The following is a 144,179-nucleotide window of genomic DNA, read 5'->3' as shown; positions in this document are numbered from 1 at the left end:
CAAATGTTACTTCAGATAAATAAGTGTAAATAAATATAGAGCACGTATTGCCGTCAATTAGGGATGCAAATGATTGATTAATTCATTAATTGATAGTTGATAACCTAATCGATCGATTAATCAATGAATTGATAAGTGGTGTTTTTTAGGAAAAAAGGGAAAATTATTGTCCGAAACCGGAAATGAGTGCAAAAACATAATTGCCTTGATGTATATATATAACATTAAAGGGATATTTCACTTTCAGAAAAACTTTTGGTGATTTTATCATCTACTCAAGCCTTTGTGAGCCCCCCAGACAGTTTTTAAGTTGCTCGATTCAGTATTTAGACATTTGATTTTCATTTTATCAGACACGCCCCCTTCCTATACAAACCCATTGTAACTTCAAACTCCATTTTAACCATGTTAGATTCATCAAAAACACCCGTCCTTGGTTCTGGTGACTCACCCTGCCCTCCTAATGCGTGAGGGGGCCGTGTTTTTCCGAGATTTTTTTTCATTTATTTTATTTTATTTTTGTATTGTATTTTATTTTTTTCATTTTCCAAAAAAAATATTAAAAATAAATGAAAAAAGTAATTGAAAAAACACGGCCCCCTCGCGTATTAGGGGGGCGGTAGGAGACGGGTGAACCAAGGACGGGTGTTTTTGATTAATCTAACAGGTTAAAAATTTAGTTTGAAGTTACAATGGGTTTGTATAGGAAGGGGGCGTGTCTGATACAATGAATATCAAATATCTAAATACTGAATCAAGCAACTTAAAAACGGTCTGGGGGGGTCGCAAAAGCCTGAGTAGACGATAAAATGACCAAAAGTTTTTTTGAAAGTGAAATATCCCTTTAACGAGACGAGAGTCAACGAGCATCAGCTGGACACAGACACACACACACGCCTCCCCTCTGCAGTGCTCTATGGAGTATGTCTCATTTCTCTCACTTGAACCCTAGCATCCCTATTATGGTGGGGGAACATTCACAGAAAAAAACAGATCTACAAGCTGACGTAGAACTGCTTTTACGACTATCGACTAAGAGGGTTGGTGTCGAGGGGAAAAGAGCAGGCCAAGCACAGAAACAAAGGTCAAGTTTACTAAGTATTGGGGGTACAGAAAATACACACTAAAATGAATCCAATAGAAAAGATAATATTTTTACATAATGTAAACAAAGAAGAAATAACTATAATTGACAACACCGATGATGATAGTGTTCACACAAGTCTGCGAAGCTATCTACGAAATGAAATCTATGAAAAAAGCGCAATCTGAAACAATTTTATACAATATGTCTGCTTCATCTCTCTCTCAGCCAGTGTTTATTTAGTTGACTATAACTATGACGAAAATTCTTTGTCGACTACCTCTTTTGGACGAAAACTAAATAAAAACTTTAAAAAGACTTAAAACTAAGACAAAATATATTGTAAATTTAGTCAACAAATAAAAAACTAGACTAAAATGTTAATGGACTAGTGGAGAAGAGATCAAGTAGAACTAAAAGACAAGTCATGTCATGCTTGGTTGCGCTCGGGTGTTGCGCTCTGAAAATAGCGGATCTACAAGCTTACAGCGCGTCGCGGTGCATTGTGAGCTTGTAGATCGGCTATTTTCAGCATGCAACCAAGTGTAAAATCAGCCATTACGACGCCATCAAGGCACCGCCAAAATACATTTTAGTAGACTAAATCAACTGTAGATTTAGATTGGCCAAGCATTGCGTGACATTTTTGCCACTGAAGCAATATAAGCGATAAACACGCACATTAGGACTCCAGTTTGTTGTTGTTCAGAGCGAGTCATTGCAGATCCAAACAGATTTACAGTGTGAGAAATGTTCCATTGGACGGTACTTGTGAAGGGAGGACCAGAAGGAATCTATTTTGCTGCTACCACAGTGAAGCACGAGGTGTACGCCTTTGGAATTGAGCATTATGTCCCCAATGACGGGACTGTGATTTTTAACGGGACTAAGATTTTTACCCACGTTTTCAACACAGTGTCTTTACGCTGGAGGGAGTTGGCCATGTTGAAAACTGGATCGAGAACTGGATCTTCCAAAGCGTTAATTAGGGAGGGCAGGTGTATCAAGCATGGGGGCCACACAGCTGTGCCGATAGAATACATTGTCTACATCTGGGGAGGGGGGTATCCTTACCGCAACGTTCTTTATGCATTTGATGTCGACACCCACAGATGGTTCAAACCTAGGGTGTCAGGGACTGCTCCAGGGGAGGCGGGTAACCACTCAGCCTGTGTCTTGGGGAAGGTCATGTTTATCCATGGAGGACACCACTGGCAGACTGGATATAATGACACCTACAGGTTGGACACCACCACAATGGTCTGGTCTTTAATTAACACCAGAGGACCTCCACCACCATGTTCATTTTGTCATTCTGCCACCATCATCGGGACAAAGATGTTTGTATTTGGGGGCCGGGCGGTCCAGGGGGGTCGTCAGTACTACAACTACATCAGAGTGTTTGACACGGAGACCAACTGCTGGCTGAACACACCTTCTGCAAATCTCTTTGCAGAAGGAGGCGGGTTGCATTCAGCCTTTACCTACAATGGAGAGCTGTACATAATTGGTCTTGAAAACGAGGAATTTACCGTAAGTCGCCAGCGGCCCTTAAGTTACCTGTGGAAGTTCAGTCCAGAGACCTTTTCCTGGACGAAGGTTACGTCCAAGGGGAGACCATTCGATCCAAAGTGCTGTTGTTGCATGGTGGGAGATCGCATCATCCTCTTTGGAAGAAACGATTACTTCACTTCGCTATGATTCGCACCTGTATATCCTAGACTTAAGTCCTAGCCTGAAAACGTTGTGTAAGCTAGCAGTTATTCAGTACGGTGTGGATCAGTCTGAACTCCCTCACAACATCAGGTGGGAACTGGCAGCCATGACTACCAACGGCAATAGAACAGAGTCTTTGATCCTGTAAGTTTGATGATGAGTTTGATGATGAGTTTGATGATGAGTTTGCCGATCTACAAGCTCACAACGTGTCGCAGCGCGACGCGTTGTGAGCTGGCTAATGCCCACATAGCCCCAACACTGGCTAATGCCCACATAGCCTGCCCTAGCCCGTCTGATATCTGGCCTAGAGGGGCAGGTTCAAAATCTTCGGAGAAAACATCCGTGGGATCCCATTGGTTCACCAATCTGTCCCGTCAACCCCCGCGCACCTCCTCCCCCCCCCCCCCCCCCACAAAGTGCAGTATTGAGAGCCCTGATGTCACGACATTTGGAGCGACGCCCACTGCACTCTGGTTGGTTGGGGAAATGAAAGGTTGACTCCCACCTCCTATGTCAGGAATGTCAACGTGAGATGTAAGAGAGGTGGAAAAAGGCGCAATCTGAAACAATTTTATAAAATATGTCTGCTTCATCTCTCTCTCAGCCAGTGTTTATTTCGTTGACTAAAACTATGACGAAAGTTCTTTGTCGACTACCTTTTTTTGGACGAAAACTAAATAAAAACTTTAAAAAAAGACTTGAAACTAAGACAAAATATATTGTAAATGTAGTCAACAAATAAAAAACTAGACTAAAATGTTAATGGACTAGTGGAGAAGAGATCCAGTAGAACTAAAAGACAAGTCATTTCTTGCTTGGTTGCGCTCGGGTGTTGCGCTCTGAAAATAGCAGATCTACAAGCTTACAACGCGTCGCGGCGCATTGTGAGCTTGTAGATCGGCTATTTTCAGCACGCAACCAAGTGTAAAATCAGCCATTACGACGCCATCAAGGCACCGCCAAAATACATTTAGTCGGCTATAATATTATGATATTTAGTCGACTAAAACTAGACAAAAACTAAAACATTTCATATGACTAAAATATGACTAAAACTAAATGGAATTTGATTCAAAAGACTAAAAACTGAATCAAAATTCGCTGTCTAAATCAACACTGCTCTCAGCTGAGAGGTCCTTGGCCTGAAAGACATTGACCATGAAGGGCATGAACTAAAAGCCATCCGTCTCCCAGACTGTGCAGAGGGACGAGGGAACACAGTGGTACTTGTGATTCTCCCTGGTCACTACAGTACCACAGATTAGCTCTGCTTTAAAATCGGTCGGTTCTTCCAAATAGGTGGTCCTCCTCTTTCATACAACAACTGACAACTCAATTTCCCTTTTTATACAAAAACCCAGGAGAAAAAAAAGGCATTAGAAAAGCAGCCTGAATGCAGCTTGGGGGGAACTTTATGTGAATGCGAAAAGCCATCATCCTATTCCACGCTTTGTCAACAGGGACAAAAGGAGACTGTGTGGAGAGACGAGACCACCCTCTCATCCAGCGGCGGATTTTTTTTTTAAAGTAAAAGTATCTATTCTTATAATGTCGAAATACTCTGTTGATGAAATGCATAAAAAAAAGTCTAATGAAAATAGCCGATCTACAAGCTCACAATGTGTCGCATCGCGACGCATTGTGAGCTTGTAGATCGGCTATTTTCAAATGGCCCCAAATGTATAGAGGGCTAATGTATGTTTTGTAATAATAATCAAAACCTACAAAGTAACTTAAGTAAGTAAGTTTTCAAATAATTGTAGTGGAGTAAAAGTACAATATTTGGATCCGATATGTAGTGGAGTAGAAGTAAAAGAATTGGAAATAGTCAAGTGAAGAACAAATACCTCAAAATTGTACTTAAGTACAGTACTTGAGTAAATGTACTTAGTTACTTTACACCACTGCTCTCATCTGGCTAAAAAAAGTCAGATGCACGACCGGTATCTCTCACGTAAAATAGCAGATCTACAAGCTCGGACGCGACACGCTTGTAGATCTGCTATTTTATTGTTATGTATGAATGGGGGCGTTAAGCCCGTACGGAGACCGGAGTGTCTTTCCAGAACGCCACGCATTCCTGACTTAATTCCCTCTCAGTGGATGTGATGGTTGCTCGCCATGTGGACTCGTCTTACCCCCGGCCCCGGATATATACACACACACAGTCACACACACACACACACACACACACAGGCTGTGTTTGGACAACCTGGGACAGGAAGTGCGAACGAGGAGTACTTCCTATGTGTGGAGGACCTCCAGAAAATAAGTCAAGGGGCCCCTGTAGTAAAAAGCCATGAAGAAGAAAAGGCTGTATCCAACACTGATTATTCTTCAGAACGCTAAGTGATCTTTATTTTATTAAATCAAAATGTTTTTGGCTAAAAAGGTATGGCTCTATATTTTGATAGTAATCATTGATATAGACTAGGGGTTTTCAACTGATTTTGACCCAGGAACCACCATCCTGACTAAGAGCAACCTGGGGACCACCACTATTGTGCATCATAGACCCACCCCACCTTTTTCCCCGATATCCGATATTGTCCAACCCCTAATTTCCAATACCGATATCAACCAATACCGACATTTCACCAAAAGTCAACTAATTGTCAGGAACATCACATATCTAATCAAATAAAATAGCTATAATATCAACATAATATCTAAAAAACAGTGATTTTGTTTGTTTTCAATGAAGTGAGTCCTGTGACTCAATGGTGAGTCCCACTAATCTTAGATTAGATGTTGGCCTATTTGACAGTGCAGAAGCATAATTGCCTTATGCCTATAACATTAACGAGCGTCAACAAGTGTCAGCTGGACACAGACACACACACCTGCCCTCTGCAGTGCTCTAATTTGAAAGTGACTGGGGTCTGTCTCTTTTCTCATCAATAGCCCTGAATATGATGGAATATGATTAAGGATTACTGTGATTATGGAAAGCTCACATTTCATATCACACACACCATATAGTGAGAACTCCTGAAACTTATTAAAAGCAGAACAAAAAAATACCCTGATACAGACCAAATCATCATGACATCACTGTCGTGATTCATGACCTTCATCTGCTTGACCCCGCACACACGTGCATCTACTATACGTAAGCATATTGATATCCGTGATACGATGACTACTTTATCGGAGAGACTGACGTCTGTGCACAATGATGACAAGATGTATGTTCTATTCCTATCCATTCTGTTCGTGTCCGTGTTCCATATCTTCTGGTCACGTCACGTGTCCACCGTAAAATACTGTATGTATTCTCTATGTGTGTATTACACTTCAGAGCTTGTCGTGTGATACTGCCTGGTGTCATCATGTTCTCCGCGCGTGCGACTCAACAGAAACCATCACTCATCACCCTTAGTTAGAAGGAGACTCCTTTAGGGACCATATGGTTGGTCAACCGAAATCACAACAATCACCACAACCAAAAATATATATTCCCGGGTAGATAACGCCGGTAGTGTTGCATTGGAGCAGTGTTATTTATTCTTTAACCTTATTTCTGGAAGAACAGGACACTTATTATGATAGCATTATAAATATAATGCAATATGTTGTTTTGCTATAAATATCCACAGGGTGACTAACTAGACATGGCTAGTGTTCTGGACACTTAACCCATTAAGACCGGGGACGCGGCGTCTGTGTCATTTTAGATTTCTTTGGCTATTCAAAAATAGCAGATCTACAAGCTCATAGCGCGGCACCGAGTGCCGCGATACGAGCTTGTAGATCTGCTAATTTTGGAAAATCGTGAAAACATATTTTTGACATTATTTTCAAAAAAGTGTTAGGATTTAGAAGCATTTTTAGAATCGGCCTCAGGTCTTAATGGGTTTATTTTATTCAAATGGGGGGGGGGGGGACTAGTATTTCTTTGTTTTGTTTCATCACTTCCAATTTCCCTTGTTTATGGGGGTCACTGACTGTCCCCAAACCGGGGGGGGGGGGGGGGGGTGTCAGTGTGTCCCATGGTAACCACAGTGACACCAACCTAACCTCTCTCTCCCCCCTGGGATAGCAGACATTCCATACTAACATACCAGCAGCACCCGAACCCATGTGCTCCAGCCTGCTTGGAACAACAGCGCGAGTACAGACACGCTCTCTCTCTCTCTCTCCATTCCACTGGAGGAACAGCAGCACACCTTCCTATAATAAACCATAATGGAGGAACAAGCAGCGATCCAACACAACACACCTTCCTAGAATACACACCATAATGGTAGTGATTAAGGTTAGATCGTTAATCTCACAGCTGTATGGTCTGTTGTTTTGGGCTGCAATGTAAACAAGCCTTTCCTATAGACTGTCTAGCCTCTACTCACTCCTAGCCTAGTGCTAATTACTGACTAAAACAACTTTTAAGATAATAGGCAATATCCTACTGCAGGAGTCCTCACAGACATAGAATATTCCACAGACATCAAAGGGCAATGAAAACGTAACATCTTAGCTTATTGTGGAAACCATCTTCCGAAATAATAAAATCCTCTGTGATAGGATTACAGGCCCTGTAGTTTATAGTTATTGGGTGTTGAAGATATGGGAGAGAGACAGAGAGACAAAGAGACAGAGGGACAGAGCGACAGAGCGACAGAGAAAAAGAGGAGAGACAGAGAGAAACATAGAGACAGAGACAGAGACAGAGAGACAGAGGGACAGAGCGACAGAGAGAAGAGAAAAAGAGGAGAGACAGAGAGACAGAGACATAGAGACAGAGAGACAGACAGAGAGTAAAAAATCACACCCTGTGTGAAGGTAGCGGCGCCTTTGATACATTTTGTCATCAATATGTGTTTATAATGTGTTTATAGCCATGTGTCACGTGAAGCTTGACCAATCACTTTGTTGACGCACCTGACCAATCAGAACGTTGACGTACGCACACGGACAAAGTCAGGTATAGAGCAGGATCCGCGCCGCTAAAAACTAAAAAAAATCCAACCATGTGGATCAGAGCATCAGTATTCTATGACAACAGCCATCTATGACATCATTCATCTATATAACATCTATCATCTAGGTCTATGACATCAGCCATATACAGTATATAACATATCTATGACATGTCATAGATGTTATACATACATTACCATATTTGATACGTTTTTAGCCCGGTCAGAGCCCACTGACTTCATTTATAATTTTAAAAGTTACTACTGGCAGTGTGTGTGGGTTCAAGACATTTGGCGCTGATGAGTTTGCGAGATTAGGACAGACAGACAGACAGACAGAGTGTGTTTATATGTTTGTCTAGGCCAGTGGTTCCCAAACTGTTCATGCCACGACCCCCCTAAAATAATCATATTTGAACTAGGGACCCCCCAAAATAATCATATTTGAACTGGGGACCCCCCACCCTGACAAGCGCTTGGAATTGTAGGCATTTTACATTTAGTTTGACACAGATAAATATTATGGAAATAGCCGATCTACAAGCTCACAGCGCCTCGCACTGTGAGGCAGTGTGAGCTTGTAGATCGGCTATTTTCACAAGGTTTGCCTCTTTAAGGAACAAGCAGCTAACCTCTCCCACACAGCCATGGTGTAAAAACACACACCCCATCAATGCAGTAGCGTCATGCTTTAGCCTCTGTGCTAATTCAAAGTGATGGAGGCCTTTTACATATATTGGCATTTTAATTATACATGCTAAAGTAAATGTCACATCCTATAAACAACAAACAGCCCTGAGCTCCTCTGTGGTTCAATAACACTGACTGCAACATGTGTCATGGAGCTGCATGTTCTGACAGCCGTGGACCCCCCATCAAAATATTTTGTTCCAGGGACCCCCAGAAGCAAAGATTTGAGTTAAAAATGTTTGCTTTAAAAATATTTATATTCAGAAGATTTGCACACATTTTCACGATTTTTCAAAAATAGCAGATCTACAAGCTCATAGCGCGGTGCCGCGCTATGAGCTTGTAGATCTGCTATTTTTGAATTAAATAGCCCAAAGTGTAAAATAATGCTTTTTAGCTGAAATCTAAAAATGACAGTTCCAGGTCTTAATGGGTTAACCCATTAAGACCTGGAACGCATCTGTGTCACTTGAGATGTCTTTGGCTATTCAAAAATAGTGTGTGCGCTATGAGCTTGTAGATCTGCTATTTTTGAAAAATCTTTTCAAAAACTGTTAAGATTTAGAAAACATTTTAAAGAATCGCCTCAGGTCTTAAAGGGTTAATAGACAAAGTGATCAATACAATAGTCACTAAAATAACCGATATTTGGAGGCCCATTCGGCTGCTCTAAAGACAATAGCAGTGTCAGACAGCGTATGACAATCATGCCGTTCAAACATCTCACACACACACACACACACACACACACACACACACACACACACACACACACACACACACACAGAGAGTTAACTCATTTATGCTAGCAGAAAGCTAGCCGATAATGTCCCAGTGCCACTGTTTTAGCCAGACATTGATCAGGCCAGGACAGAGAGAGGATGACGAAACAGATATCCCCACAGATCCCTGTGAGTGAGAGTAGATGAGAGCCAGGCATGACTGCATCATGGCATCCACACACAATTGGATTTGCGATTAGGAGGCTTTTAATGCAATTACCCCTGAGCACACTTGACTGACCGGTCCAGCCTGGCTGTGAGTAATGTGATGCACATGATACATCACCTGCAGCAACACTTGTCTCTGTCGGCTTAGAGACCTTGTATGTGTCCGAAACCAACCCTTTTTTTACCAGGTTGCTTGCAGACTGGTCTAGGAAGAGACCGATCAACTAGTCAACACTTCCTCAACACTTTCTAAACACTTTCTAGTGACCTTTTCATCATTGGCTGACATGGCTGTCCTTCAATCTTCCTTTAAGCCAATAGCCTCTATGCACAGCAGCCACATTATCACTTCCTTCACAGGTGTTACCAATGATACTAATGAAGGCTCTGTTCCATTTAGTGTAGCACAGCGGTTTCCACGACCCACATAACTCTGAGAGTGTACAAATGGAACCAAATGGACCCGTAAGGGTCCATTTGGTTCCATTTGTACACTCTCAGAGTTACACACCTGTAAGGGGCCATTTCGAAGCCCATGAGGGTCCCCTGGACCCCAACTGTAGACCCACTGGTGTAACAGAGTGTTTCCAGTGAGCCAACGTGCACAACATCAGCACCCTGACTCTGTTTGACCAGAATGGAACAGAGCCTTCATTAGTATCATTGGTAACACCTGTGAATGTCTTCATAATATGGCTGCTGTGAATAGAGCCTATGGGGAGACTTCCCTGAGACTTCCCCATACTCTGAACGACGGGAGTCCTCCCATGCTATGGGATCATAGCCCAGAACAAAAAGAAATTGTGGTCGTCGCCGCCGAACAAACTATTGACTTGACTCCTCATACACACACACACACACACACAGCGCCGCCTCCAACAGCGATGTGTTACTCAGTGAGCGACAGCAGGGTACAGGACCACGGGTACATTTGGTTCCGTGCGGGGACGCTGGAGAGAGCAACCTGGTATTAATATGACTGCGTCATCATTTATTGTTTATCAGTATTTGCGAGGTGTTTTTTTTTCACAACTTAACACATTTAGACCAGGAAAGAATCTGTCATTTTTAGATTTCGTTGGGCTGTTAAAAAAATAGCAGATCTACAAGCTCATAGCGCGGCACTCGGTGCCACGCTATGAGCTTGTAGATCAGCTATTTTTGAAAAAAATAAATCATGAAAATGTATGCAAATCTTTGAATATATATAAACTTTCGACTCAAATCGTTGCTTCTGGGGGTCCCTGGAAGAAAATATTTTGAGATGGGTGTCCGCCGCCAAATACATATCATTTTGGGTGGTCTTTGACATGAAAAAGTTTGAGAACCACTTATATATATATACAGTATAGCAAGATAGGTACAAAAAAAAAAAACTAAACAATTGCAGATCTACAAGCTCGTAGCGCAGCACTCGGTTCCGCACTATGAGCTTGTAGATCTGCTATTTTTTGAATGGCCCAAAAAAATCTAAAATGACACAGATGCGTTCCCGGTCTGAATGGGTAAATTTACGCCCCTACTAAGAAAAGTAACAGTTTTGTTTGTTTAGTTTTAGTTGACTAAATATCATAAGATTTTAGTCGACTAAATCTACAGTTGATTTAGTCGACTAAAATGAATTTTGGCGGTGCCTTGATGGCGTCGTAATGTAATGGCTGATTCTACACTTGGTTGCATGCTGAAAATAGCTGATCTACAAGCTCACAACGCGACGCGTTGTGAGCTTGTAGATCGGCTATTTTCAGAGCGCAACACCTGAGCGCAAACCAAACATAAAATGACTTGTCTTTTAGTTCTACTGGATCTCTTCTCCACTAGTTCCTCACTAACATTTTAGTCTAGTTTGTATTTGTTGACGAAATTGTCAATATATTTAGTCTTAGTCATCATAGCTTAGTTCTTATTTAGTTTTCGTCAGTGAAAAAAGGTACTCGACGAACAGAGTAGGCCAGTTTAAGAAGTAGTGAAAATAGCCGTTCTCGCGCCGCGTTGTGAGCTTGTAGATCCGCTATTTTCAATAGTTTGGATCCCTGGCAAACGTCTAGTTTCTCTTTTGTGTCTTGAGCGAACAGGTTTGGGAAGCAACAGACTGCTTGTTGTCCTCTAGCCAAGCAAAGGTCCTATTTAACCACGTTGAACCTGACAGGCCTATTCTGGGCATCTCACTGTAACTGACGTGCGCTTGTAGATGTGCGTTTTTTTTTTTTTTGTGATTTGTTATGGTCAAAATGAAATAATAAAGCACAGTGCGTTTCTTGACTGTGAGATGATTTGAACTTAACCCAGTACAGCAGAGGTCTTCAACAGGGGGTCCGGGACCCCTAGGGGGTCCTCAGAGCTACTATAGGGGGTCTGCCAAATTCTTGTGTGATTTTTACATTAACCACTTCAACCAAGCATCCCTATTCTGAGGAGAACTTCTACAAGCGCACAACTTGTATATCTGCTATTTTTGGCAAAGTGGTTTGATGTAGGGGGGGGGGGGGGAGAGCAGACAGATGAATCCAACATGATAGTGTGGTGAAACAAGTCTATGAAATCTATGAAAAAAAATAATATTTTATACAATATATAATGGGGGTCCCTACTTTATCTCGCTCTCAGCCAAGGGGTCCTTGGCCTGAAAACGTTGAAGACCCCTGCAGTACAGTATATAGCAACATCATTTTTTTTTAATACATATTTGAAGTTTTTCAGAAAACTTAGGTCAGGCTTTAGAAGGCATTTTTAGCATCGGCCTCAGGTCGTTGTAATGCATTATGATTAATTTGTAGGTGCATCTCCATTGGCCTCACGATTTGGTTAAATTACACTTTCAACTTAACGATTCAGTTGGATGCCATAACAATAGAGCTGGTCAGGCTATTGGTGCGCATGATGATGTGGGCTATAGATAAATATGGAAGGATGTGGTTTCCGTTTGTCAAACATTTTGACCTGACAAAGACCCAAGTAGGACTGAAATGTTGTCACTAAAAGACGACATGGAGCAAGAATCAATACGTGTGTATTTGTCACTGACTTGTACAGGTACAAGAAGCCAAATGCTGTGGGGACTTCAGACCCCCAGATTGTGCTACATACATACAATGATTTAACCAAAAATAGATTAAAGCAAGACCATACAAAATAGAATAGAATGGTAATAATAAAACAAATAATATATACAAATATACAGTGATACGGCTAATACACTAATAGCCATTTAGACCTGGAACACATCTGTGTCACTTTAGATTTCTTTGGCTATTCAAAAATAGCAGATCTACAAGCTCATAGCGCGGCACCGAGTGCCGCGCTACGAGCTTGTAGATCTGCTATTTTTGAAAAATCGTTCTTTTTTAAAAAAAAATTTTTCAGATTTCTTTTTAGGATTTTGAATTTTTTTAGACGCGGCCTCAGGTCTTAATGGGTTAAGGACTCGTCTTAGACAGGCACAGTAACTTATAATAATGAGCAGTGTTTCCGTGTGTACCGTCAGTTTCTAACAGCAATGTTCACCCAAAAGTGCAGATGATGTAACATCAATTAAGCAACAGGATCAACCAAATGTGTGTGTAAGTGTCTGTCTCACACACACACACACACCTTATATTTTCCGTTTGCCTGTTTTATGGCCATGTCCACAGTTAGTGCTCCAACAGCAGCCGGGACAAAAATAATAACTTGTATGAAGCCTGGAGCCCTTGGCAGTTAGGCAATATGACTTCTCCTTTCATTATGACCTACAGCCCTACACCCGTAACCCCAGGTTACCCCCTACAGCCCTACACCCTAACCCCAGGTTACACAGGGTCCTGGTATACAGGCTCTACTGTCAAAACGATCGACACACGACTTGAACCCCGGCATCCATATTCTGGATCTACATTGGCTGTTTTTGGCAAAGAGATGTGGTGAAGAAGAGAGGAAAGAGGCGGTCCAAGCACAGAGCCAACACTGGGTTCAGTTTACCAAGTCTAGAGAGGGTTTAAATGTTAAAGGGCTGTCCACGCCACCAAGAACCTAGCCTGGTAAATGTGAATTCACATTATCGTGTGTCTCCTGCAGAGTGGTCTGGCCCTGTGGGCGTTTTGCAGAAACCATAAAGTGGAAGGGCCAATGGGCTCTATGCACAGCAGCTATATTGGAAAGAAATTGGGCCTCTTCTGGCTTCCTTCACAGGTGTTACCAATGATACTAATGAAGGGCTCTGTTCCATTCTGGTCAGGGTGCTGATAGTGTGCATGTTGGCTCCATAGACTGTATAAATGAGATGGACAAACCCCCTCCGCTGCTTTCTACAGACCGAAAATGAAGCCTTTGCTGCAAGACGGTAGGTCCGCCATCTTTCAATACGCGTCAGAATGAGTTCAGACCATTATTGGTTGGGTAACTTGTCAATCAAGAGCGGGGGGCGGGGAATGAATGCTATTGGTTGTGTAGCGTGTCAATCAAATCATCCCGCCCCTCCTAGAGAATAGCCTACTTTATCGTCAATTTTATAATAAATAGAACCATAATTTAGCAAAACGCATATCCTGATGATTGAAAGGAGACTTTAAACTAGCGACTGGAAGCATATAGAATTTATGACAATTTTTATTACAGTAAGAAAATCTAGTCTAAAGTTTGTCAAAAAACCCATTCACTTGCGCTAAAATAAATTCTTTCTGAACTCACAGGTCGGCGCAAGGTAAAACAGCGCCACTCTGGCCATTTTGTCGGCCTCATCGTAAATATCTCAGCCTTGCCCCTTGGTTGGCTCACTAGAAACACTCCATTTTGGTTCCCAAATGGCCCCTTATGGTCGGGTGTTGCGCTCTGAAAATAGCCGATCTACAAACTCACAACGTGTCGCAGCGCAACGCGTTAACTTGTGAGCTTGTAGATCGGCTATGTTCAGCATGCAACCAAGTGTAAAATCAGGCATTTCGACGCCATCAGGGCACCGCCAAAATACATTTTAGTCGACTAAATCAACTGTAGATTTAGTCGACTAAAATCGTATGATATTTAGTCGACTAAAACTAGACTAACATTACAACATTTCAGATGACTAAAATATGACTAAAACTAAATGGAATTTGATTCAAAAGACTATGACTAAAACTGAATCAACGTTTCCTGTCAAAATCAGGAACAGGAAGTCATGTTCAACATGTTTGTTTACACAACGTTATGGACCGTTCATCAGCTGTGGATGCATCGCATGATTATCTTTATGGCTATAGTCATGGTTGTAGTTATAGTTATAGTTAGCATTCTTGGTGTGGACTGAGGACAGCCCTTAACCACACCGCTAAACCCCAAATACTTTGTTGACGGGGGTTCCCCAGGAGTCTACACCAAAATCTCTTCGCTGAAAATAATTATTACATAATCGTCTAATCGCAATTATTTGAGATAATCACAATTATTTTTGCATAATCGTTTCCATGTTGAAGATTCTTCACACATTTTCAATAAAAAAAAAAGCAGAAATAGCAGATCTACAAGCTTACAACGCGTCACTTGGTGACGCGTTGTAAGCTTGTAGATCAGCTATTTTTACATGTATAAAATGATTAAATATGTCAATAATTTCTTTGTATATTTAAGTTATTTGTCATATCTGCCCTGTGCCATGTTTTATTACGAAGCCTAAATGGCAAACATAATACAAATTTGTATTCATATGTTCCAATGATAACAATTAATCGTCAACCGTAATTTGTAATCGTGACAGCCCTATATACAAGTTCGCGAGATTCGCGACGCATTGTGAGCTTATAGACGGGCTATTTTCACCGAATGTTTGCAGATTTTTGCCCCCGGAATATGGACACTTAGGGTTCATGTGGTGGTTAACTAAACATTTGTTATGGAGGGGGTTAGATGGTTGGAGATGCTTCACAAGGCGGGCTCAGTCAGAGCCATAACTTTGGGTCCAGTGTAGTCAGTGTGTGAGTTAAAGGTCAAGTACGAAACACAAGTAGGCCTTTTTTTTCTGGAAAAGGCTGAAAGAAGTCATTCAAGCATTTCCTCTACGATGTGTCACTTGATATTCTGTCATAACGTTGAACTCGGGTAGTTGCAGACTCAGAGTTACAAGCTGTTGCACTAACACTGCAGATTTTTACTATGAACTGCTTTCCGTAAGACGTAGCAATTCTAACTCTAAAATGCTATGCAGACACTATGCAAGGAAAGAGGTTCAAAAGAACGGTGGTTCTCAAACTTTTTCATGTCATGGACCCCCAAATGGACACTTATTAGCCCGCGGACCCCCATTTGAAAAGATATGCCCGGAACCCCCATAAGAGAAGAGATTGTTACCGCTCTAGCAGTGATTCTCAACCATTTTAATTTCAAGGACCCCCAGTTTTATATGCGTTAGGTTACGGACCCACACTTCATGTCATTTCTATCTCTGGGACCCCAGTTTATATTGTAAAATCAACGTTCATTTAACTCAGAGAGGGTAATGGGTCCATTTGGTTCCATTTGTACACTCTCTAAGTTACAGACCCCTAAGGGTCAATTTGGTTCATATTTCCTAACTATTTATATCATTTAGCTGGGGACCCCCTGGAACTCCCTCAAGGACCCCTGGGGGTCCCCGGACCCCACTTTGGGAACCAATGCAAAAGAAGGTGCTTGTCTACAAACGGTGAAGAATTATGTGCAGTAAATGGTAAATGGTGCATTTATATAGCTAAAAGCGCTTTGCATAGATTGTGCATTACATTCACACATTCGCACACACAGTCACACCCCCGATGGCGGAGGAAACCATGCAAGGCACCACCAACCTGCTCATCGGAATTAGGGGTTCAGCGTCTTGCTCAAGGACACTTCAACGCCAACTCTGGGGATAGCCCGGGATCGAACTGGCCACTCTACCGGCCACTCTCTACCACTGAACCACTGCCGCCCCATGCAGTCAGAAACACTGATCACTACAAATTGTTCAAGGGGCATTCACCAAGCCTTTTATCGTCCAATATCACGTTTTTGGGGGCAAAATACTATTACTTGTATCAAGGAGACAGATTTTAACCCTTTAAAACCTATAACGCATCTGTGTCACTTTAGATTTCTTTGGCTATTCAAAAATAGCAGATATACAGAGTGCCGCGCTATGAGCTTGTAGATCTGCTATTTTTGAAGAATTGTGAAAAAAAAGATGGGTAAAGATGTGTTTCTGTTTGTAAATGAAGATGACAAGGCACTTTCTTTGAGTCCATGCGAGTCATCTAAATCGAATCACAGTGCACAAATATAGTTAGGGGAGCGGATTTCAAATATGGCAAACTCACATTTTCCACTTTATAAGATCAGATAGGAGAAACAGAGCGGGACGATCGCGTTTAAAGTTCAATATCTGCCAATACCGATTAGGTGACACGGATTGGAGCTTCACCAGACACAGAACCCGCCCTGTGTGTGTGTGTGTGTGTGTGTGTGTGTGTGTGTGTGTGTGTGCGTGCGCAGTTTTAACCCAAATTCACGAATCTTTTTTAGAATGAAACGGGCAGGTGGTGTCCTAGAAAAGAAGTGGAACATCCCTCACACATGAATGGAGACATCAGTGGGATGCTAAAATGCCTTCAAGTCATCTATAATACATTTGGAAGCGTTGCCTGGCATTTTATTTGTGGGTTAACCCTTTAAAGACCGGGAACGCATCCGTGTGTCATTTTAAGAGTTATTTGGGCTATTCGAAAATAGCAGATCTACAAGCTCATGGCGCGGCACCGAGAGTGCCGCGCCATGCTGCAGTATTTTTTAACTCAAATCTTTGCTTCTGGGGGATTCTACAAATGTCTTCTAAATGCCGACATTCTTTTTTTTTTTTAAACATTTCTATAATCAGTGGTTCTCAAACTTTTTCATGTCAAGGACCCCCACAATTTGGCCACGGCCCCCCCCCCCCCCATCTCAAAATATTTCGTTCCAAGGACCCCCCCCAAAATCAAAGTTTGGAGTTAAATATGTTAGCTTTAAAAATATATACATAAAGATTTGCGCACACTTTTACGATTTAAAAAAAAAATAGCAGATCTACAAGCTCATAGCGTGGCACTCGGTGCCGCGCTATGAGCTTGTAGATCTGCTATTTTTGAATAGCCAAAGAAATTAAAAAAAATTACACTGATGCCGTTCCCGGTCTTAATGGGTTAAACTGAACCGAACACACACTCCCTTCCTCAAGAGACTTCTAGCATCCCAGACAAGACGAGACTCTCCTGCTCTGCTCACAGTGGCTGCAGTGATGGCGTGTGTGCTGTTCACAATGCTACGGGCCTTATGTAGGCCTACTGTAGGCCTTCTGTAGGCCTTATGCAGTGGTTGAAGAAGTACTTAGATATTGTGACTTAAAGACGGGGTGCCGTGATTTTCAGTGATTTTTTCCCCCCTAAAACATAATCATCAGGTATTATGGTTATACTAGGAGGAAGATTTTTTTCAAAAAAGTGTACAGAAAGTGTTATCTGGACACGCCTCCAGTTCATTAAGTATACCTGGTTCTCACCTTAGCACCTCCTCCACCACCTTAGCACCACCCACCTGTCCTAGTCCCTCCGCCTTCTCATGCCCACACCTGTTGTGTTATGATAATGAGGGGGAGGGTATGTTTTTACTATGTCACTAAAGGGCTGTTTCTCTATTGGCACGTTTGACCCTCAAGGTTTCAGCCCCCAGGTAGAAACTCAAAGTAGTCAGAGAAGACATAAAACACCATAGAAACACCACCAGGGGGCTTAATGAAGTTCTATCAACCTCATAGACACATGAAAAACAGAAAAAGTGCAAAACCATGGCACCACCTCTTTAAGTAAAAATAGCAATACCACAATATAAAAAATACTCTGTTACCAGTAAAAGGCCTGTGTTCAAAATGTTACTTGAGTAAAAGTAGAAAAGTATTGGCATCAAAATATACTTGAAGTACCAAAAGTAAAAGTACTAAAATGTTTGAAAATAGCCGATCTACAAGCTCACAACGCGTCGCGATGCGACGCGTTGTGAGCTTGTAGATGTGCTATTTTCAAATAGCCTAGGTATAAAATAGGGCTGAAGTGGTTAATGTACCTTTTATAATATAACAATTTATATCTGCAAAGTAACTAGTAACTAAAGTTTTCAAATAATTGTAGTGGAGTAAAAGTACAATATTTGCCTCCGAGGTGTAGTAATATCCCTAATAATACATAATAATGTCACACTAGGATAAGTATACCAAGTGGGACAGCTTGTCTAGTTCCACACTGAGACAGACAGACATCTTTTCAGTCGATCAGGTCAGACGCCATCGCTCAGGTCAGGATTAGTCTCACCGGGGACCACCGCCAAATTGATACGTACTATATTAGCCCACGGCGCAAACCACTATTTAGCATATTATTCTATAACTGGCAAACTGCAGGTGGGGAGAAAACAGTAGAGAGTTAAACTAACCATTCTCTGAAATAGTCTTTCTTATACAGTATGTTACCTCATTACGATTCACAATTTAGGCGTTTAGCGGACGCTCCTATCCAGAGCGACTTACGATAAGCAACGGTAGACTAGGATCACAGACCAAGAACCTAGCATCAGTCTAAAACACAATATGTACTATCAGAATACCGTAATACTATAGGAAACTATTGGATACCAGGTAAACGATGAACCTAGCATTTGTTCAAATAACATGCCATCTATCATTATGCTGATAATAATAATGATGCATAGCCGGTGAAATAATAGTGACATTATTTTCCAGGGAATAACCCTTGTAAACACTTTGTAAACAGGGGAGCTTGTAAACACTACGGCGGCGCATTTGAGACAAACACACTGTGGCGAGTTTTCTGTCATTGGTAAAGTCAGATATGAACCAAAAAATATATATATAAAATAAATCACGATAAAAATACACAATCTAGTGCATGGATGGACCGCTCTTGGTTTTTAGCTGCGGTGGACTCGGGATGGAGTTATGATTTATTTTCTCAATACCACTCGTCTTAGGATATATAATAATATCATATAAAAAGGTTAGAAAAACGTAGTCCGGAATTCTCCTTTAATGTTCTGACTAGGGCTGAGAAGCAATTTATTTTCAGTTAAAACAGATTTTGGTATGAGTGAATCAAGTGAATACATAAGTTTAAGCAACAAAAAATAGTTCTGCACACAACCGTGTTTTTATCCACGCTTCCATCAGAGAGTTTTTTAAATCTAAATTTCCCATCCACTGGGCCAAGCAAAGCAGTCTGATCGGCTTCTAGTCCCATTGCGTGCACTGGGGTGTGTTGGCTGTTGGTTGGTGCACTGGTATGATCGGTACACCTGAAACTCGTCCAGTGAGAAGGTTCTGTGGTGCATAAACTGAGCGCGATTAAAATGCGATTAATTTTTTTAATCGCGTTCATTTTCTGTAATTAATTAATCTAAATTAATCAGTTAAAGTCCCAGCCCTAGTTCTGACTGCACGTGCTGTTTCTATTCTGACTAATAAAGTATCGAATCAATCAATACTGGTATCCTCATGATTAGCATCCAAGATGGACCCTTGAGAGTGTACGAATGGAACCAAATGGACCCTCACGGGTCCATTTGGTTCCATTCGTACACTCTCAAGAGTTACATTAGCATTTGAGGATTTCACAGTGTAAATTAGGGGTCTGTCGCAGAGATATAAATGTGGCATCAAGTGGGGGGGGTCTGTGTCCTGACGCATATCAAACTGGGGGTCCCTACTCCCCTACAATCCAGCTGGCAAAGGGACAGAGTGCCGTGTATTGGGGGACAGTGTCTAGCTCAGCTTTGTACACAGGGTCTTCAACAGGGGGTCCACAGAGTTACTACAGGCGGGTCCGCCAAATCTTTGTGTGGTGTGGAACATTACTCACAAGCTCACAGCACCTTGCGTCGCGAGGTGTTGTGAGCTTGAAGATCGGCTATTTTCAGAGAGTCTGCGTAGAGGGGAAAAGAGCAGGCCAAGTACAGAGCCAACGATCAAGTTGACTAAATATTGAGGGCTTAAAGGGTTAACGGTCGGAAAACACACGTAGACATGAATCCAGCTATCTATGAAATCTATGAAAAAAGTTTAATCTGCAACAACATTTTATACAATATAGAGGGGGTCCCTGCTTCATCTCTCTCTCAGCTAGGGGGTCTTTGGCCTGATAAACGTTGAAGACCCCTGCTCTATGGCATAGCTTTATGTTATTGTTCTGAACATAAACAGAGAGATAATAGCATTATTTTTACACTCTAATACTTGGGGTCTTCAACATGGGGTCCGGGACCCCTAGGGCGTCCTCAGAGCTACTATAGGGGGTCTGCCAAATCGGATAGGATTTTTACATTAACCACTTGAACCCTAGCGTCCCTATTCTGAGGAGAGCATTAGCTCAAAAAATAGCAGATCTACAAGCTCACAACGCCTCGCAGCGTGAGGCGTTGTGAGCTTGTAGATCTGCTATTTTGGGCAAAGAGGTATAACATGCAGAGGGGGAAAAGTGTGTGACATTTTAAGTCACACACTGTGTCCTCCTGCTACTGCTACTACTACGCAGTATATAAAGCCAGGCTTTAAGCACAGCTCCTAACAAAGAGAAGGCTTCTCCCAGTGTGGCTGCCTGCCTGCTGCTACTGGTTAAACTGGTTAGTGTTTGTTTGCTACTGGAGTGGAGAACATGTTTACTGGCCAGTTGCACCACTAAAAACACACACATGATATCAATAAAACCCTAATGAATTAATACTAGGTCGCTGATTAAACTGGTTATTGCTTGTTTGCTACTGGAGTGGAGAAGAGAACGTGTGTTTATTGGCTAGTAGCACCACTAAAAACACACATAATAATATCAATAAAAACCTATTGAATTAATACTATGTCACTGGTTAAACTGGTTATTGTTTGTCTGCTACTGGAGTGGAGAAGAGAACATGTGTTTATTGGCTAGTAGCACCACTAAAAACACACATGATATCAATAAAACCTATTGAATTAATACTAGGTTCACTGGTTAAACTGGTTATTGTTTGTTTGCTACTGGAGTGGAGAAGAGAGAACATGTTTACTGTGCCAGTGACACCACTAAAAACACATAATATCAATAAAAACCTATTGAATTAATACTAGGTTCACTGGTTAAACTGGTTATTGTTTGTCTGCTACTGGAGTGGAGAAGAGAGAACATGCTTACTGGGCCAGTGACACCACTAAAAACACACATAATATCAATAAGAACCTATTGAATTAATACTAGCTCAGTGTTAAGGTGCAGTAGTCCAGTGGCTAATTGGATACAGGATAGGTGGGCACTACTAGGGACATCTGGGCACCTCCATGTACAGTAGAAAGTGGTTATTTTGTCCAAAATGTAAAACAATAAAAAATAAATGGTCTTAGGTAACATTAAGTATACATGATGTGAACATGCACGGCATGTAATTTATCCGACTTATATTCATCCTTCAACTTCTTGTTTATGCCCCAAAATGACTGGATATACAGGTTTGTGTAGCTATTTGTAGAAATATTAGACCTCAGGCATGTTCTAATCATGTACACTTTACTTTAGACCATTTTTCAAATATTTTATTTCTATAACATTCTGTACAAAATAAGACCATTTTACATGGAGGTGCCCAGATGTCCCTAGTGCCCACCTATCCTACCCAGTGGTAATACAAGCTTGTAGATCTGCTATTTGTGGAAGAATCTTGAAAATGTGTACATATATATATATATATATATATATATATATATATATATATATATATATATATCGCCACATATCTATCAATTAAGGGGTCCTTGTTGGCATGAATAAGGTTGAAAACACTGCAATAACCCAGTTCAGACAGCGCTTTAGCCGACTGGTAACGTGTGCAGCTTTCAGACCCAAGGGTCCCGAGTTCGCGTCCCGGTAGAGGAGGAAGCTCCATAGATCCAGTTACTCTATGCTATGGACCCACCATTCATCCCAGTGACTGGGATGAATGGGCCCCGGTAGTATAGTTTACCTGAGCAGGCTGGACAGAGCGTGAGACGCCGGGGCTCCGTGCCCGCCGTGGCCGCTCGCTCCCCCGCCGGATCCTCCTCCTCCTCCGCTGCTCCCAAAGCTGCTCCCACCGGAGCTCCCACTAAATCCGCCGGAGCCCGACGACGACGACTGTCGCTTCCCGGACAAGAGCTTCTCCACGGCGGCCAGGTTCCCCGTGCGCGCCGCCTCCAGGAGCTCCTGCTCCTTCCCCATGATGATGATCACGGAATAATAATGGGATCTCCTAGTCCCCGATCCAGAGGAGGTGGAAGGAGGAAGGAGGAGGAGGAGAAGGGGGGGGGGGTTGACGGTGGAGTGGAGGGAGAGGCGGTGAAAGATTCCTTTACGATCCCCCTGTTGGAGGCGGAGGAAGGTGGGGAAGCAAAACAAAAGACCCGGTCCTCCTCCACCGGTCCTCCTTCCTTCTTGGGGGGTTTGGACCCCGGGTCACCAGGTGCGGTGTGCGGGCACGATTCACCCCCTCCAGGCTCCTCCGCTGGCTTTATTATTACTGTGGATGGAATGGATTGGATGGTGGAGCTCCAGTGATCCGCTCCGGGGGGAAAAGTTTGGCTCGTAATCCGCCAAGCAGTTAACTTCCTCTGGGGCTCTGGAGAGAGGAGGAGAGACGCTGGAGCCAGTGTTGCCAGATTCTGTGAGAGAAACAAGCAACCAGGTCTAGGAAAACCCAGCCCAAAAGAAGCGACTATGGGCCCACATGAACACTTTAACATATACATCAGCTATATGAAAATAGCAGATCTACAAGCTCACTTTGAGCTTGTAGATCGGTTATTTTCCAAATAAAATCTTGCGGGGAAATTATAATTGAGGGGCGGCCATATAGCTGAGTGGTTAGTGAGCCCGCCTAGGGAGCCAGAGGCCCTGGTTGCCCCAGGTTCAATTCCAGGCCAGCCCAGCATATGTGTCGATGAAATGAAATTTGTCCCTGAGCAAGACTCTTAACCCCTAATTGCTCACAGGTTCTCATTGGAAACAAGACCGCAAGGACTTTCATGAACGACCTGTTAAAAGGAATTATCCTTAATAAGCAGATCTGGCAACCCCTGGCTGGAGCCTCCTCCCCCCCCCACCGGACCGTCCGTCACTTCCTTCAACCCCCACCCTTTCCCTAGTGTTGCCAGGTTTTGCAACCAGGTCTATGTAAAGCAAGCCCAAAAGAAACAACTAGGGCTAGTCATGTTTTACCAACAACACCAAATGCTCCCTGGCACAAAACATTTTCATGAAAATGTTTGAGAACCGCTGGTTTAAGTAATATTCTTATATTTCATGGTAGATCTACTCGCAGAGCTACAAGCTCACAACACGTCACGGTCACACTACGATGCGTTGTAAGCTTGTAGATCTGCTATTCTCATAGAACAATCTTGGAAAAAAGTGGAAACATTTTTAGGAATGTTTTCAAATCCACAACATCTTGTATGGAGGGGTCCCTGCTGGCACAACATATTTTCAGACGGTTGGGTCTACAAATATTAATTTGGGGGTCCTTAACATGAAAATGTTTGAGAACCACTTTGGTTTAAGCAACATTAGGAAACAATTAAGCCCAAATAAGCAACTACTACACTCTAGAAACAAGGGTTAGGTTAAGACTTGACAGGGGCCAGTTTGGAATTGCAGCTTCCTTAAAGGACAACTTTGGTTTTTCACAACCACGGTTTATATTTTAGCTTGTAATTAAAGTAAATAAAAGATGAGTGTAATTTTTTTCCCATTTACTGCTTTCTGTAGTTTTTGCAATTTTTGGGATCTTTTTTACAGTGGGCGGGGGCATTCTGTCCGTTGGCTTAATATGTATTTTTTTACACAATAACTCAGCGTTTTCTTTATTATTAATTACAGTAGCTCTTCTAGCCCCCAATAACTCACATCTGGCCATCAAAGACCACAGGACCTTTTTTATTGTGTAAAAAAGGCATATTTAGCCACCGGACAGAATGCCCCCGCCCACTGTAAAAAATATTGTGAAAATTGCTAAAATTATAGAAAGCAGTAAATTAAAAAAAAAAACAACACTCATCTTTTATTTACTTTAATTACAAGCTAAAATATAAACCTTGGTTGTGAAAAACCGAAGTTGTCCTTTAAGGTGTTTTTTTTTAGGGCAGTTTTGAAAGTGAGTAGGGTTTTACACTCCTTTACTCCCTATAGTAGGGCATTTTGTTGCATAACATGAGGAACGAGTTCATTCCCTTGTTTGTGCCAAATCTGTGTTGAATATGATCAGTGGAACTAGATCTGCAGATCTAGTTCCACTGATCATGTTCAACACAGATTTGGCCACAATCACTACATCATGATGTAGTGATTGTGGACTTCATTTACGTTTTTGAAGGGTTTTGACAAGTAGCCTACATGGGTTTCCCAAATGTTGCGGTGTATCTTGTAGACCAGGCCCATTGCAAGTTGCTGTACTCTGTCCTCAACCGAGCCATCCAACCCTAGCAAAATGAGCAGGGGTTAGATGAGTTGTATGTTTAAGGCCAAGAAGTAGCCTTACCAGTTTGAGTTTTTAAGGCCTTAGTGGTGTTGAGACCAAATAAACAACTACACTTTAGAAACAAGACCAAATAAACAGCTACACTTTAGTAACAAGACCAATTAAACAACTACACTTTAGAAACAAGAACAAATAAACAACTACACTTTAGAAACAAGAACAAATAAACAACTACACTTTAGAAACAAGACCAAAAAAAACCGCATCCAGCAACTAAAAATATTTACCAGCAACTTTAAGGAAAAACAACCCAAAGTAGCTTATAATAAACGGACATGGCAACCCTGCCCCTCTCTCGAAAATAGCAGATATACAAGCTCACAAGCTTGTATATCTGCTTTTTTTAGGGTGAGGGGGGGGCCCCTATGCTCTGCGATCCTATCCAAAGCCTCAGCACAGCCCAGTAGGTGGAGCCCCACTAACCAACCAACACGCCCTAGCCAGTGTTGCCATGTCCGCCTTATTATAAGCGACTTTGGGCTTGTTTTTCTGTGAAATATTGGTATTTGTTAATATGTTTCGCGCGTGGCTCTCTGAAATGTTGCAATGGTAAAAGATAATATATAAATAAAAAGAAGTCTCCTTTTTGATTATTAATGAATGTGCTGTTATTTCAATAACATTAACACTATTAATTCTTAGCAATAATCATAATTTACAATTTACAATTTAGGTATTTAGCAGTACGCTCTTAATCCAGAGTGGTTCACAGTAAACAAGGTAAACACAAGGTAATATCTAGGATCAGGTAAACCAAGAACCAAAAATCAGTCTAAATCAGTGGTTCTCAGCCTTTTCAGGACGCAAAACCCCCTAAATAATCATATTTGAACTGGGGACCCCCCAAAATAATCATATTTGAACTGGGAACCCCCCAAAATAATCATATTTTTTGAACTGGGGACCCCAAAATAATCATATTGTTTTTTAACTGGGGACCCCCCACCCTGACAAGCACTTTGAATGTAGGCATTACATTTTGTTTGCCTTGGTTCCACAGATACAAAATTTGCGAGCTTGTGGATCTGCTATTTTCACAATTTATGTTTTTTTCTTATATTATTTGACAATTTGGCCAATTTTTCACCAGTTTGTTCATTACTTTTGATGCAGCAAATGGTCTTTTTTCTTTTCTTTCTTTCTTTTTCTCCCACGGCTTTAGAACCACTGGTCTAATAATAATAATAATAATTATTATTATTATTATTATTACCCTTATTAGTATTATTGTTATTATTGTATAATATATATATATATTTTTTTTTTATTATGACCCTTATTATTATTATTATTATTAGTAGTAGTAGTAGTAGTAGTAGTAGTAGTAGTAGTAGTAGTAGTAGTAGTATTATTAGTAGTAGTAGTATTAATACTAATATGTTTTATATAATCCAATATAAAACATATTATATTATCCAATAATACTTGGATAATAATAAATTATTGTATATAAATAATAGTGTTTTGCTGTTGTCTCTGCTGTGTTCAGCAATAAAGCAATAAAGTTGATTCAACACCGGAAACGGAAATGTCTTTTTAGCCACAGGAAGTTCCGTCTTCTTCTCTCGAGGCTAGCTCAGTGAAGCTAACGGTTAGCTAACCTTTAGCTTCACGTAGCATCAGAGTGTTAAGGCTAAGCTAAAACATTATAAATATCCTTAAAATTATATTTTCGTGCACGAGCACCTAAAGCGGAGCCGAGGAGAGATCTACTGGTATTTATAACTCTTATAAATCATGTAGTTGTTGATCTATTCCTCTGTGTGTGTGTGTGTGTGTGTGTGTGTGTGTGTGTGTGTGTGTGTGTGTGTGTGTGTGTGTGTGGCTACTGGCTAGCTGTTAGCTCGCTAGCTTGTGGGTTGTTTTGTTTACATCAGTAGTAGTTTTATTTTGGTCATTAAAAGCATATTAATACAAAGCCTTCATTTATTGTTATATTAGACAAAATAGACCAAAAAGATGTAGGCTGAAGCCTTAGCTTATTGTGCTACCATTTTAACCTTTGAATAGCTATCATAGGTAAGAAAATACAACAACAGCTCTCTCTCTCTCTCTCTCTCTCTCTCTCTCTCTCTCTCTCGAGGCTATATATATATATATATATATATATATATATATATATATATATATATATATATATATATATATATATATATATATATATATATTAGTTATTAAACAACTATCACTTGGATTTTTAGAACAGAAGAAAACAAGTAACAGAAACCAACCTTCTGGTTTTCTATATATATAATATCAGTCAAGTATATAGTCATAGTAAAATAATTTGGCATATATTGTATACTAATGTTCTAATGTATCTATTGTGTTGTCTTTTTACATTTGTTTATTGAGCTAGAATTTTTATTTTGTTCATCTAGCTATTCCATAATTTTACATTTGTGTTTTTGGTTTTATATATTCTTGTATTTATTATTCAATAACGACAAAGAGAATGTGTTGCTAAGAATGCTGCAACTACACACATTATACTCCTAGTTTACACAGATGTGTTTAATATGTGCAGTTAGTTGGTTTTCACACCAGTTAGTCATTAATGTCTATTAATGTAATTTATCAGTGGTGGAAAAAGTACTCAAATCTTTTTACTTAAGTAAAAGTATCAATACTGGAATGTAGAAATACTGTTACAAGTAAAAAGTCCGGAATTTCAAAATGTACTTGAGTAAAAGTACAAAAGTATTGGCATCAAAATATACTTACCAAAAGTAGAAAGTTCTCATTTTGCAGACTGTCCCATTTCACAATTTTATTAGAAATATTTTGAAAATGGCAGATCTACAAGCTCACAATGCGGCACATCGCGACACATTGTGAGCTTGTAGATCTGCCATTTTCAAATGGCTGAAATATATATACAGGGCTGAAGTATGTTTTGTAATAATAATCAAAATCTACAAAGTAACTAGTAACTCAAGTTTTCAAATAGTTGTAGTGGAGTAAAAGTACAATATTTGTACTTTAAAGTGGTACCTGGTTGTGAAGGTGACTAATCAGGATTTCCAACGATATAAAACATAATGCAGATTGGTATTATTAAGAGGAGAAATAATGGACCGAAATGTATTTGAGCTGAACAAGCACTTTGAAATCTGTTTGCAGAATCGCAGGCAGGGGGCACCAGAGAGGTTTGTGGTGATTGGTAGCGATAATGGCCGACCCCGCGCGCATCAAACCGGACGACACGCCTCCGTCCGAGACGCCGGCCTCAACCAGCGAGGAGGAGGCGGTCAAAAAGGAGACGGCCGCCGACGACGTCCAGGAGGGGGCAGCGAGCGCCGCCGACGACACTAAAGAAACTTCTACTTGTTCGACTCCTCCCAAACAGGACGATAAGAATGTCAGTTTACTTTTCAACATTTTAAGCCTGATTTATAACGATGGTGTCTCTGTGCACAAAATGCCAGATCTGCAAGCTCACAACCTTGTGAGCTTGTAGATCGGCTATTTTTTGGGTGTAGAGATTTGATGTAGGAAAAAAGCAGTGCAAGTACGGTTGTGACTTAAGTCTGTTTGGCTAAGAGCAGAGGGTTAGTTCATAGTTCGGTAAATGTTTGTCCACTACCTTTTTTCACTGACGAAAACAAAATAAAAACCAAGCTACGATGACAAAAACTAAGACTAAATATACTGACAATTTCAGTCAACAAATAAAAACTAGACTAAAATGTTAATGGACTAGTGGAGAAGAGATCCAGTAGAACTAAAAGACAAGTCATTTTATGCTTGGTTGCGCTCGGGTGTTGCGCTCTGAAAATAGCAGATCTACAAGCTCACAGCGCGTCGCAGCGTGACGCGTTGTGAGCTTGTAGATCTGCTACTTTCAGCATGCAACCAAGTGTAAAGTCAGCCATTACGACGCCATCAAGGCACCGCCAAAATACATTTTAGTCGACTAAATCAACTGTAGATTTAGTCGACTACAACTAGACTAACAGTAAAACATTTCAGATGACTAAAATATGACTAAAAACTAAGTGGAATTTGATTCTAAAAACTCTGACTAAAACTAAATCAAAATGTGTTGTCAAACAGAGCCTTCATTAGTATCATTGGTAACACCTATGAATGAAGGTAGTAAGCAAGAGGCCCAATTTCTTTCCAATGATATAGAGCCTACTTGAACGCCACATTTAGATGTGATTTCCCTTAATGTGAGTGTCTTGGTGCTTGTCATGGTGTCCCAGGCGTCCCAGGCTGCGGATGACGAGGAGGAGGGCTCGTCCTCAGGCCCGTCCTCCGCCAAGAAACTCAAAGTAGGACCCGGAGGGGAACCGGAGAAGAAGAAGGAGAAGCGCCACAAGGTGGACGAGGACGAGATCCAGAAGATGCAGTGAGTTCTGACATCATCATCATCATGCTTCAGGACAGAGCCATACATAATCACTGTAGGGGGAAACCTTGTAATTTCCAAAACTGTTTGTGCAAATGGTCAAGATTAAAAAAAAATAAAAAAAGGGGATAAAGTGGCTACACAGATGCGTTCCCGGTTTGAAAGGGTTAAATGTGGAGATACAAGGTTTCTGCCCCACAGAGACCGTGGGTGCGTTCGGAAATGCGCACCACGAGCACACTCGCCTATTAGTTTGTATAGGCCAGGGTGCTCGGTGCTATATTTCTGAACGCACCCAATATGTAATGGGGATTAGGGAGGGTGAGGCTGATTGAAGCAGTCACACCTGGCCAGAGTGAAGCTGGGAGCACACACACACACACAGGACTGAACTCTTCCCTGTTTAAACACCATCATGTATTGGTGTTCTGTTCTTCTCCAGAGTTCTGGTGTCGTCCTTCTCTGAAGAGCAACTCAACCGCTATGAGATGTACAGGCGCTCTGCCTTCCCCAAGGCCGCCATCAAGAGGGTAAGACTGTTACACTTCACCTGTTCTCTGTAGCTTATTGATTTTTAATAGGTTAGTTTACAATAGCTATGCAGGGATTAAAGCAAACACTTGAGTCAGGCCAAACCCAATCTGAGATTTGTGAAAGGAGTCCTCTACACTAGTGCTCTGTTTCCTAAACAACTAACACATTATGATGTTAAGGTATAATCTATGTTCTTGCTGTTCTATGTACAAGCAACAAGTTAAACCTTTTGCTTTGATCAAATATCCGAGACAATTGGGGTTGTATGGAAGATGTATTATATTGCTAGTGTGACCTCTACTAGCAATAGTAGAGGTTTAAGTCTTTCATTTGATGAAAATGACTGAAAAGAAAGCACTATATTGTGTTAGTAATCATTGCTATAGAGTGTTTGTTCAGTAACAGGAGTCTCCCTGTCTTATTGAGAAATGTAATCCATGGGTATGACATGATGCATTACAAAAATGACCCTTTGGTTTCCAGCTGATCCAGTCCATAACAGGATCGTCAGTGTCCCAGAACGTGGTGATTGCCATGTCGGGTATTTCCAAAGTTTTTGCCGGGGAAATCGTGGAGGAAGGTGAGTTCTGTAACAAACGCGTCTTTGTGCAGCAGTAGTGTCTGTTGGATTTAAGTTCTGACGTAGGTTCTTTGTGTTTCTCTCTCTCTCTGTCCTGCAGCGTTGGATGTGTGTGAGAAGTGGGGCGAGACGCCTCCTCTTCAGCCCAAACACATGAGGGAGGCGGTGAGGAGACTGAAGAGCCGCGAACAGATCCCCAACACCAAGTTCAAGAACATAATCTTCCACTGAGAAGAAGAACTTACCCAGGGGGCTTGGACGCCAATGCCTGATTCATACGAGGTTGCTTTGCTTGCGCCACGCACCGAAAATAGCCAATTAACAAGCTCACAACGCGTCGATGCGTTGTGAGCTTGTTAATTGGCTATTTTTGGCGTGCAACTAAGTATAAATCACCCTTAAATTGATGGTAACAGTTTGCCAGTGACACAAGATGTTTGACAACCCGTGGAGACCATCGGTAGAACCACTCAGCTCACATGCAGCAGAGACTCACTGTCACACTTTGTAGGTCAAGTACAAATAAATGGTCTTGGCTAAAGTAGACCGGCGTTTCTCTGGGGGGAAAAAAGCTTCACCTCATTGCTCTGTACTCAAAAAGACACCAACCTCTCCCATACTGGTCACAGTGGTACGGCTTTAATGTACTGCAGTGCTTAAAGCTTCTCTCACATGTGAATTCTCTGATCTCTCCAGTGTGAATTCTGATCTCTTCAGTGTGAATTCTCTGATCTCTCCAGTGTGAATTCTCTAATCTCTCCAGTGTGAATTCTCTGATCTTCTCTCCAGTGTGAATTCTCTGATCTTCTCTCCAGTATGAATTCTCTGATCTTCTCTCCAGTGTGAATTCCCCATCTTGAGTACAGACCTTGAGGTGAAGCTTTTTTTTCTCCACTGCTAAACGGCAGTAAAGCTCCATTCAATTCATACTGTGTAACACGAGAGCATAACTTAGACTATTATGCTTCTGTCCTGTGTGAATGCTCTGTGTTCTGAGATGAGACCATGTATCAGCTAGTACACCGGTCACAGCAGTATGTCTGGCTTTGTTTTACTGGGTGCAGGAGAAGTATTTTCAGGTTTGTCCAGAAACGCAGTGTCTCTGTTTAGCCGCTCCCACCTTGGCATCATGTTCTCCTCCTGTCTGTAAATATCCTCATAAAGGTGACTGCAAAATAGAAATGTTACTGTTAAGGTCACTGTTTAATAGCAGATTATCGGCGTATACTATGTGTTCATAAATCTATCTTATGCCAGGACATGCTATTATCGTGTCTAAACTGAATCTTGATTGTGTGTGTCGGCAAAGACACTAAATGTACTGTTTTTAATTAAAAGTTGTTTTTGTAAATGTGTGTGCTGTCTTTAAAGTGCATACTACTTGAATTAGAATCAGTAAACTTTGTATTACAAATTAACTTTCAGACGTCCCACAACATGCAGGTTGTACTTTGTCATATTTCTAGCCTCCTGTTTTATTCTCTTTTTTTTTAACCCATTAAGACAGAGAATGCATCTGTGTAACCACTTAAACCATTATTTTATACTTTGGCTATTCAAAAATAGCAGATCTACAAGCACATGCTATGAGCTTGTAGATCTGCTATTGTTGAATGGCCAAGGAAATCTTAAAATGACATGTGTTCCCTGTCTTAATGGGTTAAAGAAACCACATTTGTCTGTCAAGTCACGTTTACACTATTAACCAAAATAATATAATTTAGTTCTAATAACTGTAGGCTTTTTTCCATCATGGTTTTGGGTCAGGAAATACCATGCCAAATGAGTAAGGTTCCATTTGTACACTCACCTCCCGAGTATATTGGAGTGTAGAATGTGGATCTCAAATGGGGGTCCGCAGTGCAATTCATATCTAGCTGGGGGTCCTTGATGTTAAAAAGGTTGAGAATCACTGTATAGAACAGGGGTCTTCAATAGGGGGTCCTCAGAGTTACTACAGGGGGTCCGCCAAATTTTTGTGTGTTTTTTTTTTTTACCGTAACCACTTGAACCCTAGTATCCCTTTTCTAAGGAGAACTTTACCAAAAAATAGCAGATCTACAAGCTCACAACGCCTCGCGAGCTTGTAGATCGGCTATTTTTTGGCAAAGAGGTATAGGTATAGAGGGGGAAAAAAGAGCAGACCAAGTAAACCAAAAAAGAGTTTAATCTGAAACACAATTTTATATAATATAGAGGGGGTCCCTGCTTCATCTCTCTCTCAGCTAGGGGGTCCTTGGCCTGAAAAGGTTGAAGACCCCTGGTATAGAATATCCTCCACAGGAGATTGGTGGTTATTGAATGGTTTGTTGTGAGCATTTGAACTCTCAAGCTATACCAGTCAGCAGGGTGTCTAAATCAATGGTTCTCAACCTGTGGGTTTTTGGGGGGGTCCCCAGATGACAGTGAAGTGAAATTTAAGGACTTTTAAGTGGAAGAAAGAAAAGAAAAAGACACTTACTGCATCAAAATTAATCAGCAAATACTATACAATAAAAACTGGTCAAACATTGGCCAAATAATATAAGAAAGAGGCAAAAATTGTGAAAATAGCTGATCTACAAGCTCTCAACATTGCGAGGCGTTTGTCTGTTTTCACAATATTTATCTGTAGAACAGAATCAAACTAAATGTAATGCCTCAACTCCTACTATAGGCTCTATGCACAGCAGCCATATTATCACTTCTTTCACAGGTGTTACCAATGATACTAATGAAGGCTCTGTTCCATTTAGTGTAGCACAGTGGTTTCCACGACCCCCATAACTCTGAGTGTTCAAATGGAACCAAATTCGATTTGTACACTCTCAGAGTTACACACCTGTAAGGGGCCATTTGGAAGCCCATGAGGGTCCCTGGGCCCCAACTGTAGACCCACTGGTGTAGCAGAGTGTTTCCAGTGAGCCAACATGCACAATATCAACACCCTGACTCTGTTATGACCAGAATGGAACAGAGCCTTCATTAGTATCATTGGTAACACCTGCGAATGTCTACATAATATATGGCTGCTGTGAATAGAGCCTAAATATGATTATTTTAGGGGGTCGCGGCCTGAAAAGGTTGATAACCAACGGTCTAAATAACCGTAGCACTTGCCCTAGCCTCAACGACCTTATAGTCTTATGCAAAGGCTAAAATGTAATTTATATTAGATAACATGTTATGTAGACAGATGCCAGGTCATTGTAGACCTGGAATCCTGTATAGTGTGTATAGTTTTAATGTACAAACAAAGTATAGATTTTTTTATACCGTTTAGACTGATCATAGGTTCTTGGTTTACCTATGATCCTAGATTACCATTTCTATGCATTTGATGTATTACCTTGCATTGTTCTTGCTTACTGTAAATCACTCTGTAAATCACTCGTCCGCTAAATGCCTAAATTGTAAATTGAGGTCCATTTTAAAAACACCTTCTAAATCAGTGGTCCTCAAAAAATAAAAAAATAAAGTGACTGACCCCCAAATTGATATATATTTTGCTGTGGACCCCCCATCTCAATGTTTTTATGTTAAGAGAAAAGGGGGGGGGGGGGGGGGGGAATGGCAGATATTATACAAGCTCACAGCACGTCACTTTGTGCCACGCTGCAAGCTTGTATATCTGCACCGAGTGCCGCGCTACGATCTTGTAGATCTCGGCTGTGATCTGTGCTTCTGTTCTGGGGGTCCTTGGAACAACATATTTTGAGATGGGGGTCCTTGACATGGAAAAGTTTGAGCACCACTGATTTGCTAGGATTTAGAAAACATTTTTTTAGATTGGTCGTGAACCCCCATCTCAAAATGTTGTTCAAGGGACCCCAAGAAGCAAAGATTTGAGTTACAAATGTTTGCTTTAAAAAGATATGAATATATATTCAAAGATTTGCACCCATTTTCTGGATTTTTCAAAAATATCTGATCTACAATTTAAAGACACCTACAAGATGAGATGTAACGGTGGGTGAATGGCTTAGTGTGGTGACCATATGGTTAACATCTCCGGTTCGAATCCACGTGTTACATGTATTTCGTCTTTACCCTCTGACTCCAGTCTCACACCATCCTATCTAATACATTTAAAGCAAAAAAACAGCCTAAAATAATCTTTCCTACCAGATAAAGCAAATGTCTTTTATAAACTGAAATATTATGTATCATTCAGTAAAACAACACAACAATTTTCAGCAACTTTTAAGTTTATTTCTTTCAACCATTTAAAATACTACCATATGGTTCACGGAACCCATTTAATATTAGATTGAATGAACGTGATGGCAAAAAAAAAATACAAATACAAAACGCAGAAAAACAACACTGTGAGAAGAGACGAAGGGCCTTCTGCGTTTTGCACCATCGAGGAGGAAGATCTCGGAATAAAGAACAAAAGGATTTAAAAAAATTAAACCCTTGAAGTGATTCACATTAAAACAGTGCAATTATCCAGTGAATGTTATCTTATCTCACACGAGTGCAAAGAAATCCACGAGGGCATAAAGCAACAAAACAAAAACAAAAAACAATAATTGCAATACATGCATCCACTCAGCAATCACAAGAATTCTGCAATGTCATTCACATGAATGGTGAGAGAAGACACCCCCCCCCCCCCCCCCTTTCCCCTACATTTACATGGCACCCTGGGTAATGGTTGCCATAGCAACCGTGGCCTGCTCTTGAGTGCCAAGGAAACAGTAAAAAGCCTAATTTCTTTACACTTCGTAGTACGACTGTGTTGTCCATTATTAGGCAGATATTTAACCCATTGAGGCCGGGAACGCATCTGTGTCACTTTAGATTTCTTTGGCTATTCAAAAATAGCAGATATACAAGCTCGTGACGCGCTATGAACTTGTAGATCTGCTATTTTTGAAAAATCTTGAAAACCTTTTTTTTTCCTCCAAAAAACTGTTAGTTAAATGAATACAATGGTGAACGCAGCAGACCTACACGCTCGTAGATGGGCTGTTTTAGCTTACGCGCCGTACAACGGAGTATATAGTGCTTAAATGTTTGTTCGTTTAAGCTTAACACGACCTGTTATGTACAGAGAGCTTATCTTTTTTATTGGAGCACCAGTTTGAGGCTGCGGAGGTTCTGACTGTCTATGGATGGAGCTCGAGAAGGGTGAAGCCCGACTTACGCTCGGTCATGATGAAATTGCAGACCAAAAAAAGCCGATATGCAAGCTCAACTTATAGGTTGGCTATTTTCGCCGTACGACGGAGCATATAAATTAGGCAGTGGTGTAAGGTAACTAAGTACATTTACTCAAGTATCGTACTTAAGTACGCTTTTGAGGAATTCTTTACTTTGCTGGAGTATTTCCCATTTTCTGTACTTTTACTTCTACTCCACTACATCCCAGAGGCAAATATTGTACTTTTACTCCACTACAATTATTTGAAAACTTTTAGTTACTAGTTATTTTTCAGATATAAATTATGATATTATGAAACATACATTAACCACTTTAGCCCTATTTTATACCTAGGCTATTTGAAAATGGCTGATCTACAAGCTCACTTTGTGAGCTTGTAGATCGGCTACTTTCAAACATTTTTGCACTTTTACTTTTGTACTTTAAGTACATTTTGATGCCAATACTTTTGTACTTTTACTCACGTACATTTTGAATTCTGGACTTTCACTTGTAACAGAGTATTTCTGTATTGCAGTATTGGTACTTTTTACTTAAAGAATGTGAGTACTTTTCCCACCACTGAAATTAGGCAATATACAATGTGATGGTCTATTGTCTTTACCTCCCCATCCACACCAAAAAGCCAAAACATGGACATCACGCTAAACAACAAATAGAACCCTATTTTGAATGGATGTTCGTTACACTGACCTTGACCTTTAACACATTTCAAGTACACATGCAGAGAGAAGCAGACAATATTAAAAAAATCTACTATGTTTGGTAGAGCATTTTTCTTGTCATTCGCCCTTGGATTATGTAATTCCATCATAAAAAAAGGGAGAAAAAAAGCCCATTACAAATTAATGCTCTGTCTGGGGCTTTGGGTGAAAAAAAAAAGAGAAGAAAATCTTTCTATTGCTTTGATATTTTTCAGAATCAGGCATTTTGTTTCTCGCCAAGGCAACCAACACGAGTAAAAAATACTCTTTGTGACGACGAGATACAGTGACACATAAGAACCACCAGAGGTCTCCCGTGTACACAGATAAATGGAACACTGCAGTTTCCCCTTGGTCATTGGTTCTCAAAGTGTGGTCCGGGGACCCCCAGGGGTACTTGGGGGGGTTCGAGAGGGTCCCCAGCAAAATGTGTTAATATAGCGTCACAAAAATGTTAACCTTTTATACTTTGGCTGTTGAAAAATAGCAGCTATACAAGCTCATAGCGCGTCACCGAGTGCCGCGCTATGAGCTTGTAGATCTGCTATTTTTTGAAAAATCGTAATAAAATACATGTCATTTTGGGGGTCCTTGACATGAAAAAGATTGTGAACCACTGTCCTAGGTACAAAGCAAGGTACATTTCTTTAGTAATAATTGGCACTCATTAGAATGCCTCTCCGCCAATCGGAATGCGAGGTACGAGGGGACTAACGGTGAAATAATCGTACCGGTACAAATGATCTCCACCGCTTAAAGACGTCTCTCATATAAACTCATAAATGTTAATGGTCTTATTATTTTCAAAAGTCATACAATGTCATTATTATTATTATTATTATTATTATTATTATTACACACGGTGAGATACGTCCGTTATTGTCTCCGTACATTCAGACGGAAACAGTTTGACCAATGTAAAATATTAAATACAATATGCAAAAAAAATAAAGTGGTTCTGTAAATACAGTAACTCAAGAACACAAAGAACGTACCTCTTCATGGAATTAGTTGACCCAACATATATGTACTGTATACACACTTTTCTGTACCACAGATGTCTTTTTTTAATCTTTTAAGTTCTAAGTTTGTTTGACGTGGCTTTAAATACACTGCCTGGTAATTTTGATGATGCGATGTAACAGAAAAGTTTTGACAAATACAAAAATAAATAAACTGCAAACATCCTTACATCCTAAATGAACTGCGGTGGATGTATACCATGTTTTTTCAACCTCCCAACAGCCCCTGATACAGTAAATCTGAGCCAGTCATGTCTGTCGGGTGGAAACCTCATTATGTCCCTAACCCTGTTACTTTTCAGGATTCAAATTCAAAAACAGCTAAAGTAGCAGATCTACAAGCTCGAAATGCATCGCTTCGCACCACGTTTCGAGCTTGTAGATCTGCTACTTCTGATGCATTTGTGTGACATTGTAGTATGATCAAGTAGGGTATTAATTTACAAAAAAAAAACGTTATAATGTAGAGATAAAAGGTTTCTGCCCGACAACGAAATTTCCAAAATGAAGCCAATGGTGTTGCAGTGAATCACCCATTCCTGAGAGACAGGGGATCCACTGGGTCTGAAGTAGGGTTGCCAACAGTCCCGTATTAGCCGGGACGCCCCGTATTTGAGCCAAAAGGGGCGTGTCCCGTACGGGACTTTGTTTGTCCCGGACTCCGGTGTAAAGGGAAAAATAAAAAATATATTTCTGTTTGCGCACACTGCAGTGTCTGGCTGCGTGTTTGTGTGCTTTATGAGATGGGCGCTAGGACCGCTCAGTTGACAGGGCAGGCACAGTGCTAGCACGAGTGCTTGTGTGTGTGTGTGTGAGATTTTCTCCGGTGGGAACGGCATCATTGTTTGTGTGGCATGTCAGCCTGTTCCCAACCCTAACCCTAACCCTAAAACTGAAATAAAGTAACTAAAAAAAGTAACTTTATCCGCGGGAAACCCGTGGATAAACCCGCTTCGCGCGCGCGCTCACGGGGGACCCATGCACGCGCGCTGCGCGCGCGTGCATGTGTCCCGTTTCTCCAGTTCTGGCTGTTGGCAACCCTAGTCTGAAGTTACGTACATTTCTTTTACATAACTTAGGGGGGGAAAAAACAAGGTTTTGGAGGAGAGAAAAAGGAGGGAATGTCAGGAAAAGTAACGCACACTAAAGACTAAAGATCAATGGGAATACATTTAAACCACTTGAAACCCAGACATCCATATTCTGGGTCGAACGTTAGCTACGCAAAATCTACAAGCTCACAACGCAGACGCAGTGTGTGAGCTTGTAGATCGGCTAATATGTGGCAAAGAGATTCTGTGTAGACAGGCACGCATACAGTAAGGTGATGATTGTGAAACAGCAGCTAATATGTTCTAATGTACCTTTTTTCGAAAAAGTACCTTCAGACTGAAGGAATAATACTGTACATAGTATTTTTTTACACCTTACACCTTATGAAACGTCACTCTACACAGTACACAACTACATAACTAAGTATCTAGCTTCACTGGTGTCTTTGTAAACTCACAGGCTAAGGGTCCGTGTCCACAAAGGATGCCTTTTGAGCCGAGGAACACTCTGGACATCATGTCCATTATAGTGCTCACACACAGTGATGCCTGCACTACTGTTCCAACCTGGCAACCATTGAGGTGCTCACTGCTCAAACGTCCCGTCATCTGTGATATCAGCCCAAACAGCTTAGCTGAAACAACGTAAGCATGGACTTTCTCATGGTTGCAGTGACGATTCCATGTTGGGTCGTACATTACCGGGTTGTCATATATACCAGTGGTTCTCAACCAGTGGTCCCCAGCTAAATGATGGAGAGTTGGTAACCAAATGGACCCTTATAGATCTTTAACTCTTGAGAGTGTAAAATTAAACCAAATGGACCCGTTTCATTTTACTCTCTCAAGAGTTACATTATTGTTAAACATCTGCATTATTTAATGAAATAATCTTAATTTTGATCAACGTTTGCCTGTTGTCTCTCCTATGGTACCAACATCAATACAGCATGGAATTGTGGACAAAATCTTAAACAAGATATTTTAAGTTTTGGGTCTGAGAGTCAAAATCTAATCAAACGGTGGTTCCGTGGCTCAAATGCCGAATACATAATGGACCTTGATATGAAAAGGGTTGAAAACCATTGATATAAAATCAGGAGGATCAAAAGAGCAGCGCTCCTCAAGAAAACTTGAACTATATTTACCAGCGTGTCTTTACCATAGAAACACATGGAAGACTGGCACTGTCTTTACCATAGAAACACATGGAAGACTGGCACTGTCTTTACCATAGAAACACATGGAAGACTGGCACTGTCTTTACCATAGAAACACATGGAAGACTGGCACTGGCTTTACCATATAAATACATGTCAGACTGGCACTGTCTTTACCATATAAATACATGGAAGACTGGCACTGTCTTTACCATATAAATACATGTCAGACTGGCACTGCCAGCTCAAAAAGCTGTTCTCTGTGGACTCCGCCCCCAACCATCCTAGAATGATATGACCTGCTTTGACTGACAGCTCTCTGCTACGGCTTACCTTTCACTTATTAGGGCGGGACAATATATATCAATATTATTTTCATAATGGTGATACGAGACTGGGACGTCGTCAGGGATTTGATCATAATGTTGTGCAATGGCAAAAGTGTCGGCTTTTCCTGGTTTTAAGCCTTACTTTATACTTTCAAAAATTGGCAAAAATATTGAACAAAAAAAAAAACGTAAAAAGAAAATGTATAATATCACAATATCGACATTGAGGTATTTGGTCAAAGATATTGTAATATTAGATTTTGTCCGTATCGCCCAGTCCTAATATCATTTATACTTCATCCCCAGACCTTTTCATTCAATAAAACGTTTTTTTTTCTCCACTGGAAGAAGCATCAATGTCAAAGTGTCGTGGGAGGAAGTACAAATGAGCCTTTTAGTTCACGTTTTGGCATGTTGGCGTGTTTCTAAACTAGATAGCTGGAGGAAATAAGGCTTAATACCGTGTAACCATTTAGAGAACAAGAACGGACCCCACATCCGCCGTCTACAGTGGCTTAGATGAGGATTATTACCCAAAACAGTACATGTTCACAACTCTATTACGCACAGTAGTAAAGGAAGATCTGACAGCAGTACCAGTAATGTAATCTATGAGTTAGTTAGTTAAACCCATTTAGACCGGGAAAGAATATGTGGCATTTTTAAGATTTCTTTGGCTATTCAAAAATAGCAGATCTACAAGCTCGTAGATTTTTTTTTTGTAAACGTGAAAGTTTGTGCAAATCTTGTCTTCTAAATCCTAACAGTTTTTTTTTTTAAAACGTATGTTTCTATATCAGTGGTTCTCAAACGTTTTCATGTCAAGGACCCCCCAAAATGATATGTATTTGGCCGTGGACCCCCATCTCAAAATATTTTGTAATAGGGACCCCCATGAAGCAAAGATTTGAGTCAAAAAGTTCCCTTTGAATAATACATATATTTGCACAAAATTTAACAATTTTTCAAAAATGGCAGATCTCGGCACTCGGTGCCGCGCTATGAGCTTGTAGATCTGCTATTTTTGAATAGCCAAATACATCTTAAAATGACACGGGTGCTTTCCTCGGTCTTAATGGATTAAAGTTAGGCGCACTTTTTATAACATTAAAGGGAATCCTAGTTGATGTCGAGACACTTGAAACAAAACATTACAAAAAATAAATAAAACGGTGTGATTCAACTAGTGAGGCGATCCCAAAATACATAACAGTAGAGCCTGGACTCCAGACCAGAGGCCATTGTTTCACCCTGTTCGTCAATCCGTCCCGTCTTCTTATGAGCCTGATTTACCAAACGCCACCTGTTTACGTTAGGCAACGTCGTTGCTGATTGGATAGTGCTCGACGAATCAGCTCGACTGAAAGGCGAAGTGAAAAACAAAACAAAAAATAATAATATATTAAAAAAAAAACGCTGAACGAGTCTGTATAGGGCATAGCAGTGGCGGCCATTTTCTGGTTCCATCGTTCTAGATCCCATTCATTTCTTCCCATAGAGATTTCCAAAAATATTTATATCAATTATTTTAAGCCTAGAATCAAGCCATCCAGGATACTGATGAATCATGACCATAAAACATTTGATTCTGTGAACTTATTTCATTGAAAACCGCAAAACAAAAGGTATTTATTAAATATAGTATATCATATAATTCAATATTCACTTTTTTTCCCCCCACAGAATCAAATGTTTTATGGTTTCATGAATCACCAGGATCCTGGATGGCTTGATTCTAGGCTTAAATTAATTGATATAGATATTTTTGGAAATCTCTATTGGAAATATGAATGGGGTCTGGAAGGATGGAACCAGAAAATGGCCGCTACTGCTACAGTATGCCCTATTCCAGGCTACCAAATACAAGCTGTGTTCATCATCTTTTCAAACCAGTCCACGATCCGGACGGACAGACGGACACGTCCAGAGGTCCGCTCCTCCGCCCCCCCAACTCATGTCCTCTCAGGCAAACCGGGACGGCCGGCCGGACGGACGGAACCACCAACAGGAAAACAGGAACATTTTTAAGTAAAAAAAAAACCCAAAGAAAATCACCCTCAGAGAATAAACGTGGGGTCATACTTCCTGACCTCCTGAAGGAGGCGCTCTCTGTCGCCGAGGGCCTGGGAGAGAGCGGTCTGGACGTCACTCAGCTGCTGGACCTGGAACCAAGATGACCGGCCTGGTTAGTTTAGTATCAAAAAGGTTAAGATGTCATTTAGATTTAGCACGTTATTTAGACAGATGGGACTGTAGGTTCATGTGTTTACCTGGCATCCTATAGTTTCTATAGTTTCAATGTACTGTACATATTATTTTGTGATAGTATATTGTTTAGACTGATGCTAGGTTTACCCTATGATCCTAGTTTACTGAGACTACTACACTGTCTCTCTGCATTTGTAAATGTGTTTATCTTGTCTCTATAAAGAGCGTCTGCTACCTAAATTGTAGTTCCAAATGAATTGTAGTTCTGTTACGGCCCTAGCCGTATGGTTATATTATGTGTGGTTATATTTTGGTTATATGTCTGTGCTATGTGTGGCTTGTGTTATATTGTTGTCTTTCTGTGTTCCATATAAGGTCATGAGTGGTGGTGGAAGCTGTGAGTCTGAGTCTGGGTGTGGTGCTGGTATGAGTGAGTGAGTGATTGCCTTCCAGCTGTCCAGATTGACAGGTCCAGCCTCTGGCCCTGTTCTCCTGCTCCCATTCGTCGCCCCTTTGTCTCCGCCCTAGCCAGGGCTGGCTGTTCTCTGAAGCTCACCTACAAAAGCTCATTCTGCTCTGTCTGTCATGGGGACTGGTTGCTCTCACTTGAAAGAGCTGCAGAGATTCAATCCCTCTGTCTCCCCGAACCCATGTAGCCTGGTCTGATCTGTTCTGTTTTGTTTTGTTTCTGTTTCTTTGCCTTCTGTTTGTTCATTTGTCCATCAGTGACTTTTGATTCAATCAGTTATTTTGTTTGTTCTTTAGCTACTTTTGTTTGCCCTTCAGTTATACTTTTCAGTTTCTTAGTTTAATCTATAATTTAATTATAGTTAAACTTGTTGCTTTTTGCCCAGTATTATTTTGAGTTAAGCATTATCTTGTAACTATTTGTCCACTTCCATTATTTCTTGTATTTAGTTATTCACTCGCCTTGTAGGGGTGTTTGGTTTTTTTGTTGGTTAAACCACTTTGTTTTTGTATGTTCTTTAGTTAGGTAAGTAAGTTTAGTAAATGTATATTTTTCTTTTGTTAGGTTTAGGTTAGGGGTAATTTTCTTTATTAGGCAGCCTTTTTACAAATGTAAACCGGCACCCTGAAGTTCTTTGGCACTGGTGAAAAAAAGACAAAAAGAGTTTGAAATCTCTGCATAAAAAAAGGAAATAAAAACAATTCATTTTTGAAAGCGACTTTGTCCTCCATTATTATGTCACCTCCCCTACCCTAGACAGGGGGTCGTAACATAATTTGGGGGCTCGTCCGTTCCAAATTATAAAAAATATCGATCCAAATTATAACATAATTTGGGGACTCGGCTTGGTTCAAGAGTTTACCCCTGAAACTTATTCCTTTTTTGAGGATTATTTGAATTTGGTTTAATTCGTTCGTTTAACAGGTTGCATGTGTTTGGTTAGGTCCTTCTGGGTTTCGTTCGATCTGGTGAGTAGTCAAAACTTTGCTCCAGTTGTCTGTTTTGGTTGGCAGGTTAGGTAGAGTATTTGATTAATTGTAATGTCCGCGGTAGAACCAGATGAGGTTGCATTAACTTTCCCAACTTCTCCCACTCTAGACAAATTAGATAAATGCACTAAAATTGAGTTAAATTTGATTGCTAAAGTCTTCAAAATTTCTGTCCCATCGGGTGCCAATAAGGCCGAACTAAGGTCTCATATAGAGGAAAAACTTACTGAAAAAGGGATCATAGAGCGTGTAAGCATCGGGCTGGCGGAGAATATGGCTGGGCGTTCGGGTGAGAATGTGGATGAATGTGGAAAATTAATTGTAGTTCCAAATTAATCATGTGATGTCACAATAAAGTTGCACGCTGTGTGTCTGTGGCAATTATTTGAGATAATCGCAATTATTTTGCATAATTGTCATAATCGTTTCCATGTTGAAAGATGTTCATTTTCAAACATTTTCCAAAAATAGCAGAAATCAAATAGCTGATCTACCAGCTTACAACACGTCACGAAGTGACGTGTTGTAAGCTTGTAGATCTGCTATTTCCGCAACGTAAATGTTTTTTTAACTCAATTCCTGCCAATCACGCATAAATGCGATCTATTAAATAGCGCACTTGGCCGCCAAGATCGCATAAATGCGTTCTATTGAAAAATTAAAAAATTGGGAAAAAAATTGGAAAAAAAGGAGATATGATTTTTCGAAGATTTAGACTCCCATCCACTTCCTTGTTAACTCAAAACTTAAAAATTCTGTATCTTGGCTCCTGAGTACTTTTTTATTCAATGAAAAACTCTGGCAGACAACAGCAAAAAATCTGAAATAACTCTGGCAGGTGAAGTGTTAAGTCATGTGTCAGTGTCATTTCTTTGTCATTTCTTTGTATATTTTATTATCTGTCATATTTACCCTGTGCAATGTTTTATCACAAAGCCTAATATGTGTATTCATATGTTCCAATGCTCAACGCCAAAAACACAATTAAATTGTTTATCGCAATTATTTGTGTGACAATTAATCGCCAACTTAGGTTTGTAATCGTGACAGCATTATGCGTGTCGCACACCTACAACGGCCCATCTACAAGCTTGTAGATCTGCAAGTTTCTGTGCGCAGCAAAGTATACATGATCTTGGCCTTAATCAAAACCCAAGACGCGTTTAGCTTTAGGTAAACGCTGTGTGTAGATCAGATTGTTATCTTAGTGCTGGGTTTAATTACAATACTGGACATCCTCACTGACGTAGAGGATGTTGCTTATGAATAAATGATTAGCTTGTACACACAGACGCTAGGTGTCATGTTTACCTGGTGTCCTGGTTACTTTGTACAACTTAATTGTTTTTTTGTTCCTCTCCTGTTTAATTTATTGTTTTGGTAGCTCTTGTTTTTACCCTGTGGTTTGTTGAGCAAGGTTCATGTCACTGTCCCATTTGTCCCACTTTTTCTTCTTCTAGGCTCTTGGTTTACCCCTGATCCTAGATTACTGAGGCACTACAACGTCTCTATGCATTCGATGTATGTGTTTGTTTGCCTTGCTTAGCCTACTGTAAATCGCTCTGGATTGAGAGCTAAATGCCTAAATCATACATGGGCAACTGGTGACCCGGCGGGCCACATGCGGCCCCCACCTTCACTTAATGCGGCCTGCAGGTTAATATGGGAATACTGATACATTATTGATTTCAGCTGTTACAATTCCAAACATGCAAACATGACCCGCTTTAATTACTTCAGTCTATATTAGTAGCTTAATGACTAGTATTAAAATGTTATTGTCTTTTTCTATGTCCAATGTATTTGTATTTAAGTTCATAAAGTTAACATAAGTATAACTAAATGCATTTGAAATAAAAAATAAATAGAAATTCCAAAATAGCAAAAAAAAAAGGATCTGGATTCCAATTCAAAATAGCAAAAATAGCAGATCTGCAAGTTCAAAACATGTCGCACTGCCACGCGTTTTGAGCTTGTAGATCGGCAATTTTTGTATTTTTGCTACTTTTGTGTGACATAGAATGGCGAAAAAAGTTAAAATACTGAGAGACAGTATATGCAATGGGGCCCTCTGGAGCTAGTGTGGAAATATAGTGGCTCTCTCCATCATCAAAGTTATTTGATGAGTAAATTGTAATTGTAAGATCGTCAAGTGGTTAACATATAGTTAACGATGACATAATCGCCTGATCACCATTATTTATGACAATGAATGGTCAGAGTAGATGCTCATTGGAAGCAGAGCAGTGTGTGTCTATTGGCTCCTCCCACCTGGTCATGTTGCTGAGGATCAGAACAGGAAGAGGAAGTGGTTGGATTGTGAAGGCAGCCTGAGCCCCCGTGAACAGCTGCCGACATGTTAGGGACCCCCACCCCGTCTGCACCTGGAACACACACACACACACATTTTAATTATTTATTAGTGTGGTTGCCCTAACAGGGCAACCAGACTATAGTACTCTATACACTTTATTCCACTTCAAGATAAACAATATTTCGAACCACATCTCCTCCCACAGTTTTTATCCCCTAATGTTGTGCCATATATCAAAATGACCATCTAAATCGGGAATCGTGCGCTTGTATTTTGCTAAGAGATTGGTTAAATAGTTTAATTGATATTGATTTATTAGTGCATTAAATTCACCCATCCACTTTAATGGAAAAGTGAAAAAACTCAAATTCAAGTATTTTTTTCTCAGAAACCGTAAGAGCTAGAGTTACCAGATTTGGAGGGATAATTCATAATTAAGTCCCAAATTATTGAAAAAAATATCACACCATTCGGCCTCATGGTGGCGCTATAACAGCCCCCTTTACGTTTTGGCCTGTAACTCTTGAACCGTAGGTCCGAAAATCAAAATTTCTTTTCACCTGGATTCCTTGGGTCACTACGCATCTCCCCATATAGCCCACGCCCATTTGCGTCAGGATAGATTTTTTTATATTGATTTATTTCTGCATTAAATTTCCCCATCCACTTTAATGGGAATTGCAAAAACTCCCATTCAAGTATTTTTTTCTCGGAAACCGTACGGGCTACAGTTACAAGATTTGGAGGGGAGGTTAATAGTTTTTTGAAAAATTATTAAGAAAATAATCACACCAGTCGGCCACATGGTGGCGCTATAACAGCCCCCTTTACCTTTTGGCCTATAACTCTTGAACCGTAGGTCGTAAAATCAAAATTTCTTTTTCCCTGGATTCCTTGGGTCACGACGCATCTTTCCATATAGGCTACGCCCATTTGCGTCAGGATAGATTTTCCGCCATTTTGATTTTTCTTCAAAACACACTTTTTGCTCCTTTTCCTTCAATTTTTTTCCAAATCTCACACAAATCGGTACACGTGATCTATGGACCCATGCGATGAATATATCCAAACGGCATATTGATAGTCCTTACCGTTCGTCCGTAATTGGCTTCCAAAGTTAGCGGGAGGGGCCCGTTTTACAAAGAATGCCAAAAATCACGAACGAAACGTCCAATCGATCCCAGATTTGAATCACATGTCGAGGGTGGTTTAATCAACAAATCCCCAAAAGCATTTCCACTTTGACCCATAGGGGGCGCCACAAATGCGCAAAATGTAACCGTTCGATGCAAAAACATGATTTTTGGGGGATCAATCCTCTCAAAATGAAACGCAGGCGATCTCAGGAGTGACGACACAATGTAATTGGCGCAGCCTCCGACGTTATTCCTCCCGGCGTATTCCTCGAGTCCCGGCGGCCGCGACCCGCGACCGGCGTCGGCGCAACCACACTCTGCAATTTCCCCGGAATTGCGACGCGTCTAGTTTGAATCAGTGTTGATTTCGTTGACTAAAACTATGACGAAAAATGTTTGTCAACTACTTTTTTTCACTGACCAAAACAAAATAAAAAATAAACTACGATGGCTAAAACTAAGACTAAATATATTGATAAATTCGTCAACAAATAAAAACTAGACTAAAATGTTAGTGAGTGACTAGAGGAGAAGAGATCCAGTAGAACTAAAAGACAAGTCATTTTGTTTGATTGTGCTCGGGTGTTGCACTCTGAAAATAGCAGATCTACAAGCTCACGACGTGTCGCGCTGCGACGCGTTGTGAGCTTGTAGATCTGCTATTTTCAGCATGCAACTAAGAAGTAAAATCAGCCATTACGCCACCATCACGGCACCGCCAAAATACATTTTAGTCGATTAAATCAACTGTAGATTTAGTCAACTATAATCTTATATTTAGTCGACTAAAACTAGACTAACATTAAAACATTTCAGATTACTAAAATATGACTAAACTGAAATGGAATTTTATTCGAAAGACTATGACTAAAACTAAATCAAAATGTTCTGTCAAAATCAACACTGTCTCTGGCCTTATGCACCTTATATCATACTGTACCAGCTGGATTATGCTATGTGTATTAGAGCTCTTCACGGGTACAAAAAAACAAACCGAAATGGTCCCAGGAAATTTGGTCCGATTCCGAGCCGTTCCGAGATTATTTTAAAATAACGGAATCGAACCCTAGTGGACCCGTGACAATTTGGTTCGATTCCGAGCCGTCCTGACTCCTGACTTTTTTCCCTTCCAGAACCGGACCCTAATTGGCTCTGTGAAATTTGTTTCCGAGATCCGATTATTTCCGAGATTCCGAGACAGACTCGACCCAGACACCCCTTCAAAAAAGATGATGAAACTAAAAGAGTAAATAAATAAATACGCGCAGAGGTATTCATTTAACTCATTGAGTGCCAGAATTGCCAGAATTATTTCAGAATGATGTTGTCCCAGTGCCAGCGTTTTTTTCACAGAAAACAAAAAGTGAAGGAAGCGAGATACAGCCCTTTTCAGTTCTAAGTTAAACAAGGAGTGGATGGAGCTGCAAATCTTCAGATGATGATATCTTGGGTTCTGACCATGTTTTAAAAAAATGTTTTTTTACTATTTTTTCAAAAACACGTCAAACACGTCATTGGCACGTTGAGCCATAGCGGTAAAAACACGTGAAACACGTTAATGGCACTCAATGAGTTAATATGAGTGACAAAAGCTTTTCTTTGTAAATGAATGTGGACTTTATGAAATAATAGCAGACCTATTGACCAACGACCATTTTATGATCAAAGCTTTGCTTTCACCTCATCAGAGGAATCCATGATTTGCACAGCTGTGTTTTCAAATCAGCCTGGCAGCTGGCTTGCCTTGCAGTATGGTGGTGCGCACCACCAACTTTTTTTGTTGTTGCGCTGCAGTAGTCTGATATATTAAACCAGCCTAAAAAATAACGCAAGATGCACAACCATTCATGTCGCTGCATGCCGCACTAAACCTGATCCTACGTCTGTCTAAAACATCACACACAAGTTAAACAGCACTTCATTGCGTTTCTCTCCTCATTAATGCAGCCACACACACACACACACACACACACACACACAGTGGGAATACTACGGGTCTTCTCGGATCCACTCGGGTATTACACATAATGATGGACAGACCCGAGTTCCGAGGTAATAGGCTCTATTCACAGCAGCCATATTGTTAAGAAATTCACAGGTGTTACCAATGATACTAATGAAGGCTCTGTTCCATTCAGGTCAAACAGAGTCAGGGTGCTGATATTGTGCATGTTGGCTCACTGGAAACACTCTGTTACACCAGTGGGTCTACAGTTGGGGTCCAGGGACCCTCATGGGCTTCCAAATGCCCCCTTACAGGTGTGTAACTCTGAGAGTGTACAAATGGAACCAAATGGACCCGTAAGGGTCCATTTGGTTCCATTTGTACACTCTCAGAGTTATGGAGGTCGTGGAACCCACTGTGCTAGACTAAATGGAACAGAGCCTTCATTAGTATCATTGGTAACACCTGTGAAGGAAGTGATAATATGGCTGCTGTGCATAGAGCCTATAGTGCCGATTCCGACCCGGCCCCGAATGATTATGATAAAACACGGATCCGACCCGTCTGGTATTTTCGGAATCGGGGAGTTCAAATATGATTACTTTGGGGGGTTACGGCCTGAAAAGGTTGAGAACCACTGTGACTTTGTTAGGGCAGTGCCAGATGATGTCATTGAAAACATGTTCCTTTGTAGTGCGTTTTCACCTTTGACCCTGAGGATGCCATCGTCTCCTCGCTCCAGGACCACCTGGTCTAGGACGAACGTAGAGGGGACGGGCTGGGGGGCCGTGGGGTAGATCCTGGGACCATCGTCCTGTAAAGCAAGGACAATCCCATTATTATTAACCAACTTTAACCTGGTCTCCCTGTTTTGGGCATGCCATAATACTTATTAAAAGTATAACAATTTTCACAATTATTCAACATTTTTGTTCCGAAAATAGCCAAAGTGTAGTGCAGTTTTTGAATAACCAAAGTATAATGAATTCTTTTTACAAGTTTTCAAAATGTTTTCAAAAGTTAGAAAATATCCAAAGTATAGTACATGTTTTTTGATTAGCCAAACTATAATACAGTTTTTGAACACCCAAAGTATAGCAAAGTTTGTGAATAGCCAAACTATAGTCTAACATATAATAAAATACAGTGGGGTTTTAATTGTTAAGGACATAGTCTAATCCTTATTGTATAAGTTGCAGCTCAAACTGACATTTTGAACAGTGATGTGACAGCAACAATGATGTGACAGCAGTAAAACTTTAAATTTAGGTATTTAGCAGACACTCTTTATCCAGAGCGACACACTACCTGGACGCCTGAGCAGAACCTCTGACGCTAATCTTTCAGATCGGTCTGTTATAGCGCCACCAGGAGGCCGATTTTTGCTAAATATTATGTTTTTATATTAATCCTACAAATTTTGTCCAAACATCACACAAATCGGTACACATTATCTCTATAGACATGCGATCAAGACGGATGTATGGCTAGGATTGACATTTAAACTTTGCAGGAGTGGCTAGTTTTGAACAAAATGCCTCAAATCATAAACGCATGTATCGCTATAGTCATGTGATCAAGAGAGATCAGTCCGATTTTTCATATTTCATTTTTTGGGCAGTGGTGGCCTAAAGGTTAGAGGAGCGCCCTCGTTGCCGGAAGGTTGCCGGTTCGAATCCCCGGACCGGCAGGAAAATCTGGGTGGGGAAGTGGATGTTCACCACTTCCCCAACACCACTGAAGTGCCCTTGAGCAAGGCACTGAACCCCAACTGCTCCAGTGGAGCTGCGTAGTGGCCAACAGTATAAGACTGTGGTTGTACTAGTCAGCTCCCAGGTTTTAATGTGTCTGTCTGTCTGTGTGTGTGTTTCTATGTGCAGGGCGTTGCTGAAAATGAGCACTTGTGCTCAGCTACTACCCTGGGTAAATAAAGAACAAAACAAATATATATATATATATATTCCATCCTGATTGGCAAATTCCGAACATTGCTGGCCCACAATAACCTACCTGACCTGGCGGAGACCTGTGCTCCGAGGAGCACGTTTTTTTTCTGATTCCAAATAGGATACCATGTCAACAAATGAACCTGGCATCTGTCTAAATCGTTGGTTCTCAAAGTGGGGTCCGGGGACCCCCAGGGGTACTTGAGGGGGTTCCAGGGGGTACCCAGCTAAATGATGTACAGGAACCAAATGGACCCTTATGGGTCTGTAACTCTGAGAGTGTACAAATGGAACCAAATGGACCCTAACGGGTCCATTTGGTTCCATTTGTACACTCTCAGAGTTAGATTAACATTGATTTTACAATATGAATTGGGGTCCCAGAGATAGAAATGCCATTAAATGGGGGTCCGTAGCCTAATGCATGTCAAACTGGGGGTCCTTGAAATTGAAATGGTTGAGAATCACTGCTATAGAGCCGTAAAAATCATCTCTTATGGGGGTCCCTGGCATATCTTTTCAAATGGGGGTCTATGGGGGGCTAATAAGTGTCAATTTGGGGGTCCTTGACATGAAAAAGTTTGAGAACCACTGGTCTAAATAACATGCTATCTAAATTACATTTTAAACTTTGCATAAGACTGCATGGTGATCATAGCGAGGTCAAGTGCTACGGGCTAAGGTGGAGTCTGAAGAGGTGCGTCTTCATGGGTGGACCTACCTTCATGGTGACGGTGATGTTGCTCAGGTGGACCTTCATGGGTGGACCCTCCTCGGCGCTCAGCTCGTCCTCCAGGAAAGGCCCCAGGTTGGCGACGGTGGAGCCCAGCAGCTCCAGCTGGCAGCCCCGCACCGCCACCTCCATGAAGCCCTGGGGGGCCGTGGAGGGTCCCATCTCGGCACGCATGCAGACCACCGCCGGGGACCCCCCCCTGCCGGGACCCCCCTGGCCGTCTGGAGACTGAGCAGCTCCGACTGGGACTGGACAAAAAAGGAGAGAGACGTCCATTTCAGTCACTCTCAACCTTTGCCTTTTTTATTTTTTTATCCATTTTTCACCAAGTGCCAATTGCCTAAGCTTGTAATCCTGGGCACTATTCTCCCTCTGCCAGCCTGGGGAGAACCCCGAACTGAGCTCATGCTTCCTTCAATGCATGAGGAGTGAGCAGGCCGCTTCTTATCACCTGACAGGGGGGAGTTTCCCCGTTAGGACGTAGCGTGTGGAAGGAACACGTTATTCCAACCAGTTCCTTTTCCCTCCATCAGGCGCCCCGGCTGACCAGGGGGAGGCAGTATAGAGACCAGGATTACTGCATGTTTTTGTGAGGGTACCTACCTACCCTAGGGGACACGGGGAGAACATGCAAACTCCACACAGAGAGGCCCTTTCACCAACCCCACCTAGGGTATGGGCACTGATGACGCAGAGGAGAGAACACTCCCACAGCGCCCACGGCGTCCCCGGCGGGAATCGAACCCAGGACCTTCTAGCTGTGAGGCGACAGCACTACCAACTGCGCTGCCGTGCCCAAATGTAACTATTTTCAAAGCGTTTCGCGCTCATAGCGTTGATGTTTTTTCAAAGGAAGGTTACCTTACCTTGTATGAGACCCGCCTGGAGGTCAGAGGGCCTGACGTTGCCCATCTGGACCAGGTTGATGTTCTGGACCTCCAGAGCCACCAGCTGATCTTCTCCCTTCATCTCCAGCACGCAGGAGACCCCGCCCAGGACCAGCACCACCACTGAGGACTACAACGACCACAATACAATATGAGGACTACAACGACCACAATGCAACATGAGGACTACAACAACCACAATACAATATGAAGACTACAACCGTGAGCTTGTAGACTGGGCTATTGTCAACGATGTTTGATTAATCTCAGCAATAATGACATACTGTAAATATGGACACCAGGTTTAAAGTGTGATTGAACTAATGGATTGATGCGAGTATATCCACCCCCCATATCAGACGAGGGATGCGACCATATGAAAATTACATGTCAAGATTATTGTGGCAAAAATAATAGGCTCTATGCACAGCAGCCATATTGTAAGACATTCACAGGTGTTACCAATGATACTAACGGAGGCTCTGTTCCATTCTGGTCAGACAGAGTCAGGGTGCTGATATTGTGCATGTTGGCTCACTGGAAACACTCCCAAATGGCCCTTTACAGGTGTGTAACTCTGAGAGTTATGGGGGTCGTGGAAAACTGAAATTCAAAAATCTGAGAACTAAACTACACTGCTACACTAAATGGAACAGAGCCTTCATTAGTATCACTGGTAACACCTGTGAAGGAAGCGATAATATGGCTGCTGTGCATAGAGCCTATTGCGATTAACAATATCATCGCGATAATCAAAATATGCTTAAAAACTTACAATGCCACTTTTATTAAACCACTTGGACCCCCAGCATCCCTATTCTGGAGGGAACGTTTGCCAAAAATAGCAGATACAAGCCCTCAACGCGTTGCGAGCTTGTAGATCTGCTATCGATTAGATTAGTTATTGTGTAGAGTGAAATACGAGCGTACCAAATGCGCTCTTTACAGGTCTGTTTTATTCAAGTATAGAGGGTTTAAGTGGTACTAAATGTCAAGCTCAACGAAAGCCAATAGGCTCTATGCACAGCAGCCATATTGGAAAGAAATTGGGCCCCTTCTTACTTCCTTCACAGGTGTTACCAATGATACTAATAAGGCTCTGTTCCATTCTGGTCAGGGTGCTGATATCGTGCATGTTGCTCACTAGAAACACTCCATTTTGGTTCCCAAATGGCCCCTTATGGTGGTTGTGTAACTCTGAGAGTGTACAAATGGAACCAAATGGACCCTTACGGGTCCATTTGTACACTCTCAGAGTTATGGGGGTCCTTGAAAATAAGACAACCACTATGCCACACTGAATGGAACAGAGCCTTAATTAGTATCATTGGTAACACCTGTGAAGGAAGTAAGGAAGGGGCCCAATTCATTCCCAATATGGCTTCTGTGCATAGAGCCTATTCATCCTAGTGTATGACGGAGGAGAATTTCACGATAAATTAAAAACTCTTCGATACGATTATTGTGAGCGTTTTTTTTATCACGATAAACAACATTAACGATTATCATCCGATCCCTATCAGACATGTCCTCAGTACTTTGGGACGGTATATAGTAATACCCACCATATCAGGTACCATGTCCTCGGTGCTTTGCGACAGGGAGCTGCTGAGATCATTGGACGAGCCCCCCTCTGTGCCGTGGCCGGACATCGATACCGACGTGTTGCTGGGACGCATGGACTCGATACCCGACTCTGGAACCACAACCAACAAGCACATTGTTTCCAAAACATTCATATCATTAGAGAATTGCTGAAAAAAATGTATGAACAATCCTCCCTGATATAAGTGGTCAAGACAAGACCATCTTTTTTATTTTACCTTTATTAACAGTATTAAAGCTGCCTTTTCTGTGAGAATAAAACCTTATTTTGGACAAATCCATATGGTAGAGCATGTTTAACCCATTAAAACCGGGGACGCATCTGTGTCATATCAGATTCGAGCTGGCCGAATCTGAAACACATTACGGCCCTAACACATTATTTCATACTTTGTCTATTCAAAAATAGCAGATCTACAAGCTCGTAGCGCGTCACTTCGTGCCGCGCTACGAGCTTGTAGATATGCTATTGTTTTTAAATCTTGAAAATCTTTGCAAATCTTTGAATACCCGCTTATATATTCGTTTAAAGCGAACATTTTTAACTCAAATCTTTGCTTCTGGGGGGGGGGTCCCTGGAACAAAACATTTTGAGATGGGGGGTCGGCGGTAGCCTGGTAAAGCCCCTCATTTCCATTTGATTTCAGGAAGGAGTCTGGCCTGAAGGCTTGTCTGGGCGTTTCTAGCCCGTTCACCAAATGGACGAGCATATCAGCGCCGTCGCTCATCGTTCTGTGATGGACAGCGAAAGTTGGCCAATCAGGTGGCGAGTTTGAGTGAGCCCGAATGGAACCGAGTGCAGCCTGAGTGCAGCCGACCAAAAACGAACGGCAGCCATCTTCTTTGACCGCAGTGTTTTCTACTCTCTTCTAAACTTCAAAAACGCTCTCAAACGTCTATTTTGAGGCACGGAATTTATTTTTAAGATATCGTTTGGATAGAATTTACTTGTTTAACTTCATATATGTGGTCAATTAATCATGACAGAGCCTATTCAAAAATAAAAAATCAGAGAACCGGCAGGGGCGGGCAGTGACACGCATGTATCCAAATAAGGCAACCTATTTTGGGCATGGCCGTCTCAAAAGTCCTGTTGTGTCACATTAGTCTGGAGGTGGTAAAAATGTACTGGCTGAAGGGGAACACTGCTGATTAGCTGAGGGGGTTGTCAGTCAACGGTATTACTCCCGCCCAAATCCAGCCCACAGCCAAATTGCCGAATGGGCGATCATGCCAGACTCACTCCTGAAATAAATTACAAATGAGATTTCCGGAGGGAGGGTTTACCAGACATGGTCGGCGGCCAAATACATATCATTTTGGGGGTCCTTGACATGAAACAGTTTGAGAGTCACTGATAAAGCAACATAGGTTTTTCAGAACACTGTTCAGATATTTTGTAGAATCGTAATATAACTAACACAACTGTGGTGGTTGTATTTGGTCTCTGTACTTGCTCATGGACACTTCCAACACTTTGCTGGGGCCTGGAATCAAACCTGGGACCTTCGGCTTCCCAAGCGGTCTGGTCTCTCTAACCATTCAGCTATGGCCGCCCATGGAACACTAGGGTTGAAGTGTGCGTGTGTGTGTGTGTACACAATTGTCAATTGTTTGTACGAGCTCTTGTTTTATTGGATCTTGTTTATTTGATACACTTGGTTTTAGCTCTTGCTCATTTTATGTTCCTATTTGCCTCATCCGTTTATGAAAAAAAGTAGGTAGCTGATATAGTGCACTTTTACCTTAGCACTAGGTATACTCTTAGTTGCTTGTTTTAGAAGAGAATGCACTTAAGACTTCCGGTAATTAGTAGTTTTCTTGCCTACCTATGTTGAATGCGCTTATTGTAAGTCGCTTTGATAAAAGTACCTGAATCCATGAGAACAACGAAGGCGTCGCTGATGTCACCGTCCAATGACAGGTGGTCGTCAGGCAAACTTCCGTCCATGATGGAGCTGTCCAAGGAATTCTGGGAAGGTGAGTTTTTCATGGACTGTAGGCGTGAAGCCAGGGAGGGGGAGGAGTCATCTGAGCGCTGGGCGTCCCTACGCACACAAACACACACACACACACACACACACAGGTTTGTATCACTACACTTGTGAGGATATCAACATTTTAGCATCATGTTATGAATGATTTTTTTCTGCATTTGTAACCATAAGTCTTAAGCCAAAAAATAGCCGATCTACAAGCTGACAACGCGTCGCACCACTGATATTATAGCATCACAAGTTTTTTCAAAGATTTAGAAGACATTTTGTAGAATCCCCCAGAAGCAAAGATTTGAGTTACAAATGTTCGCTTTGAAAAATATATATAATATATATTTTTTAAAGCGAACATTTGTAACTCAAATCTTATGCTATAAGCAAAAGATTTGCAAAATATTCACGATAAAAAAGAAAGAAATAGCAGATCTACAAGCTCATAGCGCGGCACTCGGTGCTGCGCTATGAGCTTGTAGATCTGCTATTTTGGAATAGCCAAAGACATCTAAAAACACAGATGCGTTCCCGGATTGAAAGGGTTAAGGAGGCTTGATATTGGATGGGATTTGAAGTCCTCTGCTAGCTTTGAAAATGTGTACAAATAGTTTTTTTCTTGATATAAAATGAAATGCCCATAACAGGGATGTCAGGGTTGATGTTCTGTTGGCATGCAGCAGGCGGTCCAGCTGGAGATACGTCATAGGGTAATCTACTAAATGACATCATCATTTAATGACCTCACAATTTGATCGTCACAACCAGTCCCTTTAAAATGAAATGTCAAATGAACAAAACATCAGCAACCTTTACCTACAAATCATGCTGCTTGTAGTAACTTCTGAATATTTTGTTAACAGCGCTGAAGTAACTAAGTACATTTACTCAAGTACTATAACGAAAAAACATCACATGGATGCACCTGGGACGTATCATCAGTGTTGTAGCCTGGGGTCATAGGATGTTTCGGGTCTCGCAACATACACCCTCGCCCAGGTGACCCAGCCAGGGTTGATCAAGCCCCGACTTACGTCCCAGGTAGCTACCCACGGTCAGTCCTAAATAGGGAAAGACAGGGCCACTCAATACGCTTGTCCGAAACTACTCTGCCAGGAATGGGGGAGAGGAATTGCTGGTACGTGGAGGGGCTAGGCTCTGTGGATGGCCTCCTGGCCGGGCTCCTCCTCCATCTCACCAGGTCTAGGACCTGTGCGTTGCACCAGACTCCCCCGCTCCAAACACTATACTTAAGTACAAATTTTGAGGTATTTTTAATTTACTGGATTATTTAAACATTTCTGTACTTTTACTTCTACATCTCAGAGGTAATTAACACTAGCATGACTGAGGTTTCATTTATACCTACACAGCCTGAAATACGATCATTTTGATCCCCAAATAAGGCTATCCTATTGGCTACTGTCTCACCTCTGTGCTCCAGACCAGCTCACAGCTTCTCCCCCAAACCGTGGGGGGTTCCATTGTCTTCTAAATAGCCATTAACGTCTCAATTGCACTCTGCTCAGTCAGTGAACCCACATAATGTTGTTGTTGTTGTAGGCAGGCACAAACATTATAAAATAGTAATGTAGTATATATATATATATATACGTATATAAAATAGTATTATAAAATGTAATGGTAACTGCAGATTCTGTATGTAAAATCTTTATAAAAAAAAGCGTATAAAACAGCGCAATCTGTAGCGTCACATTAAACTCTTCAGTGAAACATGGAGCCTATATGAACGCTGAAGCCACTCTCTAATTACGTGACTATCTCCATTGTCCAAAACACATGGATATCTCTTGACAAACCAATATTAGTATTATTCATAATAATACTATTCACATTATTTGCCTATTTATGCGTAAGCATAAAGCGTCTCCTTCTATCATCACTTTCCACGTCGTTGACAACAGCGCAACACGTGAACACGTTGGTATGTTTCCACATGTGACCAATCCTGCGCAAAATATCTGATCTACAAGCACAAAACAGTTGCTGCGTGACAAGCTGTATGCTTGTAGATCTATTCTTTTTCCGCTGCTTTGCAATGAAAGTGAACGTTGAAACGGGTTGCCAAATCTTGAGAGAGAAATAAGCAGGCAGGTCTATGAAAATGTTACTGCATGCGTTTTGCCCTGAGAAAACAGTGAGACATGAAGCATTGTCAAATGAAATTGAATTCTTAAAGGGACATTTCACCCCTGGAAGAAACTGACCCAATGGTAATGAAGTTTAGGACTCAATTATTATTATTTTTGTGAATGATCTGTGTTTTGAGATATATAGTAATCTTCGAACATCTCGTGACGTTATTTACGTCACGAGATGTTACATCATTCCTTTCCGCACTACATGTTGTCTCGACGCGTCATGCAGCCAGCGGACAGCCCCCCACCCCCCTCCTGCCAGAGATTTTAGACACAACAGAACACAGAAAACAGCCCAAACTGCGCATTTGTTCGCGGACCTTTTGTTAAATTTGAAGAGTGACGCATTACTTTACCTGAGTTACATCTTCTGATAGTTGTACTTGAATGTTGACATGAAATAATAATCCTGTGTAGTGTTTCACAAGCGCAAGCGTGAAAGAATCCAAATACAACGTGGAGATGGTAAACAAACTGACTTCCAGTGTTGCCAGATATTGTGAAAGAAATAAGAAACCAGGTCTATGAAAACAAGCCCAAAAGAAGATAACTAAGCCAAGAGCACTTTAACATGGGATAGTATATATTTGAAAAATGCCGATCTACAAGCTCACAACACGTTGCGATGTTACCCATTGTGAGCTTGTAGATCTGCTATTTTCCAAAAAATCTTGAGGGGAAAAAAGTGCAAAATGTGGAGTATTTTTTAATCGTTTAACAACACATATTTGGTTGGGGCTTCCTGGCACAAAATATAATTTCAGATCGGGGTCCGTGGAAAAATACATGAACATCTTTGAGAACCACTGGTTTAAACAACAATCAAAACATTTGGATACAAGCCCAAATATCAACTACATTTTAGAAAGAAGCCGCTTATAATAAGCAGACATGGCAACACTGCCATGCTGTTTCAACGTCGTTGTTGGAGATCCCACCCACACCGCACCTCCCCTGCCACAAGGAGGGGCAGTGCACCAAAAGCATTATGGTCATTGTAGTAATAAGCAGTCCAGTCAAAACCTAGTCAAACACACAGATTTCATTATTTTTCTGGCCATAGGGTGCAAATTTTAAATTGTGCTACTGTTATCTACTACAAATACTATTACCATTGAGTGATTGCAGTTTCTTCCAGGGGTGAAATGCTCCTTTAACTATATATATAACTAGTAACTAAAGTTTTCAAATACCTAATTGTAGTGGAGTAAAAGTATGCATGAAGCTAATCTAAACAATATGAAAATATATTTATATCTGCAAAGTAACTAGTAACTGAAGTTTTCAAATAATTGTAGTGGAGTAAAAGTACAAGATTTGCCTCTGAGCTGTAGTGGAGTAGAAAAGTATTACCATTATAATGTAATTATATATATAATAATAATAATAGAAAGACGTGGAAAAACAACCCCAAAGTCGCTTATAATAAGCAGACATGGCAACATAGACTCGCAATGCAGCAGTTCTCTGCTGCGCTGTGGGCCGCTCTGCGGGGGGTAAACGAGGTGTAAAGTGCTCTACCCTGGGGGAGAGAGGGGGAGAGCGGTCAATTTAGCCAAAATATGACGACTGGGATGGTATATATGGTATATAATTCATATTTATAATACGTTTAAAAAAAAAAAAAAAAACGGAGATGATTTGAAACAAATATTTAGGAAAAGTCATGAAAGGGGAACTTTCTCAGAGCTTCGTGAGAGAAGATAATCCACTTTAAAATCTCAAAATCGGTCATGTTGATGGCTTAGTCATGCAAGTGTTAAATAAATATTGTACTTTTACTCCACTACAATTATTAGAAAATTCACTAGTTACTTTGCAGATATAAATTGTTATATTATAAAACATAAATTAACCACTTTAGCCCTATTTTACACATACACATTCTTTTTTAATAATCGTTTTTTGACATGTGTGAATCGATTCAAAATCGTCCATGTCAGCATCGCGATTAGTCTATGTCTGCTGTGTAGCTGAACACCCTGGCCCTCATTTATCAACGCGGTCCAAATAATGGGCGTACGGCGAGATCACCGCAACTTTCGGCATTTATCAATATATCCTGACGTTGGCTTCAGCCTACCGTGCGTTCAGATCTCACGTCTGGTCGAGAGCATTTGTTGACGCTGGCTGCACCCGTTTGTTCCATTGTAGACCTGCGGAGCAGCATTGTCCTGACTGTCTGACAGGCATCTGGACACATATCCACTCCACAATGTATATATATATATTTTTTTAAAACGTTTTTGTTCTTTTACATACTCATAGGTAGTACAGACATTTACTGATGCAAATAAGCAAATAAACAGAGTATCTCCAAACAGTGAAGAAAGTAATTAACAGTATTCCACAATGTATATCTAACACACAAATAAATAATCCCTGTGAAAATATAACATTTTATAAAGTAATTTAAACAAACTGCTTTAACAGTCATTCAGATAAGATATGGCTGCATTGAAAATAGTGTCGCATCGCGACGCGTTGTGAGCTTGTAGATCTGCTATTTTCAAAATATACGAGCGCTTTTGCGAGAGCATTTTTGGGAGTCGGGACTCCCGACCATCTTTTCATGGACAGTGAGGTCTACAAACTTACAGTAGCGTGTCCTATGGTGTGGAGTTATGTAGGCAGTAGGCTACAACCTGGCTGGGTTGAGGATATATAAACCCGACGCTCCAATTTCTTATTAACGTGGCGGCACCGCCGGCACGGGATCACTGCAGCCCTCCTGAGTCTCATGGGGAATAGCCTACATGACTGCTTTATTTTAGTGTAACTCGAACGCGCACTGCTCGGTATGGGTTAAATAAATGTATATACAAACGTATTATATTCATGGCGATGTGATTGGTATCATAATATGTCATTCATGTAGGCTACAAGCCTACGTGACAAAGATTGTACCGTTACGGATTACATGAAAGACACAGTTGGGCGTGTGTGTGTGTATGGCGAGGCGAGCGGGGCAAACTCTTTCTTACTTGCTTTCCATGCGTTGTTTGGTCGTATTCTGGTTCTTCGAGAATATTTAAGGGCGTGTTATTTAAATGACGCTCGGACACTTATCAAGACTCCGGCCAAATGTACACTAGGATTGGCTGTATAGGATCACTTCATAAATGACTTGGACGTTGGTGTACGGCCGAATTTATGGAAAAATATAAGCCTTTTTTACGCTCCATTGATAAATGAGGGCCACTGTCTGCTGTGTATCTGAACACACTGTCTGTCTGTGTAACTGAACACACTGTCTGCCGTGTAGAACAGGGGATTCAATTTTGCCATATTAGGAGATCGACAGTCATCAGCTTCCCTGATTGGCCAACCCAACTGATTGGCTTCAGGGATTGGCCAAGCTTTGCGTGACATTTGTGCCACTGAACCAATATAAGTGATGACGCGCACATTATGACTTAATTGTTTTTCAGGTGAATACAACCTGATCTACAGTGTGAGAAATGTTCTGGACGGTACATCTGAATGGAGGACCAAATGGATACTATTATTCTGCTGTTGCAGTGGAGCACAAGGTGTACGCCTTTGGAGTATTTCATTATGACAACATGACTCAGATTGATGTCCAAGTTTTCAACACTGTGTCTTTACGCTGGAGGAAGTTAAACCTGGTGACAACAGGAAGACAACGCCACCTCGAGGCTCACGCCTATCCTAAGGGCCACATAGCTGTGCTGATAGAAGATATGGTCTACATCTGGGGAGGGTCTCCTCACTGCAACGTGCTTTATGCATTTGATGTCGACACCCACAAATGGTTCAAACCCAGGGTGTCTGGGACTGTTCCGGAGGGGAGGTGTTACCACTCAGCCTGTGTCTTGGGGAAGGTCATGTATATCTATGGAGGATATACCCAGCCTACGTTATCTAAGTTGGACACCGCCACAATGGTCTGGGCTTTAGTCAACACCAGAGGTACTCCACCACCTGTTCCACGGTGTCACTCTGCCACCATCATCGGGACAAAGATGTTTGTATTTGGAGGCCGTAGTACTGACCCCAGGGGGGGTCAGTACTACAACTATGTCAGTGTGTTTGACACAGAGACCAACTGCTGGCTGAACACACCTTCTGCACAGCTTCTTGCAGAAGGACGCAGGGATCATTCAGCCTTTGCCTACAATGGAGAGCTGTACATAATTGGTGGTCGCCGCGCAGCTAACCTTCAATACTTCAATGATCTGTGGAAATTCAATCCAGAGACATTCTCCTGGAAGAAGGTTCAGCCCAAGGGGAACGGACCAGCTCAAATGTATCGCATGAGGTGTTATCGCATGAGCTGTTGCATTATGGGAGATCGTATCATCCTCTTTGGGGAATGCCAAGTTTACACCGGATGTACTTATGTCCTGTCTATCCTAGACTTGAGTCCTAGCCTCAAGACGTTATGTAAGCTAGCAGTCATTCAGTACGGTGTGGAGCAGTCTGAACTCCCACACGACATCAGGTGGGAACTGAGAGCCATGACTACCAACAGCAACTACAGAAGAAAAAAGAGTCCACTAAAAGAACAAACAGAACAAAGACGACCCCCGTCTCAGGCAGAGAGCTGATTGAACTCGGACCAGCCTGATCTCACACAACTCGGTGAAATAACACAGACTGACATTTAAATAGACGACTAGAAAACCCAAAAACCCGTGCATAGCAGCCGCGAATCCCAGGGTGAAATAACAGGGCTTGCAACCAGAGCATGTGAGCGGAGCTGGAACGGAGTGGGGAGCGGAGCGGGACGATTTTTAACGTAGCGGGGAGCGGGTTTATAAAAAGGTAGGAGCACTACTCGGAGCGAGGACCGCCTGCCGCTCCAAGCCGAAATCTTAAAATGACACGGATGCGTACCCGGTCTTAATGGTTTTAACATAGGACTTACTTTAGCTGTGGGGTGAACAGCTTGCTCATGCCGGAGCCGCGGCTGAACATGCTGAAGGCGTCCTTGGTGATGGACAGCGCCCCCTTGGTCAGGTCCAGGGAGACGTTCAGGGCGTCCTTGGTGACGTCCTTGGTGACGTTGAGGGCGCTGGACAGCTCCCCCTCCAGGCTGAAGGTGGAAGGGTCCCGGGAGAGACCGCCGGGAGGGGAGAGGGGAGGCGAGGAGAGCACCAGAGCGCCCCCCTCCTGAGGCCCTAGCCCGTCCCCTCCTCCTTCTGTCGCCCCGTCCTCCAGCTCCTCCACGGCCTCGCAGGCCTCCTCCACGACCACCCCGTCGGCAGGCCTGTCACCATCACATCAGGACATATAATTGGGATTAACTCTTTGCCTGCCACTGACGAGTTCCATCGTCAGATTCTGCTAAGGCGCAGCCACGAGTTCCACGAGTTCCGGACTTTTTTATTAAAGTTGTATTAAAGTATTCAATCAATCAGTCAACAAAAAAATCACACCCAGTGTGAAGTGGGCGGTGTGTGGTCATCACAACATGACTCACTTAAAAAAAAGGATGAATTACTTTTTTTTAAGTCCATACTGCTATTCATAGGGCTGCACATGTGTCATGTGTTTCGCTAGCCAATCACAGTCCTGAATTTGCAAAGTCAGCCAATCACATTACAGCTAGTGGTGATGACACTAGCTGTAATGTGATTGGCTGACTTTGCAAAAGTATAGATTTGCATTGACTGTGGAAGGGTTAGGGGTGTAGACTGCGTTGTAGACTATTGGCCAATCACGGTGCAGGATTGGTCAGTGTCCAAAACTCACTTATAGGGGGCGGTTACACCGCCCCAAAAAAAAAAATTCAGATAGATATATCCAGAATGCATCGGGAGCACATAATAAGTAAGCCTTGCCGAGCCCTGAGGCCCATAGGGCAGGAGCCTATCTCCTGTTTCCTTAGCATGAGGCAGCTTGATGAACAAGTACACCCAATGTGAAGAAAAAAAAAAATATATATATTTTTTTTTTGTAAAAATGTGTAAAGCTTCAGGGAGCCACTAGGGAATAGTTAAAGAGCCGCAAGCAACTCCAGAGCCGCGGGTTGCCGACCCCTGGCATAAACTATTCTAATGATTATGCAAAAATAATTGTATTCAGGTGATTATTATGTAATAATTGTGACGGATTGACGGGGGGTGGGGCTTACCCCTCGGGTCCCTCCTGCTCGAAGCCGTCGGCGGCGACGCCGTTCACTACGCCACAGTCCTCCAGGACAGACTGATGACTGGAATGATGGGCGGGGGACACGTCTGAGTCCGTCATGCTGGGACTGTCCGTCTCTGCAAAGTTACAATGGAGACATTTAGCTGTATGCTCTATAGTCGTAGCCTGGTAAACCCTCCCTCCGGAAATCTCATTTCCATTTGATTTCAGGAAGGAGTCTGGCTTGAACCGCCTTTCTGCAATAATCGCTCTGTTCTCCGAACCGATGAGCCTATCAGCGTCGTCGCACATCGTTCTGTGATTGACAGCGACAGTTGGCCAATCAGGTGGCGAGTTCGAGTGAGCCCGAATGAACCCGAGTGCAGCCTGAGAGCCGCCGACAAAAGACGAACGGCAGCCATTGTTGTTGTCCGAGTGCCGTCACTTCTTAGTTTCGTTCTTAAAACGGTCTCAAACTTCTTTTTTGAGGCACGGAATTTACTATTAAGATATCGTTTGGATAGAATTTAGTTGTCTAACTTCATATATGTGGTCAATTAATCATGACAGAGCCTATTTAAAAATATAAATTTAGAGAACCGGCAGGGGCGGGGAGTGACACACATGTATCCCAATAAGGCAACCTATTTTCGGCATGGCCGTCCCAAAAGTCCCGTTGCGTCACATAGTCTGGAGCTCGTCAAAATGAACTGCTGATTGGCTGAAGGGGAAAAACGATCATTGGTTGAAGGGGTTGTCAGTCAACGGTATTACTCCCGCCCAACTCCAGCCCACAGCGAATATTGCAGAAAGGCGGTTCAGGCCAGACTCCTTCCTGAAATCAAATGGAAATGAGATTTCCGGAGGGAGGGTTTACCAGGCTACTATAGTCGTGGAGGAACCGGATCCAACATACTGTATGAGGAACCACCAGGTTTTCACGTCTGCTATACAATTACAATAGTATTGTAATTGTATAGCAATTACAACCACCACAATCTGGGAACCCATCGTCAAAAAAAAACGGAAAAACAGCACCCTCTGCTGTTTTTTTCCCTTTGAATTTGACTCTGGGGGGGACCGCCCAATAGAATGTTGATAACAGGCCCGTTGGCCCGCCCTCAGCCCTCCTCAGGTAAAGGGCGCCTATGTTTTCATTCCCACTAACAACATTTCTCCCACGGAACATGGATCGTTTTGGTCATAAGCCCACTTGTTTCTATAATGGAAGAACAAGTTAAAATGTCACTAACTTTCCGTGGTGTTGTCGGCCCCGAGGACGCCATGGTTGAATGAGTTTAGGGTTTGTTTCCGGTGGGAACACATAAGAAAGCGAACGCACAGATGTAAATCCCGCCCACTACTTTTGATTGGGTGAAGCGCGGCTTGCTTCCTGACCTAAGGCCGGCCCACATGTACTGTAGGCCAACGTTCACACATTGTGAACGGCCCTCCCGACAGATGCAGTAGCGCAGCTCGAAATCTGTTCTTGAGAGATCACCCCCATAACTCTGAGAGTGTACAAATGGAACCAAATGGACCCTCACGGGTCCAGTAAAGGTCCATGTGGAACCCCTTCGAGGAACCCTGAGGGTCCCTGCACCTCACTTTGAGAACCACTACAATAATATGTATGAATTACTGTATGATTTAATTTGTGTTTATCACACACACTTAATTCAAATCTGAGAGGTGAGTGCTAGGGGGTGAGGTGGAGTCTGAAGAGGTGAGTGCTAGGGGGTGAGGTGGAGTCTGAAGAGGTGAGTGCTAGGGGGTGAGGTGGAGTCTGAAGAGGTGAGTGCTAGGGGGTTGAGGTGGAGTCTGAAGAGGTGAGTGCTAGGGGGTGGGGGTGGAGTCTGAAGAGGTGAGTGCTAGGGGGTGGGGGTGGAGTCTGAAGAGGTGAGTGCTAGGGGGTGAGGTGGAGTCTGAAGAGGTGAGTGCTAGGGGGTGAGGTAGAGTCTGAAGAGGTGAATGCTAGGGGGTGAGGTGGAGTCTGAAGAGGTGAGTGCTAGGGGGTCGGGGTGGAGTTACCTGGGGTGTGAGGCACCTCCTCCTCTGGCTCCGTAGAGGAGGGAGGCAGCAGGAGGCCCAGCTCCACAGCATCCACCAGGAGCGCCACGCATACGGTGGGGAGGGAGGAGGAGGCCCCTCCCCCACCTCCCGGCTCCTCCTCCTCCTCCTCCTCCTGGCCCGGCCCCGCCCCCAGCTCCGCCCCCAGGCGGGACATGGCGTCCTTCATCCTCAGCAGGGCCACGTACTGGTAGTGGTTGAGCCACGCCCTCAGCGGCGTGATGCTCTGCACCAGGAGGTGGATGGACGCCTCCGACACCTGCTGCTCCCCACCGCCGTCCGGGCCGGAGGAGGAGACGTCGCCCCCTAGTGGCTGTGAGGAGGACCGCTGGAGGACAGTGTCGGGATCTGGAGGCAGCGGAGGAAGTATACAGTTTTATTTGTTTTAAAGACGCACTGCAGTGACATTTTCGGTCATTGTATTTTGAAGGTTCAATCTGAAACGTCGGCTCAACCGACTCTAAACCAATCAGAAGGTCCCACCCCTTCAGGCTATGGGACGTTGGATCTCAATCACTACAGCCGTGCGCAACACGGCTAGTGTTTGTTTACAAGTGAGAGAGAGACGACCAGTGAAGCACGTTTGCTACTACCTGGCTTATTTCTAACCTATAATGTTTTCCGATACATATTTAAGTGTGCAGATGAAGTTTAAAATGAGTAATACACTCATCTTCAATGAGATTCAAAATGGAGTATCTTTGTAATTAAAATCAGCTGTGTTTGAAGAACGTGCAGCTATGGGAATCAAACAGGTGCATGTAATCAAGATTCATTTATATTCATGAAGGCTGCGTTATGTCATCACGCAGCACGTTTTCGTTTACAGGAAGTAATTAAGATTGGCTTTTTAGGGACTTTAGATATAAAAATACACAAAAATGTTTTTTTTTCAATTTTTTTGGCATCTATTGTTAGGTATGCCCATATGATGACCACGGATATGCTCTAAAAGTGTGAAAAACATATTTTTCATTTCACTACACCTTTAATGATAATAATAAACTGTAATTGTATGGCAGCTTTCATGACATGAAATGCAGCTCAAAGTGATTTACAGCAGTGGTTCTCAAACTTTTTCGTGCCAAGGACCCCCAAATTGACACTTATTAGCCCGCGGACCCCATTTGAAAAGATAAGCCAGGGACCCCCATAATAGAAGTTTTTTTTACGGCTCTAGCAGTGATTTTCAACCGTTTTAATTTCAAGGACCCCCAGTTTGACATGCATTAGAGGCTACGGACCCCCATTTAATGGCATATCTCTGGGACCCCAATTTATATTGTAAAATCAATGTTAATTCAACTCTGAGTGTACAGACCCATAAGGGTCCATTTGGTCCCTGTCCATCATTTAGCTGGGGACCCCCTGGAACCCCCTCAAGTACCCCTGGGGGTCCTCGGACCCCACTTTGAGAACCAATGCTTTACTGAGCAAGAATACAATTACAGAAAAAGTACAAATAATTTAACAATAAAGCAAAAAAAGAAAAGCAAAAGCATAAAACAACATTAAAATAATAGCAAAAAAGGCAGTGAATCAGGCAAAAACAGTGAGGGCATGAATAACAACACAGAGATTTAAAAATCAACCAAAAGCAAGAGTGACGAAATAGGTCTTGAGCTGTGCTTTAAAGCTATCCACAGAGGCTGCCTGCCTGCCTTTATACTTAAATGAAACCCCAGCATTCCGCATAGACTGGCATACTCACCGATACCGCCATTTTAGGTAGTATCAGCAGCTTTTCCAATAACTGGGTATAGGCTCTATGCACAGCAGCCATATTATCACTTCCTTCACAGGTGTTACCAATGATACTAATGAAGGACAAAGGGATTCTACCGTTGCGCCTCAGCCTTAAACGGCCAGTCCGGTGCGTCACAAGTGTGTGTACGACCGTCCTCAGAGTCATGACTCTGAGGAAGGTCGTAAGACCGAAACGTCAGTCTATTTGTTACTTGCACCGCACAAAAAAAAAAGGCCTAAACTGTCCGTGTTGCTCCAGCGTTCCTCTCTTCTGATACTAATGAAGGCTCTGTTCCATTTAGTGTAGCAGAGTGGTTTCTACGACCCCCATAACTCTGAGAGTGTACAAATGGAACCAAATGGACCCGTAAGGGTCCATTTGGTTCCATTTGTACACTCTCAGAGTTACACACCCGTAAAGGGCCATTTGGGAGTGTTTCCAGTGAGCCAACATGCACAATATCAGCACCCTGACAGTCTGACCAGAATGGAACAGAGCCTTCATTAGTATCAATGATAACACCTGTGAATGTCTTACAATAATGGCTGCTGTGCATAGAGCCTATTGGTGAACAACTCTAAAAGCAAGTTACTTCCCGAGCACCACCTACCTGCGGGGGCGGAGGGGGACGTGGGCGTGGTGCTGCGGCGAAAGGCGTCCGGGCGGCACATCCACAGCGACAGGGCGAAGGGTTCCACGAAGGGCTGCGTCTTGCCTCGGGGGCCGCGGCGCGCTCCGTCGAAGCCCAGCGTGACGCGGGACAGACTGACCGACCAGACGTCGCGGCGCCGCGGCGGCCCGCCGTCGTCGCCGTCGGGGAGGGCCTGAGGCTCCGCCCCCTCCTCCTGCGTGTGCTGCAGGAAGGCGAAGGGCAGCGGGTTCAAGGCACTGCCGTCCCGGGGGAAGGGGCGGGGCTTGGCGGGGGCGGGGCGGAAGAAGGGGCGGGCGGAGAAGCTGCCGTAGGTCCCTGAGGAAGAATAGTGGTATTATAAGAAGAATAGTGGTATTATTATATTGTTATTTATGGTTGTTTATATCCAACCTTTATTATCTAACCCTCACTTATAACTATAACCATTATTTTTTGCTTTGGGCTGTTCAAAAATAGCAGATCTACAAGCTCATAGCGCGGCACTCTATGAGCTTGTAGATCTGCTATTTTTGAAAAATCGTGAAAATGTGTGCAAATCCTTGAATATATATGTATATATTTTTAAGCGAACATTTGAAACTCAAATCTTTGCTACTGGGGGGTCCCTGGAACAACGTATTTTGCGATGGGGGGAGTCCGTGGCCAAATAATATTTTGGGGGTCCTTGACATGAAAAAGTTTGAGAACCGCTGATATTATAACCAGGGGTGCACATAACCTTTTAGGTCTAGAACTCAGAAGAGCACCTGGAGATGTGACTCGGTGCGCAACAAATAAATGGTCCCGTCCCGTTTTGTCAACGGGGGGGGGGGTGTCAACACGGTGCCCACCGGACTGTTTTGTCAACGGGGGGGATTGCAGCTGCGCGAGGGAAAAAGAAAAAAAAGGACGCTCTGCTTGCAAATTCCACCGATTTTCGCCGACTTTTTTTCCTCTCACACCGTTTGGTGAAGCCCCCAAGGTTGGCGCCCTGTGCTGCGCTGCTTTTATCCGCCAAATTGGGACGTTCACGGCATATTTTCCACCATCACGGTGCGTTCATCATCGGTGACGAGTGCCTCCAACAGCCGCTGCTGGCTGCGTGCACGCAGCGAGGCAATGCGAGGCGATGCGAGACACTCACACAATCACGTGCAGCATGCGTCCTGTGAGTGTGGTTTCAGGAAGTAAATTCCTAGTCTCGATCTCCAGGCTTTTATTTTATAGTTTTGCTAAAAAATAAAAGCTTGGAAATTCCTGTCCCAGCTGTTGGTACGCAAAAGCGCCTCGCGTCGTCTGATGTGGTGCGCATTTTTTATTTTGGGTGCGCATGCGCACCTGCGCACCAGTTATGTGCACCCCTGATTATAACATAAGTTTTTTTTAAACTGTTTAGAAGACATTTTGTAGAATCCCCCAGAAGCAAATATTTGCACACATTTACAAGTTTTTTTCAAAAAATAGCAGATCTACAAGCTCATAGCGCGGCACTTGTGCCGCGCTATGAGCTTGCAGAACTGCTATTTTTGAATAGCCAAAGACATATAAAATGACACATGTGTTCCCGATCTTAATGTTCTAAAGCAATAAGCATCAACACCTAGAACATTGTCTCTGACTCCTCTTGCCATAAACAATGAAAATGATTGGTCCCACAATTCCAACGACATACCGCTGAGGTCGGCCCGGGTGCCGTGGGGACAGTGGCGGGTGTTGCTGACGGTCAGCTGGGGGACGAGGACGCTGAGGGACTGGGGACGCTCCGGGTGGTCCAGGATGGACGAGTCCAGAGGGAAGACCACCTGTTAACGGAGAGACAAAAAACCACACCGATGCATTTATGCTGGGAGGAGAAGGAGACGAGCCTTTTGGTTGGTCGATACGATGACGTTGTTGCCAGGCAGAACCCTCATATCTCAGTTAATTTCGACTTTTATGGTTTTTTTTTGTAAATTAACCCATTAAGACCTGAGGCTATTCTTAAAAATGTTTTCTAAATCCTAACAGTTTTTGGAGAAAAAAAATCATCAACAAAATGTATTTTCAAGATTTTTCAAAAATAGCAGATCTACAAGCTCATAGCGCGGCACTCGGTGCCGCGCTATGAGCTTGTATATCTGCTATTTTTAAATAGCCAAAGAAATCTAAAGTGACACAGATGCGTTCCAGGTCTTAAAAGGTTAATGCTGTACTTCAACATACTACAGTGTCACACACAAAAGTAGCACAAATATAAAATCTAATTTTTTTAAACTCAAAAGGTTTCCACCCATCAGGGGTTTCCCTTCACGGCCAAAAAAAAATGCTGATCTACAAGCTCAAAACATGTGAGCTTGTAGAGCTGCTATTTTCATGTTTTTTTTTTGCCAAACGTTTGCCTGCATCCCAGAGTAGGAAAGCAAGGGGTTGCAGTGTTTCCCCTAGCCAGAAGCTAGAGGATGCTGAGGATGCGTGGCGTGCGCGCTATGCGCGCACGGCGAAAACTTTTGGGTTCTCAAAATACATAGTTGTGCTCAAACACGAAGACATAGTACATGTGCACAGTAATGAGCAGGAAAATATCTGTATAGTTTAGATATGAATTGTCTCCAGATTAAGGAAAATATACTTTTATTAGACCAAGTAGTATAGACAAACTGTCATACATAACAAAAAAGACAGTGGTGGAGGAAGTACTCACACTTCTTACTTAACACATTACCTGCCAATCATGGATATGTCTATGATTAAAATATTTTTTTTTAATTGTTTTCTTTTTTTTTTTTAATCATTCTGTGGCGGCCAGATTTAAGGTGTGGCGGCCCGCCACCGCTTAATGCATATAGGGGAAACACTGGGTTGATGTGATTGATTGGTTAACCCATTCAAACCGGGAATGCATCCGTGTCATTTTAGATTTCTTTGGCTATTCAAAAATAGCAGATATACAAGCTCATATGAATTTGTAGATCTGCTATTTTTTGAATAATAATCGTGAAAATGTGTTGAAATCTTTGATTTATATTTTTTAACTCAAATCTTTGCTTCTGGGGGGGGGGGTCCCTGGAACAACACGTTTTGAGATGGGGGTCCGCAGGCCAAATACATATAATTTTGGGTGGTCCTTGACATGAAAAAGATACGTTCTACTTCTTTCAACAAAAAATAAACTGTTAGGATTTAGAAGACATTTGTAGAATCCCCAGAAGCAATAAGATTTGAGTTCACTTTAAAAATATATATATATATTCAAAGATTTGCACACATTTTCCAGATTTAAAAAAATAGCAGATATGAGCTTGTATATCTGCTATTTTTGAATAATTTGAAAATAAATACATTTTAAAAAGACAGATGCGTTACCCGGTCTTAAAGGACAACTTTGTTTTTTAACAACCAAAGTTTATGTTTTAGATTGTAATTAAAGTAAGTAAAAGATGAGTGTTAAAATATTTAAATTTACTGCTTTCTATAGTTTTAGCAATTTCCGTGATCTATTTTACTGTGGGTGGGGGCTAAATATGTATTTTTTTACACAATAACCCGGCGATTTCTTTATTATTATTTACAGTAGCTTTTCTAGCCCCCAATAACTCACATCTGGCCATCAAAGACCACATGACCTTTTTTATTGTGTAAAAAATACATATTTAGCCACCGGACAGAATGCCCCCGCCGACTGTAAAAAAGATTGCGAAAATTGCTAAAACTATAGAAAGCAGTAAATGAAAAAAAAAATAACACTCATCTTTTATTTACCCCATACATTTTTTTATTTAACCCATTAAGACCTGAGGCCGCTTCTAAACATTTTCTAAATCCTAACAGTTTTTTGAAAAAATATATAAAAAATATTTTTTCACGATTTAAAAAAAATAGCAGATCTACAAGCTCATAGCGCGGCACCGAGTGCCGCGCTATGAGCTTGTATATCTGCTATTTTTGAATAGCCAAAGAAACAGATGCGTTCCAGGTCTTAATGGGTTAATTACAAGCTAAAATATAAACCTTGGTTGTAAAAAAAACAAAGTTGTCCTTTAACGGGCTGACACACACACACACACACACACACACACACACACACCTTAAGCTGTGCTGCGTCCAGCCGGATGTCCAGGTGTTCGTCGGGCTTGCTGCTGTCCTGGAGGTGGTAGAAGGCTTTGACCTGGTCCAGGGTCCGCAGCAGACCCCTGGCGAACACGTTGATCCACAGCACGCTGGCCACGTCCACGCACACCTGCAGCCCGTTGAGCTGGCCGTACAGGTTGGACGTGGGCACTGCGGAGCGGGCGAAGCAAAGGCAACGAGGCTTCACGTTATACATTTAGGATTCCATAAAAGTACTCAGATATTTTACTTAACACATTGAGGGCCAAAAACAGTCCGGACCATTTTTGGCCCATTTTTTTTTTTTTATATATTTTTCCCACGTGGGGCGCTCTAACGAAACTTTGGGATCATCCAAGGAGTCTCTAAGAAGGAGAGGCCGGATGTGGATCCATGTCAAAAATGTTTTCCGGTCGGCCGCTCCAATATTAACTCCTTGACTAAAAGCTTAATATCTCCTATTTCTTTTTAACGTGGTGGAAAGGAGCCGTTTCCGATGGGCGATCACGCCGCAATGGAGGATCGCGAAATATTATCGTTCCAGGCGTTAGTCGGGACCCTCCCACGCTTTGTTTACATGCGCGTCCTTGTCGGGGCTTCTACAGCACGAAACATATCAGCGTAAGCGGATGGAAGATATGCTGGCACTAGATGTACCCTATTTTAATAAACCTCTGGCACACAATGTGTTAAGTAAAAGTAGCAATACCACAATATAAATATATATATAATAAAGTAAAAAGGCCTGTGTTCCAAATGTTACTTGAGTAAAAGTACAAACGTATTGGCATCAAAATATACTTAAAAGTACCAAAAGTAAAAGTTCAAGAATGTTTGAAAATAGCAGATCTACAAGCTCACTGTGAGCTTGTAGATCTGCTATTTTCAAATAGCCTATGTATAAAATAGGGCTGAAGTGGTTAATGTATGTTTTATATCCGCAAAGTAACTGTGTGCGTGCGTGCGCTCGTAGCGCTTGATAAATGTTGTTATTAACATACCAGGAAAGCCAGGGTTGTCAGGGAAGTAGTATTCGGTGAACTGCAGGTGGATGACCGGCACGTTGTCCGGTAAACGCTGAGCTTTGCGGTTACACGACATCAAGGACTGAGTCTTCTTACTGCGACGCCCCCCTGTGGACACCTGGAGAAAGACAACAATATATATAATATGACCTCTAGATACCTGAATAAAGACAACAATATATAATATAACCTCTAGATCAGAGGTCTTCAACAGGGGGTCCGGGACCCCTAGGGGGTCCTCAGAGTTACTACAGGGGGTCCGCCAAATCTTTGTCCCTATTCTGAGGAGAACTTTAGCCAAAAATAGCAGATCTACAAGCACACAACGCTGCGAGGCGTTGTGCGCTTGTAGATCTGCTATTTTCGGCAAAGTGGTTTAGTATAGGGGGGGGGGGGGGAAGAGCAGGCTAAGTACAGAGTGAAAGGTCAGGTTTACTAAGTATTGTTTAAGTGCATGGTTACATGTCTGGAAATACACATTTAAGATGAATCCAACATGATAGTGCTGTGAAACAAGTCTATGAAGCTGCCTATGAAATCTACGAAAACATAAATATTCTATACAATATATAACGGGGGTCCCTGCTTTCTCTCTCTCTCTCAGCCAAGGGGTCCTTGGCCTGAAAACGTTGAAGACCCCCTGCTCTAGATACCTGAATAAAGACAACAATATATAATATAACCTCTAGATACCTGAAAAGAAGAAGAAAAAAAAGAGTGTCTTTCTTCAGGTGTTACTGAACTGAAGTTTCATAATAGAACAGAAGTGGAATGAACCGCTTCCTTGAGTCAGTTTCTGTTCTTCTATCAAACACAGAAACTAGTATAAATACATAATTATGTATGAGCCTCTTCTTTTATAAATAACCTGGGTAATGTCCCACTTTCACCGGCAAAGCAAACACTGTGAAAAAGGTGTAAAAAAAAAACAGAAAGAAGAATTGGCAGAGAGTTTCTCTCACAGGGGGTTTTCTCCAGCGTGATGAGGAGGATTCTATTCATTCTAGACTCACTGAGCCGGTATTCGTTTTTTTTAATAATCTAGTGTTTTATTATATCACACACTTTGGCTATGTTTAGACTGGCCTATGTCGTTGCATGATTACCACAGCAACCAATGCAGATTATGGCATTCACAGAATAGTCGAAATATTCGAATATCAAACCAGTATTCGACCACTCTACATCAACGTCGATTATTCTGATATTATAGTTTTTAGTATTATAATTTTAGTATTATTTAAAAAGATTCTGGTGTTGGTAGTTCTCCTAATCCATTCATGGTTGCTACAATTATGCAACCAAGTGTAAAATCAGCCATCAAGGCACCACCAAAATACATTTTAGTCGACTAAATCAACTGTATATCTAGTCGACTAAAGCTAGACAAAAACTAAAACATTTCGGATGACTAAAATATGACTGAAACTGAATGGAATTTGATTCAAAAGACTAACCGAATCGAAATGTGCTGTCAAAATCAACACTACGATCTACAAGCTCACAACACGTTGCAACAACCAGAATAGGGATGCTGGGATTCAAGTGGTTAAATGTGAAGTATAAAGTTATTTTCCTGTAGTCCTAAAGAAAACCTATAGTGTTGTAACATACTCTATCTTAGCGGGATGTATTGACATATTATTTACATAGCGTAATATGTCATAAGTATAAGGTAATATAAAGTAACTCAGGGGTAATCTCTCAAGAACAGATTCTGCACTGCGTTGGAATCTGTCCTGAAGGTCGTCAGAACGTGTACACACTGTGTGGAAGTGGGCGTGCCTTCAGATCAGGAAGCAGGCCGCGCTTTACCCAATCAAATGTAGTGGGCGGGATTCACGTGTCCGTCGATCCTTCCGTACTGGAAACTAACCGAAACTAATTTAACAATAGCGTCCTCGGAGCAGACAAAACCACGGAAAGATATTCACATTTGAACTTACTCTTTCATCATAGAAACAAGTGGGCTTATAACCAAACCATCCATGTTCTCTGGGAGAAGTGGTGTTAGTGTTCCGTGTAGAACTATTGTTAATGGGAATGAAAACGTAGTCGCACCACCCGGAAGTGGAGCGGTGAAGGCAGACTTAAACCCCGGTTTCCTTGCTTACTGGTGCTACGTCGGCATTGTCCCAGAGTATAACTGAGGAGGATGCCATGGATGAAAAAAACAACAGTGATTTACAGGGGTGCTCCGAGACAAAAAAAACGTTGGGAGAACCGCTGCTCTAGTGCAGTGGTTTTCAACCTTTTTCATGCCAAGGACCCCTAAATTGATATACATTTGGCCGCGGACCACCATCTGAAAATGTTTTGTGCCAGGGACCCCCCAGAAGCAAAGATTTTAGTTAAAAATGTTCGCTTTAAAAACAAATATATATATATTCAACGATATGCACACGTTCTCAAGATTTTTCAAAAATAGCAGATCTACAAGCTCGTGGCACAGCACTCGGTGCCGCGCTACGAGCTTGTAGATCTGCTATTTTTGAATATAGCCAAAGCTAAGTGGTTAAAATGACTGTGACGCTATGTTAACTCATTTCGCCGGGGATGGTGGATGGAGATCTTTACCTGGTGGATATCCAAGTCGTCCATCCTGATGACCACACAGCTGGACCTCAGCCTCTTCAGGCCGGTGGTGGTCCCCGGAGGTGGAGGCCCCGCGGTGGACGAGGTGGTCCCTGCTGGAGGTGGCCCCGCAGTGGACGAGGTGGTCCCCGCTGGAGGAGGAGGCCCTGAAGTGGACGAGGCGGTAGAGTTCCTCCTGGAGGTTGCCTGGTCCCTGTCGGCAGGGTTGGACTTCACACTGGACCCTCCATCTGCAAACCAGTGTTGATTCAAATTCCATTTAGTTAAGTCATATTTCAGTCATTTTCAGTCATCGACACGCAGCAAAGGGCGTCGGGAACGGGAGTCGAACCCGCGACACGGTGTCAGGCTGGCATTGCAGCCTAGAGAGGGTGTCTGGACCGTCACACTACGGCCCAGGCCCGTATCATCAGATTTTAGTCGACTAAATCTACGGGTGATTTAGTCGACTGTAATGTATTTTGGGGGCGGTGCCTTGATGGCGTCGTATTGGCTGATTTTACACTTAGGTTGCATGCTGAAAATAGCCGATCTACAAGCTCACAACTTTGTGAGCTTGTAGATCGGCTATTTTCAGAGCGCAACACCCGAGCGCAACCAAACATAAAATGACTTTTAGTTCTACTGGAGCTCTTCTCCACTCGTCCCTCGCTAACATTTTAGTCTAGTTTTTATTTGTTGACAGAATTGTCAATATATTTAGTCTTGGTTTCAGTCATCATAGCTTAGTTTTTATTTTGTCGGGGACGCTGTGGGCGCTTGGGGCGTGTCTTCTCTTCCGCGTCATCAGCCACCATACCCTAGGTGGGGTTGGCGAAAGGGCCTACTCTGTGTGGAGTTTGCATGTTCTCCCTGTGTCTCCTAGGGTAGTTAATACCGTCACAAAAAACATGTAGTAATCCTGGTCGCTATACCGCCTCCCCCATGACAGCCGGGGCGCCTGATGGAGGAGAAGGGAACTGGTTGGAATAACGTGTTCCTTCCACGCGCTACGTCCAACCAGGGAAACTCCCCCTGTCAGGTGTCAAGGTGGTCAGTTGGCTCTCATGCATTGAAGGAGGCATGAGCTCGGCCCTGACCTCCCTAGGCTGGTGAGGGGAGTGTAGCGCCCAGGATCACTTAGAAATTGGCACCGGGTGAAAAAATAAGGGTTACAAAATCGTGGGATAAAAATGTATTAACACATCGGGTGCCAGCATTTTTTCATAACAACTTACCGTGGGTGCCAGCATTCTCCCCATTGACTGCGCTTTGCTGTTTAACGTTTCCGCGTGCGTTAAAAGCAAATCCACGCAAAAAAAAAGCATCGATTCATGTTCTGCCATGAGCCTGGCTACTGCCTGGAACCATAACATTACCCTCGCGGGTTACAACGGGGGGGGATCGCGCATCGCGCATGACCGTTTTTCCCCACAGGAAACAGATTCGGAGATATAGGCGTTTCAAAGTAGGAAATAGACAGGAAGCGGATGGGGGAAAAAAAATGTGTTTCCGGTGAGCGATCTGGCACTTCCTTCGCAGGATTACAATGGGTGCTCCCATAGCTGCTCTAGCCCCGCCCGCGCGGAGAAAAACGAAAAAAACAAAAAGACTGAAATCACGGTTCAGACCGTGTTCGGCACCGAAGCTTCGGAACCGCCACTATGTAAACACACGGTTCAGACCGTGTTTGGCACCCGATATGTTAAAAAAAAAAAAAAAAAAACATAAAGATCTGAGGCCGATTCTACGAATGTCTTCTAAATCAGTAGTTCTCACACTTTCAAGATTTTTCAAAAATGTAAAAAAAAAATCACACCCAGTGTGAAGAGAGAGGTGCCTTTGAATGAGTGTAACTGGTTGCATCCTTGTGTTGCAATCAGCTGCAGCTATTGAGGCCGTGCTCAAACGGGCGGACGGACGGACCCACACACACGGTCAAGTGTAGGAGTGGCTGGCACCACTCAAAAATTGCAGATGTACAAGCTTACGAGCTTTGTACATCTGCCATTTTAACCTACCCTGTGGGTTCTGGGCGTGTTCGGCGTGCGTTTCCGGTCCAGGGAAGCCCGAGCTGGCTGCTCTCCTGTGGAAGTGGTGCAGCAGCTTGGCCGCCCACTGGGCCTGGGCCTCCATGGCTCCGTTGTGGCGCTCCCAGTGGCCACAGCCATCAGCTGGATGGAGGAGAAACAAGAAAATCAACCACCAAGGACGTTAGTGTTTTTTTGTCATTTAAAAATCATTCATTCCGGGGACGCATCTCTGTCATTTTTAGATTTCTTTGGCTATTCAAAAATGGCAGATTATGAGCTTGTAGATCTGCTATTTTTAAAAAATCGTGAAAATGTGTGCAAATCTTTGAATATATATGTGTCTTTTAAAGTGAACATTTGTAACTCAAATCTTTGCTTCTGGGGGGTCCCTGGAACAAAATATTTTACAAATGTTCGCTTTTTTTTTTTATATATATATTTAAAGATTTGCACACATATTTGCGATTTTTCAAAACAAATAGCAGATCTACAAGCTCATAGCGTGGCACTCGGTGCTATTTTTGGTTTTTGGTTTCACAAATGTCAACGAGGTCATCGCGACCTTGTTGACATTAATTGTCTGATGTTGAAAACAGCATATCTGGGCCAAAAATTCATAGTAAAAAAAAAAGTGCTTAGGAGCCGAGATACAGCCTTTTTCAGTAATAAGTTAAACAAGGAGTGAATGGAGCAGCAAATCTTCAGATAATGATATCTTGGGTTCTGAACATAATAAACACGTCAATGGCACTCAATGAGTTAAAGGGTTAATATCAAAGTATTTAATCAATTTTCTCCCCACTCACATTAAGGTCGATGAAATAATATATAATGATCAAATAATGCAATCAAAATGGAAATGATTTTTTCTTTCCTTTTTCTTGTTTGTATTGAATTGATTGAACATCGTTTTGGGGATGAGATGTCAGGGGGCAACAACACAAAAACAAGACAAATACAAAACAATAAAAAAACCATAGAAAACATCATAAAATGTCCAGGCTCTGGCAGCTACATTTATCTGAGGTATCCAAGGGACGGTCCAGCCAGTCGATGAGTTCATCGAAGTCCAATTAGTATTTGAAGCCATGATTTAAGATCCGTTTTATACTTTGGAAGGACATTCTGGGATTTCAGATCTACTGTTGGTTAAAATGTATACATATATATTCAAAGATTTGCACACATTTTTGCAATTAAAAAAAAAGATATAATAGATCTACAAGCTCATAGCACTCAGTGCCACACTATGAACTTATATTATCATATACTATCTTACACTATTATACTTGCTACTATTGTTATTGTTACTACTTGTATCTCTTTCTGTCTCTCCTCTGTCTCTCCCTCTCTCTCTCTTCTTTCCCCCGACACGGTCGAGGCAGAAGGCCCCCCACCCTAGAGCCTAGGGTCTGCCTGACGTTTCTTCCAGTTAAGAGGGAGTTTTTCGTTGCCACTGTCGCAAAATTGCTTGCTCAGGGTGGGACTGTCGGGTCTCTTCTCTACATGTAAAGTGTCTTGAGACAACTTGCTGTGATTTGACACTTTAATAAAATTGAACTGAACTTGTATATCTGCTATTTTTGAAAATCCAAAGAAATCTGTAATGACAGCGATGCGTTCCCGGCTTTGAATGGGTTAAGACTACACGGAGGAGCCAGCCAGTGAGCTAGTGGAGGCATTTCTATGGTTGCTCCACATTCTACACGGCAGGAATTCCACTGGAGAGTGTAATCCCAGTGGGCAGGGCATTAGTCTGCTTCAACAGCCGTCCTCTGCACTCTAGCAGTGTAGTGGGAGTGAGTTATGTGTTTAAGGGCCTGGGGCTCGACGGCCGTTAATCACATTAAAACCCACCGTCTCTATTTTGGGTCACGTCATTGTATAGGCAAGAATCTTCAATGAAAACGTTAATGAAAAGCAGATCTACAAGCTTAGAGCTTGTACATCGGCCATTTAAAAAAACAACAAAAAAAAACAACAACGTATGAGTAGGGCTCAAGTGACCACATCACCCGTTTTCATCCACTCTTCATGTAACTGTTTTTTTGGTGCCGCTTTGTTTTGGTTCCCCCTGTTAGTTTCCCCAATCCCCATTTATATGCTGAATCGAGTATAACTACCAGTTTTGTCTCGCCAGTCGCTATACGAGTTGGAATAAAGGATGGATATACCAAACACATTTTTTTATTGGGTAGGCCCTAAAATAATGATGCCCTTGATCGCGGTGAATTAGTTTGGGTGATGCCGGCACCCTTTTTTCCCGGCCGTTGGTTCTGGCCACCTGATGATGCTCCTGATGACGTAAGGTTATTTCCGCTCCCGACCGGATCAGAAACCCCGAAAATTGTATTGATCCCAGGGTAAAAACATTAAGACCGGGAACGCATCTGTGTGTCAGTTTTAGATTTTTTTCGGCTATTCAAAAATAGCAGATCTACAAGCTCATAGTGCGGCACCGAGTGCCGCGCTATGAGCTTGTAGATCTGCTATTTATTTATTTTTAATCGTGGGATTTTTTTGCAAATCTTTGAATATATATATTTTTTTAAAGCAAACATTTTTTAACTCAAATCTTTGCTTCTGGCGGAATTCTACAAATGTCTTCTAAACAGTTTTTTGAAAAAAACGTATGTTGCTTTAATCAGTCGTTCTCAAACCCTTTTCATGTCAGAATTTGGCCGCCGACCCCCATCTCAAAATATGTTGTTCCAGGGACCCCCCAGAAACAAAGATTTGAGTTACAAATGTTCGCATCAAAAATATATATATTCAAAGATTTTCACGATTTTTTCAAAAATAGCAGTTCTACAGCCCTAAGTATGAGCTTGTAGATCAGCTATTTTTGAATAGCCGAAGAAATAAAAAAAATGACAGAGATGCGTTCCCGGTAGAGGGTAGCATGGGTCCGGGTATACCCGAATACCCGAGACCCGAACCGAGAACCGAACATTTTCGGGTCCAAAAATATTGACTTGTCCGTCGGGCAGGTTCGGATCGGTTCCAATTCCCTCGGGGCTTGGTCGGATCCATTTGAAATGGATAGACCCGTATGGACCCGGGAGGACCCGAGTTTAAAAAAAAAAATATATATATTATATATATATTATATATATATATATATATATATATATATATATATATATATATATTAGGGCCGGGACTTTATCGCGTTAATTTCGATCAATTAATTACAAAAAAATTATCGCGTTAAAAAAATTAACGCATTTTAATCGCGCCTATTTTTTCACCGCGGAACGTTTCTCACTGGACGAGTTTCACACGGACCTATTATCCAGCGCACCAGGTTGGTGCGCTGGTATTATCGGTCCGCCTGAGAAGCTGTCTGAGAAGTGAGAACGACGTGGTTCTCACAACAACAGAGCAGCCACTGAATGAAGACGTGCCGCATAGCCTGCTTGATAATGTTGGCTGGGCAAATCAGAATCTGTAATGGATGCCGCCCCCCACGCGCGCGTTTGCACGATGCGGTGCGGGTCACATGCGCGCGATTTTTTTAAATAATTAATTAAACGACTATAAAACAACTAACAACAACACACTCTACCAGCCTCCAATGGTGGAAAATAGCAGATCTACAAGCTCACAATGCCTTGTGCTTGTAGATCTGCTATTTTCACATGGTTACTGTATGTTTTATAATATTAATCGAAATCTACAAAGTAACTTGTAACTAAAGTTTTAAAATAAGTACAATATTTGCCTCTGAGATATAGTGGAGTTACTGGAGTAGAAGTAAAAGTATTAAACAAATGGAAATAGGCGTATTCGAGAGTCGAGTGCAAATACCTCAAAATTGTACTTAAGTACAGTTCTTGAGTACATGTACTTAAAGACGTTTACCAAAATCCATTTGAAAACAATTTTTTTCATTGATCTCAGGTCAAATATTGATGTGCGATTAAAATGCGATTAATTTAGATTAATTAATTACAAAGCCTCTAATTAATTAGATTAATTTTTTTAATCGAGTCCCAGCCCTAATATATATATATATATATATATATATATATATATATATATATATATATATATATATATATATATATATATATCTCAGGGATTCCGTTAGCCAGTATTTACCGGCCATTGACCGGTAAAATGTTTAATTGGCCGGTAATTATAAACACCACCGGCCACCGTGGCCGGTTGGGAAAATGCTGTTATTAGGCTATTTTATCATTTAAGCCCATTATTAATATTATTATTTGGATAAAGTAGTTGGCTACAAGCATTAAAATCATAATCATTTAAAGTTTTTATCATGATCTGACTGTGTGGTTTAATTCCGACAGCCTGCTCGGCTGCTGCTGTGCGCTGCAGTTATAGAATAGCCTATTCGTTGTACGATGGTGTCGCACGTTGAAAATATCAGAGCTACAAGCTCACAGCACGTCGCAACGCGCCGCTTTTGAGCTTGTATGTCTGCTATTTTTGATACGCCACAACACAGGCTCTCCTTCTAATTAGCGCTGAGTATGGTGTTCGCTCGGTGTTGATAAACAGAACCGAGGTTCCGAGGTGACACTGATAGAATCTGATTCTGAACCAAGCCGGACCCAATTGTCGATAAAGGGACCCGAACACGTGTGGGTCGTGGATATTATGCAAGCACAGTCAGTGACTGTCTGTCTGCAATGGATAAAGTGGTGAAAGTTGGACGACGGTGTCGCGCAGGGAAAGGCTCTGGCACAGCTCGCCCCTAAACACCCTCGCCCCCATTTTTCAGGCGGACCAGCGGTTCTTGTATTCTTGTAATTGTTTTACTGAGGATAAGGGTAGAAATAGGTTTAGGATTAGGCATAGTTTTACTGAGGTTAAGATTAGGAATAAGGCATAGTTTACTGATATGTTTAGGAATACCAGGCGAATGCCGACGGATTTTCCCCGGGGGTGGGGCAACTGTGTTTTGGGGCGAGCGCCGAGTGGGTGTTTTCATAGTTTTGGTATTCGTTGCTGCTCACTCATGCCCACTTTATTCATTTCATTTTAACACCTACAACAGGACAGGTCACACAATGGACAATTGATATGCATCTAGGCTCATTCCTATGTTAATTTATAGGTTGAGCTGGGGGGATATGAAAGTCTGTGAAAACGTAGCTGTTCAACTTCTGCATGACGCAACCCTCCGCTGTAGCTCGCCTCGGAGAAGCGCTGACTCGCTGAGACAACCAGTCTCGATGTTATGGAGAAAATAAGCATAATATAGCATCGGACACGGTTCGGGTCTAAAGACCCGGCCGGATCGGCTCCATTCCCCCCGGGTCCATTTAGGATCGGGTCTAATTTTAATCGGCTCCGTTTCGGACCGGGTCTAATTTTAATCGGCTCCGTTTCGGGTAGGGTCCAGTAAATTTGATTTCTTTCTAGGGTCCGTTCGGTTCGGTTCAAATATCCTCTGATCCGTTTCGGTTCGGGTCCAATTTTTTGGACCCATGCTACCCTCTAGTTCCCGGTCTAAATGGGTGATAATAAGATGGATTTGCAGCCCTAAGTGGTGAGATGATTCAAAGCGAGCGAGAAGTCATGAAGTCGTTTAGAGACTCACCAGGTCTGTGGGTGGGGTAGTAGTCGAAGCCCAGCTTCCTGAAGGTTAACTGCATGGCACCCTGGGAGCCCGGAGGGGGAGGGGCATCTAGGAAGAGGCCAATCACATTACAAATAATGTTAGTAAATCTTGGGTAAACCAATGGTTCAAATGCTTCTATAATGCACCACTGATGGATTACACACACACACACACACACACACACACACACACACACACACACACACACACACACACACACACACACACACACACACACACACACACACACACACACACACACACACACACACACCACAGAGCTGAGTCAACAATAACATAGTATATAGCCTGATTTTGGAATCCAAGCACCCCCCTTTACCCAGACTACAGCAAATACTGACATCAAACGTCCAGTTATGTCCATCTGTTCAAAGTAAAACAGCATATCTGCAGTACCCAGGATCCATATTCTGGGAAAAGGTTCGCAGAAAATAGCAGATCGACAAACTCGAAAACAGAAAAGTGACTAGTACAGAACATGGTATTAAATAGGGGTCTGTGGCCTAATGCAGTGATTCTCAACCTTTTCAGGCCGTGACCCCCCCCCCCCCCCCCCCCCAAATAATGATATTTGAACTGGGGACCCCCCAAAATAATCATATTTGAACTGGGGACCCCCCAAAATAATCATATTTGAACTGGGGACCCCCCGCCCTGACAAGCACTTGGAATTGTAGGAGTTGAGGCTTTACATTTAGCCTGACACGGTTCCACAGATACATATTGTGAAAATAGCGAATCTACAAGCTCACAACGCCTCGCAACGATGTTGGCCTCTTTCTGGTCTTTTTTCATTTATTTCCTTTACTTTTTTCAATTTTCTAAGGTAGGCTACACGTTTTTTTTAATACATTTTTCACTGTCATCTGTGGACCCCCCCAAATTCATGTGGAGACCCCCCTGGGGGTCCCGACCCGCAGGTTGAGAACCACTTGGCCTACAGCATATCAAAATGGTGGTCCTTGACATGAAAAAAAGGTTGAGAATAAGCAATGAAAAATGCCAAACTCTAATAACCTTGGTCCACAGAGGAGCTGTCGTTACAGATGTGCAGGTCCAGGCGGGAGATGAAGGTGTGGTATGACGACTCTTTGACGTCGTACTGGTCAAAGTACTGACTCAGGTTGCTAGGGTTACCGGCGGGGCCGCTGGAGGCGGAGTCGGACCACAGGGTGTGGATGCCGGGGGAGGGAGGAGAGGTCTGCAACACAACACAACATGTCAGCCCCTTCTTACTGTTACCCTTTTTTTTCAGGCTAGGATACCAATAGGCTCTATTCACAGCAGCCATATTATGAAGACATTCACAGGTGTTACCAATGATACTAATGACGGCTCTGTTCCATTCTGGTCAGACAGAGTCAGGGTGCTGATATTGTGCATGTTGGCTCACTGGAAACACTCCCAAATGGCCCTTTACGGGTGTGTAACCTTACGGGTCCATTTGGTTCCATTTGTACACTCTCAGAGTTATGGGGGTCGTGGAAACCACTGTGCTACACTAAATGGAACAGAGCGTTCATTAGTATCATTGGTAACACCTGTGAAGGAAGTGATAATATGGCGGCTGTGCATAGAGCCTATTGGAAGTGATGACACAAAGAAAAATGAATGTCATAAAAAGTATGCTGTCATAACTCTTGCTCCTCCAGAGCATGGAATCTGTGATCGCCCCCTCCGGAGCATGGAAAGGCAATAGCGGACGATGTGGAAAAGAAGCCTGTCGTTCAAGCATTCGAACCGATCGTCAAAAAGTCACAGGAACGCCCACATTGTCATTCAAACCAAACAAAACAGCACAGGCACAGGCACTGTTTCTAGACCAGCTTGCTGTACACGCTGGTAAAGAGAGCTATAGAATCGTGAAAATGTGTGCAAATCTTTGAATATATATGTATTTTTAAAGCGAACATTTGTAACTCAAATCTTTGCTTCTGGGGGATTCTACAAATGTCTTCTAAATCCTAACAGTTTAAATATATATATATATATATATATATATATATATATATATATATATATATATATATGTTGCTATAATCAGTGGGTTCTCAAATTTTTTTCATGTCAAGGAACCCCCAAAATTATATTTATTTGGCCGTGGACCCCCATCTCAAAATATGATGTTCCAGGGATCCACTAGAAGCAAAGATATGAGTTAAAAGTGAAAAAATATTCAATGATTTGCACAAATGTTCTCAATTAAAATAAATAAATAGCAGATCTACACGCTCATAGCGCGGCACTCGCTATGAGCTTGTAGATCTGCTATATTTGAAAAGCCAAAGTATAAAATAATGGTTAAAGTGGTTACACTGATATGTTCCATGCTTCTAATGGGTTAACCAAAAAGATATCACACACACAGCACCTTTAAGGTTATGGCTAACGATCTCTAATAATAATAATAATAATGTGTGTTTTACCTGCAGGGAGTCGTGCGTCATGTTCTTCCTCTGCTGGGCAGACTTCTCCATGCCTTCGCTCAGAGACTTGGCGTAATGGATGATGGCTTTGAGCTGAGAGTCGGTCAGAACCCACAGCAGGTCGTCCAGAATGAAGAGCAGCTTGGAGGCCAGAACGTTACAGTCCTTCACCTAAACACACGCACACACTCATTATACACACGTATTATACCCACAACCATTAATTAGAATGTTACAGTCCTTCACCTAAACACTAATTATCCACACTTATACACAACCACTAATAGGCTCTATGCACAGCAGCCATATTATCACTTCCTTCACAGGTGTTACCAATGATATTAATGAAGGCTCTGTTCCATTTAGTGTAGCACAGTGGTTTCCACGACCCCCATAACTCTGAGAGTTACACACCTGTAAGGGGCCATTTGGAAGCCCATGAGGGTCCCTGGACCCCAACTGTAGACCCACTGGTGTAACAGAGTGTTTCCAGTGGGCCAACATGCACAATATCAGCACCCTGACTCTGTTTGACCAGAATGGAACAGAGCCTTCATTAGTATCATTGGTAACACCTGTGAATGTCTTCATAATATGGCTGCTGTGAATAGAGCCTATTAGAACGTTACAGTCCTTTTGCCTAAACACACGTAAACACTAATTATACACACTTAGAATGTTACAGTCCTTCACCTAACACATTAACACTAATTCTACACACTTATACACACACTACACAACCACTAATTAGAATGGCACAGTCCTTCACCTAAACACATACGCACTAATCATAATATACACTTACAATAGAGCAGAGGTTCTCATATATTTTCACATCAAGGACCCCCAAACTGACATGGAGAGCTGTGTTAGTCCCGCAAAATAGAATATTGAAAATATTTTGAGCCATGAGAAAATGTGTTAATATTTGTCAACATATTATCATCTTATCCTATCCTATACCGTCACCCCAGAGGATGGGGCACCACAGACGACGTGTTGACTTGAGCATCACTCTCCCTCGCTCTCTGTCTAGCCTGGCCATTGTCTCACTGACAAGAGTTTCAAGTGAGTCCACCATACTCCCATGTAATCGTCCCAGCTTTTCATCTGTCTCACTCATCCTCAGTGTTCATTTTGACAAAACATTTTTATTTTGTTTTAGTTATAGTCTTTTGAATAAAATTCCACGTAGTTTTAGTCCAAGTTTTTCATCTGAAAGGCTTTAGTTTTAGTCGACTAAATATCACAAGATTTTAGTCGACTGAATCTACAGTGGATTTAGTCGACTAAAATGTATTTTAGTGAGCCATGATGGCATCATAATGCCTGATTTATCCTTAGCTTAGGAAATAGCCGATCTACAAGCTCACAACGGCTGGCTGATCTTTTGCTGGACTTCCTCATTAGTGATATGCTGGGTGTAGGAGATCTGTAGCATCTCAAGAGTTTCCTACTCATGTAAAAATGTTACATAGCCTAATTTTCCAGCGTAAATGTATCTGTATTTTTGTTTCAGACCATATTCGGTATCTGAGTACAGATAGCTAGATATATTTATTACGTAAACAAATGATTTTAAAACCCTGTTAGCCTGTGACTGTCGGCTATGCTTGCTATGAGCCAATCTACAAGCACACAACGGGACGCAATGCAACCGCAGTTATTCAAAAAAGAAGTTGAACATCTTTGCATATAATGACACGGCCCAGAATAGGGATGCTAGGTGGAATGTGGTTTACGCCAAACTCAGGCAATGCTAATTCAATGGAGAAATGAATGTTAGTGAGTTTTTGTCATGTAAATTATAGTAACTGTACGCATTCAACCCCGACGGTAACAGTTAGTGGTTTTCATGCACAATTCACCGGTGAGCTAGAAAAGGGAACTTAAGCCATTCAATCCGGGGAACGCATCTCTGTCATTTTAGATTCCTTTGGCTATTTTTGAAGAATTGTGAAAAATCCTTTGAATACATTTGAACAAATGTTCGCTTTAAAGGTTTGCGCAATTTGATTTGCACAAATTGTCACGATTTTTCAAAAAATAGCAGATCTACAAGCTCATAGCGCGGCACTCGGTGCCGCGCTATGAGCTTGTACATCTGCTATTTTTTGAATAGCCAAAGAAATGACACAGATTCTTTCCCGGTCTAAATTCACCAGTGAACTAGAAAAGAGAACTTAAGTCCACTGACTTTGCGCCAATGGCTGTTAATGGTGTAAAACATAATAACATACTTGTAAACAAACACTGTGCAACAAATAGGCACTGTAGTCACTCTGTCCAAAGAGGAAGAAGTAAACTAACCGATGCAGTCAACCAATTTATTTTTAGAAGTTCTGAATTTTAGAAAAAAAACTAATAGCCTGGAAACATTTAAATGTTTCTATACACTCTTTGTCCATACTTATCCAATCTTAAATGACTCAAATCAAATTCTGTACTGTCCCTTCACCTCCATTATCTGTATTCTCTTCTCATCTGCTGTGACGGGTCCAAGTGCTTTGGCTATTCAAAAATAGCAGATCTACAAGCTCATAGCGCGCACCGAGTGCCGCGCTATGAGCTTGTAGATCTGCTATTTTTGGGAAAAATAAGTGAAAATTTGTGCAAATCTTTGAATATATATTTTTTTTAAGCGACCGTTTTAACTAAAATCTTTGCTTCTTGGGGTCCCTGGAACAAAGAAAAAGTTTGAGAGTCTCTGATTATAGCAACATAAGTTTAGGATTTAGAAGACATTTGTAGAATCCCCCAGAAGCAAAGATTTGAGTTACAAATGTTTGCTTTAAAAAAACACATATATTCAAAAATGTGCACATATTTTCACTATTTTTCAAAAATAGAAGATCTACAAGCTCATAACGCGGCACTCGGTGCCGCGCTATGAGCTTGTAGATCTGCTATTTTTGAATAGCCCAAAGAAATCTTAAAATGACACAGATGCGTTCCCGGTACGGTCTTAATGGGTTAATGGTCAGCAGTGAAACATGATGCAGTTGTGTGTGTGTGTGTGTGTGTGTGTGTGTGTGTGTGTGTGTGTGTGTGTGTGTGTGTGTGTGTGTGTGTGTGTGTGTGTGTGTGTGTGTGTGTGCGTGTCGGTCCTACCCTGCGTTTCAGAGCGATGCGTATGCGTCCCTGGTTGGTGATGAGGCGGAGCGGCGTGCTGCCCAGGTCGGCGTCGTCGCTCTCTATGGCGTCCATCTCGATCCTCAGACTCTGCCAGTTGATCTCCTTGAAGGTCAACACCTGCGCGGAGGAGGCGAGGAGAGACCAGGTGTTATTATCCTACTATAATTCTAGTAACCTCTGTCTGTAGTGGGTCTGTAGTGGGAGTAGGTGAAGCTACCCGGTTCTCCTCAGTGGCTGGACCAATTGCTCTGATTTTGCACACAGCCATTGACCATTACCATCTGAACTTAACTGTGAAGCCCGTTTTTCAATTTCATCAAATCTCAGCTTCTTATTAGCGTTTATGTGTAAAACACTGTCGCCATGGTTACGGGGCTGCCCAGCTATGGGACGAACTGCCTACCGGGTTGCCAGATCATGTGCGCATATCCCCCCACGGATGCGACGACCGGGTATGGTCTAGTTATGATAATTCATACAATCACACGACATCGTGTATGGTGTGATTGGTGAAACAGAGTGAAAGTAACCCCCGCCCCCCCCCCCCCCCCCGCTTGTTCCTACACAATTAACGCAATATGTAAAATGAGGATGTTTTAGTCATGTTGTTCCTGCTGTTCTACACACAGCCAACCAGGTGAATAGATCACAGATTGTGAGGCTTTAACCGTTGCTTTTACAGTACATCCGTGACCATTAGGGTTTTAATATATATTGCCAGTTTGACCACTTCAAAATTAAACACTAACCAAAAATAGCCAATCCACAAGCATGGAGAGCTTGTAGATCTGCTATATATATTTCCTTTTAAATCGTGAAAATGTGTGCATTTTTACTCAAATCTTTGCTTCGGGGGGGGGGGGGTCATATCATATCATTTTGGGTGGTCCTTGACATGAAAAGTTTGAGAACCACTGATATTATAGCATAAACATACATTTATTTTTTTCATAAAAACTGTTAGGATTTAGGTTTGAGTTACAAATGTTTCCTTTTAAAACATTTTAAAAGATTTGCACAAATTTCAAGTTTAAAAAATAATAGCAGATCTACAAGCTCATAGCGGTGCACATGAGCTTGTAGATTCCCAACTTGCATTGTTTTCCCAACTTGCGTTGGCCCCCCTGACCCCGAGTAGGGCCGCTAAATAATTTGCGTTCAGGCGATTATGGAGTAATTGTGGCAGGCCGAGTGACATGGATCGGATAAGGGGCTTACACACACGCACACGCACACACACACACACACACTTAAGATGCCACGACTATTACCACGTCAAGGCGAACGCTTTGAATCAAACAGCTGTCATCTGGTATTTCAAACACAAGATTTTCTCCATGAATTGGGTCATGAGATGAGTCTTTAAACAGAGAGAGGGTTTGGACATGGTGGATGTTTGGCCTCATTAAAACAAATCATTTTATATCAGGACGTGATGAGCACATGACACTATAGCCACTCTTTGATGTTCACATTTTAGTATAGAAGCACATGTATACAGCTGCTGCAAAGAGGCTCTAAGCACAGCAGACATATTGGAAAGAAATTGGGCCACTTCCTTCACGGGTGTTACCAACAGTGGTGTTAAAAAGTACTCCATTTTCTTTTATTTAAGTAAAAGTAGCAATACCACATATATAAAAATACTCTGATACAAGTAAAGGGCCTGTGTTCAAAATGTTAAAGTACAAAACGTAAAAGTACTAAAATGTTTGAAAATAGCAGATCTACAAGCTCACAACGCGTTGCGGTGCGACACGTTGTGAGCTTGTAGATCTGCTATTTTCAAATAGCCTAGGTATAAAATAGTAGTGGTCAATGTATGCGTCATTATATCATAGTTTATATCTGAAAAGTAACTAGTAACTAAAGTTTTCAAATAATTGTAGTGGAGTAAAAGTACAATATTTGCCTCTGAGATGTAGTGGAGTAGAAGTAAAAGTATTGGAAATTGGAAATACTAAAGTAAAGTAAAAATACCTCAAAATTGTACTTAAGTACAATACTTGAGTAAATGTACTTAGTTACTTTCCACCACTGGTGTGTGTGCATGCACGCGTGCGTGCGTACGTGCGCGTGTTGCTGGTTGCTTACCTCTCCTCTCTTGGGGTCGGTGACGCGGGTGAAGCGCAGGTCGCTGCGCTGCCATTTGGGGTTGAGGCTGTTCCCCTGGAGCTGCCAGAGCTCAAAGGAGGCGTGGAAGGCCCGCGCCTGGACCTTGATGGTGATGGTGTTGATCACCACGGACATGCCCTCCACCACCTTCTCCGCAAAGCCGTACTCGCTGCATAACGCAGAGAGGCACAACAGGGCGGACAACATTACAATGTCAGATAGATCAGTGGTTCTCAAACGTTTTCATGTCAAGGACCCCCAAATTGACACTTATTAGCCCGTGGACCCCCATTTGAAAAGATAAGCCAGGAACCCCCATAAGAGAAGATTTTGACGGCTCTAGCCGTAAAAATGTTAATATCTCAGAGTTACAGACCCATCAGGGTCCATTTGGTTCCTATCCATCATTTAGCTGGGGACCCCCTGGAACCCCCTCAAGTACCCCTGGGGGTCCCCGGACCCCACTTTGAGAATCAAGGAGATAGATGGAAACCTCCTATTTCAAAAGGCTCCATGCACGGCAGACATTGGAAATAAATTGTGCCTCTTCAAAAAAAGAGTCATGGGTGCTGATATTGTGCATGTTGGCTCACTGGAAACACTCTGCTACACCAGTGGGGTCCAGGGACCCTCGTGGTTCCTTGAGGGGGGTTCCAAATGGCCCCTTGCGGGTGTGTAACTCAGAGAGTGAGGACTAAAACTGAGACTAAATACTGTCTACAAATAAAAAACTACACTAGAATGTTAGGGAGAGACTAGTGGAGTAGAGATCCAGTACAACTAAGACCATTTTATGCTTGGTTGTGCGTGGGTGACACACGCTCGAAAAATAGCCGATCTAGAAGCTCACAACGCGTAGATCGGCATTACGACGCCATCGCTTGCCTGCCAAAATGCATTTTAGTCAACTGCAGATTTAGTTGACTAAAATATTTATAGCAATTCATTTAAGCCTAGAGTCAAGCCACCCAGGGTCCTGGTGAATCATGACCATTAAACCTTTTTTTCTGTGATTTAAAAAAATATATATATTTAATTATATGATATACTATATTTAATAAATACCCTGGATGGCTTGATTCTAGGCTTAAAATAATTGATATAAATATTTTTGGAAATGTCAATGGGAAAAATGCATTGACTATTTTGAAGTGGAACCAGAAAATGGCCACCACTGCTATGCCCTATTGCTGTGTGCGTTCTAGAAACACCAGCACGTCAGAGCGAGGCTGTCAGTCAGCGTGTCACCGTCTTTGTGACGCAAAGACAAACTGAAAGGCTTCAGGGTCAACTCACTCTGCTGGGTTATTTTTACCCTGAATCCCGTCGTTCCGGTCATGCAGGCGAGGCATTGTTCTAAGCCACTTAAACACCAGAGTTAAAATGCACCAAGAATATTGAAAAGTCATTATGAAAGCAAAAGAACACTAAAGAAAAAAGTGCAAGTGGCATAATGTGGCTGCAAAATGGAATGACATAAAGTACGAAAAATTACAAATAATTTCTTGCCACTGAAATCTTGCCACTGTGTTGATGTGTTTAACAAATTAATCTGTAATTTTAAGATTTGTTTGGCTATTCAAAAATAGCAGATCTACAAGCTCATAGCGATGAGCTTGTTAGCGCGGCAGATAGCGCTAGCGAACAGATTTGCACAAATTTTTCGTGATTTAAAAAAAAAATAGCAGATCTACAGGCTCATAGCGCGGCACTCGGTGCCGCGATATGAGCTTGTAGATCTGCTATTTTTTTGAATAGCCAAATAAATCAAAAAAATTACAGATGCGTTCCCCGTCTTAAAGGGTTAATGTAGGCAGGGGTAAAAAAAAAATAGTGACATGCCCCTTTAACCAGGCTCACCTCTGGCCTGCTGAGGTGGCGATGGGGGAGGGGCCGTTGGGTGGGCGTGGCTCTTCACACGTCCTCATCTCCACCTCCACCTTGTCCAGGTACTGCATGGAACAGAGGGCATTTACACCCGTTTTACTAATCTTTAAGGCGTTCGCGGCCCACGGCCACGTTCATTTTCAGAGCCATGTTTGTTTTAACCCATTAAGACCTGAGGCGATTCTTAAAAATGTTTTCTAAATCCTAACAGTTTTTTGAGCTTGTATATCTGCTATTTTTGAATAGCCAAAAAAATCTAAAGATACACAGATGCGTTCCAGGTATTAATGGGTTAATGATGGATCAATGGATCGTTGGATTGATGAAACTAACGTAGGATAACTTTAAGTTCCTGTTTATTGGTATCACAATGAAACGTTTTTTTAATTAAAGAAAATAATAACAGCGGTTCTCAACCTTTTCAGATCTTGACCCCCACAAATAATCATAATAACTGGGGACTCGCCAAAATAATCATATTTGACCTGGGGACCCCCCAAAATCATCATATTTGAACTGGGGACCCCCCAAAATAATCATATTTGAACTGGGGACCCCCCAAAATCACAGAAATAATCATATTTGAACTGGGGACCCCCCAAAATAATCATATTTGAACTGGGGACCCATCAAAATAATCATATTTGAACTAGGGACCCCCCAAAATAGTCATATTTGAACTGTGGACACCCCAAAATAATCATATTTGAACTGGGGACCCCCAAAATAATCATATTTAAACTGGGGACCCCCCAAAATAATCATATTTGAACTGGGGACCCCCCAAAATAATCATATTTGAACTGGGGACCCATCAAAATAATCATATTTGAACTAGGGACCCCCCAAAATAATCAGATTTGAACTGGGGACCCCCCACCCTGAAAAACACTTGGAATGTAGGAGTTGAGGCATTACATTTAGTTTTACTCGGTTCCACAGATAAATATTGTGAAAATAGTAGATCTAGTATTGAGGGTTTAAGTGGTTAAATGTCTGAAATAAACAAAACACATGAATTCACACAACACTGATAGTCTACGAGGCTATCTATGGGATGTTGTGAGCTTGTAGATCTGCTATTTCAGCTGAATGCTTCAGATAGTAGATCTACACGCTCACGCTACAAGCTACAAGATAGTAGATCTACAATCTCACGCTTGTAGATCTAATGCTGGAGATAGTAGATCTACAAGTTCACGACGAGACCCCCCAGGTTGAGAACCGCTGATGTAGTGAGTAAAGGAGTGATTTGGGACACAGTTATGGGCCGATAACACAGCGGAAAAACACACATACCCTGAATACAATGTAAACAAAAGCATGTAACAATAGAGATAACGGATACTATCACTATGCATGTACTGTACTGTGTACAGTACATATAGTCCTAGTTGGTATCTTTTATTTGAAGACCAAGGAACTCTGTTCTTTATTACACACTATGTGTATTTGACATTAGCTTTGAGAAGTGAGATTTGTATTCTCTCATATTCTTATTTGAATTGTAAAAACTGATGTGTAGCTACCAAAGAATGTCAGTGTTTCTTTTACACCTGTGAACGTGTGACAGTTAAGTCATGTTAGTTGAAGTTGAGTTGAGTTTGGCACTCGGTGCCGCACTATGTGTTTGAAAGTATAGTATGCAAGATATAAAGAATGATGACAGACACAGTGTGGTCAGGTTCAGCTTGTAGATCTGCAACACTGAGAGGGGCAGTTGGAGTAGAGAACAGACATGAAAACAGACTGGGTGAGACAGACGTATCCTTACCAGGCAGATGGGGCTCGTTTTCAACTTGGTCCATTGTATCTGGCAACGAGACAAGACAGCAGAGCATGAGGGTGAAATCAGGGAATCAAGCCAACAGACCCTTAAGAGGTATATTATTATACTTCAGCATTCTACCACAGCACGGCAGAACCTCACGTTGTCACTTTGGGAGGACTGCTGGCCCGCCCTCTATTACTGCCATGTCATGATGATGTTTACCCCCGGATGGATGATTAGGAAAGCTTTAATAGTGCCGTCTGAATGATAAGCAGCAGCTAAATAAAGACACTGTGGGGGTAGGTAGCTGCTGCCAGAGGTGCAAAAGAAACCAAAGTTCTGCTTGTGGTGAGGCAGACTAGGGAAAAATGACTGAGGCGCTCCGTCTTCAGGTGAAAAACAAATATTAATTTATGTTAGCAGATGAGCAAGGCAACAGCTGACCGACGCATTTCGACACTTAGGTCTTCAACAGGGTCTTGGGTCTGCTGCTGGAGGTCTTCACGGGTCCGTGTTTTATTAACCCATTAAGGCCTGAGGCGATTCTTAAAAAAAATCTAAATCCTAACAGTTTTTGGAAAAAAATCTAAAAGATTTCTTTTTCAAGATTTTTCAAAAATAGCAGATCTACAAGCTCGTAGCTCGGCACTCGGTGCGGCGCTATGAGCTTGTATATCTGCTATTTTTGAATAGCCAAAGAAACCTAAAGTGACACGGATGCATTCCAGGTCTTAATGGGTTACGGTCAATTGGGTCGGTTCAGATACTATTATCGCGGGTCTGTTTTATCAATAATTAATCAATTATTATTTAATTGTCTCTTATTGTAGGCTGCTACGTAACTGCTAGATTCTATCACGGAGTAGTCTATAACTGGCATCTGCTGGTAGAAAAGCTTTTTTTTTTGGCCAGCAATTAAAATGATTAGATTTGACACGTCCACGCAACATGATATCTAACAGTCCAAGTCGGTTCTGTAATAACTCGGAACAAATGAGATCTCCGGGGCGAATGATAAAATGGCTGAACCAATCGGAATTTGGAAAAGAAATTGCAGGTCCATTGGGGTTCGGGTCAGTCATTCAAGACCTGTGAAGAGCTCTAGTTGCTGGCTGTGTAGCTTCCATGGTTGTTCCTTCAGCTGCAAACCACAATGTAATGTAAACCAATTGAAGATAATTAATTAACCCATTCAATCCGGCGACGCATCTCTGTCATTTTAGATTTCTTTGGGCTATTCAAAAATAGCAGCATGTAGATCTACTATTTTTGAAAAAATCATGAACATTTGTGCAAATATTTGAGTTTTTCCATTTGTAACGCCAATCTTTGCTTCTGGGGGTCCCTGGTACAAAATATTTTACAAATGTTCACTTTAAAAATATATATATTTTCCAAGATTTGCACAAACTTTTTTTCTAAAATAGCCAAAGAAATCTTGACACAAATGATGCTTTCCCGGTCTTAAAGAGTTAAATACCATTACAGCCCTCATTACTTGACAGACAGACAGACAGAGTCAAAATGTTGAACTACCAGGACAATGGCTGAAGAAGATATGTCACAATCATGACATTTTACTTGACGACATTCATTGCCATACAAATAATTGCAATTAACGATATTAACATAACAATTAACATAATTAATAAAAATGACATTTCTGTTTGCATTTTAGGCTTTGTTAACAACAACTGCACAGGGCAAATATGAGAAATAACTGAAATATACAAAGAAATTCCATATTTAATAACTATACTTTCAAAGTGATTTAACAATAGCTGAAATGGACGATCTGCAAGTTTACAAAGCGTTGCATCGCAGCACGTTGTAAGCTTGTAGATCGACTACTTCGGCTAAAACTCGAGTTTTAACTTGTAGATCTGCTATTTTTGAATTGGAATCCTGAATTATTTTTTTCTATTTTTTAATTGGAATCCTGAAAAGTAACATTCTCAATGCATTTAGTTATACTTATGTTAACTTCATGAACTTAAATACAAATACATTGGACAATAGAATTGTAATACTAGTCATGAACCTACTAATATAGACTGAAGTCATTAAATGTTTGCATGTTTGGAATTGTAACAGCTGAAATCAATAATATATCAGTATTCTGATATTAACCTGTGGGCCGCATTAAGTGAAGGTGGGGGCCGCATGTGGCCCCCGGGCCGCCAGTTGCCCATGTATGCTTTAGTGTGACGCTGTACCAAGTAGGGGCGTTGATTTACGAAAAAAAAAACACAAAAAAGTTAAAATATGGAGATAAGAGGTTTCTGCCCACGACAGCAACAATATATGAAAATGTATGAGAATCAGTCAACATGGAAACGATTATGACGATTATGCCAAATAATTGCAATTAGGCGATAATGTAATCATTGTGACGGGCCTATTGATGATGAGGACTTGGAGATCAGTGGGAGTTGAGCCTTGCTGTAACAACTGTGACTTGTTCAAGCAGATGATCAGCTGACTGATGAAACATAATAGGCACATGATGATAGCCAGTGGTGTTAAGTAACTAAGTACAATGGCACAATGTTGAGGTATTTTTTACTTTACTGGAGTATTTCCAATGTTCAGTACTTTTACTTCTACTCCACTACATCTCAGAGGCAAATATTGTACTTTTTACTCCACTATAATTATTTGAAAACTTTAGTTACTTTGTAGATTTTGATTATCATTACAAAACATACATTAACCACTTCAGCCCTATATATACATTTCGGCCAATTGAAAATAGCCGATCTACAAGCTCACAATGCGTCAGCGATGCGACGTATTGTGAGATTTTATGCATTTGAAAACTTGTGAGACATTGAGTATTTTCTACTTTTGGTACTTTTAAGTACATTTTGATACCAATACTTTTGTACTTTTACTCAAGTAAATTTAGAATTCCGGATTTTTTACTCGTAACAGAGTGTTTCTACATTGCAGTATTGATACTTTTACTTAAGTAAGAAATGTGAGTACTTTTGTCCCCCACTGATGATGATAGCCAATACGAAGCGGTCATAAATCTTCCTCCCCTCTGGCCCTGTGTGTGTCAGCGTTATCTACATGGAGGGCTTGCATCACGCTCACATTGAGGGATATTTTTATCCCTGCTAGTCTAGTGCATTATTGGTTCTCAAAGTGGGGTCCGGGGACCCCCAGGGGGTCACAATCACAATCATTTGAACTTTTTATACTTTGGCTATTCAAAAATACCAGATCTACAAGCTCATAGTGCCGCGCGATGAGCTTGTAGATCTGCTATGTTTTGGAAAAAATCGTGAAAATGTGTGCAAAGTGCAAACCTTTCAATATATATATTTTTAAAGCGAACATTTGTAACTCAAATCTGTGCTTCTGGGGGGTCCCTGGAATACCATATTTTGAAATGGGGTTCTCAAACCTTTTTATGTCAAGGACCCCTAAATTGGTCTGTATTTGGCTGCCCCCATCATCTCAAAAAATATGTTGTGCCAGGAACCTCCAAAAACAAATATTTGAGTTAAAAGAAGTTTGCTTAAAAAAAAACGCTATGAGCTTGCATTTCTGCTATTTTTGAATAGCCAAAGCATAACAAAGCCTAAATGACAAAACAGAAATTGTATTTGTATTCATTCATATGTTCCAACGTTCCAACTTCAAAAGCACAATTACATAGTTAATCACAATTATTTGTATGAAATTAAATCAATCGTCTTAACTTAAATGTTGTAATCGTGACACAGCCCCCTGGCTGTCAGGCAAAAACCTTGTATCTCCATATTTCAACTTATTATATTTTTTTTCTTTTTGTAAATTAATGCCGCACTCCATCATACAAGAGTGTCGCACAGAAATTGGGAAAATAATAAGATATTCTCTTCTTGCTCTCTTCTGGTGAGCTTGTGGATGGGGCAATTTTCAATTTTTAGCGGTGCCAACCGCTCTACATTTGACTCTGTCCGTTTGTCCGTCCGTCCGTCCGTCCGTCCGTCCGTTATGTCCGTATGAGCACGGCGTATGAGCACGGCATTTAAACAGCTATAACTCCAGTTCACACACACACACACACACACACACAAGTCAATACTGCACACATGCGCACACCGCACACACGAACACACGCACACACACACACACACACACACACACACACACTTGACGTCCGTATGAGCACGGCATTTAAACAGCTATAACTCCAGTTCGCAGCATGCTACGGAGTACAAATTTTGTACATGGACTAAAACCACCAATAGGGACGAACTGAAATTAATTCAGCCCCGCCCCCTCTGTCTTCCTATTGGCTGGGCTTTAAACAGCCGTAAGTCCAGTTTGCAGCATGCCACCAAGTCCAAATTTGGTATGTGGACTTAATAATAAACTTTATTTATATAGCACCTTTTTAAACAATGTTACAAAGTGCTTAACAATTTAAAATCAGACAGTGAACAATGAAATACAATTATGCAATAACAAAAACAACACACAACAGTAACAGTGAGTAAAAAGAGAAGCACCGCACTTAGACCACCAATAGGGACGAACTGTAATTACTTAAGCCCCGCCCCCTCTGTCTGCCCATTGGCTGGGCTTTAAACAGCCATTATTCCAGTTTGCAGCATGCTACCAAGTACAAATTTGGTAAGTGGACTCAGACCACCAATAGGGACGAACTGAAATTAGTTAAGCCCCGCCCCAAAGGCACCGCTTCCTTCACACAGGGTGTGATTTTTTAATTTAATTTGTTTTTATAATAATAAAATAGGAGACATTTTGGACATACAAGGTTTCCACCTGACATTCAGGATATCCACTTGCACACACGCTATGTTAAAAGTAATATTCAGAGTGCTATTGTAAGTGATACCAGGAGGAGAGTAAAGCGGTGGTGTTGGGGTTGATCTTAGTGACCTTCCTGTAAAGGGCCGTTCACGTCAAGCACAACAGCAACCACGATAACAATAAAAATGGGTTTTAAACCATTTAGACTGGGAAAGTATCTGTCATTTTTAGATTTATTTGGCTATTCAAAAAAATAGCAGATATACAAGCTCGTAGCGCGGCACTTGTATATCTGCTATTTTTGGAAAAATCGTGAAAATGTGTGGAAATCTTTGAATATATATTTTTAAAGCAAACATTTGTTAACTCAAATCTTTGCTTCTGGGGGGTTCTACAAACCTATGTGTCTATATCAGTGGTTCTCAAACCTTTTCATGTCTAGGACCCACAAAATTATTTGTATTTGGCCGCCGACCCCCATCTCAAAATATTTAGTTCCAGGGACCCCCATGGGTGCCGCGTTATGAGCTTGTATATCTGCTATTTTTGTATGGCCAAAGTATAAAATATCGATAAAGTGGTTACACAGATGCGTTCCCGGTCTTAATGGTTTAAGTAAAATATTTGAGTACTCAAATGTTATACTTGATTAAAAGTATCAATACTGCAATGTGGAAGTACTCTGTTACAAGTAAAAGTCCAGAATTCAAAATTTACTTGAGTAGAAGTACAAAAGCATTGGCATCAAAATATACTTAAAGTACCAAAAGTGAAAGTACTCGAATGTTTGAAAATAGCCTAGGTATAAAATAGGGCTAAAGTGGTTAATGTAGGTTTCATAATATCATAATTTATATCTAAAAAGTAACTAGTAACTTAAGTTTTCAAGTAAATGTAGTGGAGTAAAAGTACAATATTTGCCTCTGAGATGTAGTGGAGTAGAAGTAAAAGTGTTGGAAATTGGAACTACTCAAGTAAAGTACAAATACCTCAAAATTGTACTTAAGTAAATGTACTTAGTTACTTTCCACCACTGCAGGTATAGGTTAGGTTCTGGTTGAACGTACCCTGATAGCAGCCTTGTTGCAGAAGACCCTGGTGACGGCCAGCCAGGTGGGCAGGTCCAACATGTTCTGCAGAACCTCCTCGTCCAGCTCCAGGTTGGACAGCTGCCCCTCCCCTTTCAGCGTGCTCAGGTTGATCTTGTCTGGAGACAGGTTCTTTGTGAACCTGGTGGTGAGAGGAGGAATGACACACACAGAGAGAGAGAGAGAGAACAGCATTCAGGGAGGGACGCTGAGAAAAAAAGAAAAAACGTCGCACAAAAAACACACACCGACTCACTGAAGTCCAGTGGTGGAAAGTAACTGAGTACATTTACTCAAGTACTGTACTTAAGTACAGTTTTTAGGTATTTTTTACTTCACTGGAGTATTTCCGATTTTCAGTACTTTTACTTCTACTCCACTACATCTCAGAGGAAAATGTTGTACTTTTACTCCACTACAATTATTTCAAAACTTTAGTTACTAGTTACTTTGTAGATTTTGATTATTATTACAAAACATTAATCACTTCAGCCCTATATACATTTTGGCCATTTGAAAATAGCCGATCTACAAGCTCACAATGCGTCGTATTGCGACGCATTGTGAGCTTGTAGATATGCTATTTTCATTTTATTTATTTTTTTTAACTTGTGAAATGGGACATTCTGCATAACGAGTACTTTTACTTTTGGTACTTTAACCCTTTAAGACCGGGAACGCATCTGTGTCATTTTAGATTTCTTTGGCTATTCAAAAATAGCAGATATACAAGCTCGTAGCACTGCACCTATGAGCTTGTAGATCTGCTATTTTAGAAAAATCGTGTAAATCGTGCACATCTTTGAATATATGCCTTTTAAAACAAATATTTGCAACTCAAATCTTTTCTTCTGGGGAGGGGTTCCTGGAACAAGATATTTTATAAATGTTCACTTTAAAAATATATATATACTGTATATACAAAGTTTTTCACATATTTTCACAATATTTTTTTTTTTGCAGATCTACAAGCTCATAGAGTGGCACTTGGTGCCGTGCTATGAGCTTGTATATCTGCTATTTTTGAATAGCCAAATAAATCTTAAAATGACACAGATGTGTTCCCGGTCTTAAAGGGTTAAGTAAAATTTTTTTATGCCAATACTTTTGTACTTTTACTCAAGCGTATTTAGAATTCCAGACTTTTACTTGTAATGGAGTATTTCCACATTGCAGTATTGAAGTACAAAAGTACAACATTTGAGTACTTTTTCCTCCACCGCTGAAGTCTCCGCCCCCAAATAGACTCCACCGTAGAGTGAGTCAATGTTTTGTTTGAGACAAATTGCCAAATTGCATTTGGAGGCAGTTGTGCGCTAATTGGCAGTAATTGAGTGAGTCATGCTGTAGCAGCTGTATCAATCAGCCTCTCTGAGCCAGTATAGCTCACAGCAGGCTGGCCACAGTCTGGCTTTGACCTTTTTCACATCCCAGGTAGGGTTGTCGTAATATAACCGCATTACTCGTTTGCGTTATCCTTTAAGCCTTATTAATGTCTGACTGTACCTCGTGCTGTTTCTGACCAAAAAAAAAGTATTCAATCAATGCTATCAATATTCAAAACTGCAATATTGTGCGCTATTAACTCTTTGCCTTAGCCTGGTAAACCCTCCCTCCGGAAATCTCATTTCCATTTGATTTCAGGAAGGAGTCTGGTCTGAAACGCCTTTCTGCAATAATCGCTGTGGGCTGGAGTTGGGCGGGAGTAATACCGTTGACTGACAACCCCTTCAACCAATGATCGTTTTTCCCCTTCAGCCAATGAGCAGTTCATTTTGACGAGCTCCAGACTATGTGACGCAACGGGACTTTTGGGACGGCCATGCCGAAAATAGGTTGCCTTATTGGGATACATGCGTGTCACTCCCCGCCCCTGCCGGTTCTCTAAATTTATATTTTTAAATAGGCTCTGTCATGATTAATTGACCACATATATGAAGTTAAACAACTAAATTCTATCCAAACGATATGTTAATAGTAAATTCCGTGCCTCAAAAAAGAAGTTTGAGACTGTTTTAAGAACGAAACTAAGAAGTGACGGCACTCGGACAACAACAATGGCTGCCGTTCGTCTTTTGTCGGCGGCTCTCAGGCTGCACTCGGGTTCATTCGGGCTCACTCGAACTCGCCACCTGATTGGCCAACTGTCGCTGTCAATCACAGAACAATGAGCGACGACGCTGATAGGCTCGTCGGCTCGGCGAGCAGAGCGATTATTGGAGAAAGGCGTTTCAGACCAGACTCCTTCCTGAAATCAAATGGAAATGAGATTTCCGGAGGGAGGGTTTACCAGGCTATCTTTGCCTGCCACGACGAGATGTCTCGCCAGCTTCTGCCAAGGCGCAACCTGCCACTGACGAGAGTGACGAGATTTGCGTTCTCAGTGGTTTTACACCAGTTCGCTTACCCTGAATGATGCTTTCACTGCCAGATGACGACGGACCCGGATCTGACGTAAATAAAAACGGCTCATTTACTTCCTGTTTATTTCCTGTGGGAAAATGGCTACATCTCCGTTCCTCTTGCTTTACGGCAAAAACGAGGCACATTCAACTGGCTACAGCTGTGGAACGGATTACCGCGAGCGGAATATTCCCCCCCCCCCCCGAGACCCCGTGTAATGAGGCGATCTCCGCGAGGACGGCGATCACGGCTAATATTTCATGATTTTTCAAAGGTCAGCAAAAAACGCTTGTTTTCGCTGGCAGTATAGTGTCCCACTATTATTACACTATTACTCTGGCAGTTAAAGAGTTAATTGTCACACAATTAATTAAGTCACAGGATTGTAGATAAGATGTTTTTTTGGGCAGAGAATTCCAAAGTGCTCTTGACCTACAGTATATATATATATATAAATAATATATAACAGTGAGTTTGAGAAATGTGTTGTTGGTGCTGGGATTCCTGGGCGTATACGGTATACTATGTAATACCAAGAGCTGCTCCTCTGGTCTGCTGTTGTAACGTTATGTTCAGAAGACATACAGTACTGTATGGAACTGCTTTAAGTGGTTAACCCTTTAAGACCTGAGGCTGATTCTTACAAATGTCTTCTAAATCCTAACAGTTTTCAGAAAAACGTATGTTTCTATATCAGTGGTTCTCAAACTTTTTCATGTCAAGGACCCCCAAAATTATATGTATTTGGCCGCGGACCCCCATCTCAGAATATGTTGTTCCAGGGACCCCCCAGAAGCAAAGATTTGAGTTAAAAATGTTCGCTTTAAAAAGAATATAAATATATTAATTTGCACACATTTTATTGATTTTTCAAAAATAGCAGATCTACAAGCTCGTAGCGCGGCACTCGGTGCCGCGCTACGAGCTTGTAGATCTGCTATTTTTGAATAGCCAAAGTGTAAAATAATGCTTTTTTAGCTCAAATCAAAAAGTGACACAGATGCGTTCCAGGTCTTAAGTGGTTAATGTGGTGAACAACAGCTCCGCCACAACACTGTCCTAACCCCTCCCGATGTCAGATACACAATACCAAGCCTGTTGTCCCGCTAATCATTATTCAAGCAGATGTTCGACTGGGGGCGAAAGCCAGGCCCGTCTCATGTGAACGGCCTAAACCCGCCATACTCCTCTAGTCTTGTTTGTAATGGCCACACACCAGCAGCCACACAAAGTTGATAAAACATGGTGGACACTTGTCTTTTTTTTGGTTTATTCATTTAGTTTACGTTTATTTTCAGCACTACATACTACATGCATAAAAGGACTACACAGAACTGGTTAAAGGTAGGGTAAGTGATATTTTTTGGTTAAAACAAAAAGTATTTTGTTAAAAGGTTAAAGCACTATATTCTGAGAGTAATCATTGCTATAGAGTGTTTGTTCAGTAACAGGAGTCTCCCCGTCTCTCCAGCTCTTTAATGAACAGAAAATACATTTTCCGGTAGGTGTCAAAATCTCAGCCAATCAGGAGAAAGTATAGCCTGGCTCCAGCCCGTGAATCGCTAGCCACGGCCATTACAAAAATATGTTCAGGCGATTCTGGTCTGGTGACGCTCTCATAGGAGGTCTCAGCCTCGGTTGAAAATCTGATCGACGAATCGGGATCGGGATAATCCAGTACGAACCAATCGCCAAAGAGTCTTTGAAAAAAAAAACTTTGGCCACGCCCCCATCTCAGCAACCGGCTGCATTGAGAGGGCTTTCAGACTGAATAATGGAGTGAAACGAAATGAAAATTCAGGCTGAGTGTCAGGCTAGAGAAAGTACCCATTTTTAAGCTTAATTTTTTTGTAGTGTTCCAGTTCCAATTTTGCCTGCTCATTTCTTAGTGTCATCACTTCCAATTTCACTCGTTTAATCTATATCCTGATTGAGTTCTCTATCCTGATTGGATAAAATTGGAAATGAAACTGAAACTGAAACGAAAATGCATTTTCTGTTCTATAAAGAGCTGGAGAGACAAGGAGACTTCTTTTACTGAACAAACACTCTATAGCAATGAGTACTATCAGAATATAGAGCTATTTAACACTTATTTTAACCAAAGAAAATCACTTACCCTACCTTTAAATGACACACTGTTTATTGCAAGTTATTTTGTCAAGGTCAAGTTGTTTTTTATCAGGAGTCATTTCATTTGTATTTACGTTTATTTGGTTTTGTTATCAGTTCGGCTGAGTACTGGAGTTTTTAGATGCCAAATAAAGCAGTGGTTCTAAACCTGTTGGTCGCGACTCCCAGAGGGGTCCCCACATGATTTTGAGGGGGTGAGAGGCAATTTAGGGACTTTTAAAACCTTTTTAATACCTAAAAAAAAGAAAAATAATTGTCAAATAATATAAAAAGAGGCAAAAAAAAAAGAAAATAGCCGATCTACAAGCTCACAACGCCTCACGTTGCGAGGCGTTGTGAGCTTGTAGATCGGCTATTTATTTATTTTTATCTGTGGAACCGAGTCAAACTAAACGTAATGCCTCAACTCCTACATTCCAAGTACTTATCAGGGTAGGGGGGGTCCCCAGTTCAAATATGATTATTTTGGGGGTCGCGGCCTGAAAAGGTTGAGAACCACTGAAATAAAGGCCCAGCTGCTTCAGAGGTTCTTCAAAGGAGCCGATTGCTAATTGGACCGCACCATGTCCCCTGTGCGTACGGGGAGGGGCAGGGCTTTCTTATGAGTTTGAGTTTTTTTGTCTTTTTATGTTCATAAAGTTAACATAACTGAATGCATTTGAAATTAAATAAAAATGTAACTTTTCAGGATTCCCCCCAAAAAAGGGGGGAAAAATTAAGTATTCCAATAAAAAAAATAGCAGATCTACAAGCTCAAAACGTGTCACGATGCGATGCGTTTTGAGCTTGTAGATCGGCTACTTTTGATACTTTTGTATGACATACTAGGCTGACGAAGTAGGGTATTAATTTACGCCCCCTGGAGTGAGTGTGGAAATATAGTTGCCCACCCTTGCTATAGTGTGTATTGTTTCAATGTACAGGCTGATAGGTTCCTGGTTTACGTATGCCTTAGTTATTATTAGATTATGGGTTTACTAATGTGTTACTTTACTATTACTATTTCTATGCATTGTCTTGTGTTGTCATTGCTTACTGTAAATCGCTCTGGATTAAGAGCGTCTGCTAAATGCCTGTATTGTACATTGTAATCACCCACTATATTATGTTCCCCTCTCAATAGGCTCTATGCACAGCAGCCATATTATCACTTCCTTCACAGGTGTTACCAATGATACTAATGAAGGCTCTGTTCCATTTAGTGTAGCACAGTGGTTTCCACGACCCCCACAACGCTGAGAGTGTACAAATGGAACCAAATGGACCCGTAAGGTTCCATTTGTACACTCTCAGAGTTACACACCTGTAAGGGGCCATTTGGAAGCCCATGAGGGTCCCTGGACCCCAACTGTAGACCCACTGGTGTAACAGAGTGTTTCCAGTGGGCCAACATGCACAATATCAGCACCCTGACTCTGTTTGACCATGAATGGAACAGAGCCTTCATTAGTATCATTGGTAACACCTGTGAATGTCTTCATAATATGGCTGCTGTGCATAGAGCTTATTTGATCAGTCTTGATGTTATGTTCAGTTTGTCCTCATTTATTTGGGGCCTTGAATTATTTATTGTCATGTTTTTATTGGGAAAAATAAAAGACAAAGAAAAGTACATTTTAAAGAAACTGCACAAGTCTCCTGGTGTCTCTCTTGCCGACCAACTCCGGTCCCTGACACTGTCAAAGACCACAGTCATAGATCGAGTCCAAAAAATAAGACTGGAGTCGACTGTAGGGCTCATTCAGATATCATGTATTATCGTCCCTGTCGGGTGGAAACCTCATACGTCCGAAACTGTTACTTTTCAGGATTCAAATAAGAGAAATTGCAAAAATAGCAGATCTATACAAGCTCAAAATACGTCGCTTCGCACCGCGTTTCGAGCTTGTGGATCTGCTACTTTTGATGCTTTTGTGTGACGCAAGTAGGGCGTTCATTTATAAAAAGTTATATAATAATAATTATTATTATTATTATTAAGAGGTGTTTGCCCGACAACGACGATATCAAACACGGGGTCCTCCTTGAAATTAGACTAAGGTTCAGAATCACTGGTATATACTCACTGTAGGTCAGTCCATGCCAATGACCAGATTTCTTGTCACATTTTGCTAAAAGGCGCGGACTGCAAATGACGAGAACGGCGAGGCGTCGCGTTTTCAGTGGTTTTACGCTAGCTGGCGCCGTTCGGTAACCTATGAGTCACCGTTTGACTCCCAGTAAAGCAATGAAGCAGCAAATCACGTGATCGCAAAAAAACACCCCAGTCACATTCACTTCCATGTTAACGGATTTGGAACAAAATGCTTTTTCTCTGCTTTCTGCTTTCTTTTTGGCGAAAACAACGCACATTCAACTGGAAATAATATCTTATATATTGGACATATACATATATATATATCCAATTTTACGAGACCCCCCTACGTCTTTTAAAACGATCGGCGGGTGGATCGTTGTGAGGAATAATATTCTACGATTTCTCCAAGGTTAGTGAAAACACTCGGAAATCGCTGGCAGTGGCTTGGCGAACGATGTTTTATTTCTGGCAGTCAAAGAGTTAACAAGCAAGTTTGCCATGACCTGACCTGATCTCAGTGGTTTTAAGGAGTCTGACAAAAAATGCCACAACCTAAACAGAAGTGATTGATTGAGCAAACCTTTGGCCTAGAAGAGCACAAGAACGGCTGGGTTTTACTTCACGTACTGCAGCCTATAACTATGTGCCTCGACTGGTTCAGCAGTCAAAGTCAAATCCGAGGATTACAAGGGTTATATACTGCAACTGCATTGTGTGTGTGTGTGTGTGTGTGTGTGTGTGTGTGTGTGTGTGTGTGTGTGTGTGTGTGTGTGTGTGTGTGTGTGTGTGTGTGTGTGTGTGTGTGTGTGTGAAGCTGGAAGCTGTCAGACAGGTGGCGCTCTCCAAAGTTCCAAAGTTCAACACATGTGTACGTGTATGTGTATGTGTGTGTGTGTGTGTGTGTGTGTGTGTGTGTGTGTGTGTGTGTGTGTCACTACCGCTGCACATATATACTGTACTGTATGTGCTGTATGACTGTGAGTGTATATGGGGTTGTTTCCTTTGTTAACTGTTTAAGACCGGGAGCGCATCTGTGTCATTTTTTAGATTTCTTTGGCTATTCAAAAATAGCAGATCTACAAGCTCATAGCGCGACACGCTTGTAGATCTGCTATTTTTGAAAAATCTCGAAAGAAAATCTTTGAATATTAGATGTTTTTTAAAGCAAACATTTTCAACTCAAATCTTTGCTTCTGGAGGATTCTACAGATGTCTTCTAAATCCTAACAGTTCTTTGAAAACAGTTTCTATATCAGTGGTTCTCAAACCCCTTTTTTCATGTCAAGGACCCACAAAATGATATATATTTGGCCGCGGACCCCATCTCAAAATATTTTGTTCCAGGGACCCCCAGAAGCAAAGATTTTAGTTACCAATGTTCACTTTAAAAAATACATATATTCAAATTCTTTGCACAAATTTTCACTATTTTCCAAAAATAGCAGATCTACAAGCTCATAGCGCGGCCGTGCTATGAGCTTGTAGATCTGCTATTTTTGAATAGCGCAAAGAAATCTTAAAAATGACACAGATGCGTTCCCGGTCTTAATGGGTTAAATGTGTCCTTTGAGACGGTGATTGAATTAGAGTGGATCATTCAGCCCCAAAGAAAGCAGTAATGTAATGTGACACAGACCCAAAACATCACCTCAACCACAAGACTGCTGGAGAAGTACCAGCCAGGGCCAGGGTTCAGACGGTGGCTATCAGAGGTAAATACAAATGAATAGACTAGCAATGTTAACCTATTAAGACCTGAGGCGATTCTTTTTTTTTGAAAAAAAATCCCACATTTCTTTTTCCAAGATTTTTCAAAAATAGTAGATCTACGAGTGAGTGCCGCGCTATGAGCTTGTATATCTGCTGTTTTTGAAAGGCCAAGGAAATCTAAAGTGACACAGATGTGTTCCAGGTCTTAAAGGGTTTTAAGACCCGAGGCCCATTTTAAAAATGTCTTCTAAATCCTAACAGTTTTCTGAAAAAGTGTTGCTATAACATCAGTGGTGCTCAAACCTTTTCATGTCAAGGAACCCCAAAAGTATATGCATTTGGCTGCAGACCCCCAAATATTTTGTTCCAGGGACCCCCAAAAGCAAATATTTGAGTTAAGAATGTTCTTTAAAAGTATTCATATAAAAAAATTTGAACACGTTTTTCAAGCCATTGCGCTATGATGGAACGCAAACAAACATGTCTGCAGACTGCAGGTAAACACCACCACACTACTCCAGTCGCTGATGGTATAGAGGAAAATGATTGGTTAAAAAAAAAGATATATATATATATGTAAACAAAGGGCAACGTTACACACTATGCCTTTGAATTTGAGTTGATCATTCTGCCTAAACAAAGCAGTAATATAATGTTATGTGACGGGTCCTGACCATAAGACTGCTGGCCGAATGCCACCGTTCAAAGATGTAACACTCTCACCACAGCTTCCTAGAAGAGAGAAAATCCTGCACGTCACCAAATGTTTGACCCCAGAATGAGGACAGCGGGGTTCACGTGTGTTAATTATGCACATTTGAACACGTCCTTCGGAGTCTAACAATGACTCGACACACTTTTTAAAAAAAACAGCTGGTTCCTGCAGCCGAACACCCGCCGCTCAAAGAAGCATTCAGAGGAAATGCACCTGCTCTATTATATGCAGAAATAAGTCCGCGTGCACACGCGCACGCGCACACACACACACACACACACACACACACACACACACACACGAGACGGAACTAGGTAGAGCAGAAAGCCAGCAACCTAGTACAACAACATGAAGTCGAAGGAGGTGGAGATTCTTCCTTTGGCCTGCTGGGAGTGTGAGTGCAAAGTTTCGGTCCAGCGATGTTAGCTGCTCACCATAGGCAGTAAAAATAAATGGAAAAAGTTACACCCATACACTCTACAGACCGTAAATGAAGCCTATCTTTCAGCAATTTCCGCCATCTTTCTATATCCGGTATAAGAAGACTTTTAAACTAGTAGCGACTGGAAGCATGTAGTATTCATGACAATGTTTATTAAGGTAATAAAATCAAGTGTAAAGTTCGGCAAAAAACGCATCCGCTTCAATGGAGCCTAATTCTTTCTGAACTGTCTAGTTATTTCTTTCTGAACTGTAGCCTCAAAGCTGGCCCCTCGGTGCTTACAGACAAACAAAGACTCAGGCAAGTGAAAACGTAGTCTTCATCAGGCCGACAGCACAACGAGCAGGAAGATTTCACTGAGATAATACATTTCGCCTCGGAAAGTAGGCACCGACACCGTCATACGACGGAGTATAAATGGCGTCTAAGACAGACGTGAGACATGAGCCGTTATGGCGGTTACTCTCTTATATATAATACTGTATATCAGGGGCCTTCAACAGGGGGTCCGGGACCCCTAGGGGGTCCTCAGAGCTACTATAGGGGGTCCGCCAAATCTTTGTGTGATAGGATTTCGTTTTTTTACATTAACCACTTGAACCGTAAAATTCCTTTTCTGAGGAGAACATTAGCCGAAAATAGCAGATCTACAAGCTCTCAACGCCTCGCGCTGCGAGGCGTTGAGAGCTTGTAGATCGGCTATTTTTGGCATAGAGGCTATAGGTGTAGAGGGAAAAAATAGCAGACTAAGTAAAAAAAAAAAAATGAAACACAATTTTATACAATATAGAGTAGGGGGTCCCTGCTTCATCTCTCTCTCAGCTAGGGGGTCCTTGGCCTGAAAACGTTGAAGACCCCTGCTGTATATAATATTATATATAATATAGTTCAAAATATAATATGTTGTTCAGTATATCTGATGCTTGTATTGACTGATGAAAAATGTGCCATGTTGTGCATTAATATAGAAAGGTTGCATCGTAGAATCGAATCGAATCCTGGTGGATCGTAATGGAATTGAATCGTGAGGGCAGTGCCAATGCACACCTTTAATACAGACTTAAGTGGGGATCCCCACTACATACAGTATATTGTAGAAAATTGCGTTGCAGATTTAAAATGTTCATAGATGTCATAGATAGCTTTATAGACTTGTTTGACAGCGCTATCATCATTACATTATCTGAATGAATAGAGTGGTTTCAAGATAACGTGTATTTTCAGACATTTAACCACTTAAACTCTCAATACTTAGTTAACTTGACCATTGGCTCTGTACTTAAGTCTGCTCTTTTTTCCCCTCTACAAGCTCGAAGCGCTGTGACTGTGAGTTTGTAGATTTGCTAGTTTTGGCGAATGTTCCCCCCAGAATAGGGATTCTAGGGTTCAAGTGGTTAATGTAAAAAAAAAAGAAGGAAAAAAAACCTCTGAGGACCCCCTGTTGAAGACCCACGCTCTAAACATCTGAAACGTTTTCCATGTGTGAAAGTGATTTGCTACAGTGTGTACAGTCTAACTGTAGCATCATGCTAACTCAGTCACACAGCATTATAAACAGCAGCGCTAAAAATACATCCATTGATCCCGGGCTGAAGATCATGAATTATCCACTCTATAGAAACCAACAGGCTCTATCCACAGCAGCCATATTATGAAGACATTCACAGGTGTTACCAATGATACTAATGAAGGCTCTGTTCCATTCTGGTCAAACAGAGTCAGGGTGCTGATGTTGTGCATGTTGGCTCACTGGAAACACTCTGCTACACCAGTGGGTCTAAAGTTGGGGTCCAGGGACCCTCACAGGCTTCCAAATGGCCCCTTACGGGTGTGTAACTCTGAGAGTGTACAAATGGAACCAAATGGACCCATAAGGGTCCATTTGGTTCCATTTGTACGTTATTTGTGAGTTATGGGGGTCGTGGAAACCACTGTGCTACACTAAATGGAACAGAGCCTTCATTAGTATCATTGGTAACACCTGTGAAGGAAGTGATAATATGGCTGCTGTGCATAGAGCCTATTAGAAAACAAGTATATCTGTCTTCACTCAGAGTATAACCAAGTAAGTGACTCTCGCAGACAGGATGGGACCGGTCTAGTATTCAAAACCACAAAAGCATCGGTGTGGGAGCAATGTGTGAAGCATAAGCATATTCAGACATAATTATATTCATAAGAGCAATGCTAAGAATGCCATGACAGTACTAATAATAATATGCTAATCATTAGCCTTAGATTAAGACTCTCGTAGATGTATTTTATCGATTCTGACTCTCGTAGATTGAAAATGTCAGAATCGAGAAAATACATCTACGAGAGTCTTAATCTAAGGCTAGGTAATTGTATAGTGAGGGGTCACAATGAATCGGAAGAATTTAAAGTGCTGAGGTAGTGCCTCTTACGTGTAAAACAAAAACCGATGAGGAAGGGAGAAGTGTTTTAATGCCTTCAACAATTAATTGCAGCCTGAGGAAGAGTTGTTAAGTGAAACCCATTGCCAAGTAGTCTGCATGTTAAGTTTAAAGACCGTCTTTTTGTGTTCATGTTAGTAGATGAATGCTGTATATGTATGAGAGGGCAAAAAAAAAAGAAGAAATTGCATTGTTCAGTGGTAAACGTCTAATTGCAATTATTTGAGATACCGGTAATCAAAAATAATTTTGCATAATAATTCCAGGTTGAAAGATTTTCATACATTTTCAAACATTTTCAAGTTGGTTCCAATGTATAGACTGGATTTGGCTGCCAGGCTAAACAGGGCCTTAGAATAGGAACCTTAAGAGTCTCCACTTTGTTGGTTCTTACATGCAATCGTCTACTGGACCGACAAATTGAGTTGACACTGACAGATGATTAAAGACAAACTAATCAAGTCCTGAACAAGTCCCTTTGATTTTCAATGACTTCAGAATCTCTTTCGAATTAAGACAAATTAAAGATAATTATGTCTGAACATTTTAGCAAATTGGTTTTAGCAGGAGACTCTGGTGCATGTTGGAGGATTCGTGCTTTTTGTCTGATCAAAGTTGACGCGTTGTGACAATAGCCACCTAAAGACATGCCCAGAATATGTGCGCTAGGGTTCAGGTTTATCCATTTATGACATGAATTTTGACCTGATGGTCAAGATTCAATTTATCCCCTGAGCAAGCAGGCTTGGCAAGGTAGCGTGACGCGGCACTCGCGCGGCGCTGCGAGCTTGTAGATCTGCTATTTTTGAATAGCCAAAGAAATCTAAAATGACACAGATGCGTTCCCGGTGTTAACGGGTTAACTCGTTTTGTTTGGGACCCCGGTGGAACCCTCTCAAGGACCCCCAGGGGGGTTCCCAGACTCCACTTTGTGAAGCGCTCTTTCTATATTTGCCAATAAACAATAAACTATACAGTAAAAGGTGACAGGGGGTAAATTAGGGCCGGTGAACTTTAAGTAGAACACACAATGGTACAAAAACGCTGTGTCCTTCCTATATGTGACTGTGCTGCTGAAAGTGGAACGGTTTAATATTATGTCAACATTGCATGAACCTGATCTATGTCAGGTCAGGATGGCAGCGTGGCTGCTGTCAAGATGACTCAACAAGGACCCCCAGTTTGATAAGCATTACACCACTTTCTCTTTTTCTGGGGACCCCCAATGTACAATGTAAAATGACTGAAATCGATGAATAAAAGTCAAATCAATCAATCAATCATTTAACAGTGTCACCATCCAGGCATGTCCTTGTTGTTGGGATATAGGATAGGTGGGCACTAGAGACATGTGGGCACCAACTGGCAATTTAAATGTAATGTAAACAAAGTATACATGAGGTGAACATGCACTGTACATCATTATCAGACTTAATTTCATCCTTCAACTTATTGTTTTTGCCCCCAAAATGACTGGATATACAGGTTGTGTAGCAATTTGTAGAAAATATGAAGACCTTAATTGTCGAATGTTTAAAAATGTTCTAATCCTGTACACTTAACTTTACTTAAGAACATTTTTCATATATATATATATATATATATATATATATATATATATTTATATTTACATTTTGGACAAAATAGCCAATTTTACATAGAGGTGCCCAGATGTGCCCAGTAGTGCCCAGCTATCCTGTAAACCCCATGTTGTTGTTTATCTCTCATTATGAAGCAGCTAAACTGACCTGAGACCAGCTGGGATCATAATTAAGCAGACATAACAGCTGTGTTGTCAATCAGTAGCCTACAATGAAGCCCAGCTGGGGGGCAAATATAACAATAATAGCTGGCTAACACTCACACACACATGAATGAAAAGGGAATTTAATAATAATAATAATAATTCATAACAATATTACTAATAAAGCTAAGTCCTACCTGGATAAATGCTTCAGTATCTGCTTCTTAAGGTACCCCGCCATGTCTCTGTGTGTTTAATGAGTAAAATAAGAGTTTTAAACCATGTATTAGCTTGTTGGTGGTTCCTCCACTATTCTACTGCTGCTCCGCATCTCTACTGCTGCCTGGCTGCTCTCTCTGCTAGCCGTTACAGAGGACAGCAGATCTACAAGCTCACAGGGTGTCGGGTACGCCACGCCTCGTGAGCTTGTAGATCTCCGGTGTGCGTCACTCTGGTGTAAACGTCGTCGTCACGCTGGCCCCGCCCACCTAGGCCAGCGTTGCCAGGTTTGGTGGGAGAAATAAGCAAAGCATGGTCTAGGAAACAAGCCCAAAACAAGCAACTAGGCCATTATGACTATGAACAGTGGGGTAAAGTAACTAAGTACATTTACTCAAGTAGTGCACTCAAGTACAGTTTTGAGGTAAGAGACAATAATTATACTTTTACTCCACTATAGTTATTTGAAAACTTGAGTTACTAGTTACTTTGTAGATTTTCATTATTATTACAAAACATGCATTAACCACTTCAGCCCTACATACATTTCAGCCATTTGAAAATAGCAGATCTACAAGCTCACAACGCGTCGCGATGTGACGTGTTGTGAGCTTGTAGATCTGCTATTTTTTTTTTTAAATCTTGAAATAAAATGTGGAATATTTGGAATATTGTTTTGATACAATTCTAACAATACATATCTGGTACGGGCCCCCTGGCACAAAATATTTTCAGATGGGGGTTATAGGGATAAATACATATTATTTTGGGGGTCCATGACATGAAAATATTTGAGAATAAAAAAGCAACTACACTTTAGAAACAACAAGTCCAAAAAACAATATTTACAAACAACTTTACAGAAAAACAAGCAAAAGTCGCTTATAATCAGCAGACATGGCAACACTAACCTAAACCTCGAGTGGGAAGGGAAGGCTGCGTGGCAGCTTCTGCTCCCAAATGCCACATCCGGTCCAGAGTTCCGCCTACCTTACTGTATCCGGTTATTTTGCACAGCACAGCACAATATACATGCACGCGCCGTTTCCGTATCCGCTCTAGACGCTGACAGACCGAATGTGCCAGCCTGAGAACGTGAATTGACCATAGAGGTATAATTGACCCCCATGTAACTCTATGCCCCCAGTCTGCCCCCCCTAGCAACAGACATAATAAATAATAATAATAATAATAATAATAATAACATAAGGTAATTTATTTCCCTGAAAATTTGACTGATAAGGAGTTTTTTTTAAGGTGCTTTGTTCTTGATTGCTCTAGTAATTCAGTAACTTTTAAGAACATTTAATTTTGTATTTCATACCCCCATTTCTTTCTCTGGGCCCCCTCTTTATATTGTGAAATCGATGTTAATTTAACTCTGATAGTGTACAAAAGGAACCAAATGGACCCTAACGGGTCCATTTGGTTCCATTTGTACACTATCAGAGTTACAGACCCAAGGGTCCATTTGGTTCCTAACTATCCATGATTTAGCTGGGACCCCCTGGAACTCGCTCAAGGACCCCTGGGGGTCCCCGGACCCCACTTTGAGAACCAATGAAAGCACTACAGGTCAGGATGCCAGGTCTATGGCATCTGTCTCATCAGTGGTATTCAACCTTTTTCATGCCACGGACCCCTAAATTCATATCCATTTGGCCGCGGACCCCCATCTGAAAATGTTTTGTGCCAGGAACCCCCAGAAGCAAAGATTTGAGTTGGAAATGTTCGCTTTAAAAAATATATATATATATTCAAAGATATGCACACATTTTCAAGATTAAAAAGAAATAGCAGATCTACAAGCTCATAGGGCAGCACTTGGTGCCGCGCTATGACTGACTGACTGACTGACTGACTGAATATTAACGAGGTTGTTAACAGCATATTATGTAGTACACAGTGGTGTAAAGTTACTAAGTACATTTAGGCCTACTCAAGTACTGTACTTAAGTACAAGTTTGAGGTATTTTTACTTTACTGGAGTATTTCCAATTTTCATTACTTTTACTTCTACTCCATTACATCTCAGAGGCAAATAGTGTACTTATACTCCTCTACAATTATTTGAAAACTTTAGTTACTAGTTACTTTGTAGATTTTGATTATTATTACAAGCTACATTAACCACTTCAGCTCTGTACATACATTTTGGCCTTTTGAAAATAGCCGATCTACAAGCTCGAGCTTGTATGCTATTTTCAAATGATACTTATACATGTTACGCATTTTAAAACTTGTGAAATGGGACATTTGCATATGACTACTTTTACGTTTTGCTACTTTAAGTACATTTTGATACCAATACTTTTGTACTTTAATCAAGTAAATGTGTTTTGAGCTTGTAGATCGGCTATTTTCAAATAGCCTATGTATAAAATAGGGCTGAAGTGGTTAATGTAAGTTTTATAATGTAATAATTTATATCTGCAAAGTAACTAGTAACTCATTGTTTTCAAATAATTGTAGTGGAGTACAACATTTGCCTCTGAGATGTAGTGGAGTAGAAGTAAAAGTATAGACAATTGGAAATACTCGTTACGTAAAAGCACCTCAAAATTGTACATAAGTACAGTACTTGAGTTTGATGTACTTAGTTACTTTACACCACTGAAAGCAGGTAGCCTCTTACAGCCTAGCCTGCCTGTCTTAAAAGGAAATAAAGTCCCTCGTGCGGCCCCACCACACTGCCAAGGAAAGGCACAGCATTGGTTTTAGGGCGCCATCTTCTGGACTATTGAGGGAACCCCTCACTCACGCCTAGTGTGCCTGTGTGCATGTATGCGTGCATGCCTGTGTGCATGTGTGTGTGCCTGTGTGCGTATGCATGCATGTGTATGCCTGTGTGCGTGTATGCATGCCTGTGTGTGCCTGTGTGCGTGTGCGTGTGCGTGTGCGTGTGTGTGTGTGTATGCGTGCATGTGTGTGTGCCCTAGTAAAGCTGGTAATGAGCCATCTCTTAAGGGAGGACTTAAAACTAGACATAGGGCCAGTGGTCGTAGATCATTCCATGCATCTGTTGCAGTGTACAGGAATGAATGTTGGCCCATACAGCTGCTGAATAGGTGAGGCACAAAGATAGTTAGCTAAGCAGGCAGAAACCACATATCTACATTTAATACATTTAATAAATGCCCTACTTATACTCTGCTATTTTCATCATTTTCAAATATTCTTTTAAATAATCATAAAAAAGGAACGGTTTTGGACTTACAAGGTTTCCACCCGACATGGAGTTCCGCGTCACACTTGCACAAATGTTGGCCGGTCCATGACATCAGTACTATTATTGGTATACTCCATATATGGGGATTTGCAGTTTAATCAATATCTTTATATAGGGATTTGTGGTTTTATGGATATTGTCTTGTCGTGACATGTTGATCTGACCGACTTCCTACTCGGCAAGTTTGGAGTCAGTCTGGGACACCTGGATATCTGACGGATGTGGAGTTGGTCAGATAGGCGGTTGGTTGTCCAGAACCGCCTATCCGACGACTCTGACACCGGGCACCGCACTCGATCCCTCGGGTTCCTCTGCTGGTTTCCCGCTTACCTAATCCTAAACCTAACCCTAACTTAACCCTAAGGCAGTGGTTCTCAAACTTTTTCATGTCAAGGACCCCCAAAATGATATGTATTTGGCCGCGGACACCCATCTCAAAATATTTAGTTCCAGGGACCCCCCCAGAAGCAAAGATTTGAGTTACAAATGTTCACTTTAAAAACATATATATATATTCAAAAATGTTCACACATGTTCAAGATTTTTCAAAAAGAGCAGATCTACAAGCTCATAGCACCATGAGCTTGAAGATCTGCTATTTTTTTTTGCTGGGGACCCCTGGGCCTGTTACCCCCCCCAAGGACCCCCCTTTGAGAACCAATGTCCTAAGGTAAGTGGGGAACATAGAACTCGGGGAACACAGGGACGGACGGACCCTCCCATGGAGGACGATCAGTTCTTGTAGTAGAACAGAGCCGCCACGTGAGGGCTGACGGCGGAACTGCGGCGACGCTGCTCGTGGATCTGCTCCGAGATCGTCTCCAGGTTCCCGAGGGCCGTCCTGTACTCGTCTTTGTCCCGGGACAGCCGGGCCTGGAGCTCGTCCTTGTTCCTCTCCAGGACGCCCAGCTGCGCGTAGTGCTTTGCCTTCAGCTCAAAGTAAGGCTTGGACTTCTTGACGGCACGCTTGAGCTTCTTCTCCAGATGTTTCGCGCGGCTCACGGCCGACGTGGACTTGGCCACCATCTCCTGGTGGACCAGCCCGCTGGTCGCCTTGGTCCGCTCCGCCTCCGTCAGCCTCTGGGTGGCGTGGTCCAGCATCTCCTGCCAGGCGGCCGAGTCGAGCTCTCTCCGGTTGTCGTCCCTCAGCTGTAGCGCGGAAGAGATCATGTCCCTCACCGCCTGCAGAACGTCCGTGGCCTTCTCGAAGTCCTGGGTGGCGCTGTGGGCTTCCAGCTGAGCCTGCGTGGCCGCGCTGCGGGCCTCCCAGTAAGGTTTGGACTTCTCCACGGCCTTGCCGCCGGTCTTCTTCCTCAGCTCCACCAGCTCGGCCGTGGCCTCCTCCAGCGCCCGGCGAAAGCTCTGCCGGGCGTCCTGCAGCTGCGTCTCGCGTCTGTTGATGTCGGCGGAAGACTGGTTGAGTTTCTCCAGCTCCGCCTGGATTCTCGGGTCCACCGCGTCGCTTTTGTTGTTATCCGTTTCTTCAGAGAATGCTTTATTGCATCAGTCTGTTTCGTCTGAATGCAGCGAAATCTCGCAAACTATAAACCATTATAGAAAAGACAAAGCCATATATAGACAGTAGAAATAACCATATATATATATATATATATATATATATAGACAATGGACATTACCATATATGAACAATAGACATAACCATATACAGACAACAATAGTGTTACAGCAGTGTTTAACACTTCAAATGGCCATAACTCGGTTATAATTGCTCTGATCAGCGCAATATATACTGTATAGGACTAACTGACAAAACTAAAGCACTGTAACTAAAGTTAATAAGGAAAGGTAGTTCCAACTGCTTTAAAAAAGTCACACCCAGTGTGAAGTGAGCGGTGCAATTTATGAGTTATTAATTTCATCATGCATCTTGGTAGCCAATCACAGCACGTCCTGCGAAGTGACATGCTTACATTTTTTACATTATTATTAATTTCATCATGCGTCTCGCTAGCCAATCACAGCGCGTCTGCGAAGTTTGAAGTTAATTTCATCATGTGTCTCGCTAGCTAATCACAGCACGTCCTGCAAAGCTTAGCCTATGGGCGTGTTTTCCACAGCATGGCGTCACAGCGAAAGACACATTTTCACGATGGAAAGAAAAACTTTCGCCACGGATGGGTCCTAAACCCTCTTATAGGAGCGGTTGCACCGCTCAAAAAGAAAATTACTCTACACATTGGTTAAAATAACATTGTATTTATTTTAAAATAAGTCCTGGATTGTAGCTTCAAGAGATCCAAGAAAAGAAAAGAAAATGCATATTGTTGGATTACATTTGTGTGCATGTAAACGCACTCAACATGACAACGACATAAAGGCATTTATGGCTGCAACTGTTGATCATAGCTAACAACTTTTTCTTTCTTAACCTATTCCATCCGGGAACGCATCTCTGTCATTTTAGATTTATTTGGCTATACAAAAATAGCAGATATACAAGCTCTTGAGCTTGATCTTTTTTTTAAAATCATGAACATTTTGTAAATCTTTGAATATATATATTTTTGAAAGCAAACATTTTTAACTCAAATCTTTGTTAAAAATGTTCGCTTTAAAGGATATACACCATGAATTAAAAAAAAATAATAATATTTAATATCATATTGTTTATGTCCCTCAAACGTTTTTCAAAAGGTTTGAGCCTAAATCAAGCCTCAGATATACTCATTCCAACTAACTTCTCTCTGGCTTATAAAGCACTTTTACCTGCAATACCACATTGTCCTGTTTGGCACGGGGCGCTATTGAGACAGTTTGTATGCATGTTATCTCCTAGTTCTGTGTGGAAACCTTTTTTTTTTTTAAATTAAGTCTGGGTGAAAATCAGTTTGGTCTGTTTTGAGACCAATTTACAGAAAACCCCAGATATGCTGTGAAAGCAGCCTGAGTGTTCAAACTGGGGTATTTTTGGGGATAGAAGAGAGGTAGGGGAGACCAAAAACACAAAAAAGAAGGAAAAGTTAAAATTCATGGTGTAGTCCCTTTAAAATATATATATATACTAGAGTTTCGGGGGGCTACGCCCCCCTCAACCCCAGCCGCGCACGGGGCCCAGCGTGGCCGTGTGTATATTGGGGGACCCAAAGCGCCGGAGTGAAACTGTGGAAAAAAAAATTTGAAAAAGGAAAAAATTTGAAGAAATAATATTTGTTATGTTTCAGGGGGTCCACAGGGGGTCCGCGGACCCCCTGATGGTCCACTGACCCCCTGTGGAGTGTTGGGACGCGCGGGGACACCCCTGGAACATTGCGGACCATTTCGGTGTTTTTTTTTTTTTCATGAAGGTGGTTGCTTGTTTCTGGCGCAGGCTGTGCAAACCTGGCAACCCAGCGCATGCTGCCGCACGTTTAAGTGGCGTAGCGTCATGAGGGTCAGTGGGGCCGTGGCTCGGTCAGTGAAGACCCTGTAGTGCGGATGATATGTGGCATAGAGGGGCAGATTGTAAATCCACAGAGGAAACATCCGTGGGCTACCATTGGTTCAGCGATGTGTGCGGTCGCCCTGCGGCCCCTCCTCCTCCACCAATGTGCAGTATTGAGAGCCCTGACGTCACAGCAATTGGAGCGATGGGCACTGCACTGTGGTTGGTTAGGGTACACCTAGGGCCCAGGTAGAACCCAGTTAAAGCCTGCATGGGCAAACCCAGTTAGGACCCGCCTTGGTCCCACATAAACATGGCTAGTTGGGGCCCACCTAAGGGCCAGGTAGAAGCTACTTATAGCCTGCATGGGCATCGCAGTTGGGACTGTAGTGGATGCCGCTGACATTGCTGACATGGGGTCCATATGGTTTAGCCCACCTTGAAACCATATGGGAACTACGCTGGCATGCTGGCTGTAATGCAAACGCTGCATCATACCTGCAGTGTGTAGTTTGATGTTGTGTGTGTAGCAGATATACCTGCAGTGTGTAGATCAATGTCCATAGGAAAGTCAATGCCCAGCAGTTTTTTTTTTCCCCAGCAGAGTTTCTAGTGTCTCTGTGTCTCTCTGGAAGAGGTTGCACATGAACTCTGCAGCCGCACTGAGGCGCTCCAACACAAACACTCTGACATTAAGCTGCTTCACACAACAAACATCAGCACCACGCTGCTGTTTGTCCAAAAGACACAATATGTCCTCTCCCACCGACGTCATGTGTTCATTTATCGACAGCCGTACAGACTCCTTTTGACACATTTTAAGTCGTTTATCCAGCTCTCACTGACTCTCCACATCGGGCTGTTATTTTGCTGCGATCAAGTCAACGATGTGAGAGATTAGCTATCACAGACGGACGGACAGGGGGTGAAACATAGTCTTGCGCCATGCCTTTCGGCCTGGCGGAGACAATAAAAAACCGAAAGTAAAGGAAATGGCCATTTCTGCAACAGAAGTAGTCAATAAACTATGCTATGAAAACATGGGCCACATTGGCAAAGAATGTAAGAAAGAGGCAATCATGTAGAAAATAGCCGATCTCCAAGCTTACAAAGGCTCTCAACGTGAGGCGTTTCGAGCTTGTAGATCGGCTATTTTCACAATATTTACTTGTGGAACGGAGTCAAACAGAATATATGGGGGGGTCCCAGATCAAGTACGTGTATTTGGGGGGGGGGGGGGGGGGGGGGGAGCAGCAATATAGACATTCACCACACGAACGTGCATTGTTGACAAAGTGATTGCACAGCCGCTGCAGGCATGACAACCAGGTTAGCGTTAGCGACATGGCAGCTATCACAGCGCCCTGTCCGTCGTGCTGCAACTGCCTGTGATGGCTACAGCAGTAACAGCAAGCTGTCTGCGATGCCATTGTCTGGAGACTGCTCTTAGCGTGACACGACCAATGAGAGTGAGCGCTGTAGTTGTTGCTAAGATACGGTGGCGTCTCTGGCCCATAGCTTGTAGATCTCTCACACATGATTGGCGTAGGCTGCGTTGCCAGGTCTGACTTTGTGTGTAAGCAATGGTCGGCTTATTTTTGCGCGCCTTTGGGCTCGTTTGCATTGTGCGCACGGCAGCGCTTGTTTAGCGTACGTCAGCGCGACGTGGCAACGGACGTGGCAACGTGAAAGGTGATTGGCTGGTGAAAAGAAACACCCGACGTTACACCAGAAATGGTGCCTGGAGAAAATGGTGACCAAAAAAAAAGTTTGGAAAAAAAGGAAAAAAACCCCGCAGCGGCTGCGTGCTGTTGTGGTGATGAGGTCGTGCGCACGGTAAACGGTACGAAGCTGGCTCCCCTTCCGTTTTGTCCGACATTTGGTGAGTAGAATTAATTATGTTGCGCGGTGGAAAAGGTGTAGTTAGCAGTGAGATGTCCCCTACGCGAGGCGTAAATTCAGCGCAGCCGCCGTGGCGAGTCAGTTGCCGACATGTGGTCTGGCGGTGAGTTGTTTAGTCGATAACAGAGCTGTGGGGTGTGGACACCGAGGGTGCGGAAGTTGGTCGCGATTTATATAGTTAGATATATATATATATATATATATATATTCAATGATTTACAGAAATGTTCACGATATTTTTTTTTTTGCAGATCTACAAGCTCGTTGCACGGCACTCAGTGCCGCGCAATGAGCTCGTAGATCTGCTATTTTTGAATAACCAAAGTATAAAATTATGGTTAAAGTGGTTACACAGATGCGTTCCCGGGTTTTAATGGGTTTAAATATAGTATACAGCAGTGGTTTTCAACCAGTGATCTGGGGACCACCAGTGGTCCTTGAGGGAGTACCAGGGGGTCCCCAGCAAAATTAGTTAATAGTGTCACAATCATTTTTAACCACTTAGCTTTGGCTATTCAAAAATAGCAGATATAGAAGCTGCTATGAGCTTGTAGATCTGCTATTTTTGAAAAACCTTGAAAAAGTGTGCATATCTTTAAATATTTATATTTTTTAAAGCGAAAATTAACTGATATTTTTGCTTCTGGGGGTCCCTGGCACAAAACATTTTCAATTGGGGGTCCGCGGCCAAATGTATATCAATTTAGGGGTCCTTGGCATGAAAAAGGTTGAAAACCATTGGTATACAGGGTATACAGTGCTGTGGAGCGGTCCATTCTACCCCGTCCCCGCGGACATCATGGTACGCTCCAGCCAGCCCAGGAAGTTGGTGACGCGGACGTAGACGCCGTACAGGTCCTGCTGGGCACAGCCCCGCCCCCAGCTGACCACACCCGTCAGGAACCAGGTCTTCTTGTAGCGGGTGACCAGGGGACCCCCGCTGTCCCCCTGGCAGGCGTCCCGCCCTCCCTGGCGGACCCCGGCGCACATCATGTTCCTGGTCATGGGCAGGTGGGTGTGGGCCCTGCACTCCTAACAGGGAGGGAGGATACTTTACTGACGCAGTTCGGTTATCAGCGGTACAAGTAGTACAGTCAAAGCTTATGGGGTGGAAAAAATACTTAATTAAAAGTATCAATACTGCAATGTAGAAATACTCTGTTACAAGTAAAAGTCTGGAAATCAAAATGTAAGCGTAACCATGACTTGTTATGCAGAATGTCCCATTTCACAACAAAAGTATCAGCAAAATGTACTTAAGGCACCAAAAGTAGAAAGTACTCATTATACAGAATGTCTCAAGTTTTTCACAAGTTTTCAAATGTATAAAATGTATAGGCCTAACAATCTTTTGAAAATAGCTTTGAGAGCTTGTAGATCTGCTATTTTCAAATGGCCGAAATGTATATAGGGCTGAAGTGGTTAATGTATGTTTTGTAATAATAATCAAAATCTATAAGTAACTTGTAACTAAACGTTTTCAAATAATAGTGGAGTAAAAGTACAGAAGAACTCGAGGGAGTGCAGTGCTCGCCGTCGCATAGTTCAGGATATCCAGTTGTCCAGAACCGCCGATCCGACCAATATGGACATATATGGGCATTCCAATATATGGGCATATACTGATGACAACATGGGATCTCCATATATGGGCATAAAAGGCACAAGGACTGACAGAAACAGACATCTCCATATATGGGCGCAAAAGGACATATTGGTCGGATCGGCAGTGCGGCGTAGGTGTGAGGGCCGTCCGAACTCTAGACCTCTAGTAAGATATTGTTTACAGAGAAAGGAGGGGTGGGGGTGGGGTGTGAGGATTCTATTATCAAGATGTTCAAGGAGGGCCCGGACGGCTGGCGTAGCGGTCCGGGCACCTAGCCTGACAGCGTGTCGCGGGTTCGAAATCCCAATCCCGACGACCTTTGCTGCGTGTCGCTCCCACTTCTCTCTCTCTCTTCCCATTTCCTGTCAGTCTACTGTATATGATCAAAAATAAAGGCAGAAAAAGTCAAAACAATACATAAAAAAATAAGATGTTGAAGGAGTTAAGATCAGTTTTGAGTTTGGGTATAGGAGTCGAGAACCTTCATGTCTTTTGGTAGCTCATTCCCATAGAGTTAAAAATAATAGCGAGGGCACCGGATGTCGCCTCCCATCCACTTGCATTGAGTTGCTCACCCAGCGCAAGAGGCAAATTCACCCCTTCTTCCGGGTTGTGAAGTGTGATGGGCGAGGCCTATTTGGGGCCACTGTGACACGTTTTGCGTCACATCAGTGACTTGTTTTGCGTCACCTCGATGCGCAGCCCCGTGCGCAAGCTTGTGCGCACAAGTGAGTCGAGCCCAATGGTCGAAACCGTTTTCGCCCGTTCATGTACAGTCGTTTTGAGCTGCAGTACCTATGAATGACCTGGGGGCTTGGTCGTTCCACATGTTGGTGGCAGCATAGTAGAATGCATTTTACCCATGTTTGAGGAGGTTTTTGGGGGACACAGACGGGGTTAGTAGTGTGACAGTTAGAACCGTGAGTTCCCCCGAATTCCGTTCGAAACTAAACCATGGGCAGAAACCCGGGGTTCGATCACCCATCCCTACCTGCATGGGGACCCTGGGGATCTCCAGGCGTTGGAGGATGTTGGCGGGGGGTCCCACCTGCGCCAGGCGACCCCACCCGCTCACCGTGGACAGGCGCATGGCGGCCAGCGTGCGGGCGAAGGTGCCGTTGGAGGAGGGCAGGCAGACGGGCACCACGTAGGGGCCTAGCGGCACGGCGCGGCCGAGCCTCAGGAGGGCCAGGTCGCCGTCGGACGTGGAGACGTTATACGACGGATGGACGAACACCGTGGAAACCAGACTGGTGTTCTCTGTGCGCTCGTCAACGGTGCGATCATGTTCTCCTTGGAGGGGAGGAGAGGAGAGGAGAGGAGAGGAGAGGAGAGGAGAGGATTTATTTTAGTTGTTAGATTGTTATATACTTGTCTTGTACATTGGATATTATATAGTTGTATTTATTATTGCATTTACAATTACTATGCATGCATTTAGCAGACACTATAGAGCGACTTACAAGTGAGAGATCGGCGTAAGCAGAGTAAACACGGATTGGCATACGCAGGGTAAACATGAACTCAATGTTTATGAAGACAATAAACAGGTAAAGGTAAAAAAGAAGAAATTCTGAAATTGTAAAAAATAGTGAAAATCGCACAATAGCATGTACAAACTAAGTAAGTTTGGGTCCCAAGAGTCCCTTCCTAGAAATGTAGTCAAATGTAAAATAATTGTATTTGAAATAGCTGGGAGTGAAAGTCATGTGCTCAAATAAATGTTTCGAAAGTGCTGGAGGAGAATTACCTCTACTTGCTTGGACTGGGATTTACTCTGACCATCGATTCACTATCAACAGGGATGGATTAAGACTCACAGTGGCCCCGGGCCATTTATGTATATTGGCCATACTGTATCTGTGATCCAGCCAATGAGCTTAGCTCAGCCAATAATGAACCCACGGCACACACGTGTTGCCAACCACATAAACATTAGGACCTTTTCCATCTTCAAATTAGGCCTGTTCCCTAACATCACGCGCAGCCCTGCCTATCACTCAAGATGTGACCGGTGCCTCCTCCCAGACCTGCGTTTTGAATCCTATGAGTCCCGTTTTTCTTTCATTTCTCGGGATCCGCAAGCCCCTCCCAATTTCCATTTGGCACGTTCCATCAAGGGGGTCATCTGATGCTCACACCCCAAATCTGGGACCATTTGGTCTATCGCTCCCCGAGTTATGTTCCGGACATAGATTCTGCTCGCAGAGATTTGGTGGCGTATAGAATGATGATGATGTCATTGAACCTTGCGGCCCATAAGTCTGCCCATGGACCCCTGGTAGTCAACGGCTCCTGGGCAGTGGTCTGGTCTATAATCCAACGGTCATAGGCTTCCTTGATTGGCCAACCCAACTTATCTGATTATGTGGATTTGTCAAACATTGTGAGACATTTGTCTCACTGAACCAATATAAGCGGTAGCGCACACGTCAGGACTAGGCCTGTCACAATTATTACATATAATCATCTAATCGCAATTATATGAGATAATCACAACTATTTTTGCATAATCGTCATAATCGTTTAATGTTCAAAGATTTTCACAAATTTTCAAATATTAAAAAAAGCAGGAATAGCTGATCTACAAGCTTACAACGTGTCACAAATGTGTCAATATTTGCTTTGTATATTTCAGCCACTTGTCAAATCTGCCCTGTGCATTTTTTTATTACCAAGCCTAAAAGGCTTCATATGTTCCAATGTTCAATGCCAAACACACAATGAAATCGTTAATCTCAATTATTTGAGTGACAATTAATCGTCAACTTAAATTTGTAATTGTGACAGCCCCCTAGTCAGGACAGTACTTTCACAGAGCCAGAATTAAACTTCGGTGTGAGAAATGCTCTGCTGGACGCTGCATCTGAATGAAGGAACTAGGACATTGGATCATGCTGCATGTTGCAGTGGAGCACAAGGTGTACTCCTTTGGGGTGGTCCTCAAAGTGGCTATAGGATTGATGTGCGTATCTTTATAGGATATTTTACAGCAGTGCATGTTATATAGAATACAATGTATGTGCCCCACTTCTATCTGCATGTGATTTAAACATGTGCCAGTGCATATGACTCAGTCATGTGCCAAATTTTTGTGTCGCGAAGTCCTGACACGTTTCGGCTTTCCGGACACCATATCTTCGGACAATGGCGCGTCGTTCGTTGACCGCGTCGTCCGAATAATCCTACAGAAATTGGGAATCAAGCAGCGTCTGGGCTGCGTTTATCACCCAACTTCTCAGTCTCCGGTTGAACGCTTCAACCAAACTCTGAAAGGCAAGATTTCGAAGATCTGCCAACACACTGGTATTAATTGGATTGAGGGGTTGCCCCTGGCGTTGCTCTCGTGTCGATCGAGCGAAATACGTGATATTGGTTTGACACCACATGAAATGCTCACAGGGAGGGTTGTGCCCTCACCTTGCTTTCGCATGAGTGGAAAGGGCCCAAGCCTGGCTGCTCTGGAGGATGGGATGAAGGCGTATGTAAAGTATCTATCAACCCTTCATAAGAGCATATCTTCTTATGTCATCCAGAAACAGGCGAAGACGGATGGTGAGGATACCAGTTGGTTGGGATGGCTTTTGTCATCTTCTTGGAGAGCGAGCTTGGCCAGGGTCGGATTTATCCTAGGCCTGGTGTTATTGTTGTTTTTGTTATTGATATGCTGTGTGGTCCCACTGCTTCAGACCATGGTTAAACGTGTGATGGGGGCGGCAGTTGGGCAGCACATCGTTCTGTCTCCGCCCGTGCGCCTTGGCGAAGTAGACAGTGAGGCCACACGCATTCTAGATTATGATGACGACAAGGTTGACATGGGTGATAGGGATTCTTTTGATATATATAGGGATTAATCACATTTATTACACCACTTGTTTATGTTAGGTGTATATGCCTTGACTACACTAATTACAACTAATTACAATTGTGCCTTGTATTTATACTATTGTGATTTGTATGTGTTTGTGCAGCGCTTCCAAGTTAAAACACAATTGAGGTAATCATATTGGCTGTAACATGTAAAAAGATATGACTGTTTTCCACCTGGTGGAACGTCCTTCCTTGGCCCGTTTTTGCTTAAGTGGCCTTGGAGAAGCTTGTAGATCGGCCATTTCTTGATGGCTGTGGTGTGTTAAGGTGATTGCCGATTGTGTATTTTATTTGACAAGCACGGTACTACAGCCCAGTTGGTATAGTTAACTGTATAATGGCTGTATTTGATGTGTTTAACAACGAAGAGGGGCTACATGCATTGGGTGTGAGCATTCACCCTGTATGCATTTGGCCTCTGTTGTGTGTGTCTAATCTTTCTGCTTCTCTTTCCTTCTTGAGGGGGACCTGATGGCAGTATGGAGTCCGTTTATATAGGCTTTATATTTGTCTATGTGGTTGATGATTATCATATACTTGTTTTGTTATTATCATTGTCATTGGTCCTGATTATATCGTTGTATCGCTGTATTGTGTTTAGGTACGCTCCCCCTTAGGTTGTGACACTAGGGTGCCACAAAGGGGGGAATATAGGATATTTTACAGCAGTGCATGTTATATAGAATACAATGTATGTGCCCCACTTCTATCTGTATGTGATTTAAACATGTGCCAGTGCATATGACTTAACCATGTGCCAGGCAGCAGCCATGAGATCATCCCATGTATACATACAATTGTATTGTGCAGGTTATTAGATTAGATCTAAACAGTATATCTGCAGAGTACGAGTTGTCTTCGGCAGACGGCCGCACCCTCGAGGTCCTCCACGTTTCGACCAACGGACAAGATCTCAAGTTTTGACCTGACTGTCTCCTTCTTGAATGTAACAATGATGGAAGCCAAATAAAACTAAGAACTACTCATCAACTTTGATCCTCTGATTCCGAGTTCATCTTTTTCTACATGCTGTTGAAAATAACCAATATCTTCAACATAGTGTCTTTACGCTGGGGGAAGTTGAACCCCAGTGACAACTGGAAGTGGAGAACTTCCCCTTGAGGCTCCTTCCAGGCGCTGGGGCCACACAGCTGTGCTGATAGAAGATATTGTCTACTTCTGGGGAGGGTGTCCGTTACTGCAACGTGCTTTATGCATTTGATGTCGACACCCACGGATGGTTCAAGCCAGGGTTTCTGGGATTGTTCCAGAGGCGAGGATCAGCCACTCAGCCTGTGTCTTGGGGACGGTCATGTTTATACAGGGAGGAGTGATCCAACAGGCTGGATACACTAACTACATCTACAGGTTGGACACCACCACAATGGTCTGGTCTTTAAAGACGGGGTGCCGTGATTTTCAGTGATTTTCCCCCCACCTAAAACATAATCATCAGGTATTATGGTTATACTAGGAGGAAGATTTTTTTCAAAAAAAGTGTACAGAAAGTGTTAAAGGGTTAATTTGACCCTCAAGGTTTCAGCCTCCAGGAAGAAACTCAAAACAGTCAGAGAAGACATAAAACACCATAAAAATACCACCAGGGGGCTTAATGAGGTTCTATCAACCTCGTGCAAAACCATGGCATCACCTCTTTAAATAACACCCACCAGCTGTTTCAGAACTTCACTCTGCCACCGTTATCGGGACAAATGGGTTTGTATTTGGGAGCTGCAACAAGATTTTACTATACAACACCAGAGTGTTTGACACAGACCAACTGCTGGCTGAGCACGCCTTCTGCACATCTCCTTCCAGAAGCACATAAGGACATCATCGTTAGGCAGGATTTTTTTGTCCAACAATATTTCAATCTTTTTATTTTGTTTTTTATTAACGCGAGAACAATGGCTTCTATTATTGCATTGCAACTTTCCAGGAATATAAGGCCTGCAGTTTCTATTAGCTTGGATTCGCCATCGATGAGGTCACTGGTAGCCGGGTTTCTGAACTGTCCACAGCCCTCCTCTGAGACACAGAGTGAGTAGAAAAAAATGGTACAATTTTATCATGAGCATTAGTGAGGACCTATTATATGAAGATAGGTTGAAAATGGGTGAAGTCATCCTTTAAGTGGTCTGTGGAAATTCAGTCCAGAGACCTTCACCTGGAAGAAGGTTCAGCCTTCTGAAGACGTTATGCAAGCTGGCAGTTATTCAGTATGATCTGGAGCAGTCTGACCTCCTACATGACGTCAGGCGGGAACTGGCAGCGATGACTACCTAGTGTAAACCGACTGGAAAGGGTGGCCGCACAGTGTGTGTGTGTGTGTGTGTGTGTTAGGGGGTTGGTTGTGTGTTGGGGGGTCTCACCCACGGTGATGTAGAGGCTAGAGGGGGGTTTGTTCCAGACGCAGTGCGCTGCCGTCAGGATCCACCAGGGGGACAGAACGATGGCTCCACACACATACTTCAACGGTGCTTCTTCTTTGGTGTTAGCCGGCTGGTTACCATGCTTCAATGTGCTTCTACCGCGCTCTGATAACATGGCCTGGAGAGACAGACAGACAGACAGACAGACAGACAGACAGACAGACAGAGAATAAAGGGCATAGCAGTGGCGGTGGCCATTTTGTGGTTCCACAAATAGAAACCCCATTCATTTTTCCCATAGAGATTTTAAGCCTGGAACCAAGCCATCCAGGCTCCTATAGTGAATCATGACCATAACATTTTAAAACCGCCCAGAATCCTATTTTTTTTATCAAATATAGTATATAACATAGTTAGATATTCAAATATTTATTGACCCAGAATCCAATGTTTTATGGTCATGATTCACCAGGAACTTGGATGGCTCGGTACCAGGCTTAAAAATAAATAATATACATATTTTCGGAAATCTCTATGGGGAAAAATAATGGGGTTTCTATCTGTGGAAACACAAAATGGCCGCCACTGCTATGCCCTATAGAGATAGAAGGAAGTGTCCAAAAAGTATTTCAAGTAAAACGACTGTTCCACAATCTTGTTAAAATAATTAAAAATACTTATCTAATAGAAACTGAACCCACTTTTGAAATCATGCACTCTAAAAGCACGATGTATTTCAAAGGATTTATTTGCACCGATGTTATGTCCACAGAGATGGTCTGTGTGTGTGTGTGTGTGTTGTGTGTGTGTGTGTGTGCGCGTGTGTGTGTGCGTGTGTGTGTGTGTGTGTGTGTGCGCATGTGTGTCCTACCTGCCAGGGGCATTGTCCTTTGGGACAGATGTATCCATTGACGACCCTGCGTTTGCGCGTATGTCCTACCTGCCGGGGACATGATTGTCCTTTGGGACAGGCCTGTCCGTTGACCACCCTGGGTGGGAGCTGTAGGACTGTCCTCCCACACGGCACTGCCACTGGACCGGAGGAAACAGGAAGTCAACATCCTGTCTGTTTTTGATTGATTGAATAGGCCTACTTTATTGACAGTTTGCAAAATAGTACAGCGGTACAATTATACGATGATGTTAAAAGGACAACACAGTTAAAGGGGCTTGTTTACTTTGTGGTCCATGTTGTATTGAATTCATCAAATTGTCTGCCGCTGTCACTAGCCAATTCAAGGTATTTTATAAAAGAAGGTACAGTCATCTACGTGATTTTCTATATCCAGCGATTCCAGTGGTAACCGTCCGGTATGTAGACAAACCGGGAGGTGTAGCATACTGGTAACCGTACGGCATACATGGGCAACTGGCGGCCCGGGGGCCACATGCGGCTCCCACCTTCACTTAATGCGGCCCGCAGGTTAATATCGGTATACTGATATATCATTGATTTCAGCTGTTACAATTCCAAACATTAACATCAAATCAAATCAAATCAAACCAAACTTTTATTTATATAGCACATTTACAACAGCTCAAAGCTGACCAAAGTGCTGAAGATGGTTAAAATAAGGTAATTAGACACAAAGAGGCATCAACAAATGATATATACACAGGACCAAAAACAAGAGAGAAACAAAACAATGCAGAGTTAGGACAGAACAGGATAGCTAAGTGCGACTAAAAGCAAGAGAGAATAAGTGAGTTTTTAGTAAGTTTTTAAAAGCCCCAATCGGCTGGGCAGATCTAATGGGGAGGGGCAACGAATTCCAGAGCCTGGGGCCCGCAGCCGCAAACGCACGGTCACCCCTACTCCTCAAAAATTGATCCTAGCGGTAATACGTAAAGGAGGAATAAAATCGGACCTAGTATGGAGCCTTGGGGCACTCCACAAGAGAGGGGAGTCGCAGGTGACGCAAATTCCCCTATGTGCACGGAGAAGGTTCTATCTGAGAGGTAGGACTGGAACCAAGTGAGGACAGTGCCGGAGATGCCAACAAGGTGTTCAAGGCGTGATAATAAAATATTGTGGTCAACCGTGTCAAAGGCCGCCGAAAGGTCGAGGAGCACCAGTGCAGCAGGGGACCCGTTATCAGCAGTTAACATTAAATCATTAACAGTTAACATGACCCGCTTTAATTACTTCAGTCTGACTAGTATTAAGATTATATTGTCTTTTTTATGTCCAATGTATTTGTATTTAAGTTAATAAAGTTAACATAAGTATAACTAAATGCATTTGAAATCAAATAAAAATGTCACTTTTCAGGATTCCAATTAAAAAATAGTAAAAAAGAAATCTGGATTCCAATTCAAAAATGGCAAAAAATAACAGATCTACAAGCTCAAAACGTGTCTTTGAGCTTGTATATCGGCTATTTTTGCGACAAATTACGGCATAAATCTACGAAAAAAGTTAAAACACAGAGATAAGAGGTTTCTGCCCGACAGTATGCAATGTGGCCCCCTGGAGTGAGTGTGGAGATATCGTGGCCCTCTCCATCATCCAAGTTGCCCACCCCTGCCCTGCCGTACGGTAGGCAAAGTAAACTAACCTTGAGGGAGACAGCTGGAGTTGTCAGCAGCCAGGCTGTAGCCCGGAGCACAGTGACACCTTGATGCTTCCAGGACGTTGCTACAGAAATGTTCACAGCCTCCGTTCCTATAGAGACAACCGTAGGAGCTTCTCACAGCTACACGGGAGGGGGGGGGGGGGGGGGGGGGAGAGATAGAGAAAGAGAGCAACAACGACAGTAGTGAAAACTTTACTATGAAGTGGACGTTGAGTAAGAAAAATTTAAGTTTTTTAGCACAAACAATTAGAATTTTCTTGGATCATTTATGTCATGTTATGTTATAATACAAGGGTTCCCAAACTTTTCAGACCCCTCAAAATAATCATATTTGAACTGGCAAGCACTTGGCAAGCACTTGGAATTGTAGGCATAGTTTGACTCGGTTGTCGGTTCTACAGATAACTATTGTGAAAATAGCCGAACTACAAGCTAAGCTCACAACGCCTCACGCTGCAAGGCGTTGTGAGCTTGTAGTTCAGATATTTTCACAATATTTGCCGCTTTCTTAAGTAATATTTGACAATTGGGTGTTAAAAAGGTCTTAAAAGTCATGAAATGACATTAAATTTCACTTTATAAATGTGCTATACTCTGTATACACGTAGACTGTATGTTGGTTTGTTTACTGTTGAGTGAGAAAACAATGTTGCACATTAAGCTAATCATCTGGGGACGCCCCAAAATAATTTGGCGACCCCCAGTTTAGGAACCACTGGGCCCGATTCACTAAGCTGGTCATAAATATCAGTCTAAATAACGTGTAAATAAAATGACTAAAGGAGGCTTTTTCTCTAAGCAAATATGTGCGGATCACAGTTGTTCCTCATTTTTGCCTGAAGGTCAGAGGAAGAAGTTCATATTATGGCAGATCCTTTGTATTGCTCCACACCCCCGTTCAAGACCATAAAGCTGTTTACACTCAAAATATGGGAGTAAACAGCTTAGTGAATCGGGCCCACTGTTATAATATACACAATAGCAGTTTTAAATGACAGATTACATTTTTATAAACAGATCACCTTTGTCGCAGTTGCGTCCCTGGTAGCCCTGACGGCAGATACAGGTGTAACCTTTGACCTGAGGCATGCAGGTGGCTCCGTTCTTACAGGGTCTGGATGCACACGGGTCCACTACTACGCGACACAGGAAGAAAACCACATTACCCATAATCCTTCACACCGACTGGTCCACTGCTACGCGACACAGGAAGAAAACTGCATTACCCATAATCCCTCACACCGACCCGTCCACTAGTACACAACATAGGAAGAAATTACAAATCATTCTATAATGACTTATAAGGTCAATTATTATAATTGGCTCTATGATCTATTAAGGCAACAAATGACCCCTTAAAGTGACTTATAATGCATTTTAAAAGTGATTACGACGCTGTGTCAAATTTGTCAAATTTGTACTTGAGTTAAAGTACTGGAGTAGGCCTACAGTACTTGCTTATAAAAATAGGCCTAAAATAGGCCTATTTAAGTATTCAAAAGTTAACATTACAAAGTAATTTAAAAAAACAAACATATATATACATTAATGCAATGCTGTATTGAAATGTAGACATTTTAAACTGGGCAACTTGCTTCAGTTTGCCTCTATAGATTGGCTATTTGAACTATTTGAAAATGTTCTTAATTTTTTTTGGCAAAATTAGGGCCCTCAATGGTTTACCCATTAAGACCTGAAGCCGATTCTACAAATGTCTTCTAAATCCTAACAGTTTTCTTGTCAAGGACCCCCATAATGATACGTAATTTGGCCACGGACCCCACATCTCAAAATATGTTGTTACAGGGACCCCCCAGAAGCAAGGATTTGAGTTAAAATGTTCGATTTAAAAGAATATATATTCACAGATTTGCACTTTTTTTTTACTTAAAATGCTTTACTTAAAAATAGCAGATCTACAAGCTCGTAGCGTGGCACTCAGTGCCGCGCAACGAGCTTATATATCTGCTATTTTTTAAAAGCCAAAGTGTAAAATAATGCTTTTTTTTTTGTTGCTCAAATCAAAACATGGCACAGATGCGTTCTCGGTCTTAATGGGTTAAATGAGCATTGTTTTACAAAGCCTTGCTGAAAATATATAGTATATTATATTATGTAGGCTTTGCATCAGGTCCAGTAATGGGTCCCATCAAGGTCCGTTTTGGACCGTAGATCTATCCTCAGTTCCGTTTCTGAACGGGTCAATCTTTCTTTTCTTTTTTTTTTACCCATGCTACCCTCTAATCCAGGGGTTCTCAACCATTCTTTTCAAACCGCGACCCCCCAAAAATGATCATATTAACTGTTGTTAATGCATTGTGTGCTTGTAGATCTGCTATTTTCACAAATTGTGCCTCTGTCTTATAGTATTTGACAATTTGGCCAATGTTTGACCAGTTTTATTGTCGATTACTTGTGATGCAATAATGGTCTTTTTCTTTTCTTTCTTTTCTCTCTTTTTTTTGTCTTAAAAGTCCTTAAATTGTCCCTTCACTGTCATCCGGGGACCCCCTCAAAATCATGTGGGGACCCCCCCTGGGGGTCGCGACCCACAGGTTGAGAGCCCCTGCGCTAATCTACACATCACTCACACATGTAGATTGTTCTGTTTACCTGAGTATGTTTTCCAAAACTCCTTCTGTAGGAGAGAGACAAACATAATAGCCAACTGTTATTGAACTGTTTAAAGGAGTAGTTCATTCCCAAAAAAATGACTTATTTTCTATCAATTACACACCCCATGAAGCCTTGGATTCAGGGAGAATGTTTTGCGTTTGTCGCATTCCTGAGCCAATCATTTGACGACCTGGCAGAGTCTTCAGTAGGACTCCGGTAGGAGACTTGCGGAGTCTTAGGAATGTCCATGAATTCCCTGAATTCAAGGCTTCATGGGGTGTGAAATTGATAGAAAATAAGTCATTGTTTGGGTGCACTACTCCTTTAATTCAAAATTCATGAAATGTTTTTTCTAAATCCATTATCAAAATAACTATGCAGTTAAACAATACATTTTATTATTATTATTGTTATATTGTTATTATTATTATTATTAGTAGTAGTATTAATAGTAGTAGTAGTAGTAGTAGTAGTACTGTAGCAGTGGTGTAAAAAGTACTCAATTTTGTTACTTAAGTAAAAGTATCAATACTGCAATGTAGAAATACGTAAAAGTAAAAGTCAGGAATTCAAAATGTACTTGAGTAAAAGTAAGTAATAAGTATTGGTATCAAAATATAGTACAAAAGTCAGATCTACAAGCTCACAATGCGTCGCATCGCGTACTGTAGTAATAGTAGTAGTAGCAGCAGAAGATACTCACCAGTTGTTTAGGGAAGAGGAAGATCTCTCTGGCCTCCTCGTAGGAGCATTTCTCCTCCAGACATTCTCTCTCCAGGTTTCCTACCTTCAGCTCCTCCAGGAAGGAGTTGGCCCGACGGGAGCGCAGGAGAACCCTGCTGGCCTCCTCCCTGCTCACGAACACAGGAGCTGAACGACAGAGGAGAGACACGGACAGATCATTAAGTAGGCCTACGGTAAGTACAGATACTGTAGATAGATAGATAGATAGATAGATAGATAGATAGATAGATAGATAGATAGATAATCAGTGGTTCTCAAACTTTTTCGTGCCAAGGACCCCCAAATAGACACTTATTAGACCGCGGACCCCCATTTGAAAATAAAAAGTACAAATGGAACCAAATGGACCCGTTAGGGTCCATTTGGTTCCATTTGTACACTCTCAAAGTTACAGCCCCATAAGGGTCCATTTGGTCCCTGTCCATCATTTAGCTGGGGACCCCCTGGAACCCCCTCAAGTACCCCTGGGGGTCCTCGGACCCCACTTTGAGAACCAATGAGATAGATAGAACAGCCAACTTAACATTATAACATTCAGACATCCAAAACAAATCTGCGGAATAAGTACATGTTATTTATATAGTACGCCTGCTTATGACAGAGAGATTTCACAAAGTCAAGTGAGGGCTTGGAGCGCAAAGGGTGCAAGTGATCATTTATATATATATTTTTTATGTTGTTTTTAATATAACATTTTGCAGGCATACATTTAACTTTGAAAAGTTAATCTGTGTAGCATTTCACCCCTGGAAGAACTTACAGTCACTCAATGTTAATAATATTTGTAGTAGATAACAGTAGCAAAATTTGAAATTTGCACCCTATGGCCAGAAAAATATAGAAGTCTGTGTGTTTGACTGGGGTTTGACTGGACTGCTGCATTGCTACAATGACCATAATAATGCATCAATTGTGGGGAGGGGAGGCTGCGTGGGGGTGTGGTCTACATTGTAGTCAGGAAATAAGGTGAGATAAAGAGACTATGAGTCAAATGACTCATAGTCTCTGAGGATATGGATACAAATCTAGAAATACAGATAAAACACAAAAATCACACCCAGTGTGAAGTGGGCGGTGTGTGGTCATCACAACATGACTCACTTAAAAAAAACATAAATGTGTGTTTTTAAGTCCATACTGCTATTCATAGGGCTGCACATGTGTCATGTGTTTCGCTAGCCAATCACAGTCCTGAATTTGCAAAGTCAGTCAATCACATTACAACTAGTGGTGATGACACTAGCTGTAATGTGATTGGCTGACTTTGCAAAAGTATAGATTTGCATTGACTGTGGAAGGGTTAGCGTTGTAGACTGCGTTGTAGACTATTGGCCAATCACGGTGCAGGATTGGTCAGTGTCCAAACCTCACTTATAGGGGGCGGTTACACCGCCCCAAAAAACACACCAAGATCATGTTTATGGGTCCTAGACTTCATAAAAATAGGGGTTTGATGCAAAATCGGCGAAATGTCCCTTTAAGTTGTATATTAGAGTTAGTTGTCTGCCTCAATGCCAAATGAAGCGTACTAGTATACCTGAGAGATGTGAGTGGGATTGAAATGTTGTGTAGCCTAAAGCCAATCGATATTTAAAAGGCAACGGTATCCCCGCTGCGTGGGGGAGAAGGTGTTAGGACGTGTTGAGCCCAGAGGGGAGACAGTCGCCAATGATATTGCAGAAAAAAAGGTAAATTTGACCGAAACTCTGTCTGTGCGGTAGGTGGACTTTTTGCCGTCACGCGAGTGTTAAGTGTTCGGTGGTCACCCTATCACTGTGGTGGATTGAAAACTATAACATGACGTCACTGAGCCACGGTGATAAAGCGACTCACCGCTCACCCTGACATATCCCTCTGCTTTTACTGACCGACACAGCAGCCTATCACCGCTGGCTCGCTCGAGCGGAATTCCGGGCAGTGTGATTGGCCTAGAAGTTGGGTGGGCAGTCCCCTTGGTTCTGTTGTTTCACCTCTACCCCCGGCGAATGACGGGGGACTGGTGCCATCGGGTATCCAGGAGGGTGGTTGGGTCCTCCGGGGTCCGCGGGGACCACCCGGAAGGACCCCAGCCGAAAAAAACAACAACCTTTTTCGGCCTTGTAGATCTTCGTTTTTAGGCCGAAATACAGCCGCCGATCCGAGACAGTGGGTCGCGGAGGGCCGGCGGAGGGCTCATTGGATCCGGGTCGGCGGTGCCCTCCCCGGGCCAGCGGGTGGCGCATCTGAACGGGAGGCGGGGTCAATCCTAAGACTTCTTTTTTAGAAGGGGGACTCTGTAACAGGTGGAAGGGTCTTTGGAAGAGTAGGGAGACGAGACAGGCTGAAGGCCTGCTTGCTGGATGCTCTTCTAAATGAACTTGCATTCACCTTCCAGCATGGACAGTATCATATTTTTGAGTGGTGCCAACCACTCCTATATCTGACTTTGTCTGTGTGTCCGTGTGTCCGGGTGTATGTCCAATAAACAAACATTGATGACAACATCAATACGGGGCTCATCAAAGGCACCTCTCTCTTCACATAACAAAGGCAATATATTTAAAAAAAAAAAAGGGTTGGAGCTTCACAAGAAACTCTGGGGAAGTAAGGGAAGAGTCAACAGTATCAAAATATGGAAATACTACAGGGTATAAAAAGACGACAAAAAAAGACTAAGAACTAGCACAAGATAACACTAAAGTATTCTTATGAGTCTAAAATGATGTTTTTTTTTCACCAGTAGGCTAATCAATAGTTGTACCATGTTAGTGACCTTTCCATTTGATTCCTGGTGTCAAACGTAGTAAGGTTAATTTGTCTTTATATGTCTTGAACATCTGTGCTTCCACCACTGCCATGTACATCAGTTCAAGATGGCTGCCAAACGAACCCCATGGGACATTCGTTGACGACAACAAGAAATCCATTGAGGGCCTAAAAAATACAGGTTTAAAAAAGAATTACATTCGGCTGATTTGGCTGCATGCAAACCTATTTCCCCTTGTAGACTAGATTTTTATGATAGTATATGATGAAAAAAGATTTTGTAAAAAATGGCATGTTTTTTCTTCAAAATCTTGTCTTGGTATCACAAATCCTTGTGATACCAATGAATAGGAACATGATCTGAGAATTCACACGTGGGGCCCACCCAACTGACCACTTCTCTGAAGTAAAACATTTAAAAAATATGGACAAAGGGAGCGGTGATGTCACTCACTGGCTTCTACAGACCCGTTTTGAAGCTGTTTTCAAATCCGCCGTAGAACCAGGAGAAGCCATATAGACACATACTCTACTTTATCATTAATTAAAACAATTATGAGACCATAATTAACTAAACACATATCATGATAATTGAAAAATGACTTAAAAGTAGAAAAAGTGCTCACCGGAGCACAGGTCTCCGCCTATAGTGCGTGCCAAAAATCCTGAAGGGGGCATCAACAACTGTCATTTTGTAGCGGCGGACATCTTTGTGGGGTATAAACAGGTTGACTTAACATTGCCACCAGTATGTCTGCAGCTACTATGCCACGCCCCCCCCCATGGTGACGACGCGTTGGCAAGCACTATAGAGATCATGTGTACCGATTTGCCTGAAATTTGGATGAAATCTGAAGGCTTAATATAAAAAAATGTCTTTTACATAAATAAATGGTAAATGGTGCATTTATATAGCGCTTTTATCCAAAGTGCTTTACATAGATTGTGCATTACATTCACCCATTCACACACTCATTCATACACAGATGGCGGAGGAAACCATGCAAGGCACCAACCTGCTCATCGGGAGCAATTTGGGGTTCAGTGTCTTGCTCAAGGACACTTCGACACTAGCTCTGGGGGAGCCCGGGATCGAACTGGGAACCCCGTTGTTCCCATCCAGCCACTCTACCCCTGAGCCACTGCCGCCCGTCAGCCTCCTGGTGGCGCTATAAAAGGCAAATGTGAAAAATGCAGGGCAGATGTTTTTCCTTGGCCTGTAGGGAGTGTGTGTGCAAAGTTTCACGCAGATCGGTGCAGTTATAGTTAAAACGCAAATCGGCCTGTTATAGCGCCACCATGAGAGTATGTTTTACCAGGGGGTAAAACATACTCTCGCCATGCCTACGGCCTGGCGGAGACAACTAGCGATTGAGAACATAAAATATTCATGATAATGTTTACTACGGTAATAAAATGAAGTGTAAAGTCCGGCAAAACCTCATTCACTTGAATAGAGTGTAAATGCTACTAGAATACACCCTACTCCTTGGGGTGTTTTTTTGGCACTGTATGTATATTTGCTGAATAATTACGTGAAATTTGTCCTCTGCATTTACCCATCCTATAAACTACTATTCTACGGCGCTCGAGGAGCAATTAGGGACACACATCGACACATTGCTGGCCTGGCCTGGAATCGAACCTGGGCCAACCAGGGGCTCTGGCTCAGCTATGGAGGTGAAATAGAGACATCTGCTGGTGTACCGCCACATGGAAAGCCAACATATTAACCACTAAGCCAAAGGGAATTCCCCATAGCTCGGGGAGATATTAGACTTTCAGGCCATCAGGCTGAGGTTGTGAACCACTCTGCTACACTGGGCCATTAATGGGAACTGCACGCTTAAAAGAATCACTTCCTGGGCTTCAAATCCAGGCAGAGCTTCCTTGCCGCCTGGTCGTGGGTAAATATCCCTTTATTTTTCGTTTCCTACATTTTGTTTTTAATCGTTAAATTAAAATGTTTTTCATGAAGTAAAAACAAATTCGAATTCACAAATTCAAGTGTGCAAAAAACACTTGTAGATCGGCTATTTTCACTAGTTTGGGTCCCGGAGAGACATCGCATTTCTTGTTTGTGCTTCAACTAGAACGTTTGGAAACCACTTGTTCTAGACCAGGGGTCTTCAACAGGGGGTCCGGGACCCCTAGGGGATCCTCAGAGTTACGACAGGGGAGCTGCAAAATCTGTGTGTGATAGGATTGAAGACCCCTGTTCTAGACGACCAGTACTTCTCGTTTACCGAAGTCCCAGAATGCCGTCATGTGGAAGGCCACGTTGGACACGACGACCATGTACTGGAACACGGCAAAGACGGAGTAGCTTCCCGCTTCACAGAGCACGGCGTGCCGTCTGAACCAGTACGCCGCCGCCAGGCAACAAGACACGTTGAACAGGAAGAGACACAGCTTCCAGCGGTACGACGTCACTTCCTCGCGACGTCGGCGGGGGCGCCGTCTACTGATCGAGCGCCACAGCGCGCATGTCGACGACATGTAGAGCAGCGAGTACAAATTAAACGCGACGACCAACTTCTCGTGGACGTAGTACGTCTCGGCGGCGGAGGAGACGTACGCTAACAGTAGCAGTGCGGTGTTTTCCGCCAGGCTGCAGATAAGGGCCAATCCGGCCAGCGCTCTGCTGGTCGGAGTGGCCACGCGCCGGCGGTAGAGCGCGAAGTAACAGGCGCTGGCGAGGTAGCGGTGAGCAGAGTGGAAGCCGACGCACGTCCTCCACACGTAGCGCTCCGGCACGAGGCGGACGGACGCGCTGACGGACGGGAGGTAGTTGGACACTGTCGCGTTCCGCGCGGTGCATTGTGTGTGCGTGGACTCCTGCTTGTGAAACAGCAGAGACAGGAGCAGACAGGACAGTAGGCCGGCCAGAGCCAACAGAGCCGTCCCCACGGTCAGATGAGCGAAGGGAAGCCTGAGCAGAGGACGGGCCATGAGGGGGATAGACCTCGACGAAGCGTCCGTATGATTGTGAGGAGCTGCGTGGCATCTGTCTCTCTTTTCTCTCTCGCTGATCGAGCTCTGGGCTGACGTCACGCAACGGCACACAAACCTGTTCTCCGTATATGGGCATAATGTGGACACAAACAAATTAACCAATTTTTTCAGATACTTTTGACACCAGGAATCAAATGGGAAAGGTCACTAACATGGTACAACTATTGGTTACTGGTGAAAAAACACATTTTAGACTCATAACAACTGTTTTATGGGCTGTCATAGAAATGTATAAAGTGAACAAACCAATGTATAATTGTATTGCTTTTTAAGTTTCCCTTAGTCTGTCTGGCGTGACTCCAGCCTGCTTCTTGAGAGAAGCTGGCACCTATGCAACATTATTTTGTTTTGTTATCATGCTTGTTGATTAAATTAACATCTCTATGTGAAAAACAAGGTTGTTTGGTGTTGAGGGGGTGGGTCTGAAACAGGCCTATTTAACCTGAGGTAAAACATGACCTTACTGAGTCAGCTTGTATGTCCCATTGATGCCGTGTACGTTGGCTTCACTGTATTAATACCTTTAAACTCTCTCATAGGAAACTGAATTATTGTCTGTCTCATTATTGTGTAATGAGTGCCCCATCCAGATTCCTCTTAGACAGGGCCTACTTAAGTATGATCTTGTGCTGGTTATTAGTCTTTTTTTTTACTGTCTTCCTGTAGTATTTCCATATTTTGATACTGTTGACTCTTTTCCCTTACTTCCCCCAGAGTTTCTCGTGAAGCTCCAACTTGAGACTTTTTTAAAAGGATTTCGGTGTTTGGTGTTTCGGTGTTTGCCCAAAGCAGGATTTCACATAAAAGAGAAGTCAAACACTTTTATCCCCTAGTCCTAACAGGAGTGAGTGCCACCTTGCCCCGGGGGCAGTGGTGGGAAAGGTACTCAAATGTTTTACTTACGTAAAAGTATCAATACTGCAATGTAGAAATACTCTGTTACTCTGGAATTAAAAATGTACCAAAAGTAAAAGTACTAAAATGCTTGAAAATAGCCTAGGTATAAAATAGGGCTAAAGTGGTTTATGAATG

At 42.2% G+C, this 144,179-nt stretch overlaps 6 protein-coding genes across 16 annotated transcripts in view; 1 reads left to right on the top strand and 5 right to left on the bottom strand.

Annotated features, from left to right (window-relative positions):
* The window catches only part of LOC311054406 (ankyrin repeat and SAM domain-containing protein 1A), a 191,247-nt gene extending 168,276 nt beyond the window's left edge, over positions 1-22,971 (bottom strand). For all 11 annotated transcript variants that reach the window (XM_084070356.1, XM_084070354.1, XM_084070355.1 and 8 more), the window contains exon 1: positions 22,356-22,971. In XM_084070356.1, the coding sequence (XP_083926482.1) occupies positions 22,356-22,588 (233 nt within the window). In that variant the 5' untranslated portion in view covers positions 22,589-22,971. The remainder of the gene's footprint in view (positions 1-22,355) is intronic.
* Positions 22,972-26,460: 3,489 nt separating this feature from the next.
* On the top strand, positions 26,461-31,721 carry taf11 (TAF11 RNA polymerase II, TATA box binding protein (TBP)-associated factor). Its single transcript, XM_084069205.1, has 6 exons — positions 26,461-26,617; positions 28,026-28,263; positions 29,111-29,256; positions 29,699-29,786; positions 30,274-30,370; positions 30,471-31,721. The coding sequence occupies exons 2-6, from the start codon at positions 28,075-28,077 to the stop codon at positions 30,599-30,601; spliced, it is 651 nt and encodes a 216-aa protein (XP_083925331.1). The 5' UTR covers positions 26,461-26,617; positions 28,026-28,074; the 3' UTR covers positions 30,602-31,721.
* Positions 31,722-39,211: 7,490 nt separating this feature from the next.
* Positions 39,212-115,201, bottom strand: bltp3a (bridge-like lipid transfer protein family member 3A). Its single transcript, XM_084070349.1, has 25 exons — positions 115,069-115,201; positions 101,213-101,375; positions 95,379-95,417; positions 93,578-93,669; positions 91,697-91,886; positions 89,579-89,719; positions 86,468-86,638; positions 85,059-85,242; positions 84,000-84,086; positions 78,416-78,568; positions 76,398-76,645; positions 73,797-73,938; positions 72,773-72,966; positions 70,382-70,511; positions 68,689-69,045; positions 66,293-66,679; positions 64,266-64,398; positions 63,057-63,398; positions 55,891-56,066; positions 53,979-54,109; positions 52,393-52,543; positions 51,515-51,774; positions 49,553-49,661; positions 45,724-45,836; positions 39,212-41,948 (listed from the first exon to the last, which is right to left on the bottom strand). The coding sequence occupies exons 1-25, from the start codon at positions 115,110-115,112 to the stop codon at positions 41,844-41,846; spliced, it is 4,242 nt and encodes a 1,413-aa protein (XP_083926475.1). The 5' UTR covers positions 115,113-115,201; the 3' UTR covers positions 39,212-41,843.
* A 3,850-nt stretch (positions 115,202-119,051) lies between these two features.
* On the bottom strand, positions 119,052-124,379 carry LOC311054046 (SH3 domain-binding protein 5-like; the record flags this gene model as incomplete). Its single annotated transcript, XM_084069926.1, has 2 exons — positions 119,052-119,781; positions 124,360-124,379. The coding sequence occupies 2 exons, from the start codon at positions 124,377-124,379 to the stop codon at positions 119,052-119,054; spliced, it is 750 nt and encodes a 249-aa protein (XP_083926052.1).
* A 1-nt stretch (position 124,380) lies between these two features.
* On the bottom strand, positions 124,381-139,609 carry LOC311054045 (coagulation factor VII-like; the record flags this gene model as incomplete). Its single annotated transcript, XM_084069925.1, has 9 exons — positions 124,381-124,635; positions 126,201-126,502; positions 131,452-131,629; positions 132,323-132,483; positions 134,010-134,147; positions 135,050-135,163; positions 136,641-136,665; positions 137,347-137,513; positions 139,474-139,609. The coding sequence occupies 9 exons, from the start codon at positions 139,607-139,609 to the stop codon at positions 124,381-124,383; spliced, it is 1,476 nt and encodes a 491-aa protein (XP_083926051.1).
* A 2,743-nt stretch (positions 139,610-142,352) lies between these two features.
* LOC311054044 (post-GPI attachment to proteins factor 2-like) lies at positions 142,353-143,084 on the bottom strand (the record flags this gene model as incomplete). The annotated part of the gene is made up of 1 exon (XM_084069924.1): positions 142,353-143,084. The coding sequence occupies one exon, from the start codon at positions 143,082-143,084 to the stop codon at positions 142,353-142,355; it is 732 nt and encodes a 243-aa protein (XP_083926050.1).
* Positions 143,085-144,179: the final 1,095 nt, after the last annotated feature.

This window comes from Gymnoscopelus microlampas, assembly GCF_963454915.1.
Source record: "Gymnoscopelus microlampas genome assembly, chromosome: 10".
Taxonomy (NCBI): domain Eukaryota; kingdom Metazoa; phylum Chordata; class Actinopteri; order Myctophiformes; family Myctophidae; genus Gymnoscopelus; species Gymnoscopelus microlampas.
Note: the sequence above shows the minus strand (reverse complement) of the source record. Positions and strands in the feature narration are given on the sequence as shown.

Coding starts and splice junctions, on each gene's coding strand:
- taf11 (XM_084069205.1), top strand. CDS start 28,075: ATGGCCGACCCCGCGCGCATCAAACCGGACGACACGCCTCCGTCCGAG. Junction 29,787..30,273: donor CCAAGGCCGCCATCAAGAGG/GTAAGACTGTTA, acceptor TTTGGTTTCCAG/CTGATCCAGTCCATAACAGG. Junction 30,371..30,470: donor CGGGGAAATCGTGGAGGAAG/GTGAGTTCTGTA, acceptor TCTGTCCTGCAG/CGTTGGATGTGTGTGAGAAG.
- bltp3a (XM_084070349.1), bottom strand. CDS start 115,112: ATGGCGGGGTACCTTAAGAAGCAGATACTGAAGCATTTATCCAG. Junction 95,418..101,212: donor GCAACAAGGCTGCTATCAGG/GTACGTTCAACC, acceptor TCTCGTTGCCAG/ATACAATGGACCAAGTTGAA. Junction 54,110..55,890: donor CGTTGTTCTCATGGATTCAG/GTACTTTTATCA, acceptor TTGTGGTTCCAG/AGTCGGGTATCGAGTCCATG.